The sequence below is a fragment of the Lissotriton helveticus genome, chromosome 7, assembly GCF_964261635.1.
Source record: "Lissotriton helveticus chromosome 7, aLisHel1.1, whole genome shotgun sequence".
In the NCBI taxonomy this organism is placed as follows: Eukaryota; Metazoa; Chordata; class Amphibia; order Caudata; family Salamandridae; genus Lissotriton; species Lissotriton helveticus.
Genome location: NC_136068.1, coordinates 1,953,364,406 through 1,953,508,584, shown reverse-complemented (window position 1 = coordinate 1,953,508,584; position 144,179 = coordinate 1,953,364,406). Strand labels below are relative to the sequence as shown.

Genomic DNA, 144,179 nt, shown 5'->3' with positions numbered 1-144,179 from the left:
TACTGCCTAGCATGGTGGGGTGCCCCTCGCTTTGAGGAAACATGCTACTGCCTAGCATGGTGGGGTGCTCCTCGCTTTGAGGAAACATGCTACTGCCTAGCATGGTGGGGTGCCCCTCGCTTTGAGGAAACATGCTACTGCCTAGCATGGTGGGGTGCTCCTCGGCACGAGGAAACACGCTACTGCCTAGCATGGTGGGGTGCCTCTCGCTTTGAGGAGACATGTTACTGCCTAGCATGGTGGGGTGCCCCTCGCTTTGAGGAGACATGCTACTGCCTAGCATGGTGGGGTGCCCCTAGCTTTGAGGAGACATTCTACTGCCTAGCATGGTGGGGTGCCCCTCGCTTTGAGGAGACATGTTACTGCCTAGCATAGTGGGTGCCCCTCGCTTTGAGGAGACATGCTACTGCCTAGCATGGTGGGGTGCCCCTGCCTTTGAGGAGACATGCTTACTGCCTAGCATGGTGGGGTGCCCCTCGCTTTGAGGAGACATGTTACTGCCTAGCATAGTGGGTGCCCCTCGCTTTGAGGAGACATGCTACTGCCTAGCATGGTGGGGTGCCCCTCGCTTTGAGGAGACATGCTACTGCCTAGCATGGTGGGGTGCCCCTCGCTTTGAGGAGACATGCTTACTGCCTAGCATGGTGGGGTGCTCCTCGGCTTGAGGAAACATGCTACTACCTAGCATGGTGGTGTGCCCCTCTCTTTAAGGATACATTAAGGAAACATGCTACTGCCTAACATGGTGGGGTGCTCCTCGGCTCGAGGAAACATGCTACTGCCTAGCATGGTGGGGTGCCCCTCGCTTTGAGGAGACATGCTTACTGCCTAGCATGGTGGGGTGCTCCTCGGCTCGAGGAAACATGCTACTGCCTAGCATGGTGGGGTGCCCCTCGCTTTGAGGAGACATGCTTACTGCCTAGCATGGTGGGGTGCTCCTCGGCTCGAGGAAACATGCTACTGCCTAGCATGGTGGGGTGCCCCTCGCTTTGAGGAGACATGCTACTGCCTAGCATGGTGGGGTGCCCCTCGCTTTGAGGAGACATGCTTACTGCCTAGCATGGTGGGGTGCTCCTGGCTTTGAGGAGACATGCTACTGCCTAGCATGGTGGGGTGCTCCTCGGCTCGAGGAAACGTCCTACTGCCTAGCATGGTGGGGTGCTCCTCGGCACGAGGAAACACGCTACTGCCTAGCATGGTGGGGTGCCCCTCGCTTTGAGGAGACATGCTACTGCCTAGCATGGTGGGGTGCCCCTCGCTTTGAGGAGACATGCTTACTGCCGAGCATGGTGAGTGCCCCTCGCTTTGAGGAGACATGCTTACTGCCTAGCATGGTGAGTGCCCCTCGCTTTGAGGAGACATGCTTACTGCCTAGCATGGTGAGTGCCCCTCGCTTTGAGGAGACATGTTACTGCCTAGCATGGTGGGGTGCCCCTCGCTTTGAGGAGACATGCTACTGCCTAGCATGGTGGGGTGCCCCTCGCTTTGAGGAGACATGTTACTGCCTAGCATGGTGGGGTGCCCCTCGCTTTGAGCAGACATGCTACTGCCTAGCATGGTGGGGTGCCTCTCGCTTTGAGGAGACATGCTACTGCCTAACATGGTGGGGTGCTCCTCGGCTCGAGGAAACATGCTACTGCCTAGCATGGTGGGGTGCCCCTCGCTTTGAGGAGACATGCTACTGCCTAGCATGGTGGGGTGCCCCTCGCTTTGAGGAGACATGCTTACTGCCTAGCATGGTGGGGTGCTCCTTGCTTTGAGGAGACATGCTACTGCCTAGCATGGTGGGGTGCTCCTCGGCTCGAGGAAACATGCTACTGCCTAGCATGGTGGGGTGCCCCTCGCTTTGAGGAGACATGCTTACTGCCTAGCATGGTGGGGTGCTCCTCGGCTCGAGGAAACGTCCTACTGCCTAGCATGGTGGGGTGCTCCTCGGCACGAGGAAACATGCTACTGCCTAGTATGGTGGGGCGCCCCTCGCTTTGAGGAGACGTGTTACTGCCTAACATGGTGGGTGCCCCTCACTTTGAGGAGACATGCTACTGCCTAGCATGGTGTGGGTGCTCCCCTGCTCGAGGAAACATACTACTGCCTAGCTACTGATGCTCTAGTTGAAAGCAGCATTCTGGCCAAGGTAGTCCTACCTTTCCACATAGGGAGTTCCATACCCTTGTTGGCTTTCTATACATGTCTCCTCCCTCCAAGGAGGAAGCTTGGCTCAGACGGTGCGGACGGAGATCAGATGCAAGTGGTGCATATATTGAGGCTACGGCGTCACAGCTGTGGTGGAACGGACCCGCCGCGGATCCGCAGGACACCACCTGTCAATGTGTGAGGGAATTGCTATGAACGTGTCTGGATCCAGTCAGGTCCCGTGGGGAATTCCCGAGGTGAGGAACCTGCAGTTAGATAGAGTCGACCAGAAAAGGTGTTACCAAAGGAGTCCTGAGCAGATCTTTCCTGACGCAACGTTAGTCCCAGAAACACCTGCACAGACCACTGTGGTTCTCAAAGCCTTAGCAGTGGCCAAAAGGGTAATCTACTAGTAAAAACAACCGTTGTTCTGATAGCAGAAGGCTGGCTGCTAGAATTGTACCAAGTAGCCACCTTCAAACAGTAGAAATATAAATGAAAGACTATTTGGACACTTAAGAGACAAATTCTGGGTTTCTTTGCTGATCAAGCAGTTCCTGAATAATGTAACACATCTGATAATATCCATGCACAGATACTAGTGAGCGGAAGGCGCTGCAATGCGAAATCCCGAGTAGGCCAGATATATACATGTGCTGAGACTCCCTGGTGTGTGAGTTGGCGTAGTGGGTTCTAATCTTCACCATAAAATAAATCCACAGCAAGATACTGACGGAAAGTCGTACAGGCAACTTGTGCTGCAGAGGTATAAAGGGGGAGGTGAGTGGGGTGACGGGAGGAAGGGGACAGGGCTCTGCTGCATCTGTAGCAATAGTTTCGAATGTTAAAGATTTGTTGTTGGGTTCTGTGAGAAGTTGGCCTGATGTGCAGTGCTCACTATTCTAGTGATCACTATATATCAGTCCAAACAACCCTTATTGATGATTGGTTGTAAGTCAACCTTATAGACCAGCTATCCTAGTAGCATGGATACGAGCAGTCTAAGGCTAAGACTCTAGAGGGCGTGTTAAGCCAGCTGTTTTACCATCACATTACCCCTTGAACACCCAGTGAAAGGACACCACACAAGTGTTATGAAAATAAACAGTGTATTTATTTATAACAAGACTACCCTGGCTCTTTATGAGACAGGGAGCTAAGCACACAACAAAACCCTTACGAAAATACTTAAGTTAGCACGTTATACACAAATGCCCGAGGGGCACGAAAAACCATATACTTTAAAAGTGGAATGCGAATTACTAGCAGGTAAGTAACAGTTCTAATAGGCTTTGGAATCGCTAGGACTGGACTAGGGAATCGTTAGATTACTTCTAGGAGGCCTAGGGGACTCGGGTGCAGAGTGTGCACTCTCACGCGGGATGCGGGACAAAGTCTATGGAAGCTAGAATTCACAAAGTTAGTGTTCACGGGCGAACCCGACCTGGTAGGGAGAAAACGACAGTGGATCCTGACCCTTGGATAGTGAGGCTATGCTGGGACACCGGAGTGCCGAAGTTACCTAGCCCAGGGGCTGCAGCTGCATAGGTCTGAAAAGACGTCGGGGATCTCGTTGCCGGACCAGGAGCCTGGAAGGAAGAAGTTGCTGGCAGGCGACCAGTGAAGAAAAGTTCGATGGATCCAAGCCTGGATCAAGGAAGAAGAAAACCTGAAAGCAGAGGGGACCAAGTTCTGAATCACTAGCCAGTGATTAAGTGGGCACCAGGATGGCACCGGGCGAAGTCACCGCAGTCAGGTGAGTGGGCGCTGCTGGGCTCTGCAGTCTCTCGGACCAGGAGGCGTTGTCGGCGACCAGGATGGAGGTGCGAGCTGTCCCACGAAGGTTCTTGCTGTCGACGTCGCTGGACCCAGGATTGGGCAACAAGTCTTGGCAAATGCAAGGCCCACGCGGTGGACCTAAAATGGCGTCTTAGCCGGACCAGGAGGGTCCAGGGTACTTCCCTGATGGAGGGAAGCAAGGGCCAGTCTGGAGCAACCAGACCAGCAGCAGAAATGTCGTCGGGCGTCGTCAGGAAGGCCACAAGCCAGCAGGCTAGTAGCCAAACAACGCGGTGAGCAGTAAAAAGCAGAAGGGCCCCACGCAGATCGTGGAGATGCTGGGGGGCTGCTCTTCGGTGCTGGAGCTGCTCAGGGTGGGGGCTTCTCGGACCCCAAAGCACTCACCAGGAATTCACTCGGCGGGCTTGTTGTTCAGAAGTCGTGCAGTCTTGAAGATGGCCGGTCCCTCGAGGTCTCGTCACACCCACGAATCTCAGCGTGACTGATGATGTAGGTAGAGGTCAGAGGTGCCAGGGAAGCCGGTTCTCGTCGAGCTGGGCAGTCGGATTCCGGAGGAAGGACTTGCAGCAGACCGCAGTGTTCTGTAGATGGTGCCTGCGGATGCAGGGTGACTACTCCTTAGTCACAAGGGAGAAATCTTAGGAAGAAGTCTTGAGTTCCTTTCGTGGAAAGTAGTTTCAGGATTCAAAGATGATCTGATTTGGAAGGGGGCCAGTTCCTACCTTTATCCTGTAAAAAGGGGCTGGCACGCGACTAAGTCCTGCCCTAGGGGTGGGACTAGGAGGGGGGTGGTTACACCCACTTCCTTGGCGGGCTTTTCCCCAGCACAGGGTCTGGAGTGACCCTGGAACTGGTTCCAGCCAGCCTATGCACAGTGAGCACCGGGGTGCCACGTGCAGTCACCTTCCTCTAAAGCCCTGCCTACCTACAATACACAAAACCCTGTCTGGGACGGTGCTGGCACCGCCCCTGGCAGGAAACCCTTTGTCCTTGCCTCCTGCTCTGGGAGGACTCCCAGCAGCAGGAGGGCAGACTTGTGTCTCGGTGGCAGCATCCATTTTGTGGATGCTAAGGCTCTGTCTGACTTTTAACCGGGTTATAGGTTACATGCATGTCGTGTCCCTCTAGAAGGGTGGAATGCTAACCCCGTCGCCAGAATTGGCGAGGGGTTAGTATTCCAATTCGTATGACACCTTACTCGACATGTTTTGATAAAGCGATACCAGAGTTGGCATTTAACCGCGAGGATTATAATGCACTTAAGAGTATATGGTATGCGATATCATGGAAACGGCTAAGGGATGGGTCCCGAAAGCCGCAGACAGGCTCAGCTCATGCCAGAGCACCATCTCACACGATTCCAAGCACTCTGCCTTCAGGATTGTTAAGGCCTGCCATAGGAGTGACTGATAGGAGATCTGTGTGTCCATTTTAGGGTTAGCTATAGGTATACTATATCTAAAGCAAAGGGTGAGTACACCACCTTGCCCCAGCTGTCGTGCAGCCAGTTGTGTCAGTTTTAGTTAGTCAATCCAGGGGTGGCACAATACATGCTTCAGCCCCTGGGAGACTTCTGGGTGCACCTCAGCCCTGGGTACAGGGACTTGGAGAGGGCCCAGTGCCAATTCAGTACCTGAGTACAATTTGGATAGAGAGAACAGCTAGGCTGTGGGTCTGATTAGCAGGCCCACAGCCAGGGAAAGTCGTAAACCAGTGCAGCAAAAAGCAAAACATCTGGGTGATCATAGGATTGCAGACCCTACTCTCCTACATGACCCCCCCCCAAACTTTGGGACAATAAACTAACCTTGACCAGGTGAGTCTTCTTGCTCTAAGTGGAAATACCTGGAGAGCCCATCAGCATTGCTGTGATCAGTCCCAGGTCTATGCTCCACTGTAAAATCCATCCCCTGTAGGGAAATGGACCACCTAAGCAGTTTGGGGTTTTCACCCTTCATCTGATTTAGCCACAAGAGGGGCTTATGGTCTGTCTGAATGGTGAAGTGAGTGCCAAACAAGTAGGCCCTCAGCTTCTTCAGGGCCCAGACCACAGCAAAGGCCTCCCTCTCAATAGCTGACCAATTTTTCTCTCTGGGTGTCAACCTCCTACTAATGAAAGCAATAGGCTGATCATTACCATCAAAATTCAGTTGAGACAGAACAGCCCCCACACCCAACTCAGAAGCATCTGTTTGGACAATGAATGGCTTGGAGTAATCTGGACTCTTGAGGATAGGTGCTGTGCACATGGCCTGCTTTAGGTCATTGAATGCTTTCTGACAGCTTGCTGTCCACTGAACTTTCTTTGGCATCTTCTTGCTTGTCAGGTCATTAAGGGGGGTCACTATGGACCCATAATTTCTGACAAACTTCCTATAGTACCCAGTCAGGCCCAAGAAAGCTCGAACCTGAGTCTGGGTGATTGGAGGAGTCCAGTCCTTGATGGCCTGTATCTTACTCTCCAGTGGCTGAACCTGGCCTCCACCTACAAGGTGGCCCAGGTATACAACCTGTGTCTGCCCTATCTGGCACTTTGTGGCCTTGATAGTGAGGCCTGCCTTTTGCAGGGCCTCTAACACTTTCCTCAGGTGGACCAGGTGATCCTCCCAGGTGGAGCTAAAGACAGCAATATCGTCCAGATATGCTGCACAGAAGTCATCCAGCCCAGTGAGGACTTGATTCACCAACCTTTGGAAGGTGGCAGGTGCATTTTTCAGTCCAAAGGGCATTACCACAAACTGATAATGCCCTCCAGGGGTAGAAAATGCTGTCTTGGGTTTGGCTTCCTCAGCTAACCTGATTTGCCAATACCCAGCTGTCAAATCAAATGTGCTTAAGAAGTTGGCAGAAGCCAATCTATCTATAAGCTCATCTGCTCTTGGTATTGGGTGGGCATCAGTCTTAGTGACTGCATTGAGGCCTCTGTAGTCTACGCAAAACCTCATCTCTCTCTTACCACCCTGGGTGTGAGGCTTTGGCACTAGAACTACTGGGCTAGCCCAAGGGCTATCTGAGGGCTCAATGACTCCCAGTTCCAACATTTTCTGCACTTCAGTTTTGATGCAGTCTCTAACATGATCAGGCTGTCTGTAGATTTTACTCTTGACAGGCAGACTGTCTCCAGTGTCAACCTCATGGGTACACCAATCAGTTTGGCTGGGTGTCAGAGAGAACATATGTCTGAAGGATTGCAGAACTTGCCTGCAATCCTGTTGCTGATGTTCAGTGAGGCTGCCACAAAAGACAACACCATCAACTGACCCATCATCAGGATTCTGAGTGAGCAGGTCTGGGAGAGGGTCACTCTCTTCCCCCTGTCCCTCATCTGTGGCCATGAGCAAGCTCATGTCCTTCCTGTCAACATATGCCTTGAGCCTGTTAACATGGAGCACTCTGAGAGGGCTCCTGGGAGTTCCAAGGTCCACCAAGTAGGTAACCTCTCCCTTTTGCTCAATGATGGTGTGGGGCCCAGACCATTTGTCTTTCAGAGCTGCTGGGGCCACTGGCTCCAGCACCCACACCTTCTGTCCTGGCTGGTACACAGTCAGAACAGCCTTTTGGTCATGCCAAGCTTTTTGAAGTTCTTGGCTGGCCTCAAGGTTTTTGGATGCCTTCTCCATATACTCAGCCATCCTGGAGCGGAGACCAAGTACATAGTCCACTATGTTGGTTGCAGGCTTTTTGAGAGGTCTCTCCCATCCTTCCTTCACCAAACACAGGGGTCCTCTTACAGGATGCCCATACAGAAGCTCAAAAGGGCTGTAGCCAACCCCCTTCTGTGGGACCTCTCTGTAAGCAAACAAGAGGCAGGGGATCAGGACATCCCATCTTCTCCTAAGAGGTTCAGGTAGTCCATGAATCATCCCTTTCAGGGTCCTGTTGAATCTCTCAACAAGCCCATTGCATTGTGGATGATAGGGTGTGGTGAACTTGTAGTTCACACCACACTCTTTCCACATGGCAGTCAGATATCCTGACATGAAGTTTGTACCTCTGTCAGAAACGACCTCCTTAGGGAAACCCACTCTGGAGAACACTCCAACTAGGGCTCTTGCCACTACAGGGGCTGTAGTGGTCCTAAGGGGAATAGCCTCAGGATACCTGGTGGCATGGTCCACCACCACCAGTATAAACTTGTGTCCTGATGCTGTCTGGGGTTCCATTGGACCAACAATGTCAATCCCCACTCTTTCAAAGGGAACCCCCACCACAGGTAGTGGTATGAGGGGGGCCTTTGTTGTGCCACCTGACTTACCACTGGCTTGGCAAGTGACACATGAGCGACAAAACTCCTTGGTATTCTCATTCATATGGGGCCAGTGAAAGTGTGAGACAAGCCTGTCCCAAGTCTTTGTCTGACCTAAATGACCTGCAAGGGGAATCTCATGGGCCAAGGTGAGAAGGAAACCTCTCAGAGACAAGGGGATGACCAGCCTCCTGGTTGCACCAGGCTTGGGGTCTCTTGACTCAGAGTACAGGAGTCCATCTTCCCAGTATACCCTGTGGGCACCTGTGGCATTCCCTGCAGCCTCAGCAGCAGCCTGCTGTCTGAGGGGTTCAAGGGAAGGGCAGCTCAACTGTTCCTTCCCCAGGTCTGCTCTGGAGGGTCCCCCTGAGCCCAGAAACTCAACTTGATCAAGTTCAAGCTCTTTAGGCTCAGTTTCCCTCAGCTCTTCTAGATCAGCCTCCTCAGAGACTTGATCCTCAACCTGGGGCAAGGGGGAAGGCAAAGCCTTACCCTTACTGCTCTTCTTCTTGGAAGGTGTCTGGTCCATCATTTCAGGATCCAGCACCTGTTCAGTGGGGCATCTTCTGGCCTGTGACCTAGTCACAGCAAGCACATGTGCTGGCAAGCTTAACATCTCCATGTGAGTCCTCTGCTCCACTTCTGACCATTGTGATGACTCCAAATCATTGCCCAACAAACAATCAACTGGGAGGTCTGAACTGACTACAACTTTCTTTTGTCCCTTCACTCCACCCCAGGAGAAAGCCACAATTGCCACACTATGACTAGTAGTGACATTGCTGGCATTGGTCACCAGGAAATCAGTACCTGGCATGATCTGTCCAGGGTCCACAAAGTTAGGTGTCACCATGGTGACACTGGCACAAGTGTCCCTATAGGCCTGAGCCATTTTGCCATTTATCAAAGGTGTCTGCCTGTATTTGCCCAAAGTATTGGGACTTATTTCAGGGGACATATCCATATCCCCTGTACAGACAAGGACAGCCTGAGTGAGTGTGCCAACTAAGTTGTCAGACCCCTCAGTACCCAAGGTTAACCCAACTAATGCCTTGGGAGGTACACTACCACTACTGACTGTACTAGGGGTTGCAGTTGCCTTAGGGGCTGTAGTGGCAGGAGTTTGTCCTCCTCTTTTGGTGCACTCACTAAACCAGTGAGATTTACTTTTGCAGTACTGGCACCACCTTTTTGACTGGCCTTCTTGAGTCTTCTTCTTCTGGGAAGCCTGACCCCCACCCTCTTTGGTTTGTTGGGGACCTGGTGAAGACTTCTGGTCATTTTGCTCATTCTTAACATTACCCTTCTGGTCTGCTTTCTTCTGACCACCCTGGTTCTGGTTCTGGTTCTGCTTGATCCTTGTCCTGACCCATTTGTCTGCCTTCTTTCCCAATTCTTGGGGAGAGGTCAGATCTGAATCAACAAGGTGCTGGTGCAGCAACTGGTTCTGACAATTGTTCAAAATTTGTTCTCTCATCATTAGATTATACAATCCTGTGTAATCTGTAACCTTGCTACCCAGCAACCAGCCCTCCAAAGCCTTAGTGGCACAATCCACAAAGTCAGACCAGTCCTGAGACTGAGTTTTCTGGGTGTCTCTGAACAGCAACCTGTACTGCTCAGTGGTTAAACCAAACCCATCAACCAGTGTATTCTTCAGGACCTGGTAATTGTTAGCATCCTCCACTCTTGTAGTGAGGAGCTTATCTCTACCTTTACCATCAAAGGAGAGCCACAGTATAGCTGCCCACTGACTCTGGGGAATGCCCTGCACAGTGCAGGCCCTCTCCAGAGCAGCCATCCATTTCTGGATATCATCCCCTTGCTTAAAGGGGGGCACTATTTTAGTCAGGTGTTTAGTATCTAAACCCTTCTCTCTATCTCTTGGGAGATTGCTGCCACCAGTGGGTGCTAACCCACTTATCTGCTGCTCTCTAGCAAAGGCAAGCTTCTCTTTGGCCAGGGCAAGTTCTTCCCTTTCAATCCTCAGTTCAGCTTGTCTCATCCTAGCTTCATGCTCCCTTCTCTGAGGGGAAGTGAATCTCCTCTGGGGAGAGTTCCTTCTCCCCTGAGAAGAGGCATTAGAGTGCAGAGATCTATTGGAGTCCCTAGAAAGAGATCTATCTCTCCTAACTCCAAGGTTAGGCCCACTTCGGGTTAGTACTGGGGGTCCCCCAGATCCTAGCCCAAGTAAGTCTAAGTTGGTCCTAGTTAGCCTTCTGACTACCTCAAGACCTTTGTCTACCTCATCCCCAGAGAGTTCCTCCTGATCCCCCTCCTCAACTGCTGAATCAGTGTTGGGGAGGTCTGGATCCCCAGAGGTTCCCTCTAAGGCTGGCATGTTCTCATGTAACTGAGAAAGCTTTCTGGCATCATATGTCTCTAAGAGACCTATCAGAAAGGGAGTGGTGGGGTTAGACCCCTGCTTCAGTTTCCTGGAGACACAGATTTGTCTCATCTCCTGGAAACTGAGAGCTGCATATCTTGAAGTGACCTGTGGAGGGTCAACACTGACCAGGGGAGTCTCAGTAGAGTCCCCCTGAGTCGACATGCTTTTCTAGTGAGGTGTAAGTGGTGCACTTACCTACACTATATGTTTGCCTACTGATCCCTTGCTAGAGTTGTAGTTTAGGGGGTGCTAGGCCCTAGGAGCTACAACAGCTGGTTCAGTAGAACTCAGAGTATTCTAAGCTAAGTTATATGTACCTTTAGTACTTATGTGATCTTTCACAAGATATTCTTAGGGCATGTGTGGTAAAACAACAGCAAGCTCAAATCCCAACCGCTGCTCACCAATGTGAGAAGTTGGCCTGATGTGCAGTGCTCACTATTCTAGTGATCACTATATATCAGTCCAAACAACCCTTATTGATGATTGGTTGTAAGTCAACCTTATAGACCAGCTATCCTAGTAGCATGGATACGAGCAGTCTAAGGCTAAGACTCTAGAGGGCGTGTTAAGCCAGCTGTTTTACCATCACATTACCCCTTGAACACCCAGTGAAAGGACACCACACAAGTTGTTATGAAAATAAACAGTGTATTTATTTATAACAAGACTACCCTGGCTCTTTATGAGACAGGGAGCTAAGCACACAACAAAACTCTTACGAAAATACTTAAGTTAGCACGTTATACACAAATGCCCGAGGGGCACGAAAAACCATATACTCTAAAAGTGGAATGCGAATTACTAGCAGGTAAGTAACAGTTCTAATAGGCTTTGGAATCGCTAGGACTGGACTAGGGAATCGTTAGATTACTACTAGGAGGCCCAGGGGACTCGGGTGCAGAGTGTGCACTCTCACGCGGGATGCGGGACAAAGTCTATGGAAGCTAGAATTCACAAAGTTAGTGTTCACGGGCGAACCCGACCTGGTAGGAAGAAAACGACAGTGGATCCTGACCCTTGGATAGTGAGGCTATGCTGGGACACCGAAGTGCCGAAGTTACCTAGCCCAGGGGCTGCAGCTGCATAGGTCTGAAAAGACGTCGGGGATCTCGTTGCCGGACCAGGAGCCTGGAAGGAAGAAGTTGCTGGCAGGCGACCAGTGAAGAAAAGTTCGATGGATCCAAGCCTGGATCAAGGAAGAAGAAAACCTGAAAGCAGAGGGGACCAAGTTCTTGAATCACTAGCCAGTGATTAAGTGGGCACCAGGATGGCACCGGGCGAAGTCACCGCAGTCAGGTGAGTGGGCGCTGCTGGGCTCTGCAGTCTCTCGGACCAGGAGGCGTTGTCGGCGACCAGGATGGAGGTGCGAGCTGTCACACGAAGGTTCTTGCTGTCGACGTCGCTGGACCCAGGATTGGGCAACAAGTCTTGGCAAATGCAAGGCCCACGCGGTGGACCTAAAATGGCGTCTTGGGCGGACCAGGAGGGTCCAGGGTACTTCTCCGATGGAGGGAAGCAAGGGCCAGTCTGGAGCAACCAGACCAGCAGCAGAAATGTCGTCGGGCGTCGTCAGGAAGGCCACAAGCCAGCGGGCTAGTAGCCAAACAACGCGGTGAGCAGTAAAAAGCAGAAGGGCCCCACGCAGATCGTGGAGATGCTGGGGGGCTGCTCTTCGGTGCTGGAGCTGCTCAGGGTGGGGGCTTCTCGGACCCCAAAGCACTCACCAGGAATTCACTCGGCGGGCTTGTTGTTCAGAAGTCGTGCAGTCTTGAAGATGGCCGGTCCCTCGAGGTCTCGTCACACCCACGAATCTCAGCGTGACTGATGATGTAGGTAGAGGTCAGAGGTGCCAGGGAAGCCGGTTCTCGTCGAGCTGGGCAGTCGGATTCCGGAGGAAGGACTTGCAGCAGACCGCAGTGTTCTTAGATGGTGCCTGCGGATGCAGGGTGACTACTCCTTAGTCACAAGGGAGAAATCTTAGGAAGAAGTCTTGAGTTCCTTTCGTGGAAAGTAGTTTCAGGATTCAAAGATGATCTGATTTGGAAGGGGGCCAGTTCCTACCTTTATCCTGTAAAAAGGGGCTGGCACGCGACTAAGTCCTGCCCTAGGGGTGGGACTAGGAGGGGGGTGGTTACACCCACTTCCTTGGCGGGCTTTTCCCCAGCACAGGGTCTGGAGTGACCCTGGAACTGGTTCCAGCCAGCCTATGCACAGTGAGCACCGGGGTGCCACGTGCAGTCACCTTCCTCTAAAGCCCTGCCTACCTCCAATACACAAAACCCTGTCTGGGACGGTGCTGGCACCGCCCCTGGCAGGAAACCCTTTGTCCTTATCTCCTGCTCTGGGAGGACTCCCAGCAGCAGGAGGGCAGACTTGTGTCTCGGTGGCAGCATCCATTTTGTGGATGCTAAGGCTCTGTCTGACTTTTAACCGGGTTATAGGTTACATGCATGTCGTGTCCCTCTAGAAGGGTGGAATGCTAACCCCGTCGCCAGAATTGGCGAGGGGTTAGTATTCCAATTCGTATGACACCTTACTCGACATGTTTTGATAAAGCGATACCAGAGTTGGCATTTAACCGCGAGGATTATAATGCACTTAAGAGTATATGGTATGCGATATCATGGAAACGGCTAAGGGATGGGTCCCGAAAGCCGCAGACAGGCTCAGCTCATGCCAGAGCACCATCTCACACGATTCCAAGCACTCTGCCTTCAGGATTGTTAAGGCCTGCCATAGGAGTGACTGATAGGAGACCTGTGTGTCCATTTTAGGGTTAGATATAGGTATACTATATCTAAAGCAAAGGGTGAGTAACACCACCTTGCCCCAGATGTCGTGCAGCCAGTTGTGTCAGTTTTAGTTAGTCAATCCAGGGGTGGCACAATACATGCTTCAGCCCCTGGGAGACTTCTGGGTGCACCTCAGCCCTGGGTACAGGGACTTGGAGAGGGCCCAGTGCCAATTCAGTACCTGAGTACAATTTGGATAGAGAGAACAGCTAGGCTGTGGGTCTGATTAGCAGGCCCACAGCCAGGGAAAGTCGTAAACCAGTGCAGCAAAAAGCAAAAAATCTGGGTGATCATAGGATTGCAGACCCTACTCTCCTACAGGTTCCTTTGGCAGAGAACGGGGCAGAATTTTTATTTGTATTGAACAATTCAAAGAAACTTTAATATCGAAAAAGTGGGCCTTCTGGGAGTTCTGCTCGTAGGTTCAACCTCGTGCTAGGTGGTTATCCACAGATATGTAGTAAGAGCGCCCGGTCGCAGTTCACCTCCTGGATCCCACCCCTTGCTAGGAGGTTATTCAGAGATAATCACATCCTAATGCCCAGCCCCTGTATTCCACCTGTGTGCTTATGATTCAGCACAGATGTGTACAGTAAAGAGGGCCATGGTTGAGCTCCCCGCAGGACTCCATTGCTTGCTGGGACTTCATTCAATCTTCAGACCCATGACTGGGCACAGAGTATACATCTCGTAGTATCTGTCCCCTTAATCAGTAAAACAGTGTTGTGTTCCCATCTACAGAGGAAGAAAGTGGGCAGGAAAATGGCCTCCTGATGTTACACTGGTTATTCCTGGTCTCCCACCCCCAGTAGAACTTGAAGCTCAAGCCTGTGTTTGATGTGGAGCCGCTGAGAACATGGACTGTTCGGGTTAAGACCAAACTTGCGCTCTGCCTTCCTCTGTGCCATCGAAACCAAGTTTAAAAAAGTAGCCGCATTGTCTTCTTCGCTGTCATACAGTAATCGCAGTTTCCCTCTTCTTGTGCGGTATAAAATATCCCAATAAAATACGTGGCGTGTTTAGAAAACCCCACATACGGGCACCCTCTCACCAGTGAAGACCCCAACGCTTCTCGCTCTAGATTCTTTTTAATACTTCTAATACTCATCAGTTCCGTGGGCTCCATTTGTACACGGACGCCAGTGGCACCGGCTCCAGGTGATGGCGGGCACAGAGCTGGGTGCTGCGGCTTCTCACCCAGTCATGCAGGGCACACCTGCAGGTCAGCCTGGAGATCAGCACAGGGAGGGTGGCTCTTCGTCGCAGTTAGCATTGCCAAGCGCTGAAGCCCTTCCTTCTGTGGGAATCTTCCCCAAACCTGTCCTCGTGTGAAGACTCTGGGATTCTGAGCTCATCTTTCAAGCCCATCCTTACCCTCTGAAACGCACAGCAGTCATGGAGCCTAGAGGTGGAGTTGGTAATGAGCCCACAAAAGCGGTTCTTTCTCTTTGCACAGATGCATAGCGCTGCACTTGTTCTTTTGTAGATTTAGCGTGAGAGGCACTGTTCGTCTTTCATTTATGTTTTATTTGCTGCCTTGTGAATACAGTATCCTCAGCAAAAGCCAGTGTACCCCCTGCCGTACGGGTGTTATTTGATCATCGTTAGGGAAGAGAGTGGACTTGGTTCAGATGAGTCCGAAGGGTTTTTCCCAACTCGGAGCTGGACATGCAGCTCAGACCAAAGGGAGGGAGCCCCCTTGAAGAATAGGATGTTGACAAAACAGATAGAATGCACAATAAAATGTGCTGAATGAACTAAAGTTTTAGCTAATCTTTTTTTAAGGAAAGATGAGAATTGGGCGCAAAGCCCTGTGAGTTTGCAGAATAGGTAAGAACAAAAGTAATTCCCTTAATGAGAAGCTCATGCATTCGAGGCAACTCCGTAGCTAACATTTCTGGCCAAGCCATCAACAAGTCATTCTCTAGGGCGTCTGAGAGCATAAACCACTGAGTATTGTCAGCACAATGGTGCATGGGGATACCCGTCTTACCCTCGCAACCCACAGTCCCTCGCGGCCACCTGAAGCGGAAAGAGATGGAGATAGAATCCAGGCTGCGTCCTCGCTAAGGGGCGGGGAGCCGAGACTCCGTCTCTGGCTGGGAGTCCCGCGATGTACCACCAAACTCACCCTGTTGAGTAACACTGGTACCAATATTTATCGTCAGTTTTTATACAGTGCTTCATACCAGAGCTTCTAAGTGCTACAAAGGAGAAGTGTTACCATTACCCATTTTATTAGTATTCACTTTACAGACCTTGTTTTTCTATAGCTCGTGGCTACCCCAACGGGCCTCCCAGCGCTAGTTGCAACAACCTCACCGAGCTACCATAACGAACCAATGAACTAACGTTCATTCTACAGAAAAGGGGTGTTTTTTAAAACATTTTCTAAAACATTCTTCTGACTGCTAACTTCTTAGTGGGGCTGGAAGGGCTTTCCAAAGCACAGATACAAGGTACTGAAAGAAGCAGCCCCCCCTTCTTGTCCTTTTGATCTTGGGAACCAACAGCAGTCTCTGATTACTAGATCTGAGAGACCTCCCTGGAGCATATGGGTGAGTACGCTCCTGATGGTGAGTGGGCCTGTTCCCTGGATGGCCCGACACGCCGCGCAGTGCATGGAGCCTTAAAGTGAGTTCTGCTTCGGACTGGCAGCGAATGTAAGGCTGATAGAACCAATCTTGCTGATTGGTGCTTCGGTTTTTAGGGCACATTTCTTGCCGAGGCATTCTGCACCACTTGGAGCATTTATATCACATATTTAGGACTCCCTAGAGGAATCTAGCTGTGAATTTATTAAACTCTTTACTATTACCCTCTTTGTGGATGCTGGTAGCATGTGTAAAATCTTTCTAAGAGATCTCAGCTGTCAAAACAGGACCCGGGCAGTTTTTTGGCCTGAGTCTCCACCGTGAGCTTGTCATCTATCCAGACACCTAGACCTTTTACTGCTTTGGCTGGTTGTGGTAGCTCGCCTAGTTCTTCTGGCCAGACAGTTCCAGCCACAACGTGTTTTGGTTCGGCAAGCTCACATTTCCGGCCACCTGAGAGACCTCCACTGGCTCCCTGTCAACAAGAGAATAACGTTCCGTCTCCTCACCCACGCACACAAAGCCCTCTACGACCTAGGACCCGAATGCCTCAACACGCGTCTATCCTTATACACCCCCTCCCGACAACTACGATCGTCCAATCAAGCCCTCGCCGCAATTCTGCGCATCCACAGATCCACCATGGGGGAAAGATCTTTCTCGTACTTAGCGTCCAAACCTGGAACTCTCTCCCCACCCACCTCCGCCTTACACAGAACCACCTCTCCTTCAGAAAGCAACTGAAAACTTGGATATTCGACAAGTAATAACACCTCCCTCCCCCAAGCGCCTTGAGACCCTCTGGGTGAGTAGTGCGCTATATAAATTTTGGAACTTGAACTTGGTTACCCACCACCAGTACCTCTGTTTTGTCGCTGTTAAGTTTCAGACTGCTTGTAGACATCCAGTCTGTGACCTCCCTAAGACAAGAATTTAGTTGGGTGGAGGTTCACCTAACATTGTGTGTAAGGGCCAAGATTATCTCCATACGACACTAATGCAAGACAATGAGACCGTACACAGTCTCCTAGGGGGAGTACATACAGATTACAAAGTGTAGGGCTCACTGAGGAACCCTGTGGGACTCCATACTGTTGAGGGTTAATAGATGAAAATGGACCTGCGCACACTTGAAAGCTCCTATCCTCAAGAAGGCTTCCGGCCACTCAATGGCATCCACTGTGATTCCAACCTCTGTCCTCCTCTGAATGACCTTGGAGTGTGACTCTATGTGGAAAGCGGTACAAAAGGGGGTGGTGATGGACGGAGCATCTGAACCAATCAAACACTCACACCCAGTCAACAGATCGGGGTTTGATCCATCACCGTTCTTTAGCCCACTCTGCCACCCCAGTTCAGACATGGCCATATGCAAATCAGTCTGACCCTGTGCCTCATAAGAACAGTCCAGCCCGAACTGCCAAGCCATGCCTTCCCTGGACCGGAAACAAGCTTCCGGTTTCTGGCATTCCAGCCGTCAGAGGCAGCTGCAGCGCCGTAGCAGTGGCCATCCATGCCTGCAAAAGGCCACCTAGGGCCAGAAGAGGCTCCGCGTCCTGCATTCGAACCATTGACTGTTTTGCTAGTGAGTGTCAAGGCCCTCGATTAATGGAGAGACTCCCGTGGCCTGACACAAAAACTATTTGCAGCGCCCCAGAGAGCCACAACACGTGACCAAAGTGAAAAGCAGCCCCTGGGAAAAAGAAACTGCGGTGATGGATTAAACCCAGATCTGTTGACTGGGTGTGAGTGTTTGATTGGTTCAGATGCTCCGCCCATCACCACCCCCTTTTGTACCTCTATGTCGAAAGCAGCACTTGGGTCCAACATTATCATTTCCGCTGAACCATCTTGGTCTAGAAAAGAGCGAAGTTCCTCGGTGGCTACCAGTTGTGCTGTCTCCGTACTGCAACCTGATCTGAAACCTTTCTGAGTGGACCGGAGGACTGTATGAGTTTCCGAGAAGCCGGACAGATGTTTATTAGCATCAGTTTCTAGAAATGTATTCACTACTGGAAGCAGGGAGTTGGGCCTGTAGCTGTTTGTCAGTTTGGGATTTGCTGGAGTTTTATTTTTTTTTGTGAGTGGTTAAGAATATCCAGAAGGGTGGATATTACGGAATTGCCACCTTGACCTAAACTACCAGGGGAGCCGGGTCCAGAGGGAATCCAGGTTTCATTTCCATAAGGGTGGAGTCCATAGTTTCCCAGTTCAGAGCGGGGAAACGACGGGGTGGGACCACACCTCGGCGTTCCCAGAGTACTGACATTCGATATAACAGCTGGAGAGAGGAGGTCCAATTTTGTTTTTACATTTTGTTAGTAAAAAAGTTGCAGAGCATATTGCACTGTTCTTTTGAAGGTGGGGGCGGCCTTGGAACTTGAAAGAAGAGTCATGAGGCTATTGACTACCTTAAATAATTGCTTGGAGGAATTGGGGACAGTATCTATTTTCTCCTCTAGATCGGCAGTTTTGGCCTGCCTTATTTCTTTTTTGTACTTATCTATGACTATTTTATAGTTGTTTTTGCGGTTACCATTATATGTGCCCTCCTCCATTCTCTTTCCTTCTTCTTAGCTTCTCTTTTTAGGGTGGTCAGCTCTTTACCATGGGACCCTGCCTTTTATTTGGTTTGGTTTAGGAAATTTACAGGGGACTGTGGGCTCTAGTGTCTCTTTTTTAGACATTTTTAAAATAAGTTCTATCTTTCCGTTGTAGCACCATGTAAAGTCGGAACCGTTTCAGTGAGCGCGTCCATCCGTTCCCTTGTGTTAAGCGCAGACAATGAACGCCTCAGTTTCTAAGAAGGGGTGGAGGGGTGTTTGAGCCTTGTGTCAGGTACTTGGATCCAGAAGGGGCCTATATGGTGGTCTGACCTTGAAATAGGGATATTTTCCTCTGTGGTGAGGTTGTTCAGATGCGTAAAACTGGGTCTAAGAGGTGCCCAGGTCTATGGGTAGATGTGATGTCTTTAGAGTTTGGCGTAAAAGTAGAGCTTCTACATTTTGAGTTAAAGTCTTTGCAGTTTCACAATCATTTTGTTCGAAGTGCTTATTAAGAGCTTCCAATAAAATGAAAGGATATTTTTGCAAGCTACATTCAATCAGACTCCTGTAAAGCTGCCACAGGGTGGCGTTGCAAAACAATGATGAGAAAGTGAAGTTAGGAGCAAACTTTAATGAGAATTGAAGACTCTCGCAGCCCACTATATCAGTAGGGTGGCAATTTCTAAGAAAAATGGCAGTGGCAAAGAGAGACCTAGTCAGCACCTCCGCGAAGTCTTCCCACAGTATTTCAGGGATTAGAAAAATTATTTTGGCGTGCTCTATGTAAAACACTGTGCCATTAATCAGTGTTGTCTTATATGAAGAAACTTCCCCATATATAATATAGTTATATAAAAATTACAGAGCACAACCACTTATATGTATTGTGACTGACCTTGTGGTCAGTATGATTTGAATAGACCCGCATTGGCACAATATAAGTAATATAGAACAGATATTCATAGAAATTTAACACAAAGTAAAAAATCTTTAAGAGTCTTTAACACAAAGTAGAAAATCTTCAAGTCTTGATTCAGTTGACTCGAAGTATGTGTCGTAGAAGCAGACAGCCGACATGTGTTTCGTCGTTTGATGTGACTTTTTCAAGGCTGTTGAAACAACACTGTAAATCTTCTTCAACTTCTTGTCTCACACAAAGGTCTTGATCAAATCTTAAGACTTCACTTTCTTGGAATACACTTGTTTCTTTAGTGTGTAATGGCATCTTTTAGCTGGTCCTTGTATAGGCGCTCTGCTTTACAATAAGGCATGTCATAAAAAGATATGTCGTATTTAACATTGGACAAATACCATGGAATGTCAAAATTGTATGTTGTCTCAACAGCCTTGAAAGTTGTAATTTGTATATAACATCGATAGGGTGGCTTTGCATTCCTTCTTAAGGATTATGGCCACGCCATCTCCTTGGCTGTCGTCTTTGTTCCCGCTAGCTATCCAGTAGCCAGGAGGAAGGGCTGTTACAATATCTGGGGTGGATTCGGTTTTTAGCCATGGTTCAGTACGAAACATGGCATCTGGTCGCCTTTGCTATATAAAGATAAATAGCTCTTCGCTGTGTTTAGGGAGAGATCCGCAGTTCAATTGGTAAATCTGCATCTTGTGAGTGTAATGCAGCTCTTTAGAATGTTTAATACTCGTAGTTGAAGTTGAGTAATGTCCTGCCTTCCAGTTGGTGTCGTGCAAGGTGTGGGAATATCCAGCACAGCTGTCGCAGTTTTACAAGTATTTGCCTTCGCCCTCTTCAGTTGATGCAGTTTATCTGAGCTATAGGTCACTCTGATGTTCAGAGAATGAGCAGAGTCTCTGGCCCCGGCCGGACGCTGACGGGCGCAGACGGTCTTACCTTTGGTGTGCAGGCAGTACAAAAGGGGGTGGTGATGGATGCTTGTTTCCGGTCCAGGGAAGGCATGGCTTGGCAGTTCAGGCTGGACTGTTCCCATGAGGCACAGGGTCAGACTGATTTGCATATGGCCATGTCTGAAATGGGGTGGCAGAGTGGGCTAAAGAACGGTGATGGATTAAACCCAGATCTGTTGACTGGGGGTGAGTGTTTGATTGGTTCAGATGCTCCGCCCATCACCACCCCCTTTTGTACCGCTTTGGTGTGCCGGCGGCGCGCCCGCACTGCAGTGTGTCTTTTGTACCGGGCTGACTACTGCAGAAAGACTAGACCCCACTTCAAAATGACGGTTCTGGTCTGAAAAAATAGCCTTCTGAGAGTGGCACTGAACACGGCTGCACTTACAATTCCTGAGCAGTACAACAATCATACAGAGGAGAAAAATAAATCCCTCAAAATATACAAATGACTAAAATGAATAAGAGGTCCTCCAACATCGGTTTTGACGTTAACAGTGTAATAAAAAATGTTTTATAGTCCACTTGTTGATAATAGCAGCAGTATTATTTGGCAGTATAAGCATATAATATTCCCCCCTAGTCAGATCTGGCTGCAATAAAGTTAGGTAAGTAGCAACAGTGCAATACTGGTAGGAGTAAAGCAGGAAGCCTGACATCATATTGCTAGGATCTTGAGACGTGGAGAGTATGAAAGATGCACCAGTGAGTGTTAACTCACATCTTGGAGGCGTGTAGGACATACAGCACTGTGTGACGGCCAGTTGTGTCAGATGCTGCTGCGATACCTACAGCATAAGAATGCTGATGCCCCAACATCCATTGTACGATGAGCACCATTCAGCATCTGATGCTCCTGCGATCATGAAACCAGGGCTGGTTGGGACTGGGAGATTCTTATCCGTTACACTTTGCTAAGTTAGGGAGATAAAGTTGGCTCCATGGTCTTTCTCAAAAAGGATAGAGCAGAAACTGGTTTCATTGGCACCAAAACTGAGCTTGTGGGTGTCGGTGTGGTTGGTGCCAAGAACGAGCCTCTCTCGCTATAGGCTGTCAAAACTGGGCCCATCACTAGTCATATAACAAAAAGGGAAAGGTTCTGTCCTCAGTTTTGACCCAGACCTCACCTTCGAGCCTCAAATAAATTAAGTGATTAGAAGCACAGCCAACTTTCTCTGTTTAGCAGGAGTCTCGCCCTACTGAGTCTCGCCCCGTCAAGTCTGCTGAGTCTGGCTCAGCCGAGTTTCGCCTCACGGAGTCTTGCCCCGCGGAGTCTGCTGAGTCTCGCCCCGTGGAGTCTTGCCCCGCCGAGTCTCGCCTCGCGGAGTCTTGCCCTGTCGGGTCTCGCACCACAGAGTCTGCTGAGCCTCGCTCCGCCGAGTATTGCCCTGCTGAGTCTCGTCCCGCGGAGTCTGCTGAGTCTCGCCCCACGGAGTCTGCTGTGTCTCGCCCTGTGGAGTCTTGCTCTGCCGAGTCTTGCCCCGCCGAGTCTCGCCTCGCGGAGTCTTGCCCTGCCGGGTCTCGCACCACAGAGTCTGCTGAGCCTCGCTCCGCCGAGTCTCGCCTCGCGGAGTATTGCCCTGCTGAGTCTCGTCCCGCGGAGTCTGCTGAGTCTCGCTCCGCCGAGTTTCGCTTCACAGAGTCTTGCCCCGGGGAGTCTGCTGAGTCTCGCCCCACGGAGTCTGCTGTGTCTCGCCCCGTGGAGTCTTGCTCTGCCGAGTCTTGCCCCGCCGAGTCTCGCCTCGCGGAGTCTTGCCCTGCCGAGTCTCGGCCCGCAGAGTCTGCTGAACCTCGCTCCGCCGAGTCTTGCCTCGCAGAGTTTTGCCCCACGGAGTCTGCTGAGTCTCGCCCCAGGGAGTCTTGACCTGCCGAGTCTTGCCCGCTGAGTTTGCGGAGTCTTGCCCTGCCGAGTCTTGCCCTGCCGAGTCTTGCCCTGCCGAGTCTTGCCCTGCCGAGTCTTGCCCTGCCGAGTCTAGCCCTGCCGAGTCTAGCCCTGCCGAGTCTAGCCCTGCCGAGTCTAGCCCTGCTGAGTCTGCTGTGTCTTGCCCTGCGGAGTCTTGCCCTGCGGAGTCTTGCCCGCTGAGTCTGCGGAGTCTTGCCCTGCGGAGTCTTGCCCTGCGGAGTCTTGCCCTGCGGAGTCTTGCCCTGCCGAGTCTAGCCCTGCCGAGTCTAGCCCTGCCGAGTCTAGCCCTGCCGAGTCTAGCCCTGCCGAGTCTAGCCCTGCCGAGTCTAGCCCTGCCGAGTCTGCTGTGTCTTGCCCTGCGGAGTCTTGCCCGCTGAGTCTGCGGAGTCTTGCCCTGCCGAGTCTTGCCCTGCCGAGTCTTGCCCTGCCGAGTCTTGCCCTGCCGAGTCTTGCCCTGCCGAGTCTAGCCCTGCCGAGTCTAGCCCTGCCGAGTCTAGCCCTGCCGAGTCTAGCCCTGCCGAGTCTAGCCCTGCCGAGTCTAGCCCTGCCGAGTCTAGCCCTGCCGAGTCTAGCCCTGCCGAGTCTAGCCCTGCCGAGTCTAGCCCTGCCGAGTCTAGCCCTGCCGAGTCTGCTGTGTCTTGCCCTGCGGAGTCTTGCCCTGCGGAGTCTTGCCCTGCGGAGTCTTGCCCTGCCGAGTCTTGCCCTGCCGAGTCTTGCCCTGCCGAGTCTTGCCCTGCCGAGTCTTGCCCTGCCGAGTCTTGCCCTGCCGAGTCTTGCCCTGCCGAGTCTTGCCCTGCCGAGTCTAGCCCTGCCGAGTCTAGCCCTGCCGAGTCTGCTGTGTCTAGCCCTGCCGAGTCTGCTGTGTCTTGCCCTGCGGAGTCTTGCCCGCTGAGTCTGCGGAGTCTTGCCCTGCGGAGTCTTGCCCTGCGGAGTCTTGCCCTGCCGAGTCTTGCCCTGCCGAGTCTTGCCCTGCCGAGTCTTGCCCTGCCGAGTCTTGCCCTGCCGAGTCTTGCCCTGCCGAGTCTTGCCCTGCCGAGTCTAGCCCTGCCGAGTCTAGCCCTGCCGAGTCTGCTGTGTCTCGCCTGCGGAGTCTTGCCCTGCTGAGTCTCCTGAGTCTCGCCCCGCCGAGTCTGCTGAGTCTCGCCACACGGAGTCTTGCCCCGCCGAGTCTCCTGAGTCTCGCCCCGCCGAGTCTGCTGAGTCTCGCCACACGGAGTCTTGCCCTGCCGAGTCTTGCCCCGCTGAGTCTCGCCCCACCCCGCCGAGTCTCGCCCCGCTGTTACCTAAACTGGCATATAATCTAAACCGGTTTACAATAAATTCTTAACCAGACTGCTTGGCTGAGCTTCAACCAAAACAAGGCAAAACTGTGCTGCCTGCCTTAAAAATCATCAAGGAAAAAGTCTTGAACAGATAACAAATGCTGGAACCTCTTTCCTCCACCAAGTCTAGTAAGTCTCATTTCAAAAGGATAACAACAAAACAGAGCAGTACCAAGCCAGTCTGGTCATGCAACAGAGTATTGTTCTGTCTGTTTGCAAACGAGAAGTTGTGGTTTTGATTATAGTTGAAAGGGGCGGTATTCCCAGCACACCCTGCACTGCGCCGAGCGGAGCATGACCACCAGATCAGTATTCTCTTCCAGACCCTGGGGGATGTTCCAATGTGACCCAATGTGATACACACTCATCCGAGGGCCGCTCAGGCTTCTCACTGTAAGTTTATGATTATAGGTGTGGGAGGCGGTGTCTCCAGCACACACCTGCACTGCTCCACAGAGGAATGTTCGCATGTTTACAACAGGGTCCGGAGCCGCTCTATTGCACATTTGCCCCGTCCTGTAGATATCCCTGTCTGCTCTCTGCTTTGTTTAACTTCCATGTCTGACAATGATAAAAGCTTTACAATCTGCATTTCCTTCCTGAACCCAGCAATTTAAATCTGGTTGTGTTGTCTGTATTTATCTGGTAGGACATTATGTTCCTGGTCCTGGTGATGGTCTGACGACGGAGGAAGAGTCTGGATTTGGTTTAATGGATTCTCACGATGTGGAAGAAGATGAAGGAAGTGCTGGCCCCTGGTTTGGTAAGGCTCGCACTCTAAGGTTTCTCATGTAAATTCCTCACCAGAGCTGCATGTGTGCTTCAAGCGGATCATGTTAAGACACAGTCTGCTCTTTCATTCGTGCGGTCCAGCTGCTGACCATAACCTTCCTCACACACGGGGTAATGTTCTTTGAACCTTTCTACTAAACCGGCAGCGTGTCCCACACTGTGTAGTTTTGTCACCTGTGATCACACATTGGTGTGAAAGAGATGAGTCCCTCACAGAGCATGAATCCTATTAGCTGGAAATCACCTTCTGCAGTGATCCTTTCCTGTTTTTCCAGTCTGTTCCCTGTGCCTGCTGCGTGCTCTCCTTGTAGCCCCATTGCTGGTGCCTGTGCCTTGGCAGCATGGAGAAGCTCGCTTTGTCGAATCCTGTTTCTCCACGGGCAGCAGAGGACCTGATTTGCCACAGTGGGAGCGGACTCGGTTATAGTGTGGGTCGGGGAGGATTACAGGTCACCCCAGGCACAGCCAGCATTGCGTTCCTTTGACTCTCAGACCTCCTTCCGGCTGGTCACAGCCAGTTGCACTAGATTATGTTTGCATCTGCATGATTCTCTGCCTTGTGGGCTCCTCGGCTCACGTCTTCAGTCGGCTGGGATTTGGGATTTGTACTCCAAGTTAGCGCTGCTCTCCTCAGCACAGTCCAGCAGCTCTTTCTGCAGATCAGAGCACAACTGGGAGGCAGCTGTAGTCCCCGCTTTGGTTTGATTAATCACAACATGAAGTCCTGAGACCGTGTCTCTGAGCTGGGCTGCAGGATAAAGCAAACTCAAAGAGATGATGGACGGAGCGCTAAAACTCTTCAAACACTCACCCCCAGTCAAGAGATCTGGGTTTGATCCATCACCGTTCTTTAGCCCACTCTGCCACCCCAGTTTAGACATGGCCATATGCAAATCAGTCTGACCCTGTGCCTCATGGGAACAGTCCAGCCCGAACTGTCAAGCCATGCCTTCCCTGGACCGGAAACAAGCTTCCGAGGACCGGTTTCTGGCATTACAGCCGTCTTCAGCCCGGCTTGCTTGAATCCAGTGGCAAAGTGAGCAAGGGACCCATGTCTGGGCATGCACTGTGCCACTGGAATCAAGCTATACTTGCACTTAGTAGATTTTTATTTTTTATTAGTTTTTATTGAGTTTTAAGTAAAGGTATGAAATGCTCAGTTGATAGAGGGAGGTCGACACGTCTGGGCAGCGGGGCACAGGGCCTGTTATTAGGTGCATGAGGGATTTGTCCCAGTTTACTGTGTAACCGGAGTATTGCCAAAAAAAGGCACAGAATATCTGTGAGGTGGGTAATCGTTGCGGGGGGCTGGTCACATAATAAATGATATTATCCACATATAGAGATGTGAGTTCTTCCCATGGTTCCCCCCACGTGACGCCCCTTACGATCGTCCGTGTGATGAGGAATCCGGCCAGGGACCAGCCTAGAGCCTGGGTGTCGAGCACGCCTGCGCTGCGGCTCACTATCCGTGTGATGACGTGTTTCTCTGAACTGTTCTAGGTTCTTCAGACTTGTATGAGGAGTGGAGGACCGTTTGAGGGCAATGAAATAATAACCCTTTTCTGACACAATGTATGTAGGAAGTAACAAACTCTTGATGCGCTTTGCTGATGATACATTTTGCTTTCGTTTTATTGTTGACAGGACCGGCATATGTTACACCTGATGCTTCATTGAACATTAAACGAGAGGGCGGGCCGCGCTCCCTGGACGCCCTGCCCTCGGAGGTGAAGGGACCCGCCTCTGCAGGTGAGTGTATTGGGCCTCCAGGGGAGATCCTGCCTGGCTGCAGATGTGTCGCTCCAGATGCTCAGTGGACTAATGTGTCCACTGTAGTGGCCTGTGTTCCACCTCATGGTCACAGGTTCAAATCCCGGCAGGGCCACTCAGCACTCTATTCTTCTGAGGTCGATAAAATGAGTATGATTGAGTTAGGTAACAAGATTCCCTTCATGGCGCTGTGCTCAGGAGTGCGCAGCTTCCTTGTTTTATTACAAATTGCCTTCATTTCTGTGTCGCATAGACTTCACGTAGTTTAAAAAATAGTGGTTCTGTCGGGTTTCAGCCACATATGATTTATCCAAACGGTTTCCTTTATACACTTCTCCTGATAGAACCAACAAAAACCCTCTAGAATTCTGTAACAAATCTTTTAAAATAAACAAAAATAAATCTAAATACTCATTTGTAGTATCTTTATCTTGTTTTAGAAATCAATGCGTCATTTCTATACATTATCTACAATAACTGTCAGTATATCAAATATAGTGCAAAAACAAGTGACAATCATAAATAATGAACTTGTGAGCAACAAAATGTGTTAAAATTTCATACAAGAAAATATACATTTATATACAAGTTATTTCGTAAGACCAACAACTAATACAATCTTGGAACTCTTTAATTTCTTTCCAATTCGTTGGAGGCTCCAAGTTTATATGGCCTGGGAATAATGTCGACGTTTCGACCCTGAACGCGCCAATATTTTCAGTCGCTGCGGGTCTTTATGAAGACAATAATATGCGCAACACGACAGTCCTCTCAACCAGGTGCGTTAGTCACATGGGAGTGAAGAATGTTCGTTTTAATCCTCTCACACAGGTACTTAATCACGTGGAGATGGAGATTAGTCGTTTAATCCTGAAAGAATAAGTCTTCCGCTTCTATTGCAATCTTGAGTCAGCTAATGGAAACAGCTCTTCACGTGGCACACTTAATCATTACTGTTTAAAACTACACCGTGAACGAACACGGACATCTCCCCAGCTGTGCCAAAAAGAGAGCAGGAGAATCTTTCTTCAGGTTCTGCTCAGGGCTCTCATCTCATCCCCACAACCACAGGTTCAGGGCTAACATCCTGCAGAGAGGTGTGAAGCGCTCCCAGGAATAGGGAACAAAACATCTCATAATGGGAGGAGCTGTGACCGTCTCCAACAGGAAGGCTCGGATCACACATGGCACAGCTTCAAAGGTGCTACCACCGCTGATAGGCAGATGGGAGTCACACTGCCGCCTCCCCTTCCCTTCGTGTAGGTAGACAGGCTGGCACCTCTTCTAGTTGCAGGACCAGTTTTCCGGAAGTGCGGGGCTAATAATACTGGACACACCTTGGGCTGTGCCCATGGCCCTGTCCCAGGTAAGACGGGTCCTGACATCTTGGATTTGGGCAGAAAGATGCACTGTGTGTTTGTTTAGTGCCAACCCCATAGGAATTGATGGTAGAGTGGGAAGGAATGCCTCATGGGAACACTGCTGGATTCTCAAAGAAAGGAAAAAGAACAGCTTCTACTGAGCCTGTGGACCTCACAGAGGAAGGCTGCACCTAGAAAGACTGCACCTGCTGCACCCACCGAGCCACGGCAGGACTTCAGAAAGAGACAGGCTGCTTCTGCTGTTGAACCTGTGGAGAGAGACCCCAAAGGATCTACCTTTCCCACCCATGCCAAGGATCTGTGAGTGGACTCCAAGGGCTGGTTGACTTGCCTCCTGTTAAGCTTCAGGGACACAAAGTCTAAAGAAGCCTTGCACCTGCAAAGTGCCCAGCTGACCATTTGCTACTGGACTTGCCCTGGACTTCACTAGTGTAACCTGTGAGATCGAGTCCTACCCCCAAGTGGTGTCTCCAAGGTTCTGGCCCCTTAGCTGGTGTCAAAGGGTACTCTTCCACCCCCACCCCCAGAATTGCAACTTACCAAAAAGATTATGGGTTTTGGGTACAGATTCAGAGGCTCCCAGACTCCCGCTACTTGCCATTTTGTGGATAGTCTCGAACACTGTTGAGAACCATTTCACCGGACTGCTGGACTTCACCTGTCTGTTGACGTTGAGGCCAGTGCTGGCCTCAAGCTGAACGGGTCTCAACGTCACTGTTGACGATAGAAAGAACTAGGCAAGCTTCGTAGTGCAGAGATAGAACCTGGACCAGGATCAGCGGGGCGCCCGCATCCAATGTCGACTTCTGTCACGGTCGACCTGAAACTTTGACTGGGACCCGGATAGTAGGAGAGGCTGGGGGTTGCATTACAAAGGCTGCAAGGCCTTTGAAGCTCCCCTGCCACAGATAGGTCTTCTGGCCTGGGGGAGGTGTGAACACCTCCGCCGAGGAGAGGCTTTGTTTCTGTGCTCAGGGAGCGAAGGCTCCCACTCCAGGGGACCAGAAACATGTCTTCTGGTGGCAGGCTGGTGTATACCAGTCAGGGAACCCACCAGAGGCTGGTCGTTTTTCAGGGGGCATCTCTAAGATGCCCTCTGTGTGCATTTTACATTAAATCCCACACTGGCATCAGTGTGGGTTTAATATGCTGAGAAGTTTGATACTAAACTTCCCAGTTTTCATTGTAGCCATTATGGTGCTGTGGAGTTCGTAATGACAAACTCCCAGCACCATATACTCTTAATGGCAACACTGAACTTGCAGTGCCCAGGAATGGACCTGGTTACTGTAGGGGTACAGGGCTCATGCACCTGTACCCTCACCACTGGCATAGGGCACCCACCTAGAGGGGTGACTGTTCCATGCAAGGGCAGTGGGTTGTAGGCATGGCACACAGGGATGTGTGCCATGTTGAATCTTTACTTTTCTCGGCACCAAACCATTCAGCCTGCCAAGACAGTGTGTGTGTGTGTAAAGGTACATGGTCTCTAAGGGTGGCACAATAAGTGCTGCAGCCCTTAGAGCCTTCCCTGGTCCCAGTGCCCTTTGTACCCATGGTACCTTTTACAAGGGACTTACATGTGGCCAGAGAGGTGCTAATTGGAGGTATAAAGGTACAGTTGTGGGAAGGGAACCCAGGCCCTTGGAACCTGATTGGCAGGGACCCAGGGCACATCAAAATAAAGTGCATCCGAAATCTGGCAACAAGCGGGGGGAATTACTGCACAGAAACCCAGCTTCATACACTGTGACAGCAGGTTCACCTCACAGCCTAGGCCGAGCACGGACAGTAAAAACGGAAGAACCCGTGAGAGCGGGTTCACCTCACAGCCTAGAACTCAAGAACCCGAGACAGCGGGTTCACCTCACAGCCTAGAACTCAAGAACCCGTGACAGCGGGTTCACCTCACAGCCTAGAACTCAAGAACCCGTGACAGCGGGTTCACCTCACAGCCTAGAACTCAAGAACCCGTGACAGCGGGTTCACCTCACAGCCTAGAACTCAAGAACCCGTGACAGCGGGTTCACCTCACAGCCTAGAACTCAAGAACCCGTGACAGCGGGTTCACCTCACAGCCTAGAACTCAAGAACCCGTGACAGCGGGTTCACCTCACAGCCTAGAACTCAAGAACCCGTGACAGCGGGTTCACCTCACAGCCTAGAACTCAAGAACCCGTGACAGCGGGTTAGAACTTGTTGCAGGGCCTGGTCGCCAGAAGGCTTGCTCACAGTTTCTACTTCAGGCCTACAAACGTCTACCATGACACAGCAGCAGGAGTGTCTGTCCAGGGAGCTACCTCCCTGCAGCTGCCTTGCCATGGCGTTTCTGGGGTGGTGCTAACCAGCTCCAAACAGAAAGCAGCTCTCATCCTCCCTCATAGAGGGATTGAAGGCCTGTGTTTATGAGGGGTTCTGGCAGAACAGATGGGGGCTGCCTCTCTACAAAGATACCATGCTGAGTCCCTCCGGCTCTCCAACTTGATCTCAGTGCACACACGCGGTGCCTCCACTTTGCTGAGTCATCAGGACAGGCCTCCATGGATAAGCTGCACGCATGCCTCCACAGGACCAATATTCTGGCTTTACATTCCTGACGCACGCTCCTACCTCCATATCAGACTCTTCCATCGCATCCAACCACACAATCTACTTCTAAGCAAGAACATGGGGATCGTGTACTGCCTGGCCCGGGCCATTCGTAAGACAACTGAGAACTTGCACTGTGAGGAACTCTGTGCGGGCTGTACATGTTGAGATCAGTGGGCAGCTTATCCCAAAGGTGTCTACACTCCAAGCTCTCCGGTGACCACCCTTACGTACTGATGTGAGACCCCCAATGAAACCCTTGGAAACCACAGCTGTTGGTGTGCCCCACCCAAGACGCAAAGAGGGGCTCCTCCGCCACGGGCAGGTAAACTGTCCCCCACTCGCACCCTGTCGCTGAAGATGCCCAGAGCTGCAGGCGCTTTAGATTCAGCGGTCACTCCCAACAGTTCCCACTAAGGATCTGATTCACAGAGCGCCCGGCTCTTGCCGGACACCCTCGTCCCTCGGAGCAATGGCAAGGTCCAGGGGCAGCCATGATGGCCCACCCGGCCTCCGTCAATGAGGGCGGCTCGTTAGCACAGCTCCTCACGGCACACTCCTGACAGAATCCACTCTGTCACCCTCCCTAGAGTCCCTTCACAGCCTCCTTCAGCATGAAACACTTCACCCATGTGAATGATAGACATAATATGCCCAGTCACGGATTGTGCTACTTCAGACCGCTCTCCCAGCGCCACAGAGATACTGTACTTTCTGTTTTCTCTTTGACACAATTCATTCTCTCAGGCAAAAAGGCCAATGACAACACAGCTCAGCCTGCCTCTGGGAGACATGAACCGACACCCGGGGGACACCAGGCGAGTCCGTCTGCTTTCCTGCCAAGGCTCATTCTGCCCCTTATGTGGTACTACAGAAGGCTCCCAAAACAGCCATGGCCCCTTAAAAACACCCTGCACTGTGTTAGCGTCCCACACACTTATTCAGACAGAGCCTAAATACGAGAAGAGACAGGCTGACAGCCAATTGAGGTGAAAGGCGTTTGTATTGTTGCCATTGTGATCTGTAGTGGTATCTGCATGCCAGACCTGGGTGGAGGTTTTCCTTTCTCCGCATGGGAAATATAACCCATCCCCCTCTGCCCCCCAAGAGTAAACATACTGACGTTCAAATATGGAGTTGCACCCATTTCTTTCTCACGCCTTCTGTTTGAATTAGTAACTTTCCAGGGTGGCAGTGGACACACCACTATATTGTGGACTGGCCTAGTGGCCTCAGGTTTACAAAGAGCTTTACTAAAGTACATGCACGTTTGTCTCTCATGGTCGAGGGCGCTAGGCATGAATGCAAGCGTAAGGCAGGCCGGGCGCTGTAATGCTCTGTTGGCTGCACCTCCAGAGTAGTCCCATAAACATGTGTACACTTGTATTGTACTTTCATAACAGGGCCTAAAGTTACCCCCCCAGCTGCGTCCATCGGGATTGATGAAGACGGTGAGATCTACGCCATCGACAGCCAGGATTATCCGAGACTGGGATACTTCCCCCGCCCTGCAGGTGAGGCCATTCTGCTGCTTTTAATGCACACATAAACTGCCAGAGGAAACCATGGAGAATGATTTCTTGGGATCTTTCATCAGTGTTGCTAGTTTGTAAAGAAGTGGGTGTTTGCCTTCGTTTCATGTGTCCGCGGTGCTACGGTGCTGGCTGCACCTGCTGCTCTTTAGAAGTTACAGCCAGGCTTCTGACGGTGGGACTCGGCGTTCTTGGTGGTGTTTTTAAGGAGGTGCCTGTCTCTGGGTCCCCTCTGCCGACTTGCGTGGTCATTTCATGGCGGCCTCAGAAATAGAGGCGGTAATGTGTCGTAACAGAATCAAAATCCACAATGAAACAGGCGCCTATACCCATCATGAGATAGGGTATAAGTTACAAAGCATGAAGGTTTATTAAAGAATCAAGGGCCAAATGTAGGTGACCAAATAGCAATCGCTAAAGCAGAAATTCGCAGACTTTCAGCGTTTGCCATCACTATTTGAGAGCAATGTAGGTGGGTTTAAACCTACTAGCAAAATAAGGAATTGCAAAATTATGATTCCTTATTTTGCTCTTGCATTTAAGGAATCGCTAATTGCGATTCCTTAAATGCAATGTAGGGGCCATATGTATCAAGCAAAAATGCATTTGCAAACACTTCGGCGTTTGCGAATGCAATTTTACCAAATGGTATGTATTAAGGCAAATCTGCGTGCAAAATAAGGATTCGCAAAATTTGCGATTCCTTACTTTGCGATTGCATTTAAGGAATCGCAAATTTTGTGATTCCTTAAATGCAATGTAAGAAGCACCAAAAAAGTGCAATTTGGCCTTAAGGAATCGCAAATTACCACCAACTTCAAGTTGGTGGTAATTTGCGATTTACTTTGAAAAATGCACTTTTTTGCATTTTTCAAAGTGCAGTGTGAAGCACATACATGACCTTAGGGCATGTATGTGCGTCACATGTGCAGCCATGCTTATTTCAGGGGTGCAACAGGGTGTCCTTTGGACACCCCTGCACCCTTGAAATTGCATTCTCAATTTGCGATTCACTAATTGCGAATCGTAAATTGAGAATGTCTTCCCATTCATTCCTATGGGCCTCTAGGCACATAGGAATGAATGGGGAGGTATTCCTTAATTGTGGATCGCAATTTGCGATTCGCAATTAAGGAATATGTAGAATTTGCAAAATGTATTGCAAATCCTACATACATAGCATTTTGCAATTCTCAAATAGCCATTCGCAAAAAATCGCTATTTGAGAATCGCAAAATCTAACATTGATACATATGGCCCTAAGTAGCTCAACAGAAAGTGCCCTTTAGCCTTAAGGAATCACTAATTACCACCAACTTCAAGTTGGTGGTAATGAGCGATTTCCTTTAAAAAAGCACATTTTTGCTTTATTTATTTTTTAAGTGCCGTGTGGCACACATCCATGCCCTTAGGGCCCTTAGGGCATGTATGTGCGCCACATGTGCACACATGCACATTTCAGGGTTGCAACAGTGTTTCCTTTTGACACCCTGGCTCCCTTCAAAAAGCTCCCGCTATTTGCGATTCTTTAATAGCGAATCACAAATAGTGAATACCTTCCCATTCATTCCTATGGGCCTCCTAGCCCATAGAAATGAATGGGTACTTATTGCTTATTAGCGAATCTCAATTTGCGATTCGGTTTTAAGAAATATTAAGGAATCACTAATATTTTAGCGATTCTACCTACATTCAATTTTGCGAGTCCTTAATAGCAAATCGGGAAAATTTGCTATTAAGGATTCGCAAATTTGCTTTTACCAACATCTGGCCCCAAAACGCTTAAAGAAGTCAGAAATATAGTCAGTTATTTTAGGGAATCAGCAAAGGCTCACTCAAATGCAGCAGTAAATGTAACAAAAATATTTTAAGTCCTGAGCATGAGACAGATTGATGTGGGTCTGCTCAAACCAGACACAAGCTCGCGGGGAGACTGAGGCTTATTATAATCAAATACGCAGTGAAAATCACAATCTCAGCCTATGGCGATCACAATGTTACACAGGGTAAGAAATCAGAGGGCAGATTGTAATGCAGCATCTTCTAACGCCATCCTAACATCTTCCCGTGAAAGAATATTAATACCACTCGTTTAGACCTGATGTCATCGGATGCGACAGTGCAAAGCTAGTGACTCTCAAAACAATGACACACTCATGTGATGAATAGACTTGCTGCACAGGTGGGAAAAGAACAGGCCCTCAACTCTTTCATTTCAATGGAAGAATCTTTCTGTATTCACCAAGAGCAACAAAGTGTGTCATTTCTGCACTTTCTGCTGCTTCTGGAGACAGAGTGCCACAAACACACGGGCGCAAAGGAATACAAGGTGGAGTCAAGCCGTGTTTTGGCCTTTTCTGGTCAATGCTAGAAAACACAGTCTTGTAAAGTGCAGCTTTCTCCTCTTGGGTGCAAAACTTTCATGTTATTTGACACGCATTATTTATTAATCAGAAGGATCTTTATTACATGTGTGTCTTGTGTGTAGGGGCATGCCTGTGTGACTATGCATTTACATGTATATGTATGTGTCTATGTGCACATGTTTGTGTGTGTCTGTGTGCGCATGTTTGTGTGCGTATGTTTGTGTGTGTGAATGTTTGTGTTTCTGTGTTTCTGTGTGCATGTTTCTGTGTGTCTGTATTTGTGTACACATGATTGTGTGTATTTGTGGGTGCATGTTTGTGTCTGTGCTCATGTTTGTGTGCTCATTTTGTGTGTGTCTGTGTTTCTGTGCACATGTTTGTGTGTCTGTGTTTGTCTGTGTCTGTTTGTGCGTCTGTGTTTGTGTGTCTCTGTGTGCACATGTTTGTGTGTCTGTGTGCACACATGTTTGTCTGTGCGCATGTTTGTGTGTCTGTGTGCGCGTGCTTGTGTGTGCATGTTTGTGTGTGCATTTTGTGTGTGTCTGGGTTTGTGTGTGCATGTTTGTGTGTGCATGTTTGTGTGTGTCTGTCTGTGTCTGTGTTTGTGTGTGTCTGTGCATGTTTATGTGTGCCTGTGTTTGTGTGTCTATGTTTGTGTGTGTCTCTCTGTGTCTGAGTTTGTGTGTGTCTGTGCATGTTTGTGTGTGTGTGTCTGTGTGTGTTTGCGCGTGTCTGTGTTTGTGTGCCCATGTTTGTGTGTCTGTGTTTGTGTGTGTCTATGTTTGTGTCTGTGTTTGTGAGTGTCTGTGTGCGCATGTTTGTGTCTGTGTGCGCATGTTTGTGTGTGCATGTTTGTGTGTGTCTGTGTGTGCATGTTTGTGTGTGTCTGTCTGTGTCTGTGTTTGTGTGTGTCTGTGTTTGTGTGTGTGTGTGTCTGTGATTGTGTGCACGTGTCTGTGTTTGTGTGCGCATGTTTGTGTGTTTGTGTTTACTGAAATGGGCTCTTTGGGGGTGCTCCTCCCCCTTAGTTGTTTGTTTTCGATTCTCAGGCCATCTTCTTTCTGGCAGAGGTATTTCTTTTTTAGTTCATCTGTCATACAATCTTGTATGTAAGGATGTAAGTCGCTAATATTTTACATATTTGCTAACTGGGGTTTATTTCTTTGAGCTTTGGTTCTAGATTGCCAGGAAATGCTATCGCCTCATACACAGCGATCACATCAGAGTAGAGGCAAACACATCTCCTAATGTATAAAAAAGGTGCATTTTAAAAAATGATTCAGGGTACAGGGCGCCCTGTGTCTTCTGTGACACTGTGAGCAGGGCTGGTGAAGATGGGTCCTCTCTACGGTGCCTTGTCCCTCAAGCAGTGAGGAAGGCATTCTCTGCTAATTCGAAATCTTGTTCGAAACATCTCCCAGGAAGTTCAATCGTGCTCGTAGGAGGCATTCAGTCCTTTTCTGTTCTCCTCGACCTGGTTTCTCAACGCTCCTTCGAGTTTCCCTCCCTCCCATTGCCCCACTCGGCATTAGCTGCTCGGACCAGCCTGGAGGGTGGACGGTGAGGTGTAGGTACAGTACAGGAACCCGGACTGAATACTACTCTTACGCCACACGTTTGTGTCACAATAGCACCAGCTCAATTCTTTGACTGAAGAAAGATTACTCGAGCCCCTTTTTAATACAACTTCACTGTGCTGTATCACTCACTATGATTATGTGAGCCCCGTGATGTCATTCTAGGTCGAGCCTACCAGGCAGCGCAAGCTGTCTGGTTCCGAAGACTTACTGTGCACTTACAAGAACTTACAAGGGTTTACAGCCGGCCCATTGCTTGCCTTCGCTTGTCTCAGGTTGTCCATCTCAAACCCACAATTGTATTGTTTTAGACCTCCTCTGTGAGCAACATTATAAAAACATACAAAATATGTGCAATTAACGTCACTATTCTCTGAGATCTCCTCTGAGATCAATATTGTATTGTATTGTATTGTAATTGCATTTACATAGCACTTACTACCCCAAACGTGGCGTCAACGAGCTTTTTCGGCGAGTAGCTTGCTACTCCGGAACCCATAAAGGATTAGTGTTGAATTAGTATGATGAATTATGAAAGTAGTTTGAGTGGTGGATAGGTTAGTCAGTTATTTGGACGGAGGGATTGAAGAGGGGAAAAGGTTTGCATTTATATACCGCTTGTTACCCCTGGTGGGGTGTTGAAGCGCTTTCTTCGGTGAGTAGCATGCTACTCCAGAGCCCATAAAGGATTAGTATAGTGAAATATGAAAGTAATTTGAGTGCTGGATATTAGTCAGTTATTTGGATTGAGAGGGATAGCAGAGGGTTAGAAAAGGGGAAAAAAGGGTTCGAGGCATGTGGGCTGCTAAATTCATATCTTAGCATTAGATCGCCGCCTAGTGTTGGGTCCGGATGATCGCACATTGTTGTCCTGGAAGAGTCTTCGAAGTATCCTGAGATAGGTGGCTCCTCCCCTGGACTACAGTGCGCATGGGCATCGGCTCCATCCCCAGATTGTTTTTTTCCGCCATTGGGTTCGGATGCGGTCTCGACTTCTCTCTGTCGGAACCGAGCAAAACTAACCTTTTAAGGCCAAAAGGCCTTGTATTCATAGCGTCGGTATTGTTTGCGCACGGTCTCGAGTTCTTCCGTCTCTAGGAGTCCGATTCAGCGGAGTTTTTTCACTCTTCGGACATCGAGGCCTTCTCATCGCGACACGACCGCAACTTTTCAACATGGAGCGGAGCCCGTTTAAGTACTGTCCGCTCTGTGGGTCTAAGTACCCACATATAGACCTGCACCCGGTCTGTAACAAATGCCTTTCACCGGACCATGACGACGGCAAGTGCAAGGCCTGTGCACAATTCAGGTCGAAAAAGACTCTCAAGCTTCGGCGCGCGGTGTGCCTGGAGGCCAGACAAGCGGCCCCGGATCCAGAAAACATCTTCGGCGACCATGGAGAAGATGAACAGGGTCATCATCTCCAAATATCCCCACCCGAAACGGAGGTCGAGGCGGATCCGGTAGACGACGACGGAGTCGTGGGTCAAGGCCTTGAATACGTCGACGAGGTAGGGGACGTCGAAGAGATTTATGGGGCCGCGGCAGATAGCTCAGGGGACGAGCTATGCCCCGAAGGTTTCGAAGATCACGATCGGGTCACGGGATCGCCAGTTGGCCTTACCCAAGACCCCGTACCGCAAGCCACGGCCCCGCCTTCAGGCCCGGCCACGGACATACTTGCTGGGCAGGCCGGATCGAAACCGAAACCGAAACCTACGGTATCGTCTACCCCTAAAATGGCCGACCCGAAAACGAAACCGAAACTTGTGGACTCGAGCGTCCCTAAAATGGCGGCCGGGACACAGAAAACTACTGCGCCCGCTGCCGCATCGACTCCGTCGGCCTCCGGGCAACAGAAGTCGAAGAAATCGGTCGATTCCACAGGGTCAAAATCGGTGCCAGAGGAGGGATCCTCTAATAAGGGTGGTCGGCACGGATCAACCGCTGCGACACCGTCCAAGCACGCCAAGGCCAGCGGCAACGCTCCGGTTCCGACTGGGACTCCGTTAGTCGGTCGCGTAGTGGAGACGGAGCCGACACAAGCACACGGATCGAAGGCTGGCACATCTGCGCATCGCTCCAAGGACTCTGGGTCGGCGGCAACTGCATCAGCGTCCGAGACTCAAAAGAGCCACCATAAAGTCGGATCCGAGGGGAAGGTCAAGACATCCTCGTCAGCGCCAAAAGCCACTGTAGGTGAAGCGTCCCTCATCGCCGCTTCGCTACAGAGAATCAGGGAAAAGGACGCTGCTACGTCGGCTCCGGTGCCATCGCCTCAGACGCCGAAGGACCCTACGGCAAAGCCTAAGAGTAAGCTTCTCTTCCTTCTGCCGCCAAAGGAGGCTCCGAAGGCATTTTCTACGAAATCGACGCCAAAGAAGTCGGATTCTTCAACGGCAGGGGTGCCTTCAAGTCGAGTGCTCGAATCAGAGGACGATTCTGAGCACTTCATCGACGCCAACACAGGCAGATTAACCCTTTACAAGAGGAAGATCACTTCAGAGCCTGTGGACTCCTATGTCATCCCACTAAAGAAGAAAAGGTTCCCTCAGGACGCTTCTAGCCTCATAGAACCTATACAGCCTCCTCCAAGAAGGAGCCCTACTCCCTCACCGGAACACTCTGAGGGTGAGGGATATGATGAAGATGACCAATACACCTTCCCCATCAATGAACCAGATGCACAGCCAGATTCATATGATGACATTGGTGACCAGGGCGCCCAAAGTGTGGGGCAAGACCCACAGCCTTTCAGTGCACGAGCATCACCAACAGAGGATTCTGCAGGTTTTCATGCACTCATTGAAAGGGCAGCTGCTAATCATGATGTGGACATGCATGCTGACCCAGTAGAAGAAGACTTTCTCTTTGACACTTTTTCAGTCTCTGAAAGAACTGTAAAAACACTGCCTATGCTCAAGGGAGTCCTCAAGCATGCAGCTGACATCTTTAAAGAACCTACCAGAGCGAGAGTGGTCAATCCACGTATAGAGAAAAAGTACAGACCAGCACCTGCAGACCCCGCATACATTCGGGGACAGTTGCCACTGGACTCTCTTGTGGTCGCAAATGCCAGAAAACGGGCCAACTCCTAGACGACGGGTGAAGCTCCTCCCCCAGACAAGGAGTCCAAGGTGCTAGAGGCAGGGGGCAAAAGAGTAGCTGCACAACCTGCCAACTTTTGGCGTATCGCAAATACACAGGCACTCTTAGCACGTTACGATAGGGCACATTATGACACCCTAGAGCAGATTGTACAACACCTGCCTCCAAAGTTTCAAGAGGGCACCAAACTGCTTATAGAGGAAGGCAAACTGATCTCCAACGCAGCCATCAAGTGTGCACTTGACGCCGCAGACACAGCAGCTAGGGCGATCAACACTAGCGTCATGCTGAGACGACAGGCTTGGCTCCGCATATCAGGGTTTAAACCTGATATCCAGACAACCATACTTAATCAGCCAGTCAATCCTGATAGACTGTTTGGTCCAGATGTTGACACCACCCTCGAAAAGATAAAGAAAGACACAGAAACTGCTAAGTCCATGGGGGCCCTACAATCTCAACAGTTTCGTGGCAATAATTTTCGTCGCTCAGGTGCACGTGGAGTCACCAGAGGACAAATGGGTCAACAATCGCAATTCTCCAGAGGTGGGGCACAATCCTCGTTCACAAAACAAAACAAGGGAGGTTACAGAACTAACAGCAACAGAGGTCGCGGCAGAGGAAACAACAACTCCCGCTCCTCTACCCCAAGCAAACAGTGACTCTCTGTCACTGCCCCCCGACCACTTAACACCTGTCGGGGGGAGACTTCAGCGGTTCCTGCCCGTCTGGAGAAACATCACCACAGACAGGTGGGTGCTACAACTTGTCCAGTACGGTTATTGTCTAGAGTTAAAGTCCACTCCACCCAACATTCCACCAAGGCAAAGGCCTATGTCCGCAGAGCACTTGCACTTATTGCAGCAGGAGGTAGTGGCGATGCTGCACAAAGGCGCAATCGAGCTCGTGCCGGGGGGAGAGGAAGGCACAGGGGTATATTCCCTGTACTTCCTTATTCCAAAGAAGGACGGATCTCTCAGACCCATTCTAGATCTACGTCCCCTCAACCTGTACATACTATCGGAACATTTCCATATGCTTACACTGCAACAGATTCTTCCCTTGTTAAACCAAGGGGACTTCTTAGCAACCTTAGACCTCAAGGATGCTTATTTCCACATTCCACTCCACCCGTCCCACAGGAAATACCTCAGGTTCACTATCCAAGGCAAGCATTACCAGTTCAAGGTCCTACCCTTCGGTGTCACCACAGCCCCGAGGGTGTTTACCAAGTGTCTGGCGACAGTGGCGGCGCACCTCAGGAGGCAGAACATCCATGTCTACCCCTACCTAGACGACTGGCTCGTTCAAGCCAAGTCGGAACAGCAGTGCGCCGCAGACATGTCGACCACCATTCACCTCCTTCACAATCTAGGTTTCTCGTTGAACTACCCGAAGTCGCATCTTCAGCCGTCACATGTACGGCAGTTTCTAGGTGCGACGATCAATACCCTGACAGCCGTGGCTCAACCAAACCAAGTCAGGATAGACAGCATGCAGTCTCTAATCCAAAAGTTCAGACCACAACACTCGCTTCCAGCGAGAGTGTTCATGCAGTTGATAGGCATGATGGCCTCCTGCATCTTCATAGTCCCGCACGCACGGCTACATATGCGCCCGCTCCAGGAGTGCTTAGCAAATCAGTGGACCCAGGCTCAGGGAAATTTAACAGACCTAGTGTTGGTTACCAGTCGGGCATACGACTCTCTGCATTGGTGGACTCCACACAACCTTTGCAAGGGCCGACTGTTCCAGGAGCCAGTGCCACAGATTATCCTGACAACGGACGCATCTCTCCAGGGATGGGGAGCTCATCTGCTCACTTACACAGTGCAGGGACTATGGACGACGCAGCAACAGAAGATGCACATCAACTATCTGGAACTGATGGCAATCTTCATGGCGCTCAAGTCCTTCATTGTACATCTGTGCAACAAGGTAGTGTTAGTCCGGACGGACAACATGACCGCGATGTACTACATTCAAAAGCAGGGGGGCACCCACTCGCCACAGCTGTCTCACCTGGCTCAGGGCATGTGGCGGTGGGCCATTCAGAGGAACATCTTCCTCATGGCAGAACACCTCCCGGGAAAGGACAATCAGATGGCGGATCTGCTCAGCAGATACAGCCATCAAATGCACGAGTGGGAGTTACACCCATCTGTACTCCGCCCCTACTTCCAGCAGTGGGGTCATCCAGAGATAGACCTGTTTGCCACAAAAGAAAACGCAAAATGCCAACACTTTGCCGCCAGGTTCCCTCACCCACAGTCGCAGGGGAATGCGATATGGATGAACTGGTCAGGCAAATTTGCGTACGCTTTTCCGCCAGCCCCTCTGATACCGCTGGTGGCAAGAAAGCTAAGGCAACACACGATGACTCTCATCCTAGTTGCTCCAACGTGGGCGCGCCAAGCATGGTACACCACGTTCCTCGAACTCTCAGTGGTGCCGCATCAAAGACTGCGCCTCACGCCCAGACTTTTGACGCAGAACCATGGAGAAATTCAGCATCCAGATCCGCAACAGCTCAACCTGGCGATCTGGCTCCTGAAGTCCTAGAGTTTGGATACCTTAACCTACCTCCAGAATGCATGAACATCATCAAGGAGGCAAGGAAGCCAACAACCAGAGCATGCTATGCTGCGAAATGGAAGCGTTTTGTTATTTACTGTACAGCCAATAACATCAACCCGCTAGATGCATCTATCCCTAACATCATTTGCTATCTGTTGCATCTTTACAAGTGCAATCTAGCGTACACTTCCATTCGGATACATCTATCCGCCATAGCGGCTTATCTTCAGAACAGGCAGCACCTCTCTGTCTTCAGAGTCCCTGCCATTAAAGCTTTCCTTAAAGGTCTGAAACGAGTCATTCCCCCAAGAACACCACCAGCTCCGGTGTGGAACCTCAATGTGGTCCTCACCAGACTGATGGGACCACCTTTTGAGCCACTGCACTCGTGTGAACTACAGTTCCTGACGTGGAAAGTGGCTTTCCTGATAGCTATTACGTCACTGAGGCGTGTTAGTGAGCTACAAGCGCTCACAATCCAAGAGCCTTTCATTCAGATTCATGCAAATAGGGTGGTGCTACGCACTAACCCCAAATTCCTTCCGAAGGTGGTGTCACAGTTTCATCTCAACCAAACTATTGACTTGCCGGCATTCTTTCAAAACCCACAAACGGTGGCGGAAAGAATGCTCCATACCTTAGATGTACGGAGGGCGTTGATGTACTACATAGACAGGACACAACCCTTTAGAAAAACAAAACAACTTTTTGTTGCCTTCGCACCACAACACAAAGGCAACCCTATTTCCAAAGCAGGAATAGCCAGGTGGATTGTTAAGTGCATCCAAATATGTTATCAAAAGGCCAAGCGCACTCTAACGATACCCCCAAGGGCGCACTCCACACGCAAATTGGGGGCATCCATGGCTTTCCTAGGGAACATTCCTTTAGAGGACATTTGCAGAGCAGCCACGTGGGTTACACCACATACCTTTACAAAACACTACTGTGTTGATGTGCATTCCAAGCAGCAAGCTGCTGTAGGGCAGGCTGTTCTCAAGACACTCTTTCAGGTTTCTGCAGCTGGCACGGGCAACCGCCGCTGATGGAGGGACTGCTATGTATTCTATGCTAAGATATGAATTTAGCAGCCCACATGCCTCGAACTGAATATGCTACTTACCAGTATGCATCTGTTCTTGGCATGTAGGGCTGCTAACATTCATATCGCCCACCCTCCTCCCCGGTGCCTGTTGCAGCTGCAGATATACTATTGTATTCAGTCATTAGCATGGACATCCTTTACACTTTTCACTCCATCTTCTGCCACAATGGCGAAAAACAATCTGGGGATGGAGCCGATGCCCATGCGCACTGTAGTCCAGGGGAGGAGCCACCTATCTCAGGATACTTCGAAGACTCTTCCAGGACAACAATGTGCGATCATCCGGACCCAACACTAGGCGGCGATCTAATGCTAAGATATGAATGTTAGCAGCCCTACATGCCAGGAACAGATGCATACTGGTAAGTAGCATATTCATTTTCATTTATATAGCGCTCGTTACCCCTAATGGGATGTTAAAGCACTTTCTTGGTGAATAGCACGCTACTCCAGAACCCATGAGGATTAATGGTGAATTAGTATAGTGAAATATGAAAGTAATTTGAGTGGTGGATATTAGTCAGTTATTTGGATTGAGAAGGATAGCGGAGGGATAGAAGAGGGAAAAAGGTGTGCATTTATATAGCGCTCGTTACCCCCGAAAGGGAACTTTTTATATTTATTAAAAAAAATGTAAATTAGGTTTTGCCAGCTGCACAGAAGAAAAGAAAGGCGCAGACGCCATTGTTAAAGATGATGGGTTCTCACTGTGCAGTGAAGCCGCAGGGCTGGTTGCAGCATAATATCATACACCTTTAAAATAATGTTGAAAAATGTAAACAGATTATAGCACACAAATTCATTTGGAGGTATTCTAATTAGATTGACCAGCTCATTAATTCTAGAACTCTTATATCCAAAACATATGGGTTTTATAAAACGGCGCCGAGCTTCCGCCAAGACCATATGTCTTATGCACGGACAAGGGTGGCAGAGCGGCGCTAATTTTATTGGACCTCTCTGCCGCCTTTGATACGGTTCCTCACCAACTCCTCTTGGCCCGCCTTACTGATATCGGCCTCACCGGGGCTGTGTGGTCTTGGCTGGAGTCTTTCCTGGACTCCCGTTACCAGCAAGTCTGGATGCCCCCGTTCTCCTCTTCGGCCAGGCTTGTTCAGACCGGGGTCCCACAGGGCTCAACATTGAGCCCACTCCTTTTCAACATTTATATGACCCCACTGATCTACCTGGCCGAGGAGCTGGGTGCAAAAATTATGGCTTACGCCGATGACACCCAGCTCCTGTTCACCTGGGGTAACTCGACACTAGAAACGGCTGCAGCACAAAAGTGACTGGCGGCCGTATTTACCTGGTTGGCCTGTGCCAAACTTAAATGCAACAAGGGAAAATCGGAGATCCTACTACATGGCCAATTTCCAAACCAATTCATTGAACTAGTTTGGCCTCCTGATTTCCCCCGTCCCCTCTCTGAAGGTGGCCCAGCCAAGAATCTAGGCATTTGGTTCAATGTAGATTTGAGTTTCTCAGAGCAGATTAAAAGACTGACGGGTGCCTGCTTTGGGACCCTTAAATCTTTGGGCAGATTCTTCCCTCTACTGCCCCAGCCGGCCAGAGAAACGTCGCTAGAGCCCTCATATTGTCCCGCCTGGATTAAGCCAACGCTCTTTATCTGGGCTCACCCTCCTTTTTGGTTAACAAGTTGCAGCTCATCCAAAATGCGGCCGCGAGACTTCTGCTAGGCATCTCCAGACGCAGTAGCATAAGACAACAAATGGCCACACTCCACTGGTTGCCGGTGGCCCAAAGAGTTCAATTTAAGGCTCTGGTTCTCACGCACCGAGCCTTACATGATACTGGCCCCGCCTATCTCAGGAAAAGTATGTCTTTCCATGTCCCTAGTCGACACCTCAGGTCGGCTTCTCAACGCCGGTTGGTAATCCCTCGCTTCCGGCGAACCAGACTGGGCGGCCAATCTTTTTCGGTCAAAGCGGCTACCCTCTGGAATTCACTCCCATTCACTCTTAGGGATACCAGAGATCTTAGCAGCTTTAAAAAGCTCCTCAAAACTCACCTTTTTAATAAAGCTTACTAAAAATGTTATGTTATGCTGTTTTTCTCTTGACTTCTTTGTGGTTTTGCTCCGCGCCAGGATACTCAGGAGTAGTTGTGCGCGTAATAAATACCCATATAACATAACATAACATAATATGTCGGCCGACGTATAAACTGTGTGCGATGTCTTGAGCATCTCCTCTACCTAGATCTCAAGATCCTATCTTAGATGTCCATCTAGTGTTTGTCCCTCCCCTGGATGATAGCCTGTTTATCCTCACTCGGATTCACTGGCTTCTATCCTTCCACTGTTCATGTTTATGGAATTACCCTATTTTTTTAATTTTATGCTTAGGCACTTCATGAGAGTGCATGTGTTTTTCAGCTTTCTCTCTCATGTGATTCTCCCCGCAAATACCCACACTGTTGTCCATCTTGCTGTCTCCCTCATGTTGCATTTTCTTCAGTGCCTCTCCCCGCCATACGTCCTGGCTCCCTCACGCTCCATGTTGCTTTCTCACTTGTGTGTTTCTCGGGCCACACCTGTATTGCTCTCCCATGTGTGCTGTTTATCCCTTCCCCACCCATTCAGTGTTGCTTCCCGCTCCTCTGTTGCCGTCATGCCTAGATTCACCCTTTTTGGGAGGGGGGCAGGCAGCACGCTGGATCGGTAAATAAAAAAGATTGTAACATGTCATTTTGAAGGTGTGCATGCTTTTTGATGCATGTCAGTGCACACGTTGGCGTACCTTTTACTACTGGCTATGTTGCATAGCCTCTTGCTGATGTAAAGCATTTCCACAAGTCATTAGCAATGCCAGTGGGTCCCAAAGACTAGACCGATTGGCTGTGCCAATGCTTGTTCAATACGCCCTTAGCAATGCTGTTCCTATTCAACAATGAAAAATTGATGATTGGTAAAATGCGAAAACATTGTTTGAGGAACCTGAGCGTAGAGTGTCAGTGTTGCTCTCTGTGATTTTACATTATATCTATTGACATATATGGCTGAAAATGGAATATGCTTTTGTTTGTCGTTGGTGAATCCTAGCTAGGGTTCTTTATCCTTCGTTATTTCAGGTCCTCTGTAGCATTTTGTGCGAGTTATCTCATGTGCTTAAGATGTACGTTTAAGCACTACATTCCCGTAGATGATCACTGTGGCGCAAAACAGAAGTGTGGGAGCTTTGCTGCCATTTGCAGCACTTCCACGTTTATAGCTGATAACAATCATTTCATTCATATTCCACAGGTGAAGGACGTGTGGACCCGAGGAGAGAAGTTGATCATTCTTCCGTATGTAAAGACAAAGGGATATTACGTGAATCTGCAGCAGAGCAGCTCAATGTAAACATTAAAATGGTGGGTGTTACTGAGACAAAGAATCTGATCAAGAATATGTGGTCGGGGAGCAACCAGGAAGTGAAGGAAGAAAAAACGGAAGAGGGACCGAATGGATGCAGCCAGCAGATGTGTTCCAGCTTTTATCAGGTCATGCCAAGTACACACATCTCAGAAGCGTACACTAAACATGACATCATGAGTAATCACAATCCAGTTTCATACTCGTACCCTGAGAGAGAGCAGAACCGCGGGAAGAGCACAAGCACTGGGCAACAGCGAGCACACCAAGGAAAAGAAAGACATGCATGTACTGAATGTGGGAAAAGCCTGCGTTCAGCTTCAGCACTTCGCAGACATGAGAGAGTACATACGGGAGAAAGGCCTTTCGTTTGCAGTATTTGTGGAAAAAGCTACAACCAAAAGGAAGTTCTTCAAAGACACCAAAAGATGCACACGGGTGAAAAGCCGTATCCGTGCGGTGTATGTGGAAAGAGATTTGCTCTAAAACACAATCTCGTTGGACACCAAACGACACACAAGAGGCCACAACGCAGTTACGAGATAGGGTCTATAGGGGACATTGCAAATGCTGCAATGTGTCATCCCTAAAAGATGGAGGAAACCTCAGATGAACTAGCAGGAGTCAAGCCCAGAGAGCCAACAGGACCAAGCGCCAGTCAGAATAAGCCAACAGGACCAAGCGCCAGTCAGAATAGGCCAACAGGACCAAGCGCCAGTCAGATTAAACCAACAGGACCAAGCGCCAGTCAGAATAGGCCAACAGGACCAAGCGCCAGTCAGAATAGGCCAACAGGACCAAGCGCCAGTCAGATTAAGCCAACAGGACCAAGCGCCAGTCAGAATAGGCCAACAGGACCAAGCGCCAGTCAGAATAAGCCAACAGGACCAAGCGCCAGTCAGAATAGGCCAACAGGACCAAGCGCCAGTCAGATTAAACCAACAGGACCAAGTGCCAGTCAGAATAGGCCAACAGGACCAAGCGCCAGTCAGAATAGGCCAACAGGACCAAGCGCCAGTCAGATTAAGCCAACAGGACCAAGCGCCAGTCAGAATAGGCCAACAGGACCAAGCGCCAGTCAGAATAGGCCAACAGGACCAATCGCCAGTCAGATTAAGCCAACAGGACCAAGCGCCAGTCAGAATAAGCCAACAGGACCAAGCGCCAGTGAGAATAAGCCAACAGGACCAAGCGCCAGTCAGAATAAGCCAACAGGACCAAGCGCCAATCAGATTAAGCCAACAGGACCAAGCGCCAATCAGATTAATCCAACAGGACCAAGCGCCAGTCAGAATAAGCCAACAGGACCAAGCGCCAGTCAGAATAAGCCAACAGGACCAAGCGCCAATCAGAATAAGCCAACAGGACCAAGCGCCAGTCAGAATAGGCCAACAGGACCAAGCGCCAGTCAGAACAACTCAACTCATGATAGTTGGGATCACGGGGTGTCCAGATACAAACTTAAAATTGTGTGGAAAAGGCAACGGAATGAATAATAAACTCTCATGCTGTTGCAGAAAATATTTAATTTGAAAGAGAGAAGCTAAATATGGATTAAAACACTGAAAATGTACCAAGCGCTTCACACAGATTTCTTTGCACAGAGACGAGTGCCTATGAAAAGAGGCAAAGCACGACCATGAGGCGGCCAATGTTAGTACTGAGGTAAACATTTGCCACTGATTTGTAGCAAAGGAGAGCATGCAACGGAAATGGAAGCAGGCGATGCATTACAGAGCGCCGACTCATGTAGGGCACAAGGATTACAATCACCAGTTGATAACTATGAGAGTCGAGGCAGTGTTGGACTCAATTTACCAATCAAAACATCTTTTTCCATTACTTCTTCTAAAAACACTGTATGTCAAGCTAACGTTTGAAGTGCACGAGGACAGAATTTGTACAAGTGTATTCACATCAACGCCTGTTACCATACGTAATGTCATAGCATCTGAATGCACCGATGGCATTCCAGTGTGACGAACAATGGCCCCCCCCAACCCCCACTGCAGGACTGAACTCATTTGAAAAGTCTTCGACTGAATGCAATGTATTTGTGAGCACTGTAGTGCAAGAAAAGGGACAGACACAAGAATCCTGAGCTGTGTCCTCGATGGGACGTCCCAGCAGAAACTGATGTTAAATCATACAGAGCTGGACATACCTCGTCTTCCAGGCACTATTGTGCTCCACACACAAGAGTAACAAAGTGATTAGATATTGAGACTTAATATCACAGGATCTCAAATGTAAAGCATACGCTGATCTAGTCTTGCAAAATACAAACCAACCTTCAACATAGCGCTCACCGCAGTAAGAGCGCGTGACCTGGAGAACGAAGCCATTCCTGAGATATGTTGGAGGGCTTCATATCCTCTGGACGAAGAGCAGCATTACCACAGCTCATCTCGACTCGTAATCAAAGTGGACAATGCGCTGTTTTAAACTTTACTTCCAGTTGCAGAAGTCATTTGTGTTTATTAAACCAGTCGCCCAATGACGACAGACGGGTCGGTATCATGTTCAATGTTCATTTCACATGGAATTTATTTTAGTGTTTACTTGTAAATGAATAATCTTTCATTTTTAACAACACATAAAACAATGTTTGCCTTAATAAATGTTAATGTTCAGTATCTTTTGTGTCACAAATCGGTGTAAACGGTAGCATTTATGGGCTGTAACTTGCTGCTAATTGCTATAACAGTTGTTAAAAGCCCTTTTCCTAAGTTATAGGTGTGAGTCTCTTCGTTGTCTTCACCTGAGCACTGAACATTCGTTTGTTTTAATGTTAATTATTATTGATCAAACGTGCACAAATTGAGAAGTAAAACAAAGAATGTTGTCAGGTAAGTGTTCCGGGGCAGAGAGACCTCCGAAGCAAACCATGTAGCAATGTTTGCTTTCGGCCAGGTACAACTTCGAGCTCATTAAAATATCCAGAGAAGTGTCTTAAGGCTCTGCTCTCAGATGTAGTAAGTGGGGGAGTTTAGGTTTACACTTGGATGCCAGCCTAGGGCAGATGTCACCTATATATATAACATAGATCTGTAATGCAATGTATAGAAAGCTGAGGAATTGTGTTAAGTTAAAGAAGAGGATACAACTCCTATTCACTGTATGATCCAGTTCACAGGGGAGCTCTCACTCAGACAGTTTATGGGGGAGCTCTCGCTCTGCCGGTTTACCGGGAGCTCTTGCTCATCCACTTTACGGGGGAGCTCTCGCTCTACTGGCTCACAGGGGAGGACTCACTCTGTCAGTTTATGGGGGAGCTTTCGCTCTGCCAGTTTACGGGGAAGCTCTCCCTTTGCCAGTTTACAGGGGAACTCTTGCTCTGGCAGTTTAAGGGTGAGCTCTCGCTCTGCCGGTTACAGGGGAGCTCTCGCTCTACCGGTTTATGGGGAAGCACTCGCTCTGCCTGTTTACGGAAAGCCCTTGCTCTGTCTGTTTACGGAGAGCACACGGTCTGCTAGTTTACGGGGTAGCTCTTGCTCTGCCAGTTTACAGGGGAGCTCTTGCTCTGCCGGTTTATGGGGAAGTACTCGCTCTGCCTGTTTATGGGGAGCACTTACTCTGCCTGTTTACGGAGAGCACACGCTCTGCCAGTTTACGGAGGAGCTCTTGCTCTGCCAGTTTACGGGGAGCTCTCGCTCTGCCAGTTTACGGGGAGCACTCGCTCTGCCAGTTTACGGGGAGAACTCGCTCTGCCAGTTTACGGGGGAGCTCTTGCTCTGCTGGTTTACGGGGAGCACTCGCTCTGCCAGTTTACAGGGGAGCTCTTGCTCTGCCGGTTTACGGGGAGCTCTCGCTCTGCCAGTTTATGGGGGAGCTCTCACTCTGCCAGTTTATGGGGGAGCTCTCGCTCTGCCAGTTTACGGGTGAGCTTTGCTCTGCCGGTTTATGGGGGAGCACTCGCTCTGCCGGTTTACGGGGAGCTCTCGCTCTGCCAGTTTACGGGGAGCACTCGCTCTGCCAGTTTACGGGGAGAACTCGCTCTGCCAGTTTACGGGGGAGCTCTTGCTCTGCTGGTTTACGGGGAGCACTCGCTCTGCCAGTTTACAGGGGAGCTCTTGCTCTGCCGGTTTACGGGGAGCTCTCGCTCTGCCAGTTTATGGGGGAGCTCTCACTCTGCCAGTTTATGGGGGAGCTCTCGCTCTGCCAGTTTATGGGGGAGCTCTCGCTCTGCCAGTTTACGGGGGAGCTCTCGCGCTGCCAGTTTATGGGGGAGCTCTTGCGCTGCCAGCCCCGCTCTGCCAGTTTACTGGGAGCTCTCGTGCTGCCAGTTTACTGGGAGCTCTCGTGCTGCCAGTTTATGGGGGAGCTCTCGCGCTGCCAGTTTACGGGGGAGCTCTCACTCTGCCAGTTTACGGGGGAGCTCTCGCGCTGCCAGTTTACGGGGTAGCTCTTACTCTGCCAGTTTATCGGGGAGCTCTCGCGCTGCCAGTTTATGGGGGAGCTCTCGTGCTGCCAGTTTATGGGGGAGCTCTCACTCTGCCAGTTTACGGGGGAGCTCTCGCTCTGCCAGTTTACGGGGAGCACTCGCTCTGCCAGTTTACGGGGAGAACTCGCTCTGCCAGTTTACGGGGGAGCTCTTGCTCTGCTGGTTTACGGGGAGCACTCGCTCTGCCAGTTTACAGGGGAGCTCTTGCTCTGCCGGTTTACGGGGAGCTCTCGCTCTGCCAGTTTATGGGGGAGCTCTCACTCTGCCAGTTTATGGGGGAGCTCTCGCTCTGCCAGTTTACGGGTGAGCTTTGCTCTGCCGGTTTATGGGGGAGCACTCGCTCTGCCGGTTTACGGGGAGCTCTCGCTCTGCCAGTTTACGGGGAGCACTCTCTCTGCCAGTTTACGGGGAGAACTCGCTCTGCCAGTTTACGGGGGAGCTCTTGCTCTGCTGGTTTACGGGGAGCACTCGCTCTGCCAGTTTACAGGGGAGCTCTTGCTCTGCCGGTTTACGGGGAGCTCTCGCTCTGCCAGTTTATGGGGGAGCTCTCGCTCTGCCAGTTTATGGGGGAGCTCTCACTCTGCCAGTTTATGGGGGAGCTCTCGCTCTGCCAGTTTACGGGGGAGCTCTCGCGCTGCCAGTTTATGGGGGAGCTCTCGCGCTGCCAGCCCCGCTCTGCCAGTTTACTGGGAGCTCTCGTGCTGCCAGTTTACTGGGAGCTCTCGTGCTGCCAGTTTATGGGGGAGCTCTCGCGCTGCCAGTTTACGGGGGAGCTCTCACTCTGCCAGTTTACGGGGGAGCTCTCGCGCTGCCAGTTTACGGGGTAGCTCTCACTCTGCCAGTTTATCGGGGAGCTCTCGCGCTGCCAGTTTATGGGGGAGCTCTCGTGCTGCCAGTTTATGGGGGAGCTCTCACTCTGCCAGTTTACGGGGGAGCTCTCGCTCTGCCAGTTTACAGAGGAGCTTTCACCCTGCTAATCCCTACATGAGGCTCTTAGTCTCACAACAATAATAAATATCAGTATAGTTTTGTAACTTGAGAAGAAACAGGGTAGGGAATCGAAATCACAAATTGCATGTATTCATGGATGCAGCCATTTTAAAATGAATACGTAGAATAAGCATATTTTGTACTGTTGAAAAGACTGATCTAAAATGTTATGCGGGGTTTCTTTTGGAGGGTAAGTAACGGAGCCCATCCCAGAGACACTGCCGCAGGACTGGCACATATGTGCACACAACTACTCCGAATCACCCTAAGTCTGCTCTCCACGAGGCATCAGGGCAGAAGTGACATTAGCATCACAAGCAGTAAGCTCGTACTCTTGTGTGGAAATGAGACTTGACCTGCCTGGCAGCCTTCAGGCAGTCCTTCCCTTCTTATTTGAACACTGAGAGCTTTATTGAAAACAATGGAGTGGCTCTGGGCTTATAATGACTGGTATAATAATAACAATATCAAGGCAATGGATGATATGTGGAAGACTTCAGGGATCTCAGATGACACCCCCCCCTGCTCATGTGTATGGCCACAGCTGCTGCAAGGGCAGAGAATAACCAGGCACACACACGCTCCACTCACAACCACTAGCACTATAAATGTACGTATGCAGGCAGTGATATGATCACACAGAAGGGTAGTGTTGTATCTTGGTTTGAAGTACTGCATGAATACTCTGACCTGGGAGATGGAATGCGTCCTGCAGAGTATTCTGGGCTGTGAATATTACACCAGGAGTAAGGCAAGGAGCTGATTAAGAGAAGGTCTGAGTGGCAATAACACCTAGGTTGTGATAGGATATTTGTGCATGGAACATCTTTAAGCTTGTTCTGAAACATGTACATAGTTAAGTAAGATTACATATGTGAACCTTCTTGCCTGTGGACAGTAAACACAACAGAGCGGTCTCATGCAGCCCATATAATGTGAACTCCAAATCTCTAGCGCCAGATCATTCAGCCTCCCCCTCCACCCTCCAGCCTGCCCACCATCTGCGAGTAGGAGCACTGCTGGTTTGTAGGCTGGTCTTGTCACTTTTAAGTCTTTCTAGTTTCCTAGCACCTGCCTACTGTATAGTGTGCCTCTGAAATTGATTCTGCTCACCCTCGTCGCCACTGTAGTACTAAAGATGGAGGTGGTACAGCAGGGACACACATCTTTTCCTTCTTTACTTGAACTTTGCTAGTTACTGGTATCGCCACTCAGGGAAGAAGTGTGTTTCGTGCTTAGTTTATGAGGACAGTGTGAGCATGGGAACCATCACTGGTAGAAAAACACACACATTAGAACCATTGTTCACTTAATAATTCTCAGACTGTCTACCCTACACCTTTCTCCTTTGAGCGCATGCACAGAAATAAAGGACACGCTTAAGATTACACTGATCCTACTCAACAGGAGCCCAAGGGGTTGGAAAAAGGAACAAAGCCATGTGTCACACAGAGCCTGAAAAAGTCTTATTGACTGGTTTGCCTCCTCAACCTCACCTCCCCTCCCCCCATCTGTGACTATGCACCTCCTCATTCAACATTCAACCCTTACCAACTTTGTGATCCTTCACTACGCCATCATGTGGTGGAACTTAAGTGCAGAGTTTGCACTCCCCTGTCTCAGCTTGGAGAACAAGGTCTGTACTTTGCAACAGCTTAACTCTATCCCTGTCACTAACACCTATAACCAAACTTCACAGCATTGCACTGGTCACTGGAACACTACGGTTCGGATTATGATTCTCGATGACGATACCACTCTGGCCAACTACAAGTTTCTACAAACTCCTCACACTCCAGAACAGATCATTCCATACCTGGAGACAGCGGACTCAGAAACTTGAAGCAAAAGAAATGCTGCTCTCTGGCCACCCCCCGCTCCCCTTAACCCACCCCGCTCCGCAACAGCCACCACCTGCTCCAAGCAGTTGAAAACTATGTGCCGATTTGAACAAATTACTATTGTGCCTGGAAGGGAGAAAACCATGGTGTATTTGACCTGTGTTCCTGAGTCTGCTTGTTATTCCATTGGTAATCTCTGTCAACTCATGGGGAAACACTGGATAGAATCAAACATTCCGGTCCCGGTAACTCCTTGGTAAGTTAACAGGGAACTTGCAATAAGGGTCTTAGCGGCACATGCATCAAGGTAGGCTTTTGTGATTCCTTAATTGCGATCATTAAGGAATCGCAGTTAAGGAACCGCAAAAGCCTATTCATGTAGGAATCGCAAAAAAAATAGTGATTCCTAAACATTCCTTAATTGAGATTCGCAAATTGGCTTCCCATTCATTCCTATGGACTTACAGGCCCATAGGAATGAATGGGGATTGCATGCACAATTTGCGAGTACCCAATAGGTACTTGCAAATCGCGCAGGCAAATTCAAGGGTGCAAGGGAGCCAAAAGTACACCCTGTTGCACCCCTGAAATTGCGATGTGAACACACGTTACGCACACACATGCCTCATGGGCATGTGTGTGTGTAACCAGGAACTTTGAAAAATGAACTTTAGTGCATTTTTCAAAGTTTTTGCAAATTACCATCAGGTTCAAATTGATGGTAATTTGCGACCCCCATTTGCAAAATCGCTACTTGCGATTTCATCATGCATTGCATTCAGGGAATCACAATTTGCGATTCCCTAAATGCAATCGCAATTAAGTAATCGCTATTGTTGCGATTTCTCAAATTGCGATTTTTGCATTTGGGATTATGCAGCCCAAATGCAAAAATACTGATTGCAAAGGGGCCGATTCTGCGGATCTGCCCGTTTGTGACCGGTTTTTCGCTTGATACATGTGGCCCTTTCATCTTTGTTGTTTCATCTCCACCCTGACCTTTTCTCACTTCAATGACCATCACTCTTGACCTGGGGGACATAACTGCATACAGACTTATGACCACCCAAAGTGTGAAATGTTCCCAGGTGGTGAACTGAATCTTCACCATGTTGGTCACCTCCGGCACTCAATCTGTGTAGTTGAATACACACTGACATACAAACACATTTTATAACAATACAGTTGAAACTCATCATCCTGGAAAAGTGTTTTATGAAATCTTTAAAGGAAGTTCAGCTAAAGCTTCCTGCTTGCAGCTGCGTCTGGTACTGAGTGCTGGCCCAGAGCCATGCCACTCTACGCTCTGGAGCTCCAAGAAATGGGGGTCCAGGAACAGGGAGCAGATCAGGCGACAAACTGCAGCGATCCGTTTCCACCAAGACAAGAGCCAACAGATGCAACTTCAATAGAATGGGTGACAAAAGGTCAATAATGTGGAGCTTGGTCACTGATGGTTCCGGAATCAGGCCATCATCGCTTTAAGAGCAGGTCAGTAACTGCTCTAGATAAGTATATATATATGTTTGTTTTACACAGAACTTCAATACACAAGGTAACTGGGTCGGACGTTTTCAGTGCCTCTAAATCCAACATTATGGGCATAGCCACCAAGGTGAACATGGGGTTTGTGCGATCCTGTGCTCTGGCCAGGCCTCCCAGGTAGCGGGACAGATTCCTATAGCTTTCGCTGCCTGCCCAAGCCCCCCCAGGCCAGAGGTAGCTACGCTGTGAAGCCCTTTAGGGCGGTAGCCACCTTAGTCCTGCAGAAGCCCTCAGACAGGCCACCAGATGAGAGTAGAATGAAGCAGTAACCACCCCCCCCTCCATTCCCTGGCTCTCCGCAAGATATAAAACTGTGGGGGAGGTGGGAGAGCAGCCCATTTGGTGCCCTTAACTTTGAAGGAGACAGCTGGGTCGCGCCGCCCTTCCAAAGAGGTGACTGTCAAACAGTAGGGCACGGAGAGACCTCTGGTTTTGTCAAAACGTATCTGAGGAATCAATGGACACGTTGGGCAGAGTAGCACTTGTGGTTCCTGGCACCGCTGGCTATGAAAGCTTCCTCGTGCAGAGAAGGGAAAACATCCTCCTTTCTGTGGGCTTTCAAAACGTACGTGGCGGTAAAGCAGGCGGTTATGTGATTTACAGTGTGCAACTTCCTGTTTAGTTTTCCTCTTATTTTATCTTTTCCTTTGTGCGTGTGTTTACACTGCGACAGGGCCGTGTGTCGTGCAGGCACTTTTCACGGGAGTCGTGGCAGCTTCGCTGCTCCCTCGAGCTGATCCATTCCACACTCCTTTTCACTGCTAGGGGCAGAACGCGCTGTTATGGCTGGAGAGCTTCTTTCCTGGCCTCTCTCACCCCAGATCTTTAGACTGGGTGTGAGTGTTTGATTGATTCAGATGCTCCGTCCATCACCACCCCCTTTTGTACCGCTTTGGCCGCCATAAGTGTGGCAGGGTATGCTCAGACGTGAGTCCCTTGCTTACTTTGCCACTGGATTCAAGCAAGCCGGGCTGAAGACTGCTGGAATGCCAGAAACCGGTCCTCAGAAGCTTGTTTCTGGTCCAGGGAAGACATGGCTTGGCAGTTCGGGCTGGACTGTTCCCATGAGGCACAGGGTCAGACTGATTTGCATATGGCCATGTCTGAACTGGGGTGGCAGAGTGGGCTGAAGAACGGTGATGGATTAAACCCAGATCTTTTGACTGGGTGTGAGTGTTTGATTGGTTCAGTTGCTCCGTCCATTACCACCCCCTTTTGTACCGCTTTTGGCCGCCATAAGTGTGGCAGGGTATGCTCAGACGTGAGTCCCTTGCTCACTTTGCCACTGGATTCAAGCAAGCCGGGCTGAAGACAGCTGTAATGCCAGAAACCGGTCCTCAGAAGCTTGTTTCCGGTCCAGGGAAGACATGGCTTGGCAGTTCGGGCTGGACTGTTCCCATGAGGCACAGGGTCAGACTGATTTGCATATGGCCATGTCTGAACTGGGGTGGCAGAGTGGGCTAAAGAACGGTGATGGATTAAACCCAGATCTGTTGACTGGATGTGAGTGTTTGATTGGTTCAGATGCTCCATCCATCACCACCCCTTTTGTACCGCTTTGTTCGCCATAAGTTGGCAGGGTATGCTCAGACGTGAGTCCCTTGCTCACTTTGCCACTGGATTCAAGCAAGCCGGGCTGAAGACGGCTGGAATGCCAGAAACCGGTCCTCAGAAGCTTGTTTCCGGTCCAGGGAAGACATGGCTTGGCAGTTCAGGCTGGACTGTTCCCATGAGGCACAGGGTCAGACTGATTTGCATATGGCCATGTCTGAACTGGGGTGGCAGAGTGGGCTGAAGAACGGTGATGGATTAAACCCAGATCTTTTGACTGGGTGTGAGTGTTTGATTGGTTCAGTTGCTCCGTCCATTACCACCCCCTTTTGTACCGCTTTGGCCGCCATAAGTGTGGCAGGGTATGCTCAGACGTGAGTCCCTTGCTTACTTTGCCACTGGATTCAAGCAAGCCGGGCTGAAGACTGCTGGAATGCCAGAAACCGGTCCTCGGAAGCTTGTTTCCGGTCCAGGGAAGGCATGCTTGGCAGTTCGGGCTGGACTGTTCCCATGAGGCACAGGGTCAGACTGATTTGCATATGGCCATGTCTGAACTGGGGTGGCAGAGTGGGCTAAAGAACGGTGATGGATCAAACCCAGATCTTTTGACTGGGTGTGAGTGTTTGATTGGTTCAGATGCTCCGTCCATCACCACCCCTTTTTGTACCACTCTCTCACGCCACAGCAGGTTTGAGCAGACAGCGTTACTCCCAGGGTGACATTCCCATGCCTTGATGCGGTTCGGTAAACAATGGCACGGTGGCGCTTCAGGCACTCCCTCTAGTGAGTTGCAGGTTCGCTGTTGATGTGACTCGCCCTCCGCGCTGGACATTCAGGTGCTGGGGGCAGTGATTGTGTCATGCTGGCGCTGGGTTTTCATGGGTGTCGGCTTGTGCGTTGTGGACATTGTAGCTGCAGGATGGGCTCACACCGCAGTTGTTGGGGCTGCGCTATGGCGGAGCGGCTGTTTGTGCGCTTCTTGTCACGCTTGTTTCAATCCGCTGCAGGCTAGCCACTACTTTAGGCGCATTTGATCAGGGCCATCTTCCCAGCACGGGCCGCGTCTGGGTGGCGCTCGCCAGGGCTGCCATAGGGGATGGTCTACTCTTCCCACCGGTGTGGTGTTTCAGGGGGTATCCAGCTGCGATGCTTCGCCAGCCAGCCTGCACTACGGCTTACTGCTCTTGCACTCGAGGTGATGCAAGCGTCTTAGTGGGGTCAGCGGACTTCTTCAGCTCCTGCCGTGGCAGCCAGAGCACTGCACCAGGCTCATCACGCTCTCACCGGAGCTGGGTATCTCTACTTTTTCGCCGAGCCTTCGGTCGTCACACCGTGGTGGTATGGAGCTCGCTCCTCAGGCTATGGGAAAGTCACATTTCAGACTCATTCCCTCCCCTTGAGGGCCGACGAAGAGCCGAGACGCAGGCAGGCGGGGTCACACCCTCCTCGTCGCCAATGTCGTGCTGTGGGCTCCAGGCCCACATGCTGCTAAGGACAGACACAGACATGGTGGCTAAGAGTACTCTACTGGCCACGAGCGCGTGCACCCGGGCCCTTTAATTGACACGGCCATGTCACCCGTGGCACCCGTGATGGAGGGGTGTGGGGGTGCAGTGAGTCCAGTCCTCGAGGGAGTGGCTTGGGTTACAGCTTCCTGCGGAACGCTACAACTTGGTGTAAAGATGAGCCGGAGACTGGAGGTGAGTCAAACGTAGTTTATTCAACACAGCCACTGACACCAAGGGTACGTCTTCATTCAAGTAGCTCCTCACCGTAACTGCCACCCAACTGTCACCCATGCCCAAGGTTCCACGATGGAATACAGAGACGTCATAGAACCCTGTGCATGGGCTCGTGGCGGCAGCAGGGCAAGAGCATGACAGTGCAATGGACACAAGGAAAGGTGAATAATGAGACAAAGTAAAACACAACACATCTCCTTCTCAATAATAAAAAGAAAAATGGGAATGATTCCTGGGTGAGGCAGATCAAGAAAGAAACAGAACCAAGGAAACTAATCACACTCAAAATCGTGTAACATAGCTGGTGGCTTTACAACCCTCCTGTATCTGCTCACCGTAGGTTCATCCTGAACAATGCTGTCATGAGACGTTACATCATCCTTAACTGAACTATCCAGTTCATAGTTTGTACTGCTTGTACTTAGATTAGCTTTGTTAACTTCCGATAATTCCCCACTCAAGCTACTACAACTGTACTCGCGAATGGGTGTGCCACCAGGAGCACTCTCACCGTCAGGAGACGCATTACTCGTCCACTGTGGGTAAGAAATCCTACCAGCATCACCATCCAGAATCCAATCATAGTCTGGGGAAAAGGAAGGACCTTGGTTATCAGAAATGCAATGAGATGGAGATGCAATAACTCCATCCCGACACAACGACAATGAAGAAAAATGCCAGGTTTTGCCGTCACTTAAGAGGGCAGTTACAGAAAACTTTCTTAACCTCCATGGGTTGTGAGTAATGACTTTGCCCTTTCTTCGTGAAATCAGATTTCCTTACTCTGACTCTGACTCCACTTGAATGTAAGCTTTTTTGCATGCATGTTTAGAGTCATAATATTTTTTGCTGATCATTTCTGAATGTAGTAAACTCTTTTTCACTTTATCAGGAGACCAACAAACTCTTTTCGGGGTGGCCCAACTCACGCTATCTTTAGTGATGGGGGTTCTTTCTCTTAATAGTGCAAAAGGACTCGTACCTGTTGCCCTCCTCCGTAATTTTGTTAAGAACAGCTCCTAAACCAGTTCCACTTGCTTTAGTGGTTACAATACTGTGGAGTGAGGAATTAAATCCTTGGAGAGGTGGGGCCTTGCAAATGTCATTTTTAATCCTTTTGAAAGCCTCCTCACATGTAGCATTCCACTCAAATGTATTGTTTTGTTTAATAAGTTCCCTCAAAGGAAAAGTTTTTGAAGAGAAGTTTTGTACAAATTTAGCATAAAATTCAGAAAGGCCTAGAAAGGCCCTAACTTCCTCCTTGTTTTTAGGTGAAGGGGCTTCTCTAATAGCCGATAGTAGCTCTTTTTTAGGTTTTATGCCACTTCCATTAATCTCATGTCCCAAGTATGTGACCTCATTGGTGGCAAATTTACATTTGCGAACATCAGCAGTAAGACCAATGACGGTCAAGAATGCCCAACACTCTATTTAATTTCTCATCATGTTCCCTCCTGTTCGTGCCCGTTAGCATAATATCATCCTGAAAAATTAGGAGATTCTTTTCCTTTCTAAAAAGTGTGCGCATCAATGTTTGGAACATGGCCGTAGCCGAGGCCAGTCCGAATGGTACTCTCTTAAATCTAAAACATCCCAAGGGCGTTACAAAGGTGGTGAGACTTCTACAATTGGGATGTAACGCCACCAGGTGGAAGGCCGAGCTTAAATCAATTGTGGAGAACCACTTGGCACCATTAGTGTAGGACAGCATCTCACTAATTTTTGGCAAAGGAAATTGGTCGACCAAAATGTTTTTATTTAGGTTGGGTAGATCAACACATAGGCGGAGTTTGCCATTGGATTTCTTAGCGAATACCAAAGGTGAAACCCACTCGGCTGACTCTACCGGCTCGATAATACCTGCCTTTTGTAACCTCATAAGTTCTTCTTCCACTTCACCAATGATGGAAAAAGGGATGTTTCTAGATTTGTGTATGCAAGGGACAGCGTTATCTTTAAGCTTAATCTCATGAACAAATCCTTTAAGTTTTCCTATGTGTTCAGAAAATACATTTGGATACCTTTTTAACTATAAAGTTGTTGTAATCCTCTTCAGTTTGCAACTCTAGCACAGGATCAGAGCTGTTAGGGTCCAGAATTATACCTAAATCTCCTTGATCGATCCATCCTAAAACAGAAGGACCAACCTTAGAGACATATAGTTTCCCCAACGTTTGACGTGTCTTAAATTGAAACTGCAACTCCCTGAAACCCAGCATTTCAATAGGATCCCCCGTGAATGTCTTAGGGAAAATATCAGGATTTAGTAATTTTCTGCCAATGACAGGAACACATTTTTCCAGCACTAAACAAAAAAGTTTCCTTTGTGTACTCAGTTCAATATATTCAAATAACAGAATTCAATAACCATCCCAACTAATAATGAACCATTCATATAATATAGCCACACACGTAGATATATGTACTATTCTTGATTTTTATTTTATAAAAACATAATGATTAAAAATACTCTTTTTCTAAGAGTCAATTAAAAACACATTAGTTACCAATGCTGTTTGTACTAGTGCAATCTTTTGTATACATTGGTCAATAAACACAATACATTCATTATACACAATATACAGTCAATACAACAATAAAAAAGTCCTTATGTCGACGCGTTTCGGTGTCTCTCTGTGTATAAAACACCTTCTTCAGGACAGAACAGATTTAAAACATCAAGTCTTCTTTCTAGAAATAAATACACACAATTAGTATCCATTATATCTATGTTATTTCTAAATTTAGGGGGCTGTATTGATCCAGGTTGATGGTCATAACAAAATCGTACATTGAGTGTTTATTTAATCTTTCCACTCTTCTGAGGCCGAGCCTTCAATCAATTAGGTACGTCTGATTTTATGCTCCTTAATCGAACCTTCCTCTGTGTCTAGAGAATAACACAAAGTAACAGGAGCAAGGTTTCATTTAAATGTTCACTGCATATATAACGGAGAGCCTTAATTTTAAATTGCTTCAAACAAGCACTTACTTGATCGGAAAAAACTTCTTTGTATCATCAGTTAAGGTTACGTTTTTCTTGTTCCCCAGTGTTTTCAATACACTATGGCTATTCAAACAGTTAGCCTTCGATTCTCAACCTTTTTATTTCATTAGGTAGGTGTGCCTATAATAAGCAAAAAATCATTTCATTAAGAGCGCCTACATATTTCTGGCGTTCTAGATATAATTTATCACAAATATAAACTGTCGTGAGCTTCATTAGACTACTCTCATTGGATAACTATTAAGATTTATCTAGGTCTCTGATCTGTCTCTAGACCCATAGATGGTTCTTAGATTGTTCCCAAGGCCATATGTTCCAAGGGTCCAATAGTCAGTGCTTCTTTTCACAACACTTTTTTTTCTTTTTTTCATAAGCGGAGGCACCTCCCTGTCTATGTCCCTCAGATATCAATTTTAATTCAGGGATAGCAGAGGCAAGATGATAAAGTTTTATTTTGTCCTGATTTTTAAGCCCATATTTGTAAAACAGAACAAAACAAAACAAATAAGAATAGCCCATGCGATCATGTTGTTACCATCGCTGGGACACGGTAACTGATTGTTGTAGCATTAGCCTGTTCACCTCAACAACCTCAGGATAATCTGCTACTCGGTTGTATTCTAACTTTCTACCTCTGCCCAGCGTTTTCGCTACTTCCGTAACCCTTCCCGGAATGTCCCTTACCTATAAATTCTTGAAACACCAGAGTCCCGATCGTCTCAGCTGTCTGCCGCAGTGTGAAGACGCTGTTTCGGGCGCCACTATTTATACTCCTCCAACCGTTCATTAATTGTATAATTGGCTTCAATTAGTACCCTAGTCTGTTCAATCATGATACATACGCCATGTTTGTTGTTCTTTATGGGGTAGTTGTTTCTCATTCTGACACCGTTAAGTGTCTTACGTTAGTCTCGCGATATATACATTGTGGGTTTCTCGAATGGTCAAAACTAGCGCCATCTTTGTAGTTCCTGTTACGCTAATAGAAAACCCTCACATTATCGTCATAATCGCGTATTCAAAAGACGCATAGATCTCGAATTTTATATGCTTGTTCTCTTTTTCCTAAGTATATGGAAGGTGCTGAGCATTCGCCCAAATATAGTCTCCATTTATCCATCTAAACAATTTTTTTATATCCACGGCCCGTTTTCTTGAAATTAGCGGCCATATTTGTAGTTTTTTCCAATACTGATGTTTCTTTTATGTTTATATGTGACGATGTTATCTATATTATTCTAGTTGAAACTCCTATTTAATAATTCATTTAGTTACAACTTACGGCCACACTTATTGTATAACTATAATCTTTACTACAACTGTTATACTGTCACGAAACAAAAAATCGGATGATTTTCAACAATACAGTCATTGCTCATATTTCTCCAAAATTATACATAAATATAGTCCGATGTCAGTACTACTTATATTTATATAGCGGTAAGGTGATTTTCGACAATACAATCATAGGTACTGTTAATTTACCATGTCTTCACACATTACGGCCATCTTAGTAGTTTAACAGTCACAATAGCTGCAATACTATCTCATAAACAAGATAAGAGTTGGCCATCCTTAACAATTAGATCAAGTATATAGATCTCCACAATCGTTGATCTCAGTTAATCTTGTTCAGTCTATATAATATTTATACATTCAGTGTCCTCAGCGTTCTAGAACATTACTCAATATATAAACACAATTTTTACCCTTTTTCAACTAAAGCATTATTGTGACTCAAAACATATTTCTAATATATATTCATTTACCTTATACATAGTCATGATCATTATTATACATATGCCGTTACATGATCAGAACACTATTCTTATTGGTTGTACACTTTAACAAATCCACTAAAAAAAATTTTTTATAATCAATACAGTAATCCATTTCAGTTGTTCTTAACCTGATCTTTCATCTAATCATTCTTTCCCACTCTTCCCCGCTGTTCAAACCATGGGTATATGTTCCAAATTTAGATATAAAGAACTGTTCACGTTGTTTACGTTTTTCTCCATGTTACCACCTCTCATTGAGGTTTTTATTTTTTCTAAAATGAACCATTTCAGCTCATCCTCTCTGTGGTTTGCGGAAATCCAATGTTCCACAAGTGGTAAATTCTTTTTCCGATTGTTTAGAGCCGATCTGTGTTCAGTCAGGCGTAGGCGCATTTCACGACCTGTTTCTCCTATATATCCCTTTTGACAGGGACAAATTAACAAATATACAATATTTGATGTTCTGCAATTCACATGGTCATACATCCAATGGGAGATGCCATTCAACTCTATTTTGTCTGATTTCAAGACATTCTTACAGTGGGTACACGTGCCACATGGAACATTGCCACAGATAGGACCTCCTTCAATGATACTCCTTTGGCATCCCTGTTTAGGTTCCCTGTATGTATGCACCAGGTGATTTCGAATAGTTTTATTGTGCCTGTATGCAAATATTGGTTTTCGTAGCGGTGTGCTACCTATTTTATTCAATATTGACAAGTTCTTGTTGATCAAGTTCTTTAATTTGTTACTCATCCCATTAAAGTTAGACACCATTACTATTCCCAGGTCTTGTCCGAGTGCCTTTTCTCTGGGCTCAAATAGACTCTCTCTGTTGAAATATTTGGCCCTTTTGTAGGCTTCCTATATGAGTCTTTTGGGGTAGCCTCGTTGAGCGAGTTTCCCTTTTAGAACCACCGCATGTGTCTCAAAAGTTCTCCTATCACTACAATTGCGGCGAATTCTCAGGAACTGGCTAATGGGAATTCCATCCTTTTGGCACTTGGGGTGATAACTAGTGTGGTGAAGTAATGTGTTTCTATCTGATGGTTTTACAAATAACTCCACACACAGTTTCCCTTCATTGGCTCTAATCTTAATGTCCAAAAAATCCACAGACTCCTGGCTTTTCTTCGCTGTGAATTTAAGGTTAGGGTCACCACTATTAAGCCATATTAGAAAGGTATTAAGTTCTTCTTCCTCTCCTTCCCAGATGAAGAACACATCGTCTATGAATCTAGACCAGTATTTGATATTCTCATAAAAGGGCCTTATTTCATTATAGATGTGGCGCTCCTCAAATGTACCTACATATAGGCACGCTAGACTCTGAGCGCATGTGGCTCCCATGCTCGTGCCCTTCGTTTGACAATAAAAGTCTCTATTAAACAGAAAGAGGTTATTCATAAGGATGATCTCAATGCACTCTATAATGAACGAATCAAGGGCAGAAAGGTCTCCTTCCTCATTACTTAAAATATCTGTCACCATCGCCACTGAATCTTGTTAGGGTATATTTGTATACAGTGATTCTATGTCTAAGCATACCATCCACTGATTATTCTCATTAAACTCTATCCCTTCTACCTTAGAGATCATGTCCGTCATATCTTTAATATACGATGGCAGTTTCTCTACCAGCGGACGAATAAAATGATCAACATATTTACTTAATGGTTCAGTAATAGAGTCTATACCTGAAACAAATAGGCCGCATCGGCGGGTCCTCCATATTCTTGTGAACTTTGGGAAGCCCATAAAGGGCTGGTATCCTAGGATGATCATTAATCAGGAATCTAAATTTGTCTTCACAAATGATCTCATCCTCCTTTGCTTGAATCACTAAATCCCTGACTTTCTTCTTTAGTCTGTTCCAGTCATCTACCTTAGATCTCCTATAATGTAACTTGTTATCCAGTAGTGCCTGCATTCTATTATTGTAATCTTTCGTATTTAAGACCACTATGCTCCCCCCTTATCTCCTGGTTTGATAACAATTTCTTCACAATCGGATACGTTTTTGAGAGCTTCCCGTTCTATTTTTGATAAATTATTCTCTGTCCATGTTTTATTTTCTAAGAGTTTCTCAAGGCCATTAGTAATAACTTTTTCAAAGGTATCAACCTCTTGACCTACCATCCCATAGCTGGGGATCCAGGTCGATAGTGGTTTTAACCCAGGTTTGTTATCAGAAGGTCTAGATTATTTGTCCTCGAAAAATCTTTTAATCCTAATTTTTCTAAATAGGTCTCTAGCATCCTTTTCAATCGAGAATCTACAACCCGTGGTACTAGGGGCAAAACCTAGGCCTTTTTCTAGGACACGAATCTCCTCCTTAGTTAAGTTTTTATCTGATAAATTAATGATAGGGGCTTTAAGGTCACTATTTTTTATTCCCAATCTTTGAGACTGCGAGTCCTCATGTATGGCCTCCTCATAATGCCTTCCTTCTGTTGGTTGCCCAGACGGCCCCTCCCCCGTGTCCTGAATGTTCGGGGTTGCCTCCTCTGCTGCTGACCTAAAAAAAACAGATAATCACGGTAACTTTCTGCTGTGTCTTCTCTTTGTTCTTTCCTATTTCTATTTTCTGGGTTCCTCTCTCCTTCTGAATCTGTACTATCGTATGAGGTATCAGAAAAGGTAAAAAAAAAATTGAAATATCTATTCCTATTGTGTTGATATGTCCGACTATTGTATTCAGTTGGGGCTGGTTGTTCATAGTAATCTTTCTGTAAATATGGATACATCAGTTCTGTCTAAAGTTTGCTATATCCTTTCTCAGTTTGTTAGATTTTTTGTTTATCATATATTCTTGATAACCCCTGATGTCCTCTTGGATCTCATCTAGTTTACACTTGGCTTCATCTAAAGCCGTGCTTTCATTAAGTTGTTTTTCAAGATTTTCTATCTCTTCTCTTTCGATTATAATGATTTCCTGTGCCGTTTCGGTTATAAGCAACATCCAATCGCGACTACAGCGATTCGCCATTAGTGTCCAATTTTCTTTGAATTTTTCATTCCTTACAAAAGGTCCAGGTTCATTTTTAATTTGTAAACCCATTGGGATGATACCCTTTTTGCAATATTGGATTATAAACTCGGCATGTAGCTCTATACGAATCATTTTGTTCTTTAGATTCCATAGCTTATTCCATCTGTCATCATCTCCTTTGGATAAAGTCATTGTATTAATTGTTTTCGAGGTACCACCTATAATCTTTTTAAATTGGTCCTCCGAAAAACCAAAGGTACGTAATGTGTCCATTTCTATGTCATAAACTAACTCTCCAGCTACACAAGCTGTTATCAATCTAAAAAAAGAGAGAGTTTCCCAAAACACCCAGAAAGGACTGGGTAATGCAAGCACTAAACAAAAAAGTTTCCTTTCTGTGTACTCAGTTCAATATATTCAAATAACGGGATTCAATTACCATCCCTACTAATAATGAACCATTCATATAATATAGCCACACACGTAGATATATGTACTATTCTTGATTTTTATTTTATAAAAACATAATGATTAAAAATACTCTTTTTCTAAGAGTCAATTAAAAACACATTAGTTACGAATGCTGTTTGTACTAGGGCAATCTTTTGTATACATTGGTCGATAAACACAATACATTCATTATACACAATATACAGTCAATACAACAATAAAAAAGTCCTTATGTCGACGCGTTTCAGTGTCTCTGTGTATAAAACACCTTCTTCAGGACAGAACAGATTTAAAACATCAAGTCTTCTTTCTAGAAATAAATACACACAATTAGTATCCATTATATCTACGTTATTTCTAAATTTAGGGGGCTATATTGATCCAGGTTGATGGTCATAACAAAATCGTACATTGAGTGCTTATTTAATCTTTCCACTCTTCTGAGGCCGAGCCTTCAATCAATTAGGTACGTCTGATTTTATGCTCCTTAATCGAACCTTCCTCTGTGTCTAGAGAATAACACAAAGTAACAGGAGGAAAGTTTCATTTAAATGTTCACTGCATATATAATGGAGAACCTTAATTTTAAATTGCTTCAAACAAGCACTTACTTGATCGGAAAAAACTTCTTTGTATCATCAGTTTAGGTTACGTTTTTCTTGTTCCCCAGTGTTTTCAATACACTATGGCTATTCAAACAGTTAGCCTTCGATTCTCAACCTTTTTATTTCATTAGGTAGGTGTGCCTATAATAAGCAAAAAATCATTTTTCTTTCCTTACAAAAAGTCCAGGTTAATTTTTTATTTGTAAACCCATTGGGATGATACCCTTTTTGCAATATTGGATTATAAACTCGGCATGTAGCTCTGTACGAATCATTTTTTTCTTTAGATTCCATAGCTTATTCCATCTGCCATCATCTCCTTTGGATAAAGTCATTGTATTAATTGTTTTCGAGGTACCACCTATAATCTTTTTAAATTGGTCCTCCGAAAAACCAAAGGTACGTAATGTGCCCATTTCTATGTCCTAAATGAACTCTCCAGCTACACGAGCTGTAATCAATCTCAAAAAAGAGAGAGTTTCCCAAAACACCCAGAAAGGACCGGGTAATGCAAGCACTAAACAAAAAAGTTTCCTTTCTGTGTACTCAGTCCAATATATTCAAATAACAGAATTCAATAACCATCCCTACTAATAATGAACCATTCATATAATATAGCCACACACGTAGATATATGTACTATTCTTGATTTTTTCCAACCACACATTCTCATTTACAATAGTATAAGGAGATCCCAAATCAGCAACGATCGAAATATCCACACTTCCAATATTTAAATGACATTTTTTTTTTGCTTAACATATTATCGTCAATATTTAACACAAATAAATTCATATCATCATCATCAGAAGAAAATGCATCATCATGTTCCTCTGGTACCACCACTTTTACATTCCTACCTCCTCTCTGTTTCCTTTGACACATTGCTGGAAAATGCCCAATTAACCCACATCTAGTACATTTCTGCTTTAATGCCGGACACGCTTTATCATTTGCTAAATGGTACCTACTACCACATCTGAAACATTTCCTATCGTCAGAAATTTTTGTCTTAGTGCCTGTATCTTTCTTTTGTAGGAAATTTGAACATGGTTTATTATAAGGATTCTTAGAAGGAATGACTTTGGCAATGGTGGATTTATCATCCGTGGTGGATTTCTCTTTCTGCAAAACTGCCTTAGCGCATCTACCAGTTAATTCTATACATTTGACAATCTAAATGACTTCTTCAAGCGGCAATTCTCCCTTCGCCCAGTTTCCCTTGAATATTTTTATTGGAAGATCGCATGACAATTTGGTCACGAATAAATTTGTCATGCAATGTACCAAACCTGCAAGTTAGTGCCAAATTCTTTAATGCAGCAACAAAGTCTTCCACTGATTCGTCAGGAGCTTGTTTACGTTGGAAGAATTTGTATCTGTTAACAGAATATACCCAGAGTATACAAGGGATGAGGCCACTTTATCCGAGCCCTGACCATCGCTGAGGTCACACCTTATGGTTAAAAAAGTGAAAAATGATAAATGAAAGGGAGATTGAATTTTCTGCACAAAGAAAAACCTATTCATTGGTCAGACTCAGGCAAGGTCTGACTGGGCCATTTGATTTTCCCAACACCATGCCTTCTGCCTTAACTTGTCTCCAACTCTGTCCTATCTGAAGAACAATAAAGCAATTTTTCTTTAACATTGCCAAATATTTGAGAATAAACCTTCTTGGAATCCAGTGTATTGTGTCAGTTGCTCTCTTTCCTTTTCCTTGCCTCTCGTACCCTAACACATACTCTGAAACTTTTTTTCAGGCAATGTGGGTTCTATATAAAGATAATAAATGAAAAGGGAAGGTTAGGCTGAGGTAAGTGAAGGGTTAAGAATAGGGTTTAAGTGAGGGATCTGAACTCCAGTACACCGTCATGCTCAGGAGGGCACAGAACTGCATGCCCAACAGGCCTTTTGTAATAAAATGCACTCCATTCATTCTGCCCACTCCAGGAAGGTTCTCAAGCTGCCCCAGAGGTGAGTGTGGGCTCTCTTTTATGTACATACTATGGACAAGAAGCACCCACTTCGTGGCGGCGGCGGCAGCGCGAGGGCACCGCAACTGCCAACTAACCGTCACCTGTGCCCAAGGTTCCGCGATGGTATACAGAGACGTCACAGAACCCTGTGCCTGGGCTCGCGGCGGCGGCATCGTGAGGGCGCGCCATTGCAAAGGACTGAAGGAAAGGTTAATAATGAGACAAAGTAAAACACAACACGTGGAGAGCCCCCCTCCCCCTTCTTCTGCTGGGCCGCGTGCCCTGCCGGTGCCTCGCTGAAGGAAGGCTGTGATTGTTGTGTTCTAGTATTCTCACGCCTGTGGCGCAACAGGCGTGCTGCGTAAGAGCACGTGACCTGAGATAATAAAGAGGGTCCGCTCATGGACGTACGCCACTTGGCGGCGACGTGCAGACCAATTAACAATACCCTGGTGCCCGAGCCTTTATTGTAGTTCGCCACGTGCCTGGCCCATAGCCGATAGCCCCCTGTGCTCTGAACACCGATCCAGTGTCCAGCCTGCCCCCACGACACAACAGCTGGTGACGAGGGTGGGCGTGCCCTCGCTGTGTGTCGCGCCATCATCGTCGGGTCGGCCGCGAGCTCTGCCATCAGCTCGCGGCGCTCGTGCCCTGGTTCCCCGCACGCTGTGCGGCAGAGAGATCGGGAGCCTTGCTGGGTGGCCGCATCGGAGGTGACAATCGGAGGTGAGCTGCTTTGCCCCCGTGACCTGCCACGGCCTCGCAAGGCCACACAAGCCCGCAGCACACAAACACGCGTGCGGAGCCTCTCGCTCGGCGAAGCGCTCAAGGCCCCGAGCGGCGGCAACACCATTGCGGGCCCAGCCCACATGAACTGCACTGTCGGGCGAAGTTAGGAGAGGGGAGACGCGGAGCTCCCAGACCTCGGCCATGCCCCCTTTGACCGTGTGTGCCGCGAGAGGAGAGAGGAGGCAGGAACATTCATCCCCCAGGCCCTGGAGACACTCAGCCACGTGGGAGCACACCTCAATGGGCCCGGAAAGCCTACTGTGCTGGTGAGGGGACAAGGAGGCTCTTCAACAGCCCCAGCTGCCAAAAGGAGGCCCAAAGGCAACCTAAACAGCCACATAAGAGTGAGAAGAGCCCACAACACTGCGCTTAAAGAGCCAAGGACTCCTCACCCAGGGTGTCACAAGTCACCACACTCAGGGGACACCAGCAACCAACAAGCATTGGTCCTAACAACCTGCAGGTCAGCCAAGGGGATAAGGAGCCCTGCACACGACCGTAGTTGCACACAGTCAAGCCGAGTGTCATCACACCGGACATGGCTACCATACCCCCAATTGAACCATTCCTGGTGGAAGGCTCACCATCGTCACTGGCACCGAAGTGGAAGGACTGGGTGGACCGCCTACTAATATTCTTCGAAGCCACCAAAGTGCACAAGGATCAAAAACGCGCCATGGTCCTTCATTTAGGAGGAAAAGATGTCCACAACATAGCCAAAACCCTAGTGGAAGTCCCACCGAAGAACCACCACTCACTCATAAATGCCCTGAATGCGTACTTTGAGCCCATGGCTAACCAGGACTATGAGAGATTCATATTTCTACAGGGAAGACAACTACAGGAGGTGTCTCTGGACACGTATCATGCCCGCTTGAAAAATCTAGCTGCAACCTGCGGATTCGCGGATACCACAGAAGAGATACGTGGTCAGATCATCCAAGGCTGTGCGTCTGCCAAGCTTAGGGAACGCATTCTGGAAGAATCCGGCAAACCGCTAGCGGACATCCTGACCCTAGGGCGCACCAAAGAACTATCAAAGACCCGAGCGGCCAACATGGAAGCTGCCCTCCAAGCGCCGGTCAAAGCCGAACCGGTCAACAAGGTGACCGTAAGATCCCCGACGAAATGGACCAAGAAAGGTACGGGAGCCGCCACGGGGACATCGCCAAAGACCTGCGGCTACTGCGGGGGACCACCCCATCCCGCAACGGAATGCCCTGCCAAAGGGAAGCGGTGCTCAGGGTGTGGGTGCTTCAACCACTTCGAGAAGGTCTGCCGCTCCAAGAAGTTTCGCAAGCCTAGACAGGTGGTAAATACAGTTCCGGAAGGGGACTCCGGCCAGAGCGACATGGACGATTACGAGGAAGAAGAAAGGACAGTGCACAAGGTGCACATGATTGGCACCAACACTCGGCGACTACCTCAGTGTGGTATACGGGTGGGTGCGCAAGAAGTCATGGCCGTGGTGGACACGGGGGCGACCATCAACCTCATGGCCTCTGCTCTACATCAAACATTGGATCCACCACCAGTGCGGAGTCCCTCTGCCCTCACTGTGTTCGCGTATGGGCAGGACACACCTCTCAAGATTCGAGGAAAGTTCAAAACGTCCATCTCGCATGGGGACAAGTCCATTACCACCAACGTATTTGTGTCGGAAGACGGACAAGGCATGCTGCTAGGGTGCTAAGCAGTTGAGGACCTTGGGGTGGTCACATTCGCCTTCGGGGTGCACCAAGACTCAATTCAACAGCTGATAACAGAATTCTCAGACGTGTTCAAAGGCATCGGAAGGTTCACGGGGAAGAAGGTGCACCTCCACATCTATCAGACAGTTCAACCAGTGGCCCTGAGACATCGCCAAATTGCATTTCACCTAAGGCCCATAGTCGAAGAGGAGCTTAAGAAACTGGAAGCGGCCGAAATAGTAGAAAAAGTAACTGGCCCCACCCCTGGGTCTCACCCATAGTGGTCACGAGGAAGCCCAAGCAGCCGGGAGCAGTGCGTATCTGCGTGGACATGCGACTTCTCACTGCTGCTATCAAGCGAGAGCGCCATATAACACCCACTATCGATGATCTCATAGGGGAAATGGCAGAAGCCAGCTGGTTCTCCAAACTAGATCTGCGGTCCGGCTACCATCAGTTGGTGCTCGATGAGGAGTCACGCAACATCACGACCTTCCCGACACACATGGGACTCTGGAGATACACACGTCTTAGCTTTGGAGTATCCAGTGCGGCAGAAGTATTTCAAAATGTCATACAGGAGCTCATTGCAGACATACCAGGTGTAATCAATGTCAGTGATAACATTATGATACATGCCCGAAACATCCTGGAGCACAACAACCGCCTAACTCAGGTACTTCGAAGATTGCGTGATGCTGGTCTCACGCTGCATAGGGAGAAGTGCGAGTTCTTAAAACGAAAACTACAGTTCTTTGGGTACACGTTCTCAATCGAGGGTGTTAACCCGGATCCTGATAAGGTAAAGGACATCAAAGAAGCAGCACCCCCCACCACTGTCACTGAAGTCCGGAGTTTTCTCGGAATGGTGAATTACTGTGTGAGATTCATCCGAGACCTGGCCAATCTAACGTTACCACTGAGGGAGCTCACTAAAGACGTCACGCCCTGGAAATGGGGCCCTGAGCAAGCCAAAGCATTCCGAGAGATCAAAGGAGCCCTCTCAGAAGCCACCACTTTGGCCTTCTTTGACCCCAGGAAGCTAACACTCGTGGCTGTGGATGCAGGTCCCGTGGGGCTAGGGGCCGTACTGATGCAAAGGCAGAGGGCAGATGAAGATTGGGCCCCGGTAGCGTTTGCCAGACGATCCCTTACGGAAACAGAACAGAGGTACTCCCAAATTGAGAAAGAGGCAATAGCCTTCCATTGAGGATGCCAGCACTTCCACCTGTATGTATACGGAAAACCCTTTGTGGTTGCCACAGACCACAAGCCATTAGTTGCCCTGTTCTCGGGAACCTCCACGAAGCCTCCGCCACGCATCGAGAAATGGATGCTCCAACTCCAAGACTACAACTGCAGAGTGGAATACCAGCCCGGGTCTAGAAACTCGGCCGACTACTTGTCGCGACACCCTCGAGCAGCCACCCGGGAGGAAATGGAAGATGCGGCAGACACCGAGGCATAGGTGAGATGCGTCACCGCCAGATCATGCCCAATGCCCATATCTCTGGAGAGCATTGCCAAAGCCACCCGGAAGGATGATTGCCTACAAAGAGCCAGGACGGCGCTTCAGAGTGGGAATTGGCACAAAGCCAAAGAAGAATAGAAAATACTGACCCCTGAGGCTCAACGCATCATGGTCAGCCTTCACCACGTACGAGAAGAACTTAACGAGGATGATACAGAATGCCTGTTACGAGGACACTGGCTGGTGATACCATCATCCCTAATGGCTCAAGTAGTGCAACTGGCTCATGTGGGCCACCAAGGAATGGTCAAAACAAAATCCAGACTGCGAACCAAGGTATGGTTCCCCTTAATGGACGACCTCGTGGAGGCCATGGTGAGATCCTGTACCGCCTGTCAGGTTACGGGAGAAGGACCGCGAACGGCACCGATCATAGTGGAGCCTCGGCCGAAATCTCCATGGGAGTGCATCAGCATTGACTTCGGCAGCCTCCCTGACGGCCGGCACACCATGGTAGCCATTGATGACCACTCCAAATAGCTGGAGGTAGAAATAATATCCACCACAAGCGCCACTGAGGTAATCCCCAAATTGGAGAAAATCATAGTTGCGCATGGGCTGATACGAGAATTGAGGACGGACAACAGTCCCCCTTTTCAAGGACAAGAACTAGCTAATTACATCAGCGCCTTGGGCATCCAGCATCGCAGAATAACTCCCCGATGGCCCCAAGCCAATGGCAAAGTGGAAAGATTCATGCAATTAATTAATAAAGTCATCCGAATTGCGCATGACAAGGGACAATCGCTGGGGCTGGCCATATTCACGTTTTTGAGGAGTTATCGACAGACGCCCCACAGCACGACTGGTGTCGCTCCTGGACATATTCGCATGGGGCGGGTAGTCTCAGATTCCATACCCCAGTGGTTCCCAAACTTTTTTGATCTGCGGCTCCCTTGACCTATTGGCTATTGGCCGTGGCTCCCCATTATGTCACTTTTTTTCGGGTGGGGGGGATGTAAGTTGTTGAGTGTGCAACGAGCAGGTTGGGCATCGTAGATGGTGGCTGTTTTGGTGCAAAGAGCTGGTCATCGCTGGTCCTTTGCATAGGAGGTCATTGCAGGCAGTCACTGTCGTCATGAAGTGCACGTTTCTGTGGAGCTTCCCGTTGGCAGTCATTCTAGATGGTCAGTGTTCAGAGTAAAGAATCTATATTGCGGGTGCGAGGACCCCAAACATCTGTATTTTTCACTTGGAGTTAATCAGGAAAACACTCTGATGCCAGGCAAAGGTCCAGGACCTGAGGGGCTAGTGGAGATTAGGACTCACTCCAGCAGAGGTCCAGTTGGTGCTGGTCATCTGGGCAGTTGCAAGGAAGCCTCTGGAATCTTGTAGTGTCCATTTAGCTCAAACAGTAGACCGTTGGAATAATATCTAAGGAACCTAGGTTCAAGGCAAGCAGGTCCAATCGTTCTTCTTCAGACAGCAGGGCCATCCTTTTCCTGAATCGTCCACTGGTCCAGGTGTGCTCTGATGAGAGGTTCTGTCAGTGCCACTCTTAACCCTGGTGCCAAGCTGAGGGTGGGGGCTGCCATACCCCTTTCCTGGGTTTGGCTTCAAACATTCTAGGCTAATAAAGGGAAGGCAGACCTAGATGTGAGTTGCATTTGTCAGCGGCAGGGGAGGGGGCTCTTTCAAGTCATAAAGGGGATGCAATACCTGAGTCTACCCTTTGAGGCTTGGGAAAGGCAGAGTACAACTCCCAGGGCATCCTGCTCAGGGAAGAAACACCCTGCACCCCACCCAAAGACCTTTTGTCCCCATGTCTCAAAGGAATACGCAAAACACCACAGGACAGCTATTCACAGTCATGTAACCCTGAACACTGCCAGAAAGGCACAGTTCCTTTAGGCAGAAAAAAGCCAAGTTTCTAAAGGTGGCATTTCCAGAACAGTACAACTTAAGTACACATGTCCTAATTTTTAAATACTGTGCACCCTGCACTATAAGTTTAGTCAAAGGGAAATCCCTGGGTGTACGCTATACTGGCTGCGTGTTATGTTGCTGTATGGGTTCAAGCCACTCATACAAACATTCCTTCTAGGTACATTAAGGGCAACATTCTAGAACAGGATGAAACATTAGATAAGAAGTTCCACACTAAAAAGTGAACGTTCACAATCTCTTTATTTTTTGTAAAACTAAAACATCTAATTATACAAAATTCAATTAAAAATCCAAAGAACACTTTGAACAAGTACAGTAAAATTAAAACAAACAATTAATAACAATTCATTACAGTGAAGCAATATCACAATCAATAAAATTATACAATAAAGGAAAAAATAATCGACACTAATACAGTACATAAGCAGATAAATTCTTTTCACAAACCCCCTAACACTGTGGCTTTAAAATTCTCCTACCACTACTGGTGTACATCCACTGGTCTTTTCTTTGATATTGGTGGTACAGTAGACAGTATCAAAGTACATGAATATCTGCTACTCCCTTGACCTTGTTTGGATTCTAGTAACAATTGCGTTGATGCATTTCGGTGTTATATTACTTGATATCGTAACACCTTCATCAGAACATGCCGTCTCTTTGGGGTCACCGGCTTCTAGGTATATATTAAAAATTCTCTGTGTGGATATATGGAGAAAAAAACAATATCACTATTCTGGGGGCATGTTCCAACATTTCTAATGTCCAACATCTTATTTATTGTCCCCAAATCAATCAATCACATCTTAGCCACGTTCTCTTATTATTTAGGATTTTATAGGGGCTTTCCGTCCAGTTTAGTTTACTCCTAGTTTCAATAAAATATTTTTCATCAGATACATTAGTGGTCAGATAAACACATTCTCATTTAATTAGAACAGATATTATTTTAAACAGGGTACATGTTCAAACTTTCCTATTTGCCCTGTCCGATTCGGGTGGCTGTTGCTTTATGTGGCTTTACCCTCCGTTTCTTTTTAGTGTGGAAACAGATAAGGGCTTACATTCACTCTCGTGTTTATTATACCACTCACCCATCTTTCATCCTATGGTACTACCTATATTGATTTACCTCTTACCCCGTAAGTCTTGTAGCCATCACCCAGCACTATAAGCCTGTAGGGCCAAAGGAAGGTTTAGGCCTGGCAAAGGGTTTACTGTGCCAGGTCGAAATGGCAGTTTAAATCTACACGACAGGCTTTAGTGACAGGCCTGTAACATGTTTTACAAGGCGTGGCACAATGAGGGCTCCATCACACTGGTAGTATTTAATTTACAGGCCCTAAGCACTGATATTACCTTTTACTAGGAAATTATAAGTAAATTAAATGTGCCAATTAGGTGGGTCAATTTACCATGGTTTAGGAAGAGAGTACTGTACCATTGATGGGCAGGGAAAATGTGCACAAAGTCCTAAAAGACAAAATAATCTGATTTAGCAAAGAAGGCAAAAATCTGGGGTGACCCTGCAGAGAACAGTCATCAATGATAAATGTCATGTATGCTAACAAGATATACATATGTCTATGAAGACGTCTTGACCTCCAACTGATGTACCTTGTGCACAATTTATGGTCTATGCCTCGAACAGTGTATTCTATGCATATCTCTTCATTTTTGGAATGCACTCTAAACATATAACATGCACTTAAACTTTTGTACGAAACTCATTCACCATGAAATAGTAGTGTGTCTGTACTGCTGGGTACACACAATAAAATCGGGGCTCTTAAGGACGGAAAACAAGTTGATCTACAACATACACAACCCAGCTGCTTTGTTGTGCTTTTATTAATCTAGAATTGAAGCACTAATGATGAAAGGAACACATGTACCACTGGGACACCTTCTCAGTGGTAAAACGATTTATCAGCCCGTCTTCAAATATATTGTTCTTTGTGTTAACAAAAGATCCTTAGTCCTTCAAGTTTGGGACTAAATCGTAAAATGAAGTCAACATAAACATCGTCATACTACTACATTCGGTAAATGTCTGTTTTTGTTTGGTTACTGCTCAAATATATCGTAATTTTTTTTGCTACTGTGACTCTATTTGCTGTGAGAATTAAGCTACCATTTCATTGGCTTGATCAGTGCTGTTAATGCGCAGACTTACTGTAGCGAATTGTCAGTAACTCGGCGTTCCAGGCATCTGGGGCCATGGGCAAGCCATTTCAAACAGCAGCTGCTGAGGGGTGCAGGGGAGGGGCTGGTGCCGGTGGGATGTTGTCGGGTGATGTAAGGGACCAGTCTCTTCTTTACTGAGACGATTTACGATCTAGATCTCATTGCCAAGGGCCACCCTGCAGATCCCTGTCCCTGAGACCCAAAGACTTGTGTTTTTCAAGAAACCTTCCAAAATAGTTTACTTCTCTGGGGCAGAAAGTATCGAGGCATTCAGGTGCACTGTGGCTCACACAGGGAATCTGCGAGGTGGGTCCTGAGGGGCACTAGTCTGAGCTCCTCATGGTAAAGCATTTCAATAGTGAATGCGGGCCCATCTGTGCCCGAGCTCTTGTCCATGGGCAGCTATGTTATATTATCAAAGGGCTGGGGAGGGTGGGTGGTGCAGTGTAAGCCTGCTGGGATGCAGCCGCCGTAGAGCTGTGGTGTTTGTGTGTGAATGTGCTGTGTTTTTCACACTCATTCATGGCTCATTAGTGCCTGCTGGGAGGCTGGCGGACCCGAGCTCTGTGTGAGTGAGGTGCTGACAGTGGGGCTTTTTTAAATCCCCCACGACAGTCCCAAATGGGTTATTCGGCGCCACAAACTACAAACTTTAACCTGCTACTTTTTCCACTTTCCCAAGCTGTGCGTGGCGCCCCTGGCTACTTCTAACGGCGCCGCGGCGCACAGTTTGGGAACCACTGCCATACCCCATCATCCCCAGTGGTAATATGATTCATGTAAAGAGTGTTGGATTGAAACCCGGCGTTGGCAAGTTTATGTCCAGGTCAGCCAGTGCAGGAGAGCCAGAGTGTCACAGATTGTCAGAGGAGACACAGTTCTGCTCAAGAATCGCGCCACAAGTGGGAAATTCTGGCTGCCATATGAAATAAGTCCATGGACTGTGGTTAATGTGAAATGTACCAGGATCATTGCGACGTGGGGCAGTGAGACTGTGACTCGCAATGTATTTCATTTTAAGAAATATCATCCCGAAGAAGTTGTGGTCGCCCCACCAGTATCTCCAGAAGTCCAGATGTCACGGAGCCCGGAGAAGGACACTTCTCCGGCACCAAGGGACAGGTCCTACTGTGAAAACGATCTGGACTCAGAGACCGGTGGAGGTTACTGTCCGGATGGGTCCGAAAGCACCGGTATGGAATGCAGCGAGGGCGATCCCGAGCCGAGCAACCGAGAGTCGGCATCCCTGGCTGGGGCTGGTGGCCGAGGGGCATCCCAATATCGGCGGAGAAGAAACCCCTTGCCGTCCTGTCGTCTCAGAGACCATTTCACGTAAGATTGTTCCAATGTATGCCTGTTTTGCTACACACCACTTGCATGTGGGGTGGATCTGAAAGACTGAGACTGATTATCAAAACAAATCATTCTTTGTGCTCACTTGTTTTTTTTCTTTTGGTTGGGGAGGAATGTTGTGTTCTAGTGTTTTAACGCCTGTGGCGCAACAGGCGTGCTGCGTAAGAGCATGTGACCCGAGATAATAAAGAGGGTCCACGCATGGACGTACGCCAGTTGGCGGCGACGTGCAGACCAATTAACACTACCCTGGTGTCCGAGCCTTTATTGTAGTTCGCCACGTGTCTGGCCCATAGCCGATAGCCCCCTGTGCTCTGAACCCCGATTCAGTGTCCAGCCTGCCTTCACGACACAAGTTTATTTATTTTTTATTTATGCGTTTTTATATAGCGCGGACTTTACCCGAAGGCATCAGAGCGCTTCACAAAAGGAACAGAAAATTACAAATTACAAAAAGCAAACGATAAGTTACATGAGGTAAAAGTGACAATTGAGAGCAAACAAAATACACGAGGTAGCAACCAGTGCATTACAGGAGGAAAGAGTGACAAGTGTGCAGGTTACAAGAGAAAACAAAGTACAATTAGAGGTAAAATACTGCAATGAATGCTAGACACAGAGGCACAAGAACAAACGTGACGTTGGCAATGGTGGCACTTGTGCACGTGTCGACAGCAAACAATGTGAGAATCAAAGAGTGAGTTACAAGAGAAGAGTGGCGTGTGCAAGTTACAAAAGAGAATCAAAGAGTGAGTTACCAGAGAAAAGTGACGTGTGCAAGTTACAGAAGGGAACCAAACACAGGTACAAGGATTATACTGCAATAAATGGCAAACACTCCAACCACAAGAACACACTGGGAAGGCACTATATAGTTTTCAGTGGAGGTCTTGGTGATTGGATGGAAAGGCCCCCTCTCCCGGCGCTGCCTCATTTAAATAAAACCAGTAATAAATAATGCTTTCGTTGCTTCCTTTTGCTGGCGAGAAGGTGTCCCTCCGGAGAGCTCTGCGGGTCTCGGTGTGAGGTGCTGCGGCCCCCCGGGCTCACCTCGGACTCTCCACTCCCGCCATGGCGCTCCGGCCTCAGCGCGCATGCGCGGGAATATAGTGTCTCTGTCGGAAGAGACCGAGCATGCGCAGAAATAGGCACTTCTCGATCGCACAGAGCATGCGCACAAGCAGGGATACTCGAGCCCAGTCTGGAGGTTGAGAGTAGTGTCTGCTTTCTGCGCATGCGCGCGGGGCTCTGCCGAGCACCAAGACAGACGATAAACAAAGAGGGGCCAGCAGAGAGCTGTGTCTGCAGGGGACCGGGCTGTGTGTCTGTCTGTGCACCCGCCTGTGTGCTGTGCACCTGCTGGGATCGACCATGTCCACTCAGGTGAGTCATGTGCACCGCTGGGGCTGCTGTGTGCACCATAGCTGCTGCTGATTTATGCTCATGTCTATACAAAAGCAGGCTAGCATTGCCCCACAGGCCTTACCACCTCCTTGCTTCCACTTTATAGCAAACTGCTGGGGGGGGGTCAAATAACTTACAGCCTACTGAGAGGACAACAGGACCCTGGAGCCATGTGAGTCAGGGGTCAAAACAGGACCCTGGAGCCATGTGAGTCAGGGGTCAAAACAAGAGCCTGGAGCCATGTGAGTCAGGGGTCAAAACAAGACCCTGGAGCCATGTGAGTCAGGAGCCAAAACAAGACCCTGGAGCCATGTGAGTCAGGGGTCAAAACAAGAGCCTGGAGCCATGTCAGTCAGGGGCCAAAACAAGAGCCTGGAGCCATGGCAGTCAGGGGTCAAAACAAGAGCCTGGAGCCATGTGAGTCAGGGGTCAAAACAAGAGCCTGGAGCCATGTGAGTCAGGGGCCAAAACAAGAGCCTGGAGCCATGTCAGTCAGGGGCCAAAACAAGACCCCAAGCCATGTGAGTCAGGGGTCAAAACAAGACCCCAAGCCATGTGAGTCAGGGGTCAAAACAAGAGCCTGGAGCCATGGCAGTCAGGGGCCAAAACAAGACCCTGGAGCCATGTGAGTCAGGGGTCAAAACAAGAGCCTGGAGCCATGTGAGTCAGGGGTCAAAACAAGACCCTGGAGCCATGTGAGTCAGGGGTCAAAACAAGAGCCTGGAGCCATGTGAGTCAGGGGTCAAAACAAGACCCTGGAGCCATGTGAGTCAGGAGCCAAAACAAGAGCCTGGAGCCATGTGAGTTAGGGGTCAAAACAAGAGCCTGGAGCCATGTCAGTCAGGGGCCAAAACAAGAGCCTGGAGCCATGGCAGTCAGGGGTCAAAACAAGAGCCTGGAGCCATGTGAGTCAGAGGTCAAAACAAGACCCTGGAGCCATGGCAGTCTGGGGTCAAAACAAGACCCTGGAGCCATGGCAGTCAGGGGTCAAAACAAGACCCTGGAGCCATGGCAGTCAGGGGTCAAAACAAGACCCTGGAGCCATGTGAGTCAGGGGTCAAAACAAGAGCCTGGAGCCATGTGAGTCAGGGGTCAAAACAAGACCCTGGAGCCATGTGAGTCAGGAGCCAAAACAAGAGCCTGGAGCCATGTGAGTTAGGGGTCAAAACAAGAGCCTGGAGCCATGGCAGTCAGGGGTCAAAACAAGACCCTGGAGCCATGTGAGTCAGGGGTCAAAACAAGAGCCTGGAGCCATGTGAGTCAGGGGTCAAAACAAGACCCTGGAGCCATGTGAGTCAGGAGCCAAAACAAGAGCCTGGAGCCATGTGAGTTAGGGGTCAAAACAAGAGCCTGGAGCCATGTCAGTCAGGGGCCAAAACAAGAGCCTGGAGCCATGGCAGTCAGGGGTCAAAACAAGAGCCTGGAGCCATGTGAGTCAGAGGTCAAAACAAGACCCTGGAGCCATGGCAGTCTGGGGTCAAAACAAGACCCTGGAGCCATGGCAGTCAGGGGTCAAAACAAGACCCTGGAGCCATGGCAGTCAGGGGTCAAAACAAGACCCTGGAGCCATGGCAGTCAGGGGTCAAAACAAGAGCCTGGAGCCATGTCAGTCAGGGGTCAAAACAAGAGCCTGGAGCCATGTCAGTCAGGGGCCAAAACAAGACCCTGGAGCCATGGCAGTCAGGGGTCAAAACAAGACCCTGGAGCCATGTGAGTCAGGGGTCAAAACAAGACCCTGGAGCCATGTGAGTCAGGGGTCAAAACAAGAGCCTGGAGCCATGTGAGTCAGGGGTCAAAACAAGAGCCTGGAGCCATGTCAGTCAGGGGTCAAAACAAGAGCCTGGAGCCATGGCAGTCAGGGGTCAACACATGACCCTGGAGCCATGGCAGTCAGGGGTCAAAACAAGACCCTGGAGCCATGGCAGTCAGGGGTCAACACATGACCCTGGAGCCATGGCAGTCAGGGGTCAACACATGACCCTGGAGCCATGGCAGTCAGGGGTCAGACCAAGAGCCTGGAGCCATGGCAGTCAGGGGTCAAAACAAGAGCCTGGAGCCATGTCAGTCAGGGGTCAAAACAAGAGCCTGGAGCCATGTCAGTCAGGGGCCAAAACAAGACCCTGGAGCCATGGCAGTCTGGGGTCAAAACAAGATCCTGGAGCCATGGCAGTCAGGGGTCAAAACAAGACCCTGGAGCCATGGCAGTCAGGGGTCAAAACAAGAGCCTGGAGCCATGGCAGTCAGGGATCTAAACAAGATCCTGGAGCCATGGCAGTCAGGGGTAAAAACATGAGCCTGGAGCCATGGCAGTCAGGGGTCAAAACAAGAGCCAGGAGCCATGGCAGTCAGGGGTCAAAACAAGACCCTGGAGCCATGGCAGTCAGGGGTCAAAACAAGAGCCTGGAGCCATGGCATTCAGGGGTCAAAACAAGAGCCTGGAGCCATGGCAGTCAGGGGTCAAAACAAGACCCTGGAGCCATGGCAGTCAGGGGTCAAAACAAGAGCCTGGAGCCATGGCATTCAGGGGTCAAAACAAGAGCCTGGAGCCATGGCAGTCAGGGGTCAACACATGACCCTGGAGCCATGGCAGTCAGGGGTCAGACCAAGACCCTGGAGCCATGGCAGTCAGGGGTCAACACATGACCCTGGAGCCATGTGAGTCAGGGGCCAAAACAAGAGCCTGGAGCCATGGCAGTCAGGGGTCAAAACAAGACCCTGGAGCCATGGCAGTCAGGGATCAAAACAAGATCCTGGAGCCATGGCAGTCAGGGGTCAGACATTCTCAGAGCAGGGAGGGTGCATTAGTGTGGCAGTGATTGTACAGGACTCTTGATGCCAGCTTGCCATCCCTGCCTGTCCTGCTGGATCTATCCGCAGCCTTTGACACTGTCTCCTATTCCAGTCTGATCAAAAGGCTGTATGAGATTTGCATATTCGGGACAGCTCTACAGTGGTGCAGACGCTTTTTAAGCAACAGAACTCAAACTATTTCTCTGGGTGTGTTCAAGGCTAGTTCCATCTTTATCGGCAAGGGCGCCCTCATAAGCCCTACTCTGTTTAACATATATATGTGCCCCTCCCCCTTTACTAACATCGCCAAATACTTGGGATCTGATATTCTGTCTTTTGCCGATGACACGCAGTTGGTCATCTCCTTTGAGAAAGACCTGATCAAAGCCAAAGAACTGTTCTCCAAAGGGATGTAAGAAATCACAGATTGGGTGAGCAATAGCGGCTTACAGCCAAATGTAGAAAAACACTGAGATTATCTTCTTTGCTAAGGCCCAACAGCTCTGGTCTTCTGACTGGTGGCCTCCAGAACTAGGTGTTGCCCCACACCCAGACAGGTAGTCAACAACCTGGGTGTCAGATTGGATCAAGCCCTATGAAAGAGCAGGTTCAATCTACTACCGGCACCTGTTTCCATATGATACTTCTTTCCTCCCTCTCTCTGCCTGGAAAACCATAGTCCAGACACTCATCATCAGCAGATTGGACTATGGCAACGCCTTGGTAGCTTCTGCTAATGAGACACTACTGTCTGAACTACAGGTTATTCAAAACACCGCAGCTCCTGTCATTTGCAACCCCCCTCCTGGCTCCGCGTCCACACCTCTGTTGAAAACCATACACTGGCTGCCTGTCAGGAATAGAATGTTTAAAATCTGCTGTCTTGCACAAAAACCTTTAATTGGGAAACCTCAACATCATCACCTACGCCGACGACACCCAGCTGATCCTCTCCCTCACCAACGACCCCACCACCGCCAGAGCCAACCTGCACGAAGGGATGACAGACATGGCCAAATGGATGACGAACAGCCGCCTGAAACAGAACTCAGACAGGACGGAAGTCCTCATCCTAGGATCCTCACCCTCCACCTGGGACGACTCCTGGTGGCCCCCCACCCTGGGCAGCGCACCCAAACCAACAGACCACGCACGCAACCTGGGCTTCATCCTGGACTCCTCCCTCTCCATGACCAGACAAGTCAACGCCGTCTCCTCGTCGTGCTTCAACATACTGCGCATGCTACGCAAGATCTTCCGATGGATCCCCTCCGAGACCAGGAAGACGGTCACCCAGGCCCTCGTCACCAGCCGTCTGGACTACGGCAACTCCCTCTACGCCGGAACCACCGCCAAACTCCAGAAGAGACTCCAGCGGATCCAGAACACCTCAGCACGACTCATCCTGGACATCCCCCGCCGCAGCCACATCTCCGGACACCTGAGAGACCTGCACTGGCTCCCGGTCAACAAGAGAATCACCTTCCGGCTCCTCATCCACGCACACAAAGCCCTACACAACCAAGGCCCAGGATACCTCAACAGCCGCCTCAACTTCTACGCTCCCAAACGCCAGCTTCGATCGACCAGCCACGCCCTCGCCGCCGTCCCCCGCATCCGAAGAGCCACCACAGGAGGAAGGTCCTTTTCCCACCTGGCCGCCAAGACTTGGAACTCCCTTCCGACCCGCCTCCGCCTGACCCAGGACCACCTCGCCTTCAGGAAGCAGCTCAAGACCTGGCTGTTCGAGCAGTAGCGGACCCCCCCCCCACCCCCAGCGCCTTGAGACCCTCCGGGTGAGTAGCGCGCTATATAAATGCTTTGATTGATTGATTGATTGGTCCCGGCTTACTAAACCAGAAGCTCCGGCACTATGGCCAAGTCAGTAACCAGAGATCCTCAGATGAAGCCTTTAGTATTCGACAGTCAGGATGTGGAGGCAGGTCCTTCTCTTACCTGGCTCTCTCCTACTGGAACCATTTGCCACCCAACACCTGAATGTGTACAGACCATATCAAATTTAGAAAGCTGCTTTTGTGCTGTTTTAACTTTGCATTTCATTTTTGGCTGCGTTTTTGCTTCCTGCACTGAGATACCCCTCTTGGGGTGATTCGTGTGCGTTATCAAATGAAATTAAGATAACATAACCTCATAAAATAACTACAACAAAGCACAAACCAAGTAGTTGCAAACTTCAGTTGGGGAAAATGAAACAACTTTCTATGCAGAGTTTTGAAGCACAGAGGTGTGTTGCACACTGCTCCTGAGGTGTTCACAGCTGACCCCACAGTGTAAGGGCACATCTCTGTGTGCAGAGTGTTAAAGCACAGAAGTGTATTTTGCACTTCTTGTGAGGTGTTTGCAGCTGACCTAGGGAGGGTAGGGGCCTGCTGATATGTGTGCAGAGTGTGAAAGTACAGAGGTATGTACTGTGCAGTGTTCCTGAAGTGTTTACAATTAGCTCAGCAGTAATGGCACACTGCTCTTTCATCTACAGTACATCAGTTCTGGTTTCCTGGTGCACGCAGGTCTGCCCCACTCTGTACTTTGTAAAACTTGTGCTTCACTTGTTGCGTTTGATAAATCTGATATTAATCTTGCACTTGCAGGCTTCGCACGCGTTCAGTGATGTTGCTGCCTATTTCTCCGAAGAGGAGTGGAAGCTTTTCTACCTCTGGCAGGAGGAGATGTACAACATTGTGATGAAGGGGATTCAAGAGGCTGTCAACTCCCTGGGTAAAGTGTCTTCTTTTATAATGTTTGAATAACTGTTGCTGATCCCAGCTCGAGCATCATAAAAAGTGATCGATTGTTTCTATAGTGTGTAAAGTCAGTTGTATCAAGGTACCGGTCGCTTTCAGAGAGTGGTCAGAGAGAGTGTGATAGTAGGGGGTATATTTAATGAGATTTTTTGCTGTGTTTGCATCTCAAAAGTGACACAAAATCTTTTTTCCCTATTTACTTTCCAGCACAAAGCTTGTTTTGTCCTGAAAAATCACTCAAAAGTAACGCAAGACAGCACATCACACTGCTTTGCTTTACTTAGCACCAAGGGGCGTTTCATGTGTGGTGCATGAGTGTTCCCATGCACCCACCCAAAGTTTTTGAAGCAAAAGCCTATTTACTAAAAAAAAGTAGACAGAGTTTTGAGTCAAAAATAGCCCCTATTTCAAATAAACATTTTTATTTCTCCTTTCTTTTCTGACTTTGTATGTGTGCTGCACAGTACACCACACATACAAAGTGGGAAAGTATTAAAATGAGTCTAGGCATAGTATTTTGCACTGGAAGGGCATCCTTCTAGTACAAAATCAATGCTAGACTCATGCAGACACACTTGCACTATGGTGCTATGGTGTGTGCGTGGCGCACGGCTGTGTGATAGTGCGCTGGCACTAGGGAGATGGGAGGAGAGTGCCTTATCGCTGTAGATATGGCGCTCTCATTTTTAGCTGCTGTGCTGCTTGAGAATTTAGTAAATCTAGGCCTTGGCTTTACTCTCATTTTATTGACGTGGGAAGGATGAGAAGCTGAGCAGCAGGACTAGAACTCACTAAGCTCAGAATAGACATTGGTTTCTGCAGCAGATGCAGGGATCTGCTCAATCTTAATAAGGATTCTGATAGTTATTTTGCTCTGTTTAAGATTTAGCTAAAAACCTATTTTTCAGGGTAGAAATAAGAATAATAGCTCATATTGCACACCACGTGGTGACACTATGGACATCAGGGACATGTATTACAGACCATATTAAATAGATATCATAGTTTGGTGTTGTTAAAAATAGCACTGATCAAATGCATGACAGGGCGCAGGGCACTGGACAGAACACGAGGGGTTGTGTCCCCCACTTTCGGCCGCACACAGTAGCCTTGTCATGCTATCACTAAAAGCTGTTATTATTACCCCGTGTAGTGAAGATGTGAGTGACAAGGGGTTTCACTTCTATTTTTAGTGAATACAGTAAGGATAGAAATAGTTTGACTTCCCGGTCTCATGATAATTAGACCTAAATTACTCCACAGCTGGATGAAAATATAAAATATCGCCCGTTCATAACTTTTTCTCTGAATTACATAATCCATTTGTTTTTAGATCTCACCTATGCAGCATGCATGCACTGCATAGGAGACCTTTAGCTGTCGTGCAGCTCTTTTTCAAAGCACATACTCATGCTTGAGGCGGCATACACCTTGCGGGAGTGCGCAGCGACGTGCCTCAAGCACGCATGAGTATGTGCTTTGAAAAGAGCTGCTCTCCCCAGCGCGCACGCACCACTCGCGTGTGCACCCCTCTGCCTCTCTCTCCCGCTGCAGCCTGTTTTACTGGACCTTGCTCAGTGTTTTCCAAGACGTCGATATTTATTTCAGGACGATTACATTTTTTCCATCCTGTGATTTTCTTCTAGGCACACGTGCTTTCATCTCGCCCCAGCAGTTGAAATAATCTGTCAATACGAGCTAAGTTTTTTTGGAACAGTGAAATCAACGTCTTTTTTGGCACATTACAATAATTAGTAGGAGCCAGGGATACGCTGTAATACTTATTTATCTGTATATATACATTTAGACTTACAGATCCAAAGTATTCGTTCAACATGGGGCTTGTTGGGATTTGTACATACGTATGTTACTCGTGTTAAGGTAGGACAGTCATTGTGACCAAATTAAAAGCCTACTTAAGAAGATCATTGTTTCGTGTTTAAGACTAATATATTCACGCTGAAATGCGTCATCGCTCACCCATAAATCTATCACTTTACGAGTCTTATTCGGCTATCGTTCAGAATCTCCACCTTCAAGAACGGTAGTGTACGGGCTGATGTCTGCCAAGCTATTGTGTTTACATGAGCAAGTCTGAACCTGGATATGAGCACATAGAGTTGGCATATGAATCTGCTTTACTGATGTTGCATTGTTGCTCTGGGCCCTAGGACAGACACTACAGAGCTGTCAATGTTTCAAGCCCAAAAATGAGGATGACATTTGTGTGACTGCAAAAACCTGGAAGAGATGTCGTGCTGGACATTTTGGGAGAGTGCTGGTTGTTGTTAAATTGTGGGTTCATGCACTGTGGCACTATCCTGTCCTGGACGCCTTACCACATTAGGCGTGATAGCCATTTTTGTTCATTTTTGTCTAATAAAAATAAGACTGTGACTACCAGAATGCATTGACTTCTCAAATAAAAATCCAAGATTAGGTCCATTTGTCCTGATGTCCTGTTGCTGGGTTGTATCTTGGACCTCTTTAAGGAATTTTATGGGATTGCTGTGGGAAATGCTACATTTTTTAAAGTCCATTGCCCCAGTAACTTTGATCAGAACTGATAAGCAGAAAGATCCATTCATGGAGATGGGAAACGGTATCCTATTAATGTCGTTTTTTTAAATGCAGTGAAAAATGGTGCACTTTTACTCTTAGAAACAAGCATTGGCATAGCCAAGAGGTCTCCCCTTTGGGACCTTATAAGTGTTGAGCCACGCAACAGTTGATGTTGTTGCACCAAGGATATTGTGCTGCAAAACTAAATACTTATAAGGTCCCAAAAGCGAGACCTATTGGCTATGCCAATGCTTGTTTTAGGATGTATTTGTTTGAGACAAACATTTTGTTTCTATTTTAAAGTCCTATCAATGTCCACTACCAATAAAGAGAAAAAAACGAATTATTATTTAAGTTTAGGAGAAGTTCAGTGTATTGGCAGCAATATAGCATTTTACAACGCATCCTATCACATCTCGTACTTTTACAACGCGGTCGTTACTACAACTGTGTTGTTAGTATGCAATGCATTTACATCGCAAGTCATTACAACGACTTGCACTAGGGGTCGCGCTGGACTTACGAATAGTTTTAATTACTATTCCTATTCCAGTTTGCGCAACAGTAGGGAAGGTGTTGGAATTTATTTCCAATACCTGAGCGCCACCTAGTGAGAGTCGTTGTAATGACTTGAGATGTAATTGCATTGTGTAATAACAACGCTGTTGTTATAACAACCACGTTGTAATGGTAGCGCAATGCAATGACAGCGTTGTAAACGCTGTTTTCCCTTGCAAGGCAGGAGCCATTGGTAGTGGGTAAAGCACTACATCAAACACTGCAATCTGTGAGGAGAATAAATTCCATCCCCAGCAGCTTTCTAATACAAGCTCACTTAGGGGTTGTTCTAAAGCGACTGTCTCGGACTGTGGGTATCACCGTGTGACACTTCTCAGTGACCGAATTGTCGTCTGTGGAAATGTCAGGCCAGTTCCAACTTAAGAAGATCTGTTGTAGTTTAAAGCAATACCATGGTAATTGATATATGGCTAAGATGTGGCCAGCAACCCTCAAACCATGGCAGGGGTGAAAAAATTAAGGATTTCTGAAGCTGTTGGCCTGTAATTATACATGTGGCCTTTTTACTGCATGTATTTCTTCAGAAAAATACTTCAGGGGCAGGTTTACTTTTTCATTTGTGTGTGGCTAAGATATTATTTTGAAGAATAACAACCTTGTCCTCTCCAGCTGCCAAAGCGCATTGAAAAAAGTAAGAGAACTGTGATGCCATGCCCAATGGAGGCAGGGCGAGTAAGCGTGGGGGCGGGGTCAAGGGTGTGTCTAAAAAACTGGCATATTCTGTAACTTTCGTCAGTCTTTCACCTTCAGGTATATACATATAAAATAACACACATCTTAAATGTAAAATAAATGCAAGTTAAGTTCATGAGTGTGAAATGCACGGGCATACATTATGAAACATCTATCAGTTAATGCACTGCAGAGGCTTGTGTCTGTAACCAGACAGCCACAGAAATGGAAACTGGTTGGAGCAGCGTAGAATAGTTAGGGGTGTAACACAGGTCCCTGCGGCGCGGGGAATTAATAAAGAGCACATAAGAGGGTCCCTGAAAAAATACAATTTAAGGGGGAAATAACCAGGGAAAACAACAGTAATAATAAACACAAATACTCCCCCCCTAACTTATTCTTAGTAATCAGTAATGTATCCATAATATTATGTCCCGCAAAACAAGTGATTTAAGTCATTTATTATCAAAAAATATTTTGTTGAGATATTTTTTATTTAGCTTTAGAAAATTACATGTTCAGACATACTACATATACTAAACAATCCACATTATGCATAAATCGGAAAAGAGCCCCAAGAAACACATAAAACATTTCATACAAAGAACGCACATGTCTCCAGAATAACAAACACCAACAGGACCATTTAGGGCCCCATTAGGATGGCGGGCGGATCGCCCCCGCCAGGCCAGCGGTAGCCACCGCCGGCCTGGCGGGTCGATCCGCCCGCCATCCGTGCCGGAATGACCTCCGCCATATTATTATGACGGAAAGACCGTCCGCCAAGGCGACCGGGAGCAAAAAGGGTTCTATATAGTGGTGGTGTCTATCAGACACCACCAGCCATATTAGAATGGGTATTTTACAATGCCTTGCCGCCACGGAAAGGCATGCGGAGTTTGCTTTGGGGGCCCGTTGCGGGCTCCGAGGGACTCCGGGGGGGGGTTGTGCATGGAAGTGCACAGCATGCCTTCCTGGCATTTTGGCGGGCGGTGCTGAGTGCACTTCCCGCCACAATGTCAGGAATGCTGGATGCGCCCGCCACTGTGGCGAGCGCATCCTAATTGCAGGCACGGGACCCTCGCCCTTATGGCGGGCGGTCACCTTCTATGATGGGATGGCATCCTAATGGGCCCCTAAGTGAGACAGTGATAAAATAGGTAACAAATGAACATACACAAAACATAACATAAAATGTGTAAAAACCACAGACGGAATGCGCCAACGCTCGTTTCGGAGGTACCATGTACTAAAAACACTCCTTCATCAGAGCGCTGAATTAATGATTAGTGCAGTGGTCCAAAGGCCATCTGAATTGCATATGCTGTGCCCATATATCTTAGTACACCGGGGCTCAGTACAATGTAAAACACAAGTTGTCTCAGGATTCCAAGTATGCGCCGCAGGGTCTCAGAAACAAATAAAGAGGACAGAGGCACAGGAGTTGTATCACTCATAACTCCAGCCAGCAAGCAGGTGTCTAGAGGCTGGAAAGACTAATATTAGTGTGATCAGCCGTTCTATAATTGAATGGTCGGTACGTGTATCCTCAAAAGCGAGTGACTATGGGTTCAGGAGGTAAACGTGGCACCATAAAGATAACGATAAATGCAACATGGCCATGACGGCAACTCTGTACATATTATCATAGAACAATAAGACGCTGAGTCAGAATCCGGGCTTCCAATGTTGTCTCCCTGCCGTTAGTGTGTGTCACATAACTAATCTAAGACTGTCCCGAGGTGTATATACCTGCGGCGCGGGGGTCTATGGTACACCCCTTTAAAAAGCACCCACTTCAAAGCTCAGCTGGTAACGCCTTTCCAATACCAGTCAGAAAGACTAAATCTGTGTCATCAGGAAACGTCAAATGATTCTATTCATTAACTCCTTCTCCGCTCATGACGAGCTCAGCTCGTCATGAGTTGCGCCGCTCGCATGTAACGCGCGTTTTAAAAAAACGCCGCTTACAGCGGGAAAAGCCGCCACACGCATGCGGTTAAAGACAATACCGTCTTCAGAGGTCCCTTTACATTTGCAGATTGACCTCTTGTGATTTACATTTCTTTCAGGCAGACACAACCTGGCAAGACACTTGGTTTAGCTGTCTGTCCCTCCCTCAGGGGCAAAATAAAGGAGACTCCCTGCCTGGCACTGCTGCTGAAATATCTCATCTCTCAGAATTAACCATTCTGGGACAGTTATCTCTGCACAAAAAGTAGATAAATTGTTTTCCTTAAATTTAAATAGTATGGGCAAGTTGTGCCCCTCCGATCCCACCCACTTCGGCCACTGGTCTTCTCACATATTCATTGGTAAGTGTTGTGTGCCCCTAGTGTGACTATGTGCATTGTGCGTGCTGTTTTCATTAATTGCATTTTAATGTTTTTAACCTCCCGACCCTTTCCCTTACTGAGTACTGGCTCCGCTTCATATCGCTGCACTTTGACAGCTAGTGGGGTGCTTTTTCTGCTTATTTTGCACTGGTAGTGCATCTTTTGCACACGCCCCTTTCCTAGCGCCGGCCTCAGCGTTCGACCCCAGCGGTACCCGGAAGTGAGGCGGGACCGCATTGCACCGGGGTTGACGCTCTAGTCGGCAGATCATCCGACCGCTTATAACGTCATGTGCCAGCGACCGCGCAGCGGACGCGCGCAGCGGGCGCGCCGTCTGCGCGCCGAAGGAGCGCCAAAGGAGGGCCCGTCTGTGCCCGTCCGTGTCCCGGACGGGCCCAGGGCAGGGCCCCCAGGGTGTCTCATTTCGCACCAGCCCCGCGCTGCACTGAGTTATACTCATGCAGACTTGATGGCTCTTAGATCCCGTGGCTGCGTGGAGAGTAATACTTGGGTGGTAAGCGACAGCCAGGCCAGAGTGTGCTCGGCTTGTAGCTACCGCCTCCCCAAGCCTGGGGTCCATCCTGCCCAAACTAGCCTGGATACCATCAGGATCCGAGCGGCCCTTATTAATGCTAGATCTCTAGTGAGACACGCAGCGGCTATCTTTGACATCCTAGTGGAGAATAGGCTTGATCTATTCTTCATTACGGAGACCTGGATGAATGACTCATGCGCCCCGGTGGTAGAACTTGCAATTCCACGAGGGTTTAAGATCACTAGAGCAGACCGCCCCAGTGGTAGAGGGGGAGGGATCGCAGTGATCTACAGAGAGCATTGGACCCTCGTATGTGAACCCCTGGAAGGCTTTAGTGAAGCGGAACTCCTGCACTTCAGCCTTGCTTTTAACTCACACTGGACATTAGGTGGCTCGCTAGTTTATCGCCCTCCAGGTTACGTTGGCAACTTCATAGGGGATCTTGAAGAAGCCATCATACCCCGCACACTTCAGTTTGCAAAATATCTCCTCTTGGGGGATTTTAATATCCATATGGATATTTCGGATCGCAGTGAGGCAATTAGATTTGGTGAAACCTTATCAATGGCCCATCTTAAACAATGGGTGGAGACCTCAACGCATGTGGGTGGCCATGTCCTTGATCTAGTCTGTTCCAATTTTAACATCATTATGGAGCGGCCAGAACCTATGACCTGGACCGACCATGAACTGATTAGATTTTCTTGGACATTGGCTACTGACTCTGGATCAATGTCAACTTATCCTCAGGCCCATCAGCAACGTATTAATGTTGCATCCCTTTCCGAATTTCTCTCTGGCAGCCAGCCGTCGCCGACTATGGAAATCAATGCAGCGGTTGACGCTTTTAACACCTGGATGGCGAACGGCTCGGCAGTTTCCTTGCAGAATAATCGTATCTGCCGACCTCGCTTCTTGCCTTCCCAGCCCTGGTTTACCCATGGGCTACGGGAGCAGAAGTTGAAGTGTAAGAAACTGGAGAGGGCATGGAGGCTTGACTATTCACCTGAGGCGAAGAAGCTGCTGCGCTGCTCCCAAAAGGAATACTACAATGAAATTAAGGCGGCCAAAAGTAGCTACTATGCTGGACGTATTGAAAAAGCCAGTAATAATAGTAAAGAAATTTTCGCCATAGTCCAGAGTTTTCTTTCTCCTAGAGCCGCGCTACCTACTCTACCTTCTTCCAATCAATGGTGCGAAGAGCTTTCAAATTTCTTCTCCGAAAAGATTCTGAAGATCCAGCAGGATCTCCAAACTGCTTTGAACAAGTCCCAGACATCCATTTCACTGCCTATATTGACAGCTGCTCCGACGGAGGGTTTGTTTACTTCCTTCTCCCCAGCTTCTGAATTGGATGTTCTGTCAATCCTGTCTGCCCTTAAATCTGGATCGCCCTCCGACCCCTGCCCTGCTAGAGTTCAGGGAGGGGTGTCGTCTATAGTCTGCCAGGAAGTAACTAGGATTGTTAATTTATCTCTTTGTTCGGCTTCCGTGCCTCTGAGTTGGAAGCAAGCCAAGCTCCTCCCGCTATTGAAAAAGTCCGGCCTGGATCCCGATGAGCCCTCCAGCTATTGGCCCATATCTCTTCTGCCAGCTTTGGCGAAAACATGTGAAAAGATTGTTTTTAGACAACTTGAAGGGTTCATTGAGTCTTCTCACGCGCTCCATCCTGCCCAATCGGGGTTTAGAGCGGCCTATAGCACCGAAACGGCATTAATTGAGGTTTCAGAGGCTATTCAGGAGTGCCTGGATGGAGGTGGCAGGGCGGTTCTGATTTTACTAGACCTCTCTGCCGCCTTCGATACGGTGCCCCATTCGATGCTTCTGGCCAGATTGGGTGCCATCGGTATTTCAGGCTGTGCTCTGGACTGGGTGACCTCATTTTTGAAAGATAGATCACAGCAAGTGTGGATGCCCCCCTATGCATCCAAGGTTAAGGAACTAACCACAGGAGTTCCGCAGGGGTCTACCTTAAGCCCTTTACTTTTTAATGTTTATGTGACCCCCCTGGTCTATCTAGCTGAGCAGCTGGGTGCCAAAATAATGGCTTATGCTGACGATACCCAGCTGCTCTTCACTTGGCCAAAAAACCACTTAGACCCCTCGACCGTCCAGAGTTGTTTGTCGCGAGTTTTCCGTTGGCTAGCATTGGCCCAACTTAAATGTAACGAGGAGAAGACAGAGATCCTCCTCTATGGATCTTTCCCGGATAATTTCAGGGAACAAATCTGGCCCTCCGATCTACCCTGTCCGAACTCAACAGGAGACCCTGTAAAGAACCTAGGTGTCTGGTTCGGGCAGGATTTAAAGTTCGGGGAGCATATTAAGAAACTAACCGGTACTTGCTATGCCACTCTAAAGACCCTCAGAAGGTTTTTCCCCCTCATTCCTGGTGAGGCTAGAGAGACTGTGCTAAGAGCGCTGATCTTGTCACGCTTGGACTATGCAAATGCACTCTTTAGCGGCCTACCAGACTATATGGTCCATCGACTCCAGGTGATTCAAAACTCGGCAGTCAGACTGATGTTTCAATTACCCAGAAGATCCAGTGTTCGTGGACATCTGCGTAGTCTCCATTGGCTACCTATTGCCAATCGAATTCTGTTTAAAATTCTGGTTTTGGCCTATCGTGCTATCCACCAGTTGGGTCCAGTATATCTGCGGAATAGATTTGCTCTCTATGCTCCTAAACGGGCTCTCCGCTCCGCCAACTTGTGCCAGATGGTCCAGCCTAAGTTTAAGCTTTCAAGAACAGGAGGCAAATCCATCTCTGTTAAGGCAGCCAGAGCATGGAATGCTCTTCCCTTGGCTCTTCGCACTGCTCCCTCACTTTCTCAGTTTAAGAAGGGACTCAAAACACATTTGTTTAATATCACTCTGTAATTTCTTTATTTGTTATGTTGGCTGCTCCGTTTTTTCTCACTTACTCACCGCGCCAGGATACTCCTGAGTAATAGAGCGCGGAATAAAAGGCTTTATAACATAACATAACATCTGTGAGAAGGACATCCATGCAGAGTTCGTGCACAGTTTTCAAACATGCACAGTGAGAAGGAAATCTTCGGTCTTGTTCAGGAGCCCAAGGACCACAAAGTACTGGCAATTGTGTGTGGTGCCACAGGTGTGGAGTTGTATCTTGTTGTTGTCTACCTTCCTTGTTTTCTCGCTGTTTTAAATGAGCTCAGTGCACTGTGGGTTGGCTGAAACAGTAGTCCTTTGCCAGGAGGGGTCTGGACAGTTAATGCACTGTGATGTAGAGTTCTTTGAAGAGGGGAGTCTTCAAATCTTTCCTAAATTGGAGCAGTGTTGGAGTGGTCCTGATAGACACTGGGTGTTGTTCCAGATTCTGGGGGCAGAGATGGAACACGCCTGATTCCTGTTTTTTTCCTTTTTAGGTCTCGGCTAAGCTCGGGGAAGCGCGTTCTCGCCGAGAACCTATTGTGGCCGTGTCTGCTTCCCAGGAGACAATCCTGGCCACGCGCATCGCCTTGGAGGCGATTTGAAACTGGCACGCGCCGCGCTCGCCGTGGCTGTCTCCTGGGAAGCGCAAACATACACAGGCACACCTCCCCCTGCACGCATGCGCACACACACACAAGCGCACATACACGCACGCACACAGAGACACTCCCCCCCTTCACCCCCCGCGGTCGCACACAGAGACACACACACAGGAGCGCACACACACACACACACACACACACACGAGCGTCCCCCAAGGCCCACTTACCGCCAATCCGGTGTTCTGTCGCCTCCGCGGGGCTCTTCCTCAGGCATGGGAGCCCCGCGTCACCACTGCTCCTCGGACCAGGAACTCCGTGGGCGCGGGCTTGCGCACAAGACGGAAGTCCCGCCCCCACGCTAGGTTTCGTTTTCGAGTGCGCGTGCACATATTGTTGTATCTGTGGAATTAGGTACATTGCTTTTATTACAGACTAATAACAAAAACAGCACCAGTTAAACTGCGAAGGGACAACGCAGTGAATGAATTTCAAAAAGCTGCATAGAGCCATGCAGGAGAGTGTAGGAGCTGGCGCAGAAACTGTAATGCTGGAGACAGAGTAGGGCATGCACTTTAAGGGCAGAAAATTGAGGAGCCGGAAGTCTGCGAACACTGTCTCCTGTCTTCACAGGCAGGGAGTGACAGTCTGGCAGCCATCTGCACACATGGGCAGAGTTTGGGGTTTGCTGTTGGCAGTCAACACGACCACCCTTTTGAGCTGGCCTCTAGCTGTAGGCAGGAGGCTGAAACCAGAGTTTTGGAATCTTGGACACATTTGACCAGGTTTGCTCAGAAACGGCCTGGAATCAGGGGCTGACACACACGCACACGACTTATGCCATTTTCCCAAGCTACTGCAAGTCCACAGGGCACGATTTTTGTTGCCGTCGTCACACCTCATGACGCATTAAGATTTTATTCTGATCTTGTACTGCACTACGTTACTAAAAAATTAAATTGCAGGGCGTCCCATTTTACTTTACGTGTAAAATGTTTGTGCAATTTGACCACCAAAGAATGTATTCTGTGGCAGCAAAAGTTGCGCAAAATATATAGAGCTTAATTTTTTTTGCAATATTTTTTTAACACAGAACTGTTCTAGAAGTGTTTATATCTGTCAACTGGTCCCATGTCATGGGTCTGGCTTTCAGACATTTATAACATTTGTGCCAACAAGAAAATGCAAGTAACCATGCTAACCCTGAAAGAACATATTGTATACCCTTGAGAGACCATGCTGAAACTACAAGTCCCAGCATGCTAAGGGCTGTTGGCTGAAGATTCGACCTCTTTGCATGAATCATTTTGACAACTATGTTTCTTTAACTTTTCACAAGATGTTTTGCCCCGGGTCAGCCGTGGAGGTGATCTGTACCAGAAGAATCCATTAGATTTGTCAAGTGCCCATTGAGATGCGTGCGGCTAGGGGGCTCCAGACATCATAAGATTAAGGCCAGAGCCAACGATGCTAGATGAGTTCAAGGCTGCCCTTGTGGTGCAATCTTGAGATACCCCGAGCATCTCGCCGTTCCTCTACAGGAACAACCAGTGAGAATATGATCTTGGGTACATATTTTTATTGCGCATTGACCTGGGAGGCCCCAGTACCTACAACTTTAAAACACACTGATGCACACGTTTATTAATCAACTAGAAAACATAATCTTCAAACAATTCTATAAAAATGAGCAATGGAGACCTAGGGTGAGGATAATACAGCAAGTTGCGCTTACTTCACCCTCCTGAGGCGGAAAGCCGGGAGGTCCTCTCTTTCTCATTTTAATTGTATGCTATTACTCCATCACTCGCACTTGATTAGAGAAGCGTTTTTAATGTATTGTACTTGTGGTGCTTTTCCGCTTGAGTAATAAGTGTTCGTTTGGCAGACACTTCAGCCTCTTCCCTTCGCTACTCGAGCCCCCTCTCAGCCGAGCATTGACGCTGAGAGTGTGGTCCCGGGGAGGCGAAGCATTGACAGCGGCCATCTTGGGTGTGACTGAGCGCTCTGGTGCGCCCTAGCTCCCTATAAAAGGGGACGGCCCCCCTCCGCGTAGCGGACGCGCCGGACTCACACCGGAGTCATGCCAGAGTCCTGCCCGTCTGCGCCCGTCCGCGCCAGGACGTGCCCAGGGGCCTGTCACTCTGCCCTCCCCCCACCTGACCCAACTTCATACTCAAGCTCCCACCTTCTGCAATTAAACCATGCCACGCCTCTACCTAAATCCCTTTGCAAACATGCGTTAGACCCCTCACATAACCAATACCACTGCCGACACTGTCCTTATCAACTGATCAAACCGGCAGAGATCAGGCAAAGAGAAGCACAAAATCTGAATATGGCACTTCTGAATTGTCGTACCCTGCCAAAACACGCTCTAGAGATCTCATTCTTACTTCAGGACGGGGCTTTGGACGCATTGTTCCTTACTGAAACATGGCTAGGGCCAAGTTCAGGCCCAGATATTGTTCAGGCCCTACCTCCGGGCTACCTAATCCAACATCTTGACCGAACAGGGCATGTAGGTGGTGGGATCGCCATCCTTTATAAGGAGCATTTAGTCTGTCGCTTCTTAGACAGCCCACTGCGGGACTGTGAAAACGCCCATTTTTCGATCACCCTCTCACCCTCAGCCTCCTTTACGGGGCTTTTAGTTTACCGTCCACCAGGATCCCTAGGACAATTTCATAAGACATTGCTGGAAGCTGTTGTGAACCTTGCCAGCTCGGCCTCTAATTTTACTATATTAGGAGATCTGAATCTCCGCTTCGATGATCCACATGATACGATAGCCGTGGATCTGACCCAAGATCTAGAGACCTGCGAAATGATCCAAAAAATTCAAAACCTCACACACATAAAGGGACACCTGCTCGATCCCATTTTTTCCAACATTGTCGATCTAACTACTTTGCATCCGATCCCCATCCCATGGTCAGATCACTCCATCATACCCTTCTCTTGGAGCTCTCTTCCATCAGCCCCGGCCAAACCGTTTAGTACCAAACAGATAAGACCCTGTTCCAAACTTAATATAAACGAATGGTCGGAAGCACTAAGGATCTCTTTACCAGCTGCTAACCATGACATAAACCAAGCAAACACAGAGTTCAACCAGTGGATAGGGAACTCAGTGGATGCCATCCTACCTAAGAAACCTGTATCCCAAAAAAGGGGATGCATTAACCATCCTTGGTTTAGTCCAGAGCTCCGGAAACTTAAACAGAGCTGTAAAAAAGAGGAGAGATTATGGAGGAAAAATTTTGACCCAGCAATCAAAACCAAATACAGAGCCTCCATCAAAACCTACAAAGCTGCACTAAAGACTACTAAAATAGCCTTTTATTCAGAGAAAATCTCTGCATCCCCCAACTCTTGAAAAGAAATCTTCACTATTTTCAAAAGTCTGCTAAAACCCCCTGATCCCTTCTTGGCCCCTCAATCATCGGTCCTTCGCTGTGAAGAATTGGCACTCTTCTTTCACAATAAAATTCAAAATATTCTTCTGGCCCTCCCACCCATCACCATCCTTGATCCTTCGCCGCTACCCACACCCCTCTCTCAAGGCTCCACTCCCGAACTTTCTTCCTTTTCCCCCCTCACTAAGGAATTATTTCCCTCCCTTCTTAACTCAATCAAAAGTGGCTCTCCCCTTGACCCCGTCCCAATTAACACCCTGAAGCTAGTCCAGCCCATTATGGAAGCACCAGTTATTAACCTGATTAACACCTCGATCGAAACAGGAACAGTCCCAAGGGACTGGAAAATGGCCATGGTCAAACCATTGTTGAAAAAACCTAACTTGGACCCTGGAGACCTATCTAATTACCGTCCCATTTCCCTTCTCCCGGGTATTAGTAAATTGGCAGAAAAACTCATTAACCAGCAACTGTCCTCTTTCCTGGAGGCCTCCAATTTACTCCATCCCTCTCAAACTGGCTTCCGCCCGGGACAAGGGACGGAGACGGCGCTTCTTAAGGTGGTTGAGGAGTCTAGGAGGATCCTGGAAACAGGTGGCAATGTGGCCATCATCCTCCTGAACCTCAGTGCCGCCTTTGATACGGTAAGTCACCGTATCCTTCTAGCCCGTCTAAACGAAATCGGAGTCTCGGGAAAAGCTCTTTCCTGGCTGGAATCCTTCCTTTTGGAAAGATATTTCAAAGTATTTGAAGGAGACTGCCACTCCGTGCCACTACCCCTGCAGTGTGGGGTGCCACAGGGCTCCTCCCTCAGCCCCACACTTTTTAATGTGTACATGTCCCCTTTAGCTAAGATAGTAGCCCCCTACGGAATTGAATTGGTCAGCTATGCTGATGACACTCAGCTCGTGGTCTCTCTGAATCAGGCTGAATTATCACACACGAGTCTGAGTGACTGCCTGGAGGAGGTATCAAAGTGGATGAGCCTGTCCCAGCTAAAACTTAACAACCAGAAGACCGAACTGATGTTATTGGGCAGGAAGGCATCATTTAACTCCCCCACGCTATGGCTATCTTCTATGGGCGCTAGCCCAACTCCCAAAAGCGTGATTAAGAGCCAGGGTTTTTGGCTAGACAATGATCTTACATTCAAAGCACAAGCCAGAAAAACTGCGGCCACCTGCTTCTGCTTGCTCAAATCCATCCGTAAAATCCTCCCTCAACTCCCCGACAGAGCCAAAAAAATCCTGCTCCAAGCCTTGATTTTGTCGAGGCTGGATTACGGGAACGCGCTGTACCTGGGAGCCCTAGTCTCTGTAATTCAGAAATTACAGGTAGTACAAAACTCCGCTGCCAGATTGCTGACGAGCACCAACCACCGCTCCTCAGCTAAACCAGCGTTGAAATTGCTTCACTGGTTGCCTATACAGGAACGGGTACATTTCAAGGCCCTCTGTATAGCCCACAAAAATCTTCAGGGTAAAGGCCCCCCCATTCTTGCCAATCTGATCAAACCACACAGAACCCCCAGAAACCTCCGTTCCAACGAGCTTAACCTGGCACAAGTCAGCAGAATCAACAAGGCTCGCACGGGTGGTCGCCTCTTCTCCTACAACACCTCAAGGTTGTGGAACTCCATGGCCCTCCCGCTGCGGCAAGAGCCCAACCATCTTGTCTTCCGTAAGGAACTAAAAACTTGGCTCTTTCCTACAACATAATGATACCTGACCTCGTCCCTTTCAACCTCCCCTTTCGCAGCTGCAAGCGCTGGGATGCCTCCGGGTAGCCATGCGCTATACAAGAATCATTTCAATTCAATTCAATTCAATTCAATTATTTGTGAAAAGTTGAAACCCAGAAAAAAACGAAAGCGATAACAACATTTCTACCAGAAATGTCATCGTATAGGCAAAGCTGCCCTTAATTTTCAGCATGGAACAATTCACAATATAGGAGGAAGCCTTTTAATTGGATGAACTACTGTGGGTGCAGAACAGAACTGCCTGGTTCTCATCTAACTTGCCACTCTATGTGTGGGTAGCTCTGTCTGTATGTAGGTAACTATATGTGTGTGTGTAGGTAGTGTGGGTGGCTCTATTTGTGGGTGGGTTGATCTATGTGAATAGCTCTGTGTAGGTAGCTCTGTATGGTGGCTCTGTGTGGGTGGCTCTGTGTGTGTGAGTGGCTTTGTGTGTGTCGTGCAAATGCAATAGGTCTCAGATTTGAGAGAGATTAAGCTATTGACATTGTAAATGACAATGCAGTTTCTTTAAATGTTTTAAAAACAAAAACATAAACAAAAATAATGTCATGAGCAATGCCAATAGCTCTAACTTTAACAATGCCGAGACCATTGCATTGTAAATGCTTGTTAGTACTTCTTAGTCTGCAGCCTGATGGTGTCCTGGCTGTGGGTGTGCTTGGAACCACCAGAGATGCTCACCTTGTCCGCTAGATAAACGAGGGTGCTGGTCGGGATGGCTTTGTAAATGATGCCGCTGGTTCTGAAGATCTAGTGGGTCAGCAACGGGGGCCAATGGAGTTCCTTCGGGATGGGGGTGATGTGTCCATATTTCATCAGGCCCTGGATTAGACGCGCTGCAGCGTGTAGGATCCCCCTATGGGGTGTCTGAGCGGAGTCCATTGAGTTAAGCATTATCCTCATCCAGATGCAAGAGCATCTTCTTCTTTAGAAGGGGGAGCTGGTATCAGGCTGTCTTTGTTTTTTAGCAGTGTGTTCCTTTATGGTGAGGTTGGTGTCCAGAGTGAATCTAAGTGACCTGGTATTCAGTGAAAGGCGGGGTTTGTAACCTTCAAGGTTCAAGTCATTCTCCTAGGTTTGTTCTGTGTCTTGTTAGTTGTTCTTGGCAAATAACAAGAATTCTGTCTTGGTTGGGCGGAGCTTCAGGCCGGTGCTGGACAGCCAGGCCTGGAAGATGTGCAGGCATTGTTTCAGGTACAGGAGACTTTTAAGTAGAGCTGTGTGTCTGCGGCACATTGAATCTTGATGCTGTTTTCTGTGAGTAGAGCAGCAGGCTCCCCAATGTAAAGGTTGAAGTTGACAGGAGTATATATTGAACCCTGGTGGGCTCCACACGTGATAGAGATCTTTGCGGACCCAGAGGTGCCCATGTGAACAAGATGGTGTTAGTTGGGCAGGTACGAGGAGAGACTGTGAAGGACATCGCCCGTGAATTGCATTTGAGACTCCTGTGTGCATATCAGGGTGGGATGGTTGAGTGTATCGAATGCAGATGAGGTCCCGCAGTATCAGGAGGCCGGGTCATCTTCATCCGTGGTCAAGAGGCCATCTCTTCGATGTGTGAGGTAGCGGTCACCATCCTGTACCCGATCTGAAGCGTGACTGGCTGTCGTGCAGGAGACTGCTAGCATTGATGTGATCCTGAATTTGAACATAAACTGCTTTTCAATGGTCTTGCCGACGAATGGTAGGTGAGCGATGGGCCAGTAGTCGGCGAGAGCATCAGGGTCTTGTGTATGTTTCTTTAGGAGTGGACACCGGACTTCCATCCCTTCTGACGTCACTGCGCCACCTAGTGGCAAGCAGAATAAAATTTAAAGCACTCACCCTGGCTTTTAGATCTCTGTTCGGCAACTGCCCAAATTACCTGAAAGCTAGACTACCAAGATACACCCAAGCCCGGTCCCTTAGATCCAACAACAGTGTACGCATTACAGCCCCTAGAGCAAAAAGAGCCAGGTTAGGTGGACGCACCTTCTCGGCCAATGTGCCGGCACTATGGAACTCGCTACCCCCTGCTCTCCAACAGGCTCCATCCGAAGCATGTTTCAAGCGATTACTGAAAACCTGGCTGTTTGCCCAACCACGCTAGGCACCACGTTAGACTCCAGCTCTCTACCTAAACGGGCACAACACTGTTGCTATAGCGCCGGGACACCTCCTCGTGAGGTAGCTGTTCGCGCTTTATAAAACTCTGTATTATTATTATTATTATTATTGCCAGTTCCATATCAGCAGCAGTTGCTCCGCCCATCCTTTAAGCTGATCTGTCACTCTCTGTGGTACTATTTGCTCCATCTTACAACGGTTGCTGTTTTTTTTTTACCCCTTTACAGTGTCTTGATTTAATATTGTCTTTTTTATAACAGGTCCTGTGATTGCCACAGCAATCTTTTCATTAAGACCTAAAGAAGAAGCCGGTCTGGGCTCTGTGGACTTTCAGGGCTTGGAGACGAAGGACAGAATTCACACAGCTCCAGGTGAGACACGCAGGAAGAATCTCTCTCAATCCCACAGAATTAGTTACTGCGATTTGTTGTGGTCCAGAGCGCTTTTCCTTTTGACACTGCCTCAGATTTACAAGGATGTGTATATCTGAGGCAGTGACAAAAACTAACGCCATTCAAAAGTTGGCGTTAGATTGGCTCAACAGGAAGAAATCATTTATTTCTCCTCGTTTTTGCTTTTTCTATGTGTGCTGGATTTTACAGCGCACATAGAAAGAGCAAATCGCATTTCTGCACATAAACAATCATTCCCTGCAACACCGCCACCCTTGCACTAATGTGCAACGGAGGCACCCTTGCACTAATGTGCAACGTAGGCACCCTTGCACTAATGTGCAATGTAGGCACCCTTGCACTAATGTGCAACGTAGGCACCCTTGCACTATGGTGCTGTAAATATACCCCAGTGTCGTGTTTTGTTCAGCTCTCGTTCACAGCAGGCTCACCGCCTCACATTGTGAGAAAAGCTAGCACCTGATCTCTAAATACAACTCACTGCAGACCTCTGCTTTATGCAGAGCAGCTTCAGGGATCTATAGAGGTTTAAGGAGGAGGCCTCACGATAGGGGAACCCTCCTAAAAACGGCGTTAGTCGATGAGAGCAGTGCTGCTCCCCACTTTCGTTAGGTTTTGGGGGTACTTTAACGTGGTTTTGGCATTGATGAAAGCCGTCTCGTGATACACTCCATGTGATGTCATTAAATATGCCACTTGGTTCTCCTAGAGTTTTTCAGAACTTGAGTGCTCCTCCATCTAGAAGTATAAATGAACATATAGGCCTCGAACCCTGTGAGGTCACTGGGTTTGTGGATGGTGGTCCATGCCGTTGTCTTGCTGGTTACTTTATGGTGGACTACTAAACTGCCCTGGTGACTGGAACCCCAGGTGGCTGAAACAAGGGGTCAAGACTAACCTGCCCTGGTGACTCGAACCCTGGCACGGCTGAAACAAGGGGCCGAGAATAACCTGCCCTGATGGCTCCATGCAATACTAACCTGCCCATGGTCATCGCTGTTGACCCTAGATCAGTGTCTATGAGCCGGAACCACAAGGTAGCCTTGTTTTTTAGGAATGTGGATAAATGCCCCCACCCCATGCCACAGCGATCAAGGTACATGTTTTCAAGGGTCCGCGTGAGTCCGCAAACATATTTTGCTGTGCGTGGATTCACTGATGTAAATACTAAAATTTGGAAGCATAAATCATTGTTTTTTCTTTTTTAACAGCATATGCGAGTCCTGAGCAGGATGCTGTCTTCAGTGGACACCAGTACTGGAGTGGTGACGCAGGCATGGATGAAAGAGAAACCAACGGTACCAGCTCAGGTCAGCAAACATTAAAGGGAAGTCTCTGTAGAGTGTACAGCAAAAATGGCAATGCGAATCATAACATGTTTTGAAAAAGCTGCAGGAATGTTATTTAAGAAAAAAAAGTACATAGGACTCGAGTGGGAAAATCGGGTTAAATCCCATCCCTCATTCAACCATTGATTGCACAGGGGTCTGATTTATGAGTTTGTCGGTAAAAGCTTACAATCAAACTCTTCCACCAATACATTTCAGCGGGTCAAACCTGCTAACATGTAATGGATGAAAAACGCCAGGTGAAGATCAGGTTGTCTGAATGTGGTACTTTAAGAAGCCGGTTATTACTCAGTCAAACGGGTAACCTGGTAATCGGCATTAGTTATTACATCGATAAGTATAGATCTCGGGATTTCATGATTTATCAAGAGCTATAACTATCACCCAAGTCCAGAGGCACTGGTCTGATGTACAGGCTGAGTTGCTCTGGTTACAATGAAGCAATGCAGGCACATATGGGCCCCCACCCTTCGGGGGCTCCCCAATTAGTCTACAGCCTATGGATAATGGTGGGATATGAGAGTTTTGGGGACCCATTGTTTTGTATTACGCCGCTGTGTGGGAAAGGTAACATGGAAATCAGCGGTCTCCGCCTGGGTTCTGAAGTGTTGGTCTAGGGTGATGGGAGCACATCTTACCTCTTGCGGCCTGAGGGCTGCCGTTAGACCTCACATGGGATCCGTCTTCCTCATACTTGACCCGCTGCAAACCTACGGAAGGCGCCAGTCACACTTCATCAATTCACTACCAGCGCAGGAGCTGTGAACCGCCTCTCACTTCACAGAAAAGCAACAATAAACTTAACTTTTAGATGATGAAACAATAGCTGGTGGAGGGTTCAGTGGAGGCTTGATGAGTCTAACATATATAAATCTAGTACTCATACACAAACATTCTTATAGGAACCACGTCTTACAATTGTTTTTATAATACATTATTGATTATGCTGATGTCACCATGTTAAAAAAAGGCACTCTGGCCAACACGTTTCGGCATGACGCCTTCAGCTGAGCCTATTTTGCTGTCAATAATCACATGTTAAATCAATAATAGTCCTGCCACCATTTTCGATAACATTTGCAACACTAGACCGCATAACCTACAATATATGGGGCAAAAACCACCACCATAGCATTTCACATTGTAATGTAACCAATCCTGAATTCATAAACGTTTAAAAGTAAAATGAAGGCAACTACAATTCTGAACTACGTACAGTGTAAACCAGCATCAATATAGGGACAATTTTATCTATGAACGACTCTCGTTCGATATTTCCAACAGTGTAGCAGTTCCATTTTTAATGTTCCAAAAGTAATTCTTCTTTACCTATATAGAGCAGAAGTGATACAGGGTAAAATCATCTCCCACATTAAAGCACCCCACAATTATATGTTTCCAAAATAAGTGTCTTTTTACATATTATGGTAACTCCAATTTACATATCCCCTCAATGCACCAGGAAATCTATAAAATGAGCAGAACACATGTAAATGTAATAGGAAAAACCATATATGTGCATGCCCTTTGAACCTGACGTGGAGTGAGGCAGCCTGTGAGCCATCAGCGAATCCAGGATGAGGGGATACAACAGTTATCTAACTGAGAGGACTTGATGAACTTTGACACTATTATTAACAATTTACCAAAGATTGAACAAGTGTATCCAAATATGGGGGCAGATTTACAAGCCCCTTGCGCCACTTTTGCTTCACTTTTAACATGGGAAAAGTGGCGCAATAGTGGCGCAAGGGGCTTGTAAATCTGCCCCATGGTTTATATAAGGAAAGTATATGAAGGATTCGCGTAAGGGTGTGTGATGCAACCATATCCAACACAATGGATACCCAGTGGTAGGCTAGCATACGTTAACCACCACGCCCTCTCTTTCCTGTGACTAGTACACCACACAACCTTCTTTTCTCCAGGAACAGCCTTGTCCATTATCTTTTGATTAATACTTGCGTAGGGCACGGACTGCGGCTGGACCTTCCACTCTCCTTGAGTGGTAATTACGCCCTCACTGATCCCATTGGATCTCTCTCTCCCCCCATTTTGTATACAGAATGTGTACGATGTCAGACACCCCCCTTGCAATCTTAATCTTTAGTCAGTCAGGCGATTTGACACAGTCACTTCAAACCATCAACCGTACTGGCCTTTCCTCCAAAGGTGCCCGCTCCTCCCTGCTCCAGCCTTTCCCACTTGGCTCCTGGTGGTTTTATTAGTTCCTAACCAATAAGGGACAGTTCAGTTCCTGCCTCCCTTTTTGTTAGATGGAAGGTAAACGACCATTAACATCCCTTGTAGTACAAGGCCCCCCAAGACCTCTTGTACTACCCTTCTTACATCCTTCGATGGATCCTCTCCATTTGACCACGATATTGTGAATTGTAGAAAGATATCCTAGAATATTTAATCTCCATTTTATGCACAAAATCTTGCTTTTCTTAGGCTGTCAAGTCCGCTTTACAAAGACCTTTGGACAGCCTTCCCAAACAAACCCCCTGTCACAAAACCCACCCAGACATCTAGATACGTACTCCACCGTGAGAAGAGTAAATCTTTCCTTCTCATTCAACTAGGGCGAATGAAAATCAACCTTTCTTTTCCTGCGCTTTGCTTCGTGTAGCCATTCCATCCTCCTTGCATCTACTGACTAGTAACATTATAAGGCGCTTCTTAAAGTCAGACACCCCTCGAGCCCAATGTCAGCTTACTGTCCAAGACTGCTCACAGAAACACCCTCAATTCCTTGCTCGCTCTTTCAGTTGTGTCTTCTCACTCCAGTGTATGGCATGAGGTCACCCACACTGCAGCTCCACGCTTCCTCTGAACCCCATTGTCCGCTCTTTCAGTTGGTGTCTTCTCATTTCAGTGTACGGCACGAGGTCATCCACACTGCAGCCCCATGCTTCCTCTCAAGCCCATTGTTCGCTCTTTCAGTTTGTGTCTTCTCATTTCAGTGTAAGGCACAAGGTCATCCACACTGGAGCCCCATGCATCCTCTGAACCCCATCGTTCGCTCTTTCAGTTGGTGTCTTCTCATTTCAGTGTACGGCACGAGGTCATCCACACTGCAGCCCCATGCTTCCTCTCAAGCCCATTGTTCGCTCTTTCAGTTTGTGTCTTCTCATTTCCGTGTATGGCATGCATTCACCCACACTGCAGATCCATCCTTCCTCTGAACCCCATTGTTAGCTCTTTCAATTTGTGTCTTCTCATTTCAGTGTATGGCGTGCATTTACCCACACTGCAGATCCATCCTTCTTCTGAATGCCATTGCTCGCTCTTTCAATTTGTGTCTTTGTATTTCAGTGTACGGCATGACAACACCCACACTGCAGCTTCATGATTCTTTTCAAGCCAATTGTTCGCTCTTTCAGTTGTACCGTCTTATTTCCATCAATAATCGTCCACCTTCTTTTCTTCCGCCCAGGAGCATACTGGTATTCTTGCACTCCAGCGGTCAAGATGAGCAGCCCTGCAGACTCATTCACAGCCACTCTCCCTGGTTTTAAGTCTCTAAACCGTATAAGAGATGCATAAAATAAAAGATCGCCCTCACACATAGGTCTCAGATTATTCCGCTGTCCGCAGGGTTGGGAGTCAGAGAGGAGAAAGCTGCAGAGCTCCTCAGATGTCGCTTCTGAGACAGGTTCAGAAAAGGGGGTGGTGATGAACAGAGTGCCTGAATTAAGCAGACCACTCTTACCTAGTCCAAAGATTAGGGCTTGATCCATCACCGTTTTTTAGCTCACTGCACCATCCCAGCTCAGAACTTGGCTATATGCAAATTAGTCTGTTCCTGTCCCAGTGCATGATGGAAACAGGGCAAACCAAACTACCAAGCCAATTCTTATACTGGGAAGGAAACAAGCTTCCGGGGACCGGTTTCTGCCATTTCAGGCGTCGTCGGCCCGGCTTGCTTGTATCCTGATGGTGCAATGAGCAAGGGACTCACATCTGAGTATACCCTTCCACGCTTATGGTGGACAAAATGATTCAGAAAAGGGGGTGGTGATGAACAGAGTGCCTGAATTAAGCAGACCACTCTTACCCAGTCCAAAGATCAGGGATTGATCCATCACCGCTATTTAGCTCACTGCACCATCCCAGCTCAGAACTTGGCTATATGCAAATTAGTCTGTTCCTGTCCCAGTGCATGATGGGAACAGGGCAAACCAAACTACCAAGCCAATTCTTATACTGGGAAGGAAACAAGCTTCCGGGGACCGGTTTCTGCCATTTCAGGCGTCGTCGGCCCGGCTTGCTTGTATCCTGATGGTGCAATGAGCAAGGGACTCACATCTGAGTATACCCTTCCACGCTTATGGTGGACAAAATGATTCAGAAAAGGGGGTGGTGATGAACAGAGTGCCTGAATTAAGCAGACCACTCTTACCCAGTCCAAAGATCAGGGCTTGATCCATCACCGTTATTTAGCTCACTGCACCATCCCAGCTCAGAACTTGGCTATATGCAAATTAGTCTGTTCCTGTCTGTTAGAACCTGTGATGCCAGGTCACCTAGGGTAGCCTGGCCTAGGGATAAGACATGCAATTTCCAGAGGCACAGTGTGAAGGTTGCAGACCACCCAAAAGTAAATCCACGCAATAGCACACAAAAACAACACTACACCAACTTGTTAGGAAAATATGAGCTGTTTTATAAAAATAATATATCTTTGTTCTTTTTGCTTTTAGAATTCACAATTAAATTACACTTCAGTTTGTGTGGAATATAGCAGGAATACTTTTCAATTCTAAATCATCTTAACCACCAGCATTTGTAGTATAGACAGTTCACTTAGACAACTGGCAGATAATTCTTACACTTTTATAACTCAGTTAGGCAATTACTGCACTCAGTTTACTATGCATCATCTCTCACTACAGTATTACTCTAAAGTTTGGTAAGATCAACCTTTTAACTAGATCAGGGTAACACTTTCCTTTACATAAACAGCATTTACAGTTCTCTTGCTTTTCCTGTTAGAGAGAAATGGGTTAAGAACCACTTAAGTCAGCTTTATAATAGAACCCTTTCAGGGATTCCACATAGACGCTGTACTCCCAGAGTCAGAGTCTCAATTTATAACCAGTTAATCCTGTGGAAGACAATCCCCCACGTAACCACCTCCTTACTTGTGACTGTCGTTGTTGGGATAGATCTGCATCAGAGGTACAGGATTATCAGGCGTGAGGGGCTGGGGAAACAAGGCTAAAGAGGCTCCCACGCCTCACCAGACTCCTCGGCTCGAGCCTGCTCCTCCGCGCTGCTCTCGCGCTGAAAATTACTCAGGGCAGACACCACAAAACCCCCACACCTCTGCCGGGCCTTTTTAACTCTCCCTCCCTGCTCGGGCCGGCTCCTCAGCGCGGCGCTCGAGCAGGAGGAAGCGACCTGATTACCCGGCCAGCTGCAGAAGCCTCCGGCGCCTCTCCTCAGCGCTGCGCTTGGGAGACACTCCTCCGGCGGGCATGCGCAGTAGCGCTCCTGCCGTTTCCGCCTCTCCCGGCTCTCTCTCCAAAGACGGACACTGCTCCGGGCCTGCTCACCTCGTTGCCCCTCCTTCCGGGGACATCCGCCTCCGACGGGGCATGCGCGAGGACGCCTACACTTTCTTCCAGTCAGGGTCACTACCGGCAACGCGTCTCAAGCGCGATAGGCGCCCCCGGGGTCCCGCTCACAACGGGAAGCCTCGCAAGGCTTCTCAGGCTCAGTGGATCCCGGGAGGGTGCTGGCACAGAGCGCGACCGGTGTTTCAGAGGTCCCACTCCCAGATCACCTCACACTTTCCACCCAACAGGCAGAGGGGCTTGCCACACGCCACAGGACCAGTCAATGGTGAGGAAATACTACAGTTGTTCAGAGAAGATATTTCCTTTCTTCACTAAAACGAAGAGGAAGGGGGGGGCTCCTTCAGGATAAAGCCAGAATCTACTTTCTTAGCGCTAACCCCCTATTCCTCCTTACTGGACAGACTAGGGCTCAGGGGAACTCTTAATTCAGCTCCCAGGGCAGGGTTCTTCTTAGCTTCCAAAACTATCAGAATTAACCCCTTCACCTATCCGCCCAGGATCAGCAGGATGGGCTAGCTTGGCTAGGACAACAGGAAATGGGGGGGGGAAGAAACCTAGACAGAGGGCTACTCTTGTAGAGGAAACCACCCTTCAGGATCCTACCCATGCCAGACCTCAACCTTCACTCTAGCTGCTCCTCACTGACAGACAAAATGTCTGTCCAGCATTCCGCCTTATATAGGCTGACCCTCAGTGGTCCAGAATGGACCAGAAGGTTCTGGAATGCCCTATGCTGGTCTATGGGTAAGTTCTGGACTTGGCAGTTAGGGCAGTTGGTAGCCACCATTTTGTGGTTCCAACTTTCCCTGTCAGAACAGGCCTCTGGGCCTGAGGTAAAAGATTATGAGGGGATAAAGAACACCTATCCCCTTGACCAACACCTAAAAAAAGTAGTAGACACAAAAATTATTAAGGGTATGAGGGGCAAAAAGGGGACAAAATAAATAATAATGAGGAGGGACTACGCAAAAAAAATCCAGACAGGTCTAACACTGTCCCAGTGCATGATGGGAACAGGGCAAACCAAACTACCAAGCCAATTCTTATACTGGGAAGGAAACAAGCTTCCGGGGACCGGTTTCTGCCATTTCAGGCGTCGTCGGCCCGGCTTGCTTGTATCCTGATGGTGCAATGAGCAAGGGACTCACATCTGAGTATACCCTTCCACGCTTATGGTGGACAAAATGATTCAGAAAAGGAGGTGGTGATGAACAGAGTGTCTGAATTAAGCAGACCACTCTTACCCAGTCCAAAGATCAGGGATTGATCCATCACCGCTATTTAGCTCACTGCACCATCCCAGCTCAGAACTTGGCTATATGCAAATTAGTCTGTTCCTGTCCCAGTGCATGATGGGAACAGGGCAAACCAAACTACCAAGCCAATTCTTATACTGGGAAGGAAACAAGCTTCTGGGGACCGGTTTCTGCCATTTCAGGCGTCGTCGGCTGGTCTGCTTAATTCAGACACTCTGTTCATCACCACCCCCTTTTCTGAATCGCTTCTGAGACAGGGTCGCCTCTCACATAAGAGCTTGTATCTGCAATAGAGCACATCTGTCCGGTGAACCCAAGCTGTGTTCCTTGGTTATAAAAGCAGCTCGTCTTTGACCCCGGATTACATCTGGTTTGATGAATGCAGATGTTCAATCCACCCTGGAAAAGAATAACCCCATCGAGCAGCAAAATCCTCTCTCTGATCCTGGGCATGGGAGGGTGTCAGCACCACACACAGATTTAGATCCTTAGATCCACAACAAACCACGCACCTGTCATCTGCCCTCCACCCACATCCACTCTGAAGACTCAGCACCCACCCCATCGTCTCAGAACCACCCCTGGGGCTGATCCCGACACCACTTGAATTTGCCAAACCTCCTGTGGCCCCACAATACCTCAGCCTCAGTGGAAAAGGTTTGTCTTTTCATAACAATAGTCACAATGTTCAGAAAATGTCTCACTGGTCTGTTTACGTTTCCCAACACACATCTGAGACGACTGCTCCCTGGATATGAACAGCTGTTGGCGGCAGCATGTGTACCCCAGGGGCATCAGAGGGTGGGCCACCCAAACCCTCAACGTCGATTTAAAAAGTGCAAAACAATTCTTCCCATCGTAAAGGGACCTGCACCGGCCCTGCAGAAAGGACAGTGAAGCCGATGAGTAGGCTGTCTGCAGACTGAGGACCACCCACCCACTGCACGCGGCCTCCTGCTGTGCACTGCAGGCCCTTTAACCTCAACTCTGTTCTTATAACCTCGACCAATGAAGCATTTGGGGAGGGGGGCGTTAATGACACGGACATGACCTTTATCCGAAGCCTACTTCATCCCCCTAGGGGTAGATTTACAGTAAGTGGCACATTCCTGCACATCAGCAGGGATGCACCAGTTCTTGTGCGCCACGGCTCGGCCACCATGGATGCGCCGCATCTACAATGCTGCACACCATGGGGAAAAAACGGCACAGATGCGTGACGCATCTGTGCAGTAAAGGCGGCACATTGCTGGAGTTGCGTCGCAAGAGCGACGCAGCTCCAGTAATGCTCTGGGGGGCCCTATCTGTACAATGCTGGGTCAATCCTTACGCCTGCTTCAAGCAGGCGCAGGGTTTTGACGCAGCATTGGCTCAAAAGTGACTGAGTGAAATCTTGTAGATTTCACTCTGCCACTTTAGGAGGCGTTCCTGCGCAGGAACGCCCCTCCCCCCTGCGCAGGAAAGCCTACTTCTGGCGCAGGGCTTTACAACGTGATGCATCTCCCATCTGCTGGGGGCAGCCGTGGACCGGTGCAGTGGTCCCTTGGCCCAGGTCTTGCATCTAATCCTTGTGAGCATTGACCCGCTGCTTCCGGCTTCAAGTCATGCAGCAAACACTGGGTACTGGGTCTGAGCTGCAGACCTTAGTCAGTCCTTGTTCCCCCAATGCCACCGTGCAGGGGGTCTGACCCTGCTGAGTGCCCGGGCCGGGAGCACCATATCTGCATTTGACGTCCCATCCACTTATGCACCCCCAAAACCATTGTGCCCCCCTTACATCCCCTAACCAGTGAGTATGACCTGTGCCAGGTGCGGTGGGCACGTGCTGCCAGTTGGGACCGAGGCATGTGGCATCCTGCCCTGTTCAGCAGCCTTGGCAAAGCGCTCCACAATATGCTGTGCCCTGGGTATGTGCACCCCCAGCTCTGGTCCCACACACAATATTTAAGGTCACAATTGTTGTCGCCAACCCGCAGTGATGTAAACGTGATCCCAGACGCCCTGGTGTATCTGCAGGGGGTGGCCCGTCCTCTGTGGGAGAGGAATTGGCCTAACGGTTGTGGTGGTCGACCTCGAGTCTGGGGAACCAGGTGTGAGTCTCGGCAATGACGCGGAACCTCCTGTGATTGTGGGCAAGTCACTTAATCTCCCTGTGCCTAACAAAAATGAATGTGTGTCCTCATGTAATGTAACTGGTGCTTGTGTACAGCGCTCTGATACCTGAGTCCTTCGGGTCAAGTTTGCGCTATATAAAACTCTGTGAAATAAAAATCCAGTGCTCCAAGGTGAGATTTTATGTAAAAAAAACCTGCACTCTTTGAATAACTCATATCCATCTGCTGCGGAATGTCTCATGAGGGTCCCTTCCTAGGGACAGGCATGTCCTGTGTTTTTCAATTCACCCTCCGAGCAGTCAGAACTCCCCTTTAGTAAGGACGGTAGGGAAGGGTGCGCTCCTTCTGACGCTCAGTCAGAGCCTCGGTTGAGATGTAACCTCATTTGTCATCCTTCATCCCATTGCAATGGACGCTCAATCCAGCGCATTCATCATCATATAAAGCTTGGTTAAAGGACGCATTTAGGTTGCCCATTTAAGCTTTAAAAAATATATTTCTAGAATAGATGGATAACATGCCGGCTTTGTAATTCTCACTACATTTTATATTCCTATACTTGTGTTTCTATTTTTATATTTCAAGATGGTCTTTTGTAAGCTTATTAAAGTTGGCCTCACAGAAGACATGAATACTCCTTGAATGTTTTGACAGGACATGCAGATTTCAGCTCACAGGCGCCATTTAAAATTAAAAATGAAGGCACGTTGCGTTCAGCAGCCGACATCAACCCCGAGAGAAGAGAGACCATCGCCTCCTCTGCAAGTGAGTAAAGAGTTTTTAGCAACCCATTAAAGCAGGAGGTTTGGGGTCACATGTGCTCAATGGGCTATACATCCAGTTTCCTATCAATCAACATATGTAGAGCGCAACACTGTCACCCTGGGGGTATCTGGGCGCTGGGTGGCAGGTCTCTGTCGTGCCAGCTCTCCCTGCAACAGGTCTTGAGGAAACCGCGGGAAGGGAAGAGGGAGGAAAGCAGCAGACAAAACAGAGGGCAGAAAAACAAGCAGTGAGGGCAAAACAGAGGGCAGAAAAACAAGCAGTGAAGGCAAAACAGAGGGCAGAAAAACGAGCAAGAAAGGCAAAGCAGAGGACAGAAAAATGAGTACGCAGAAAAGGCAAAACAGAGGGCAGAAAAACAAGCAGTGAGGGCAAAACAGAGGGCAGAAAGCCAAGCAGTGAGGGCAGAACAGAGGGCAGAAAAACTAGCAGAAAAGGCAAAACAGAGGGTAGAAAAAATGAGCAGAAAATGCAAAACAGAGAGTAGAAAAAATGAGCAGAAATTCAAAACAGAGGGTAGAAAAATGAGCAGAAAATGCAAAACAGAGGGTAGTACAAATGAGCAGAAATGCAAAACAGAGGGTAGAAAAATGAACAGAAAATGCAAAACAGAGAGTAGAAAAAATGAGCAGAAATGCAAAACAGAGAGTAGAAAAAATGAGCAGAAATGCAAAACAGAGGGTAGAAAAATGAGCAGAAAATGCAAAACAGAGGGTAGTACAAATGAGCAGAAATGCAAAACAGAGGGTAGAAAAATGAGCAGAAAATGCAAAACAGAGTGCAGAAAAACAAGCAGTGAGGGCAAAACAGAGGGTAGAAAAACAAGCAGTGAGGGCAAAACAGAGGGTAGAAAAACGAGCAGGAAAGACAAAACACGGGGCAGAAAAACATGCAGTAAAGGCAAAACAGAGCAAAAAACGAGCAGAGGAGGCGAATATTGAGGGCAGCAGGTAGACAGGCAGCAGAGGGTAGTAGACTGCAGGCAGGACAGGAGAGCTGTCATCTGGAGGCCTGGCACGAGGACCGGCTTTAACATTGCGATCCTGTTGTCCTGTTAATGAGTTTTCATTTTCTGCCGACTTCTTTTGGGCCGCCTTGTACACCTCCAACTTCACTTCAGCTACAATACTTTTTACCAATTCTGCATAGTATGTTACTTTGCTTAGGTGTTTATAACTTTACTTCCACAGAATGTACTTCCTCGCTCTCCCTACCTCGTTGGTATATATCATACATCCTATACATCAGCATTTACTCGCACTCCATCTATACTACACGGGAAACAGCTTTTACAATGCGGTCCCTTTACAACGCGGTTCCTTTACAATGCGGTTGTTACAACGACTGCGTTGTTACCAGGCGTACCATTACATCGCATTGCATCAACGACTTGCTGTAGGGGGGCGCGCTGGTGTTGAATTGACAATCCAACACCTTGCCTGCTGTTGCACAAAGTGGAGTAGGAAAAGTAAATAATACTATTCCTAAGTCCAGCGCGCCCCTGCAGCAAGTCGTTGAAACGACCTTCGATGTATGGTTCGCGTGGTGACAACCCAGTCGTTGTAGCAATCTCGTTGTAATGGAATGCTTGGACAACGCATTTGTTGGAAAGTCATATTCCACTACACGCTCCACCTTACTACCAAACCTCTCTAGTGTGTCTTGTTTAGGGAAGGACAACTGCCTCAATCACCAGGCCATTTTTAATTTTATGTTGTTAAAAAGTGAAGTGAACTCATGCCTTTCGTGGTGTAGATGTCATATCCATGATCTTAAGGCAGCAAATCATCTCGTTAAGGACAGTTCAGCTCTTTATCAAGCTGTTTCCCAGGTTAAATATTTCTATAAATTATTCCCCGGGTTAAGGAGCGGTTGTGAAAGGCACCTTAGATTTGGATATTGCTGATTCAATTTGTGAAAGTCAGGATCTTGAAAAGAAACATTTACTAATCTAGAATGATAAAATAATTTGAGATGCATATTAATTTGGAAAATATTACATTTCATATATTTGATATTTTCATTGTTCTTAAGAGGACGGAATCAAAGCATGGTTGGCACTGATCGTTTCCTGTATAAACTGATTGCTGGAATTGATAGATAATGAGTAGTCAGTGATTGTCCCTGCTTACACCCCTTGAAGATTGTGTCTTTAGATACATAATTTTAATTCCTTCAGAAGAAGGTTCTTTCTTCCGTGTTGTGGTTGTGCACTTCAGAGATGCTCCCTAAAGATTTTCGTGTCTGTGTCCTGGGCTCCGCGCAGCAGGTACTTTGATCCCTCCAGCCGCTTGGGCCCTTTGTGGGGTTTCTACTTTCAGTCAGGTGTGCAGCATATTTTACTATGAATTGGTTTTTAAAATGCTACAGTTTAAATGATACACACATCACCAGAATGTACTGTTGAGCAGACACTTCTATCCCATATCATTCTCTTCGCAGGGCGTGCAGACATTGCCCCAGTGGTACCAGTCAAAATTAAAAATGAAGGAAAGGCGTGTTCGGTCATCGACCTCACTCCAGAGGGAGCAGAAAGCATCACGTCTTCCACAAGTGAGTGCACCAGAACGAGTCTCATCGCCCACCAGCCATGGAGAGTGTCCAGGACGAAGGATGGTGGCTCAGCTCTGCTCCTCGAGTCGCTTCTTCTTTCCATACTCATTCCTACCTCACTCAACATCTTGCCGCTGTGATAACGGAGTGTCTTTTTCTGCAAACATTTGTAAAGTCTGGGTTGCTTGTACTGTGAGACAACGTGAGGGTGAATGTGACTAGCTTAGCATCAGTAACACATGACGCAGACTTTTGTTTTGGTATCACATTTACAAATGACCCCTCAGCTGCTCCAGTCTGCACCTTGTCTCCTTCTCCTTCCTTCAACAGCAAGTGTCTCCTCATATGTCACCCCTATTCATTGCACCTTCTTTTAGGCCTGGGCGTAGTTCTCGCAGTTTTGCTACGCAGAACTCCGCGAAGTTACAAAAAACCTCTGCGAAGTTCCACGAGTGGCGGAGTGCAGTGCGAACTGCAGTTTGTGCTGGTATTCCTGCCGCTTGGGTAGAAATTCTACCCGAGCAGCAGCTCGCGCTCGCAAACGCGAACTTACCGTTCGCGATCGCGAGCAGGTAAAAACCTCTGTTGCACATCACGAAGTGGAGTTTTCTGCACTCCGCGGAGTGCAGAAAACTCTGCAAACTCCACGAACGGAGTGAAGTTCACCGCCCAGGCCTACCTTTCTTACTGTGCAATGCTTGTTTTCCTTTGAAGCCAGGTTCATGCTAACAAGTCCCACATTCATCAATACACATTTCCACGGGCAATCTTTAAATAGATCGCCTTGGATGGCTCCAGCGTTGAGTCCAAGCCCACGGTCAACAAGTCACCCTTGTTTTATCAACTTCCCTCCCAGACCTCCCTTTAAGTGTTCTCTTCCGTTTATGAATTCCTTAAATGTCTCTTACTTGATTATTCGACTGTCTGCCTCTGAAAAATAACAACGATTTGAGAGTATTAGGGGTGAATTACCCCCTAATAATGCTCCAGCTGTTGGTCCACTCATGCACCACAAAGAGTGACATTCCACTTAGTAATAAAGCTGCCTCGTATTCTTAAACCTTTAATTTGTTAAAGGACTTCACTGCAAATCTTATGAACATTATTTTGTTCAACATAAAAGTCTTTCTGAAAGATCTCACAAAAATGAGAACCAAAATTCAAAGTGAAATAAAACTACTAAAGCCAGATCTAAGAATGACCAAACCAAGAAGCCCTGGAAACATTTATAGCTAATAGGAAAGTGCACTGTGGTCTCCTGAGGGGTGGTCACTCCTAAGGGGTGGTCACTCCTAAGGGGTGGTCACCACATCTGGGGCCTCAGATTCATCTGTTGTAAAACTTATCCCAGCAGATGTTCCTGACAAGAGGCCAAATGAAGGAGGTTACAGAAAAACTCCCAAGAAGATTGTTTCTTATTGACCTGTGAACGGTGAGGCACGTGTAATATAGGGAGGGTGAGGTCGCGGAAGACAAGTTGCCTCCACCAGCCTCTGGCGCGGTAATGCTGGCAGATACATTATTAGACGACCAGCGTTTTTCAACCGAACCTGATTGACAAAAGGGGAGCTGAGGTTTGCTCTTCCTCAAGAAAAGTTTGGAAAAAAATTGCAAATGGTCCAATTTAAAGCAAATTTAAGAAAGTAGGATGATTATTAAAGTAATTGGAAATGTGCAGTTTTGAAAAAATTAAACACATTAAAAATTGTCCCACATCTTACTACAATCCTGCTTCAAGCCATGACTTCCAGTTTGCTGCCTGCAATATTCAAAAACCGCAGGGTTGGAAATCATCACCCAGTGGAGGGCACCCCTGATTTAGCGATGCATCGGGTTCTGCGAATGATGCAAGGTAAAAAGAGGTAACTCAGGAATGCCACTGGTGTATCCTTTAAACAAAGCGATCGCCAACATTTAAAAGGGTCTACCTTGGGTCAGAAGCAAACCCCACCCGGGCCCTTCACAGCTCAGCAGGGTTACTGGAAGCAGGGGTCTCAGTCCCAGGACCCCAGAGTAAGCCCCTGCAGCCAGCTCACAGGACATTTATCTATTTATTTATTTATTTTGAAAGTTTTATATAGCGCGAACAAGATCTTTGCAGATATCAGAGCGCTTCACAGACGAAGGGAACAGCGTGTGGGTAAACTAGCAATTGGGGTGGGGAAGATACAAGTGGGAGCATAGTCATCAAGATACATCAATAATGATACAAGTGCAATATAATTGATAGCGTAAACACTCAGGCAGGTCAATAACATGCGTCATACAAAAATGCAAAAAAGATTAGTAAAACTGAATGGTGCACCGTCTGTGAATAACATTCCCAGTCATAATTCAAGTGTATTTAGCCATGAGGATAGCCTTTACTTCTCTCTTAAAAAGCATGGTAGAGGAGATGAGTCTGATTTCAGGGGGGAGTGAGTTCCAGATCCTGGGTGCCATTCCTGAGAAGGAGCGTTTATACGTTGTTTCCTTGCGGAATCTTTGGGGCTTTAGCAGAAGGTTGTTTGTGCCTCTGGTGTTCCTAGAGCCTCCGGAAATCGTCAGCTTTTGGGCGAGGTATCCGGGTGAGCTCAGGTGGACAGCCTTGTGCGTGATGCAGGCGATTTTCAGATGAATTATGGCTTCAAAAGGCAGCCAGTTCAGGGCTCTCAGGTCAGGGGAAATGTGTGAGTGTTTTCTTGAACCGGTGATGAGTCTCGCTGCAGCGTTTAGAGAAGCTCTTATGGGTGCTGTGGTAGTTAGGGGGAGACCGCAGAGGGCGATGCTGCCGTAATCTATTCGAGGGATGACTAGAGCTTGTACCGCAGTTTGGAAATCTTTGGCTGGAAGGAAGGGTTTGAGTTTCCTTAGGGTATTGATCTGATAGTTCGCCCCTTTAGTTGCTTTGTTGATGTGTTCCTGCATGTTGATGTTGGTGTCAAGTGTTATTCCTAGAGATTTTTCTGAGTCCACAATGATGGGCTGAACATTGAGTGCCGTTAGGTGTTTAAGCCAGATTTGGGTGGTAGTGATCTTCGCAGGAGGTGAGATCAAGAGGAACTCTGTTTTAAGAGCATTGAGCTTGAGGTGATTAGCAGCCAACCATGATTGGGTGCTTCTGGTCGTTGAGTTCAAGAGCATAATGTCTTTGGGTGATTGTACTTTGAGATACAGTTGAGTGTCATCGGCGTACATGTGGAATTGGACATTGGATGCTTGTAGCAAGGTGGTGAGAGGTTCCATAACTAGGTTAAACAAAGTTGGGCATAGGGAGGATCCTTGTGGGACGCCTAGCGTTACCGGTATTGGGGAAGACATCAAATTGTTACTCTTGAATTTCTGCGTTCTGTTGTGTAGAAAGGACGTGAACCACTTGAGCACAGTTCCAGATATACCCATTCTTGAGTTTAATAGGTCAAGTAAGTTCTCATGTTTGACGGTGTCAAATGCAGAGGAGAGATCAAGAAGGATCAGGAGGCAGGTATCATTTTGATCTAGGATTTGAAGGGCGTCGTCAATTATGTGTATCATAGCAGTTTCTGTACTGTGGTCCGCTCTGAAGCCTGATTGATGAGTGTTGAGTAGCTCAAACTGATTAATGTGTCTAGCCAATTGAGTTTGTGCGCATTTTTCGAGCAATTTGGCAAGAGTCGGAATGTTGGTAATGGGACGGTAATTATTTAGATCAGAGGGGTCGGCAGTAGGTTTCTTTAGTAGAGGTGTGACTTGTCCAACTTTCAGGGAGTCGGGGATGGTCCCTTGTTGAAGTGAGCTGTTGATAATTTTAGTCCAAAGTGGGAGGAGCGACGGGGTAAGGTCTTTGACAGCGTTGGCAGGAAGGGGATCCATGGGGTGGTTGGCTGGTTTCACCATACTGAGCAGTCTACCAATTTCTTCTTCCGAGTAGGTGGCAAAAGATGACCACGTAGCATTGTTTTTTGGTTCAGTGGGTGCTGTGCAGAGGGGTTTGGGGTAGAGACTTGCGTCAAGGGGGAGATCATTCTTTATGTTGTCTGTTTTTTGGGTAAAGAAGGAGGCGAAGTCTTCACAGGAGGGTGCATCGCCCAGAGTACTGAGTGGTTGGGGTTGTTCCTTGGATTGTGTTCTGATTAGCTCAAACAGCTTTCTCTGCCTATTTTTGGCATGGTCGAGCTGACAGCTGAAGAAGTCTGATTTTGAGCGTTTTATTTTCCTGAAGTAGGCATTTCTCTTTTTCTTCAGCGTTTTTAAGTGCAGTGCAGAGGGAGCAGATCTCCAGGTGCGCTCTGCCATTCTCATGGCCCGTCTATCATCATTGAGACTCCCGTTGTACCAAGGATTGGATATTTTTGTGGATGCTCTTTTTAGCTGCAGTGGTGCAGCTTCATTAACTAAGGCGGTCATAGCGTTGAGATAGTGATCCGTCAAGGATTGGACATCTGTCATGCCAGTGGGAGGAAGTAATATATTGCAGCTGTTGGGGATAGAGAGTTTGGGTTGAGTTTTTTCAGGTCTCTTTTCCAGACTTTGGGCTTGACGGATTGAGCCGGGTTAGCTTTGACTTTTTCATTGATGAAGAATGTGATCACGTCTTTTGAGTTAATCCAGATGCTGCTCTCATGTTGTTCATATTAGAAAACCGTATGACAGCAGCGCCAGGATTGTCTGGAGCAGGCATAACCAGCGCTCCCTAGGAGGCCGGGCAGCTGCGGCTGTGATCCTCGGCTCACTAATGGTAGTCAGCAAAAAGAGGCGTCAAGTGCACATGTCGGGTTGGTCGAAGAAAAAGAGCCACCCAAACCGACCTGCGCATTGACACTGCACTCACGTTCAGACCCAGCCAGCCTGGCTGCTGTCAATCATCAAGCCCCACCCCTGCCTGTATAACGCACACTCATGAGTGACATGTATCCGCCTGCAGTGTGCACCCGACCCAGCACGCAGCAGCACCGCTGAAATAACATATTGGCCAGGGGGAAAAAACACTTCAAATATACTTAAAATTTTTAATACAGGGGAAACAAATACTGGGGGGTGACGCTCTTACGCCCTCTTACAGGAACCGCCCCTGTAAAGGAAGATGATACTTCAAGACCCTGTGCCTGAGGTCAAATCTCTTCCCTATAATCCAGGATACCTGAAATCCTTTAATAACACAAGACGCTCACGGCTGGCGTCCCACGCCTGGCTGAGTTCAAACAGTTTCCAGGACGGTCCCATATGCAGTCAGTCCCTCCTGTAGTCCTGTCCTCATCACTATGACTCGAGGATATTTACCAAGCAAATTCAAAGATGTTTGAGATGCCCCATCATTATCCTTATCTTTGCTGCATCTAAATAATAGAGGCTTCCCCTGGAACACAGTACTCATGTCCCGGCCCTACACACATCTCAACCCCCCCAGTGTGCGTGTCAAGCACCTGAAAGCCTGCTAAAAAATAAATATACGATGCCTCCAAAGTGAGTCATGCTGACAGAAACATGCCATGACTAGTATTAAAAGTAAACTCAGTACACCATAGCCACAACAAGTGCTAAACAATTCGGGCGAAACGGCGACCCCGGTGACAAGTGACGTGTTCTATAGTGCACGAGAGAGTCGTAAGGCTGCATATACAATATTCTGAATAGAAAATAAGGTGCATCAGTAAACCAGTAAACTGAGCGACTGCTCTTAAGGGCGCCGCATTAAGTTTTTAAACCCTTGAAGTCGTGTGTACTGATGCCTGTGTTTCCACATCAGGGCCTGAAGGGAAGACCCCGGAGGCATCAGTCGGCATCAATGAAGCAGGCGAGACGTACGCCATCGACATCCTGCAGCGTCCGAGGCGAGCCGGAGTGGATACTGCTGGTGAGTGAACCACATTCCCCTTCGTAGAAGCTCAGGGAACTAAAGAACACTGGGGAACTCGCCCTTGATTTGTCGAGTGTGTGGTAGGTGGGTCCTCTGAGCCTGCCCTTTACTGGCCATTCATCTCATAGGTTTGAAGCAGGCACATCTCCTTTCTCCGATTCAACCCTAAGGAAGGCCTTGTGTACATGAATGCCTAGGGTTATTGCACCTCGCACAGACGCATGTTATGTTTAAGCGCAGGACTACGGTTACTGCAACTCACACAGACACATGTTATGTTTAGATGCAGGCCTAGGGTTATTGCACCTCGCACAGACGCATGTTATGTTTAAGCGCAGGACTACGGTTACTGCAACTCACACAGACACATGTTATGTTTAGGTGCAGGCCTAGAGTTATTGCAGCTCACACAGACGCATGTCATGTTTAGGTGAGGGCCTAGTGTTATTGCAGCTCGTGCAGATGCATGTTATGTTTAAGTGCAGGCCTCGGGTTATTGCAGCTCGCGGAGACGCATGTTATGTTTAGGTGCAGGCTTAGAGTTATTGCAGCTCACACAGACGCATGTTACGTTTAGGTGCAGGCATAGGGTTATTGCAGCTCGCGCAGGTGCATGTTATGTTTAGGTGCAGGCCTAGGGTTATTGCAGCTCGTGCCGACGCATGTTATGTTTAGGTGCAGGCCTAGGGTTATTGCAGCTCACACAGACGCACGTTATGTTTAGGTGCAGGCCTAGAGTTATTGCAGCTCACACAGACGCATGTCATGTTTAGGTGAGGGCCTAGTGTTATTGCAGCTCATGCAGACGCATGTTATGTTTAAGTGCAGGCCTAGGGTTATTGCAGCTCGCGCAGACGCATGTTATGTTTTGGTGCAGGCCTAGGGTTATTGCAGCTCGTGCTGACGCATGTTATGTTTAAGTGCAGGCCTAGGGTTATTGCAGCTCGCGCAGACGCATGTTATGTTTTGGTGCAGGCCTAGGGTTATTGCAGCTCGTGCTGACGCATGTTATGTTTAGGTGCAGGCCTAGGGTTATTCCAGCTCACACAGACGCATGTTATGTTTAGGTGCAGGCCTAGAGTTATTGCAGCTTACACAGACGCATGTTATGTTTAGGTGCAGGCCTAGGGTTATTGCAGCTCGTGCAGACGCATGTTATATTTAGGTGCATGCCTAGAGTTATTGCAGCTCACACAGATGCATGTTATGTTTAGATGAGGGCCTAGGGTTATTGCAGCTCACAAAGACGCATGTTATGTTTTGGTGAGGGCCTACGGTTATTCCAGCTCACACAGACGCATGTTATGTTTTGGTGAGGGCCTACGGTTATTCCAGCTCACACAGACGCATGTTATGTTTAGGTGAGGGCCTGGGTTATTGCAGCTCACACAGATGCATGTTACGTTTAGGTGCAGGCCTAGGGTTATGGCAGCTCACACAGATGCATGTTATGTTTAGATGAGGGCCTACGGTTATTCCAGCTCACACAGACGCATGTTATGTTTTGGTGCAGGCTTAGAGTTATTGCAGCTTGAGCAATCACATGTTATGTTTAGGTGCAGGCCTAGTGTTATTGCAGCTCACACATATGCATGTTATGTTTAGGTGCAGGCTAAGAGTTATGGCAGCTCACACAGATGCATGTTATGTTTCGGTGCAGGCCTAGGGTTATTGCAGCTCACAAAGACGCATGTTATGTTTAAGTGCAGGCCTAGGGTTATTGCAGCTCACGCAGACGTATGTTATGTTTAGGTGCAGACCTAGGGTTATTGCAGCTCGTGCAGACGCATGTTATGTTTAGGTGCAGGCTTAGAGTTATTGCAGCTCACACAGACGCATGTTATGTTTAGGTGCAGGCCTAGGGTTATTGCAGCTCGTGCAGACGCATGTTATGTTTAGGTGCAGGCCTAGAGTTATTGCAGCTCACACAGACGCATGTCATGTTTAGGTGAGGGCCTAGTGTTATTGCAGCTCGTGCAGATGCATGTTATGTTTAAGTGCAGGCCTCGGGTTATTGCAGCTCGCGGAGACGCATGTTATGTTTAAGCGCAGGACTACGGTTACTGCAACTCACACAGACACATGTTATGTTTAGATGCAGGCCTAGGGTTATTGCACCTCACACAGACGCATGTTATGTTTAAGCGCAGGACTACGGTTACTGCAACTCACACAGACACATGTTATGTTTAGATGCAGGCCTAGGGTTATTGCACCTCGCACAGACGCATGTTATGTTTAAGCGCAGGACTACGGTTACTGCAACTCACACAGACACATGTTATGTTTAGATGCAGGCCTAGGGTTATTGCACCTCACACAGACGCATGTTATGTTTAGGTGCAGGCCTAGGGTTATTGCAGCTCACACAGACGCATGTTATGTTTAGGTGCAGGCCTAGAGTTATTGCAGCTCACACAGACGCATGTCATGTTTAGGTGAGGGCCTAGTGTTATTGCAGCTCATGCAGACGCATGTTATGTTTAAGTGCAGGCCTCGGGTTATTGCAGCTCGCGGAGACGCATGTTATGTTTAGGTGCAGGCTTAGAGTTATTGCAGCTCACACAGACGCATGTTACGTTTAGGTGCAGGCATAGGGTTATTGCAGCTCGCGCAGGTGCATGTTATGTTTAGGTGCAGGCCTAGGGTTATTGCAGCTCGTGCCGACGCATGTTATGTTTAGGTGCAGGCCTAGAGTTATTGCAGCTCACACAGACGCATGTCATGTTTAGGTGAGGGCCTAGTGTTATTGCAGCTCATGCAGACGCATGTTATGTTTAAGTGCAGGCCTAGGGTTATTGCAGCTCGCGCAGACGCATGTTATGTTTTGGTGCAGGCCTAGGGTTATTGCAGCTCGTGCTGACGCATGTTATGTTTAAGTGCAGGCCTAGGGTTATTGCAGCTCGCGCAGACGCATGTTATGTTTTGGTGCAGGCCTAGGGTTATTGCAGCTCGTGCTGACGCATGTTATGTTTAGGTGCAGGCCTAGGGTTATTCCAGCTCACACAGACGCATGTTATGTTTAGGTGCAGGCCTAGAGTTATTGCAGCTTACACAGACGCATGTTATGTTTAGGTGCAGGCCTAGGGTTATTGCAGCTCGTGCAGACGCATGTTATATTTAGGTGCATGCCTAGAGTTATTGCAGCTCACACAGATGCATGTTATGTTTAGATGAGGGCCTAGGGTTATTGCAGCTCACAAAGACGCATGTTATGTTTTGGTGAGGGCCTACGGTTATTCCAGCTCACACAGACGCATGTTATGTTTTGGTGAGGGCCTACGGTTATTCCAGCTCACACAGACGCATGTTATGTTTAGGTGAGGGCCTGGGTTATTGCAGCTCACACAGATGCATGTTACGTTTAGGTGCAGGCCTAGGGTTATGGCAGCTCACACAGATGCATGTTATGTTTAGATGAGGGCCTACGGTTATTCCAGCTCACACAGACGCATGTTATGTTTTGGTGCAGGCTTAGAGTTATTGCAGCTTGAGCAATCACATGTTATGTTTAGGTGCAGGCCTAGTGTTATTGCAGCTCACACATATGCATGTTATGTTTAGGTGCAGGCTAAGAGTTATGGCAGCTCACACAGATGCATGTTATGTTTCGGTGCAGGCCTAGGGTTATTGCAGCTCACAAAGACGCATGTTATGTTTAAGTGCAGGCCTAGGGTTATTGCAGCTCACGCAGACGTATGTTAGGTTTAGGTGCAGACCTAGGGTTATTGCAGCTCGTGCAGACGCATGTTATGTTTAGGTGCAGGCTTAGAGTTATTGCAGCTCACACAGACGCATGTTATGTTTAGGTGCAGGCCTAGGGTTATTGCAGCTCGTGCAGACGCATGTTATGTTTAGGTGCAGGCCTAGAGTTATTGCAGCTCACACAGACGCATGTTATGTTTAGATGCAGGCCTAGGGTTATTGCAGCTCACAAAGACGCATGTTATGTTTAGGTGCAGGCCTAGGGTTATTGCAGATCACACAGATGCATGTTATGTTTAGATGAGGGCCTAGGGTTATTGCAGCTCGCGCAGACGCATGTTATGTTTAGGTGCAGGCCTAGAGTTATTGCAGCTCACACAGATGCATGTTATGTTTAGGTGCAGGCCTAGGGTTATTGCAGCTCACAAAGACGCATGTTATGTTTAAGTGCAGGCCTAGGGTTATTGCAGCTCGCGCAGACGCATGTTATGTTTAGGTGAGGGCCTACGGTTATTCCAGCTCACACAGACGCATGTTATGTTTAGGTGAGGGCCTAGGGTTATTGCAGCTCTTGCAGATGCATGTTATGTTTAGGTGAGGGCCTACGGTTATTCCAGCTCACACAGACGCATGTTATGTTTAGGTGAGGGCCTAGGGTTATTGCAGCTCACACAGTCGCATGTTATGTTTAGGTGCAGACCTAGGGGTATTGCAGTTCACGCAGGCGCGTGCAATGTTTAGGTGCAGGCCTAGGGTTATTGCAGCTCGTGCATGTCCATGTTATGTTTTGGTGAAGTCCTAAGGTTAGTGCAGCTCGCGCAGGTGCATGTTATATTTAGGTGGAGGCCTAGGGTTACCGAAGTAACGCCCAGACACATGTTATGCTTAGGGGCAGGCTTGCATTATTATAGCTCGCACAGACGCATGTTATGTTTAGATCACGGCCTAGGGTTATTGCAGCTTGCGCAATCACATGTTATGTTTAGGTGCAGGCCTAGGGTTATTGCAGCTCACACAAACGCATGTTATGTTTAGGGGCAGGCCTAGAGTTATTGCAGCTAGCGCAGACGCATGTTATGTTTGGGTGCAGGCCCAGAGGTATTGCAGCTCGCGCAGGCGCATGTTATGTTTTTAGGTGCAGGCCTAGAGTTATTGCATCTCACACAGATGCATGTTATGTTTAGGTGAGGGCGTAGGGTTATTGCAGCTCACAAAGACGCATGTTATGTTTAGGTGCAGGCTAGCATTATTATAGCTCGCACAGACGCATATTATGTTTAAGTGCAGCCCTAGGATTATTGAAGCTCGCACAGACGCATGTTATGTTTAGGTGAAGGCCTAGGCCTAGTGTTATTGCAGCTCCCAAAGACGCATGTTATGTTTATGTGCAAGCCTAGGGTTATTGCAGCTCGCAAAGACGAATGTTATGTTTAGGTGAAGGCCTAGGGTTATTGCAGCTCGTGCAGACACATGTTATGTTTTTTTTAAGGCCTAAGATTATTGCAGCTAGCGCAGACGCATGTTGTTTAGGTGAAGGCCTAGGGTTATTGCAGCTTGCACAGGCGCATGTTATGTTTAGGTGAAGGCCTAAGATTGTTGCAGCTCGTTCAGATGCATGTTTGTTTAGGTGCAGGCCTAGTGTTATTGCAGCTCGCGTAGACGCATGTTATGTTTAGGTGACGGCCTATGGTTATTGCAGCTCGTGCAGACGCATGTTATGTTTAGGGGCGGGCCTAGGGCTATTGCAGCTCGTGCAGACGCAGGGTATGTTTAGGTGCAGGCCTAGAGTTATTGCAGCTCACACAGATGCATGTTATGTTTAGGTGAAGGCCTATGGTTATTGCAGCTCGTGCAGACGCATGTTATGTTTAGGTGCAGGCCTAGGGTTATTGCAGCTCACACAGATGCATGTTATGTTTAGATGAGGGCCTAGGGTTATTGCAGCTCGCGCAGATGCATGTTATGTTTAGGTGAGGGCCTACGGTTATTCCAGCTTACACAGACGCATGTTATGTTTAGATGAGGGCCTACGGTTATTGCAGCTCGCGCAGATGCATGTTATGTTTAGGGGCGGGCCTAGAGTTATTGCAGCTCATGCAGACGCATGTTATGTTTAGGTGCAGGCCTAGAGTTATTGCAGCTCACACAGATGCATGTTATGTTTAGGTGCAGGCCTAGGGTTATTGCAGCTCACAAAGACGCATGTTATGTTTAAGTGCAGGCCTAGGGTTATTGCAGCTCGCGCAGACGCATGTTATGTTTAGGTGAGGGCCTACGGTTATTCCAGCTCACACAGACGCATGTTATGTTTAGGTGAGGGCATAGGGTTTTTGCAGCTCGTGCAGATGCATGTTATGTTTAGGTGAGGGCCTACGGTTATTCCAGCTCACACAGACGCATGTTATGTTTAGGTGAGGGTCTAGGGTTATTGCAGCTCACACAGTCGCATGTTATGTTTAGGTGCAGACCTAGGGGTATTGCAGTTCACGCAGGCGCGTGCAATGTTTAGGTGCAGGCCTAGGGTTATTGCAGCTCACACAGATGCATGTTATGTTTAGGTGAAGGCCTATGGTTATTGCAGCTCGTGCAGACGCATGTTATGTTTAGGTGCAGGCCTAGGGTTATTGCAGCTCACACAGATGCATGTTATGTTTAGATGAGGGCCTAGGGTTATTGCAGCTCGCGCAGATGCATGTTATGTTTAGGTGAGGGCCTACGGTTATTCCAGCTCACACAGACGCATGTTATGTTTAGGTGAGGGCCTAGGGTTATTGCAGCTCACACAGTCGCATGTTATGTTTAGGTGCAGACCTAGGGGTATTGCAGTTCACGCAGGCGCGTGCAATGTTTAGGTGCAGGCCTAGGGTTATTGCAGCTCGTGCATGTCCATGTTATGTTTTGGTGAAGTCCTAAGGTTAGTGCAGCTCGCGCAGGTGCATGTTATATTTAGGTGGAGGCCTAGGGTTACCGAAGTAACGCCCAGACACATGTTATGCTTAGGGGCAGGCTTGCATTATTATAGCTCGCACAGACGCATGTTATGTTTAGATCACGGCCTAGGGTTATTGCAGCTTGCGCAATCACATGTTATGTTTAGGTGCAGGCCTAGGGTTATTGCAGCTCACACAAACGCATGTTATGTTTAGGGGCAGGCCTAGAGTTATTGCAGCTAGCGCAGACGCATGTTATGTTTGGGTGCAGGCCCAGAGGTATTGCAGCTCGCGCAGGCGCATGTTATGTTTTTAGGTGCAGGCCTAGAGTTATTGCATCTCACACAGATGCATGTTATGTTTAGGTGAGGGCGTAGGGTTATTGCAGCTCACAAAGACGCATGTTATGTTTAGGTGCAGGCTAGCATTATTATAGCTCGCACAGACGCATATTATGTTTAAGTGCAGCCCTAGGATTATTGAAGCTCGCACAGACGCATGTTATGTTTAGGTGAAGGCCTAGGCCTAGTGTTATTGCAGCTCCCAAAGACGCATGTTATGTTTATGTGCAGGCCTAGGGTTATTGCAGCTCGCAAAGACGAATGTTATGTTTAGGTGAAGGCCTAGGGTTATTGCAGCTCGTGCAGACACATGTTATGTTTTTTTTAAGGCCTAAGATTATTGCAGCTAGCGCAGACGCATGTTGTTTAGGTGAAGGCCTAGGGTTATTGCAGCTTGCACAGGCGCATGTTATGTTTAGGTGAAGGCCTAAGATTGTTGCAGCTCGTTCAGATGCATGTTTGTTTAGGTGCAGGCCTAGTGTTATTGCAGCTCGCGTAGACGCATGTTATGTTTAGGTGACGGCCTATGGTTATTGCAGCTCGTGCAGACGCATGTTATGTTTAGGGGCGGGCCTAGGGCTATTGCAGCTCGTGCAGACGCAGGGTATGTTTAGGTGCAGGCCTAGAGTTATTGCAGCTCACACAGATGCATGTTATGTTTAGGTGAAGGCCTATGGTTATTGCAGCTCGTGCAGACGCATGTTATGTTTAGGTGCAGGCCTAGGGTTATTGCAGCTCACACAGATGCATGTTATGTTTAGATGAGGGCCTAGGGTTATTGCAGCTCGCGCAGATGCATGTTATGTTTAGGTAGGGCCTACGGTTATTCCAGCTTACACAGACGCATGTTATGTTTAGATGAGGGCCTACGGTTATTGCAGCTCGCGCAGATGCATGTTATGTTTAGGGGCGGGCCTAGAGTTATTGCAGCTCATGCAGACGCATGTTATGTTTAGGTGCAGGCCTAGAGTTATTGCAGCTCACACAGATGCATGTTATGTTTAGGTGCAGGCCTAGGGTTATTGCAGCTCACAAAGACGCATGTTATGTTTAAGTGCAGGCCTAGGGTTATTGCAGCTCGCGCAGACGCATGTTATGTTTAGGTGAGGGCCTACGGTTATTCCAGCTCACACAGACGCATGTTATGTTTAGGTGAGGGCATAGGGTTTTTGCAGCTCGTGCAGATGCATGTTATGTTTAGGTGAGGGCCTACGGTTATTCCAGCTCACACAGACGCATGTTATGTTTAGGTGAGGGTCTAGGGTTATTGCAGCTCACACAATCGCATGTTATGTTTAGGTGCAGACCTAGGGGTATTGCAGTTCACGCAGGCGCGTGCAATGTTTAGGTGCAGGCCTAGGGTTATTGCAGCTCGTGCATGTCCATGTTATGTTTTGGTGAAGTCCTAAGGTTAGTGCAGCTCGCGCAGGTGCATGTTATATTTAGGTGGAGGCCTAGATTACCGAAGTAACGCCCAGACACATGTTATGCTTAGGGGCAGGCTTGCATTATTATAGCTCGCACAGACGCATGTTATGTTTAGATCACGGCCTAGGGTTATTGCAGCTTGCGCAATCACATGTTATGTTTAGGTGCAGGCCTAGGGTTATTGCAGCTCACACAAACGCATGTTATGTTTAGGGGCAGGCCTAGAGTTATTGCAGCTAGCGCAGGCGCATGTTATGTTTTTAGGTGCAGGCCTAGAGTTATTGCATCTCACACAGATGCATGTTATGTTTAGGTGAGGGCGTAGGGTTATTGCAGCTCACAAAGACGCATGTTATGTTTAGGTGCAGGCTAGCATTATTATAGCTCGCACAGACGCATATTATGTTTAAGTGCAGCCCTAGGATTATTGAAGCTCGCACAGACGCATGTTATGTTTAGGTGAAGGCCTAGGCCTAGTGTTATTGCAGCTCCCAAAGACGCATGTTATGTTTATGTGCAGGCCTAGGGTTATTGCAGCTCGCAAAGACGAATGTTATGTTTAGGTGAAGGCCTAGGGTTATTGCAGCTCGTGCAGACACATGTTATGTTTTTTTTAAGGCCTAAGATTATTGCAGCTAGCGCAGACGCATGTTGTTTAGGTGAAGGCCTAGGGTTATTGCAGCTTGCACAGGCGCATGTTATGTTTAGGTGAAGGCCTAAGATTGTTGCAGCTCGTTCAGATGCATGTTTGTTTAGGTGCAGGCCTAGTGTTATTGCAGCTCGCGTAGACGCATGTTATGTTTAGGTGAAGGCCTAAGATTGTTGCAGCTCGTTCAGATGCATGTTTGTTTAGGTGCAGGCCTAGTGTTATTGCAGCTCGTGCAGACGCATGTTATGTTTAGGGGCGGGCCTAGGGCTATTGCAGCTCGTGCAGACGCAGGGTATGTTTAGGTGCAGGCCTAGAGTTATTGCAGCTCACACAGATGCATGTTATGTTTAGGTGAAGGCCTATGGTTATTGCAGCTCGTGCAGACGCATGTTATGTTTAGGTGCAGGCCTAGGGTTATTGCAGCTCACACAGATGCATGTTATGTTTAGATGAGGGCCTACGGTTATTGCAGCTCGCGCAGATGCATGTTATGTTTAGGGGCGGGCCTAGAGTTATTGCAGCTCATGCAGACGCATGTTACGTTTAGGTGCAGGCTTAGAGTTATTGCAGCTCACACAGACGCATGTTATGTTTAAGTTCAGGCCTAGGGTTAGTGCAGCTTGCACAGGCGCATGTTATGTTTAGGTGAAGGCCTAGGAATACTGCAGCTCACACAGACGCATTCTATGTTTAAGTTCAGGCCTAGGGTTAGTGCAGCTTGCACAGGCGCATGTTATGTTTAGGTGAAGGCCTAAGATTGTTGCAGCTCGTTCAGATGCATGTTTGTTTAGGTGCAGGCCTAGTTTTATTGCAGCTCGCGTAGACGCATATTATGTTTAGGTGACGGCCTATGGTTATTGCAGCTCGTGCAGACGCATGTTATGTTTAGGTGCAGGCCTATGGCTATTGCAGCTCGTGCAGACGCATGTTATGTTTAGGTGCAGGCCTAGGGTTATTGCAGCTCACACAGATGCATGTTATGTTTAGATGAGGGCCTAGGGTTATTGCAGCTCGTGCAGATGCATGTTATGTTTAGGTGAGGGCCTACGGTTATTCCAGCTCACACAGACGCATGTTATGTTTAGGTGAGGGCCTAGGGTTATTGCAGCTCACACAGTCGCATGTTATGTTTAGGTGCAGACCTAGGGGTATTGCAGTTCACGCAGGCGCGTGCAATGTTTAGGTGCAGGCCTAGGGTTATTGCAGCTCGTGCAGGTCCATGTTATGTTTTGGTGAAGTCCTAAGGTTAGTGCAGCTCGCGCAGGTGCATGTTATATTTAGGTGGAGGCCTAGGGTTACCGAAGTAACGCCCAGACACATGTTATGCTTAGGGGCAGGCTTGCATTATTATAGCTCGCACAGACGCATGTTATGTTTAGATCACGGCCTAGGGTTATTGCAGCTTGCGCAATCACATGTTATGTTTAGGTGCAGGCCTAGGGTTATTGCAGCTCACACAAACGCATGTTATGTTTAGGGGCAGGCCTAGAGTTATTGCAGCTAGCGCAGACGCATGTTATGTTTTTAGGTGCAGGCCTAGAGTTATTGCATCTCACACAGATGCATGTTATGTTTAGGTGAGGGCCTAGGGTTATTGCAGCTCACACAGATGCATGTTATGTTTAGGTGCAGGCTAGCATTATTATAGCTCGCACAGACGCATATTATGTTTAAGTGCAGCCCTAGGATTATTGAAGCTCGCACAGACGCATGTTATGTTTAGGTGAAGGCCTAGGCCTAGTGTTATTGCAGCTCCCAAAGACGCATGTTATGTTTATGTGCAGGCCTAGGGTTATTGCAGCTCGCAAAGACGAATGTTATGTTTAGGTGAAGGCCTAGGGTTATTGCAGCTCGTGCAGACACATGTTATGTTTTTTTGAAGGCCTAAGATTATTGCAGCTAGCGCAGACGCATGTTGTTTAGGTGAAGGCCTAGGGTTATTGCAGCTTGTGCAGGCGCATGTGATATTTAGGTGAAGGCCTAGGAATACTGCAGCTCACACAGACGCATTCTATGTTTAAGTTCAGGCCTAGGGTTATTGCAGCTTGCACAGGCGCATGTTATGTTTAGGTGAAGGCCTAGTTTTATTGCAGCTCGCGTAGACGCATGTTATGTTTAGGTGCAGGCCTAGGGTTATTGCAGCTCGTGCAGACGCATGTTATGTTTAGGTGCAGGGTGGGAGGGAAAAAAAGCTTAACTGCAATAGTACCATCCCTCACTGCTCTTGATTTAACTGCAAAGAGACTAATTTTCCTGTTCGATACTCCGCAAACTTGAGCACCAGTTACATTACACAAGGACGTATTCATGTTTTGGAACACAGGATGTTGAGCCGACATGAGGCTCGAACCTGCTTTCTCAGTTCGAAAGTCGGCAGCTCTAGCCGTACGCCACAACCGCGCCCGCAAGAATAGAAGCTTGTTCAATCTTCTATACAACAAATCCATAGTAGTTGCTTATTTATCTTACGCAACTAACAACCACTGGCAAAGCCAATAGTCCTGGCTCGTTGTAGGTGTAACATTGTTTGTAGTGCTATATATCTGGATGAATGGACAGAAGCAGCAAAATACCAGTGGGGAAGCACTTAGTACAGATTTTTAGCTTGTGTTTTAAGCAATGCCCATAGTTAAATCGACCACTCTCCTATGAGAGACCCCCAGCTTTTCCCACTTAAAGCCCTGTTTCAAGGTATGTGTAGTTTATAGATGCGTCACTCAGCCCATCTACCCTTCTTTCATCCTACTCAATTGAAATTTTTTATTTTTACCGGCTATTTTTAGTATTTTTAGTTCTTGACTCTTGCGCTCTTTTTAAGTTTGAGGATATTATTGGAGGCCTCAATCATTTGGGGTTCACTACACCGGGGCTTGTGGCTCCGCCTTTCCGCAGCTGGTGGTCTGTGTAGAGAGCCGATAGTTTGTCTGCTAAGGCCTGTTTTTTAGGTCGCGCCCGGGCAGCGCGTGCGCTGCTGCGAGGCATGCTGTATTGGAGTATGTACTTGAAGCCCTGCCTACATCAGGAAACCAGGTAAAAGCACCCGTAGAACTCCTTCCGCTAAATGATTCTCGGTGGAACTGGCCCTTCCAAAAACAGACAGTAAGCGCCTTGAACGCCGCTGGAGGGAGGACTACCTTAACCCCTTGGGCGCGGCCGCGATTCTGCGCCTGTGCGGCACTTCTAATGAGTGGGCGGGTTCATGACGGCCCCCAGCCGTCATCAGCACACGAGCACTGTGATGCATGATGGCTGGGGGCCGTCATCAGCATAGAAGGGGTTAATGAGAACGGGGTGCTATACCTGGCAGCCCTCAAGCTGTATCATCACTGCATTAGGAGAGTACGGAGGGACTTTTACTTTGAGCACATTGTAGCTGCTAAAAACTCCACCAAGTATATCTTCAATGTGGTAAGAGAACTAGATCGTGTGACAGCCACAATGCCAGTCTCCGCTAATTATTGCAATCAGGTTGCGGACCTTTTTATGAGCAAGATTGATCAAATTTACGCTGCCTTCCCTGAAAGTAGCAGAACCTCATCCCGGCTGCTGTAATAGAGGGTTCAGGAAGTGATAACAGTTTTGCTTTCTGCCTGCCTGGAGTAAGTGAGGTTCTTAAACTTATGGAGGCAGTTAAATCTGGGTCGCCTCGGGACCCGATCCCCCCAAAATACGTGAGGCTAGGGAAAGAAGTAATTGCTCCAGTTCTCACCTCGCTTCTGAACATTTCTTTTAGCTCTGGTGAGGTTCATAGTAGCTGGAAGCATGCCATGGTGGTTCCCTTGTTAAAGAAACCCTCCCTAGACCCTGATCTCCCAGAAAATCTTAGACCCATATCTCTACTACCGTATATGGCTAAAATTGCGGAGAAGCATCTTAACTATCAATTGTCCCTATTCTTGGAAAAGAGACTAGTACTGCACGAAACACAGGGTTCAGACCCCGACATAGTACCGAGTTGGCTCTTCTTCTTGCCTCATGGGCTTTAAAAACGGCTGCCGACGAGGGAAGAACGACCGCTCTGATCCTCATTGACCTGATTGCTGCATTTGATACGGTCTCCCACGGCCTTCTCTTAGAATGGTTGAGGGAGGCCGGGGTCGGTGGAGTGAGATGAATGTGGATTAAAAACTATCTGGAGAAAAGATCTTTCCAGGATCTAGAGCATCTTTTTGAATCCAGAGTCTGTCCATTGTCACAAGGGGTGCCGCAGGGTTCTGCTCTTAACCCTACCTTATTTAACATTTATATGCGCCCCCTGGCAAACATTGTGTTGATGATACACAGCTGATTGTCACCCTGGAGCAAAAGGAGGCAGGAACGGCTGCCAAGTTCAAGGCCTGTTTGGGGGAGCTTGCCAACTGGATGAAGCTCAGCTGTTTGCAGCTGAATGCGGCCAAGACGGAGGTGATGGTAGTCGGTAAGCAGCCCTCCCTTTGGTCACACTTGTGGTGGCCGGAGAAGCTGGGACCGTCCCGACCCCCAAGGCCAAGGTTAAGAATCTAGGAGTGTGGTTCAATGACTCTCTCTCATTCTCCGAACAGATGTCAGCGGTGGCTGGTGCCTGTTTTGGCATTTTGAGGATGCTGCGAAAAATTCGGGTTCTTCTCCCAGTAGAGGCTAGACGGACGATTATACAGGCCCTTCTTACGTCGCGTTTAGACTACTGTAACATCTGGTACCTAGGGGTGCCCCAAAAAAATCTGTACATCCTGCAGAAGGTTCAGAATGCTGCAGCCCGCCTAATTTTGAACATTCCCAGACAGGCCTCGGTCGGAGAGGCTCTGAGGAAGTTACACTGGCTCCCCATACAGGCCAGAGTTTCTTTTAGGGCCTTGTGTGTCACGTACAGGATCTTCAATAAGCAAGGACCTGGCTTCTTGCACCCCCTTCTTACCCCCTTCTTTCGCCTATAGACCTGCACGCTGCCTAAGGTCCTTGGGCACGGCAAAGTTGATCGTGCCTATGGTTCGGAAGATACGGGCAGGCGGGAGTTCCTTTGAATTCCTTGAGGTGAAAGCCTGGAATAACCTCCCTGTTCACCTATGGGAGTGCCCGTCGGAGACTTTGATTCGGAAAAAACAATGTGGCTATTCCGCTGCCCTCCGGATGGCTGGAAATAGGCCATAGGTAGCTGTTCCATAGGGGGGCCCTGGCTGCAGGGTGGGGGGTGGTCTCGGGCTAGTTACTGGGTACTTACTGGTGTTTAGCACCGGGACACTCCATTTGAGTAACGAGGCACTCTATAAGCTGTATAAATAAATACATTCTAAGTAGATTTCAGGCCTTCAGAGGCAGGAGAGTAATGTAGGAATCAGTCATAAGAGGTCTGGGAGTAAATACAATAACCTCAGTCCTGACATGGCAGAAGGGATCTGACCAACGTTCTGGCGGGTGTGTTAATAGAACTTGTGGCATAGCCGCGTGGGATCTTATTAAAGGCTGTAGTGACTGTCAATGGTTTAATGGGGTAGGCACACGTGAGGTATGCAGAACCCAACCTTAAAAATAAATGATGCATCAGAAAAGCTGATCAAGTGAGAAATACGTTGGACGTGGCTCGAGCCTTTGGAACTGTCACATCAGTGAGTGCAGGTAGAAAGCCAGCGCAGTATACAATGGAAGGGTGAAAGGTCATGAAAAATATTCCGACTGTTCCAATCATATAGAACTAATGGGCAGATTTACAAGCCCCCTGCGCCGCCGGTGCATCACGTTGAGTGACGCACTGGTATCGCAACCTGCTGCCTGATATTTACAAGCACACGTAAAGCCACCCTGCGTGGGATTACCTGGGCTTGTTAGTATCGCCTCTTTTAACGCAACACTTTGCGTGTTAGGGGTGTGACATGGGTGTTGCTGTGGGTGTTCCCACTCAACACCCATGTCCACTGATGTATTTCCAGATTTATGAGCAATTGTAAATCTGGAAACGCGTCAGAATGCTACGCCACCCTAGGAGGGGGCGTAGCGAGCTGCAACGAGGAGAAATGTTTTCATTTCTCCTCGTTTTATCCCTCTTTCAATGCGTGCTGCATTCTACAGCACACATTGGAAATCACCTCAACTGATTGTTCTTGTGCAGGAAGGTGCCCCTTCCTGCACACAACAGATGAATAGCTTCTCCAGCAAGATATGCAGGTTTCCTGGGTTGTCCCCTCACCCCTGGGAGCCTGGCTGTCAGGCAGACGCCAGCCGTGGTTGCACGGAAGTTCTCTGAGCACTCTGCTGAGCCTTCCCTATGCCTGGCTTGGTATGTTAACAAGTGTGGTAGTGGGGGTCTCACTTTTATTTAAAGCTTGCAGACAGGAGAACTGTCTCACACTGTAGAACCAGCCCGGGGCACTTTTTCTTTCAGGTGTCCTTCCCAGGCTGCTCTCTAGACACATCCTCTTTGCAGAGTGATGCTTCTCACAGCAGGTAGCGCCGGGGAGCCTCGCTGTCATCAGCCCTGACTGAAGGGGTGAGCAGGGACAGACCGAGGGGCAGGCCTCACCTGAGGGTTTGCTCGTGTTTCACAACAAACTTGACCCCCACAATCCACAATGTTGCAATGCTTAGGGAGAGTAACCAATGAGCCGCTCGCTACTGGTCAAAAGGCCTCACAGGATGTCTCGAGGAGCCCTGTCGCTGCTCCCCTCCCTTCAGTGTCTGTGTCTCTTCCCTCCAGCAACAGGAATTTGAGCAATGAACCGCGACTGTGCACAGTTCTCACCCTCCATCGTGTGCACAGCCAAGCGAGGGACATCCAGAATGACTTCCACTGGCCCGTATAACTCAGGCTCAGTTACACCCTTCATGCATGTGCCACACAGACGGTGCACATCACCATGCTGAGCACACGGTATGTTAGCGTTAAGGACTGGTAAGGGCATAGCCGCAGAACTCTGCACGGCTGGGCCCAGTAGGCCTTCGCTGCAGTTACTCCTATAACAATCCACTATTCGTTTTTAAAACACAGCGTGCTGCTAACACCGCTCTACATGCCAGACCCACGTAGGGGCAGAAGTACACTGTCAACAAGGGAGGACACACATGGTGCCCCCTCCAGATCAGAGGATACGTCCAGAACCTCACTCATGCCAAGGGATGGGCTTAGGCCTTTGCACACACTCCAGACACAGAGCGACGCTTATCACTGCAGGGTCGTCTCTATTCTGGAGCCCCCTCAAGAGAGGCACGAAGAGGTGTGAGGATTCTGCACGTGGGTAAACTGAATGAGGCATCAGGGTAAAACGAAAGGGCAGGCCGCGCCTAAACATCTCTAACCTTGCATAACTGAGTGGGCAGCGCCGCCCCTCGCCCCTACCATCCACCCAATGGCAGTATTAAAGTCTGTTGCTAAGCATAGGGTCTGATTGAATCTCTGAAGGAGGCCTGTCCCCTCAGTGTCCAGCTCTCCCCCCTTGTTTCAGGAATGCCAGCCATGCCCTCCCACTTTCCGGGACACAACCTTCACTTCCATCTTGGTGATGGTTGGCCGAGCCCAGGGTATCTAAAGGCATTTCACTGGCCTTCATTACTGGGATTCAACACTCACCATGCATATTTGACACATGCTACACACCGACACACCCGACACGCACTCAGGATGTCAGTGCTAGATCAGGGCACAGAAGTGAAACTTCACAGTGGTGGGCTAGTAGGTCTCAACCTGAGTGGCCTACGTAAAAAGATCTGATCACACCGTTTATTGTTTAAACACCATACGCTGCACCATACGCTGCACACGTGATCTGTGCTACATCCACGCAGACGCTGTAGGGCACCGTCCACAATGAGGGCACGCGTGGGGCTGATTTTCAGGGAACAGGACACTTCCAGGACCTCCCTCAGCCAGGGACAGGCCCAGGCCTCTGCATGCATGCTTAGATTAGATGAAGCGGGGCACACAAGCAAAAGCCACGATATGCAGCCGGGCACTCAGGATCGAGGAGCATACCCGTACACCATGCACGGCTCAGTCCCGTCCCAACAAGGAACAACCATTCATTCAGAGTGGAGGTGGAACTTATGAAAGCAGCCAAGACAACTGTTCGAGAATATGAGCTGAACTGTAGATGTGTCTTCACTTACCTTTTGTATGTGTGAACTCAGTGGATTGCAGGATATGTTATTTTTGTAATATAAGTAAATTAGTTCTTTTCGTGGATGGAATCATGGACCCTAGTACAGAATGTTCCTTACTGCTGCTCAGAAGGGTCTGGGTCTGATTTCGATTTCAGCGAACGGGTTACTCTGGCACAGCAGTGACCAATATCCCATCGCCCAAATTATAAATCCCATATTATCCTGTGGGATTTTTATTTCGGCGGACGGGACATCCGTCACCGCTGTAACGGAGTAACCTGTCCGCAGAGATCTAAATCCGGCCTCAGTGGTTTTGAAATTGATTGAAATGCTGTGATGTTTGAAAGAGATGCAAAGACATTGTGGCTGAGACCCTCACGGGTGAGTTATTGCGCTGTATAAACCTCGATTGATCGATACTAAGTGTTTGCTTCACTTGTAATCTAACAGGGGATGGAAGCACGAAGAGACTGAACCTGATCGATAAACCAGCCCTGCACGAACCTACGGCAGAACAGCTCACAGCGACCATGGTAGACAGCGTTAAAGATTCGATAAGCCAATTGTGGTCAGCAAGTGATCAGCAACCGCGCGACGTGGGACCCGCCCATTCGCAAAGCGAGTGCAATCGGCAAAAACTTTCCAGTGCGATTCTGATGACACCAATCGAGTATATACCAGAAACAGACAGGAGGTGTGAGAGGAATGTGGGAAAGTACCACACTCTTCCACACAAACAAAGCCCAGTCCAGGGGTTCAGATCACAGCTCTACCAGAAGAAAAGCCACGCAGGACTTCCGCAAGAACGTAAAGATGAAGGCGGATACAAATGCACTGTATGCGGAAAAGTCTTTTCGGCAATGCCAAACCTCATTAGACATACTCGAATACACACAGGAGAGAGACCCTATCACTGCACTACCTGTGGAAAAAATTTCAATCAAAAAGAAATACTTTTTAGACACCAACAAATTCATACAGGTGAACGTCCGTACCAGTGCAGCATTTGTGGAAAAAGCTTCAAGCGAACGGACCACCTGCTTGATCACCAGAGGGTACACAAGAATCACGCAACACGATTGTGAAAGGCGTCTGTTGGCAGATGTATGTCTGTGGTATTTGTATAGTGCAAACTTAGCCAAAGGGCAGTGGTGTGGAGCACGGTGCAGGGTCAAAGGCAAGCATGCCGTCAACGAGTCCTGCAGGGCTAGCGGGGATTTGGAAGCAGAAGTGACTGCGTCAGCTCTGAATGACTTCAGGACCCGTGAAAGACGAAGTCCAAGAGCCAAACACAACATAACACGTTTGAGCACACAGGACATCCAGAAATCAGGTGCAATTACGTTCACACTGCCTTGAATATTGTAATGTTCTGTGGGATTTGACGCAATTGGGGTACGGTAGGCCACATTACCAGGCATGTTCCAGTGTCTTTGCTGGAGGGTGCACCATGCACAAGACTGCTTTGGAGTCCAGTGTTTCTTCTACCTCTTGGGTACCTCAAAGTTCAGTCTTCCAAGAGAAAAAAGTTATAGATAATATTTTAGAATGTGCGGCAAAGAGGAGAAACAAGCATTGGCAAAAGCCAATAGGACTTGCATCAACACTTTAATCTCTTTCAACTAGTTGGGATGTTGCTTCCTGAGACCTATACTTTCACTTTTGACATTGCATATATTGGCTAAAAACATCACACGATACCAAATGATGTCGGCTAAGCATCCAGAACTGAGTCAGGGCGATACCTGACGTAGCCACATAGTCCCTACGAGACGCCCTCCTGTCGGTCGAGTACACTGCGCTGCTCATAAATCACGAGTCCTCTGCAGTCTCAATAAAAGTCGAAAATAACTCCAAGTTGATCCAGTACCATCAAAAAGTCTGGAACTGATCACAAGGATGTTAGATGAATCTGATGCCTGAACACAATTTCAGCAGACTGTACTTTCATGCGAGACAGCCCAAGGCCGATACTTTCTGTCGTACTGTATTCAGGTCTTTTTAAGAAGAGCAGCGTGACACATGATGTTTTGTCGCTATGAGCATTTTATTAAGTAAAGAGTGTACATTTATAGACATGATTTCACCATCTTTTTTAGAAGTATTAAATGAATTATTGCATTTCTAGTTCTTGAATTAGTCTTCTGTAAATCCTAGCAGTGATGACCTGAATTGACAGCTCTGGGGCGGTGCTACGAGCTGTCCATCAAGATCCAGCTCCCAATCAGCGAGTGTTTTGGGAGTTATAGTTTCTTGTTTTGCGTCTTTTGGGTCCTAGAGAAGCTTGCGAGACAGAGTTTGAGTGTGTAGTTCTGTAATGGAAGCAATTACTCTGTGGGTCATTTAATTTTGTAAATGTTCATGATTTTCCAAGCTGCAAATGGCACGTGGCCATGAAAGCATCGGTCAAAATATCCACCACTTTGTTCACATTTAAATGACTTGACAATAGGAATCATGAGCCAGATCTACAGGAAACTAACGCAGCGCGGTGCCGGAAGTCATTTTACTCTGCCGCACTGCGTTAGTTTCAAAGCACCGTTATGCAACACATTTACAACAATATGTCGCATCTCTGTGCTTCCCCCTGCGCTGGCCCACAAGCGACTGCCAATGCCCGCCACCCTTGCACCTTGGGACAAAGATGCCAGAGTCGTGGGCATATTGTTTTTGGGCAGGAAGGGGCATCTTTCTGCACAATAACAACCAGTTGAGGTGATTTCCTCTTCCAATGTGTGCTGTAGAATGCAGCAGGCACTGAAAGAGGAAAATAACAAGGAGAAAGGAAAATTTCTCCTCGTTGTTCCTGGCTACGCCACCCCTAGCATTCTGACTCATTTCCAGGTTTACGATTTCTCGTAAATCTGGAAATGCATCAGTGGATGTGGGTGTTGTGTGGGAACACCCGCAGCAACACCCATGTCACTCCGCTAACACCGGTTGTGACATTTAATTTGAGAGTGCTTTCAGTGTCACTCCAGCAGATGGCGATGTTGCCTTTTTTGGAGTATCCTAGTTGCCCACCTGCCGTAAATCAACATTCTAAAGCACAGTTCATCGTTCAGTAAATTAGAATTCCCGTGGACATGTCACTGTTGTGTGCTAAATATCAATGTGTTACTTATGAAAATATACTGAAAAATGAAGTTGAAGATATAGGTTGTGACTGTGAGCACTCTTGTAGTATAAAATGAAGATGGTATATTTGTCGTGAGCTCTCTGATGGGAGATGTATTTGTAACAGCGCTTTTTTCACAGCATTCTAATGCGGCACATCGCTATTTTTTTTTATAACTTTCAGCCATTCAGCAAGGCTAAAAGTTACAGGAAAAGCACTAAGGTGGTGGGGTTGGAGAGGGTAGAGAAACACAGAAAATGATAATAAGACCTGAATTACAGGCCGATCACTGGGGGGACACTAATTAAAGGCTCCATAGAACAACGGGAAGTGACTTCACAGCACACCCTGCTAATAAGGTATAGCGTCGTAAGGAAAAGATCCAGTCCTGATGGGCGGTCCCAAAAGGAGACAGGGCGGTAACAAGGAGGGACTAAGAAGCCACATCATCAATCCGAAACCAGCATATACCATGGACAATGAAGCCAGACAATGAAAAATATGGGCGGAGCTTCCAAGCACTTCCACATCTGTTCCTACTACAATATGCCTCGCAAAGCGAGCAGCGCATGAGCTGCAACGCTAGGTTCGACCTTAAAAGGAAGTAAGGCGGCGACAATTGAAGGCCGCTAGGGCCCAGCTCGCCAGCTTAGACATGGACAGGGCGGAATTTGCCGCTCTCCGTCTCCGCCACACCTATTATGTCGGGGGTAACAAAACAGGCCGCCTACTTGCTAGTGCACTGAGAGCTAAAACCCAGCGCTCCCATATCTCTAGCCTCACAGACGATTCGGGGGCCAATATCACAGGGGAGGCTCAGGTCGCAGAGGCGTTCCGAACCTTTTATGCCTTTTTATATAAGGCAGATACTATGTCGTTTGAGGATGTTGATGCATATCTGGAATCGGCAGCGATCACTGCGCTATCCCAGGCAACTGAGGATACCCTGGATGCCCCCATTCGCGTGGAAGAGGTGCTGGCTGCTATATCTCGCCTTCGCCCTCTCAAATCCCCTGGCCCGGACGGCTTCTCGGACGATTTCTACAAAACCTTTAGCCAGCAATTGGCCCCCGTTCTATCCCGGCTCTTCAACTCTTTTGAGGGCCCAAGCTCCATCCCCATATGCTGGCGGCTGAGATTGTGGTGCTACCCAAACCGGGTAAGAAGCCCACACACTGCTCCGCGTTCCGCCCTATCTCTTTGCTCAACCTGGATTTGAAACTCTTTACGGGCATATTACCCGCACGCCTAGGCCCGTGCCTGCCTGGGATCTTGGAGCCCGATCAATCGGGCTTTGTTCCAAACCGCCAGTGTAGCGACAACACCAAACGGTTGCTTCATTTGATAGACAAGGCCCACTTTCAGGACTCGGACTCTGTGCTGCTAGCCATCGACGCTGAAAAGGCGTTTGACCGCGTTGACTGGACCTATTTACAACGGGTTCTGACACGCTTCCGGTTGGGTGGGCAGTCTTGGGTTGCGAGCTGCTATC

General features: G+C 48.2%; 2 protein-coding genes across 3 annotated transcripts in view; both read left to right on the top strand.

The window, feature by feature from the left end:
• Positions 1–48,419, top strand: part of LOC144770976 (uncharacterized) — a 57,623-nt gene extending 9,204 nt beyond the window's left edge. For both annotated transcript variants that reach the window (XM_078655841.1, XM_078655842.1), the window contains 4 exons: positions 24,256–24,369; positions 26,046–26,150; positions 31,546–31,656; positions 45,673–48,419. In XM_078655841.1, the coding sequence (XP_078511967.1) occupies positions 24,256–24,369; positions 26,046–26,150; positions 31,546–31,656; positions 45,673–46,373 (1,031 nt within the window). In that variant the 3' untranslated portion in view covers positions 46,374–48,419. The remainder of the gene's footprint in view (positions 1–24,255; positions 24,370–26,045; positions 26,151–31,545; positions 31,657–45,672) is intronic.
• Positions 48,420–79,389: 30,970 nt separating this feature from the next.
• On the top strand, positions 79,390–141,693 carry LOC144767904 (uncharacterized). Its single transcript, XM_078651245.1, has 8 exons — positions 79,390–79,534; positions 84,955–85,081; positions 102,842–102,952; positions 104,206–104,304; positions 113,953–114,063; positions 116,524–116,634; positions 122,339–122,446; positions 140,020–141,693. Exons 1-8 carry the CDS (start codon positions 79,523–79,525, stop codon positions 140,652–140,654), a joined length of 1,314 nt encoding a protein of 437 aa, XP_078507371.1. The 5' UTR covers positions 79,390–79,522; the 3' UTR covers positions 140,655–141,693.
• Positions 141,694–144,179: the final 2,486 nt, after the last annotated feature.

What these genes read in the sequence shown, in the direction of transcription:
- LOC144767904 (XM_078651245.1), top strand. An exon ending in AACCAACGGTACCAGCTCAG is followed by an intron (nt 104,305 to 113,952) that starts GTCAGCAAACAT and finishes ATGTTTTGACAG; the next exon opens with GACATGCAGATTTCAGCTCA. An exon ending in AAGCATCACGTCTTCCACAA is followed by an intron (nt 116,635 to 122,338) that starts GTGAGTGCACCA and finishes TTTCCACATCAG; the next exon opens with GGCCTGAAGGGAAGACCCCG.